Here is a 144,179-nt window from a genome sequence, read left to right on the forward strand (position 1 = left end):
AGGTGGCACGTGGAGCCATATCGGTGGGCACACAAGCGTTGCCCTAGCTCAGCTGTTTTTTGGGCCTTCCGGGCCCACTGGAAGTCGGGAAACAGGCTACTTCTGTCCTCCAGAGGGCCTCTGGGGAGATGGGGAAGGTTATTTTTGCCCTCCCCAAGCTCCAAGAAAGTCTCTGGAGTCTGGGGAGGGCGAAAACGGGCCTACTGGGTCCACCATGCCATCGTGTGCCAAAAGCGGGGGGGGGTCGCAGGCATATGCAGGGGAGGCGGGGCGCACTGAATTATGGGTGTGGGCACGTGTGGGCGCAGCCCCCCCGTGCTCCCCCCAAAGGTTCGCCATCACTGATGTAGGGTCCCCTGCTTGGGTGGGGGGTTGGACTAGATGACCTATAAGGTCCCTTCCAACTCTCTTAATCTGTTAATCTGTAAACCATGATCTATGGATGCTTTGCTTCCGCTTATAATGACTAGATGTAGTACACTCCTTGAAGGTGCCCCTGGGAATGTTACTCTGTGTATACAGTGCCCATGCTGGTTGAGAATGATGGGAATCTGCCATAACTGGAGAGTGCTCAGTTAAGAAGACTAACCTAAAGCCAACATTATTAAGTCAAAAGCATTGGCAGATGAAAAGGGGCATTGTTACTAATTCAACGGATCAAGTTTTGATTTGGCTTCTAATGTAATGCTTTGGAATGAGAGTTTCTCATGTCAGGCCTGATCTGGGGTTAGAGCCAAACCCCTTTGGGGACCCAAATGGTATGTGTGCAAATGGTAACGTGTTCTTTCACGTTAGGATTACATTTGCAGGAACATAAATACACCTAATGGGTCAAGGCAACAAAGGTTTAGAAGTGTTTCCTTCCTCCCTATTGCTAAATTGTTACTTCAGAATTTAGAAAGAAGGATTAGAAGGATCCCATACTGTTCCTAAAGACTGTGCCACTGATTTCTTGTTGAAGCCGTCGAGAGTGAACAAATGAATTGTGATAAGCATGGACGGTTTTTGTTTTTAGCATATTCTCTTTTTGGTACAGATTTCAAAGCAGTAAGGCTGAAAAGCTTCAGGGTTTCCATTCATCAAGTTAGGAAGGCAGTATTAGGATAAAGAAGACTGTTGCAGGGTGAAGAAAAGGGCACCAGGTCCACTAACTGCATCATCGCATGCGATAGATGATGGTGCAATTAATAGAAAACTATGTGCGGGCTGCTACCTCTAGGGATTACATAGGCAGCCTGAGATGGTAATTAGTTTCCTATGATTCAAAGATAGACCTGTCAGTCCAGGAATTTTAGAGCTGGGAAAACCATTTAAGCTGAGTCCTTGCTCTGTGCAAGAATCCAATTTAATTTATCCTTGGCTGATGGTTGCTAGCTACCATGAAACACATCCAGGAAAATGCATCATCTCTTTCCAGTGCCAAATTGCCTCTGTTTTTAGTTTTCTCTACATGAAATTTACATCTGCCTTCTTAGAACTGAAATTCATTATTCTGGGTGTACATACACTCTGCATTCTTCTTCTGTGTGATATCCTTTGAGGTATATAGAGCTGTATGGCGCAGTGGTTAGAATGCAGTACTGCAGGTCTAACTCACTGCTCACTCCAGGAGTTCAATTCTCACCAGCTCAAGGTTGACTCAGCCTTCCATCCTTCCGAGATCAGTAAAATGAGGACCCAGAATGTTGGGGGCAATATGCTGACTCTGTAAACCACTTAGCGAAGGCTGTAAAGCACTGTGAAGCAGTATACAAGTCTAAGTGCTATTGCTATTGCTATTTGGAGAGTGCTCTCCATGTTTTATTAGTTATTAAATTGATCCACTTTCTTTGTGTGAACAATGTAGTAGTACATTAAGTGTGAACAATATAAATTAAGCAAAGAGGCTGGGTAATTAAAAGAAAAATCCTATATGGTTATTAAGTTATTAAATTCAACTGCTGAAGTATATTGTATGCATTTCACTTATTAGTGATCAGACCTGTATGTTGCAATGGCTGAACAATGAGCACCATTGTAAGAGTTTTGAAGAATCCCTCCTAAAGCCAAGGATATCTTTCTTAGGATCTGACATTAGAATGCTATATCATTTCCTAATAGATTACCTTCACCTATACCCATGATGGCGAACCTATGGCACGTCTGCCCGAGGTGGCATGCAGAACCATCTTTCTGGACACGCGAGCTATCGCCCAACTTACCTGCAGCTGCTCATGCGTGCGCCCCAGCTGGTGTTCAGGCCTCTGGTGCGCATGCACACTATTCAGGGGACCCAGCTGGACTTCGGAGCTCTCCTGCGCATGAGAGTACTTGCACACAGTGTACGCAGTTGTGCACATGCATTGCACGCACAAAAACCACAATCATGCGCATATGGTGCGATTGCAGCACAGAGAGAGCTGGGTGAAAGCCGTGCACATGCGCAGATGGTGTGATTGCATGTGCAGTGCACGGGGGAGGAGCTGCACGTTACCGCGGATAGCACATGCGCACGCGGAGCACACAAAGCGCGTACCTGTTCGACACTCGGTGAGTAAAAGGTTCGCCACCACTGACCTATACAAATATTCCAGATAGAAGTCATCAGTATTTGTTTATTTCTCTTTAATGTATGTCTATGTGCATACATATACACAAAGATCCATGCATATTTATATTGTCTTTGTTTTATTTTAGATCTGATTGTTTCAATCTTTTTTTTTTTGGCTAAGATCTTGTCTTCATACTAGTGTAGGAAGTTAGCACCCACCCGTTTCCTAGAAGAATGAAATATTTTAGGAAATATTAAAAAGGCAGAATATTATGTTTCCTTGGATGAGAAATGGAGAAGCATGTTTTAAAGACGAAGCAGCTCCCACCCTCTTGCCCCCACACCCTTTGTCAATGGGCCAGAGGCAGAAAGTCAATTCCCTCCCATCTTTGTCAATGGATCATCATCTGCAACACAATAGGATCCATCTAGCAACAGAAACTAACACAATAGTACCCATTTAGCAACAGAAACTCACCACATGGCACCTGGGAAGATTACATCAGCCAGCAAGGCTAGCTAAGACCCCACCCCCTGGGAGTCTGACAACCAATCAGGATACTCTTTCTGGGCCCCAGGAAGTTCACAGCCAGAGAGGACATAAAACCTGGGGACTCACAGCATCCCGTCCTTTTCTGTTCAGGAACTCAAACCATGTGATCCTGTCCACCATTAAACCATCTTTCCAAGCAGTCTCCATGTTTCCAGTGTCTTTTTCCCCACTTGGAGCTGAACCCAGAAGGATATTTCTTCCTACAATGGGTAGCCCATTCTTTCTGTAACCAAATACTGTTTCTCTAGACCAAGATGGTAAGCTTTTTCATTGTGGTCCATTGAGAAATGTTGCCTTGGACAGCAAGTTGGGTTGTATATAAATTTAATAAATAAATAAAATGTACTTACATGCATTCCTAATGATTTGAGGCCCAAAGACTAGATAGGTTTATTTATTTATTTATTTATTTTATGTAATTTATTTGCTGCCCTTCTCCCGTAGGACTCAGGGCGGCTTACAAAACAAAACAAGAATTACATAAACAATTTAAAATCAGTTTAAAATTAAATTAAAATCAATTAAAATTATTAAAATTATTCGAAATCACCCCTACGGATTCAGCCCATTTGGTGAAAAAGACACATCTTCAATTCGCGGCAGAAGGAGAGGAGGTCCGGGGCTGTCCTGAGGCCGGTAAGCAACCCATTCCAGAGGGTCGGCGCTCCCACAGAGAACGCTCTCCCCCTGGGGGCTGCCAGCTGACATTGTCTGGCTGACGGCACCCTGAGGAGGCCCGCTCTATGTGAGCGCACTGGACGGTGGGAGGAAGGCTGGAGATGATCCTGCAGATACCCCGGGCCTAAGCCATGTAATCTGATAGGCCAGATATTCCCTGGCACATGAGTCATGTGATATTCCAATCTTCATTTTAAGAAGATTTTTTTTCACCTTAAAATTCTTGGAAGTATCTAACAAAACCTTCCAAGTTGTCGCATCCTTTTGCTACTTTGTGGAGGCTACTATGTGGGGTAATTATTAGATCATTGCATTCACCCTCTCTGTTGTTTGAACCTTAGGGGGAAACATTTGATTTGCACTTTCTTTCTTGTCTTACTTGGTGTTCCCTTAAGCTTAGACAACCATTATTGTCAGCACTGGCATTGGGGCTTGGAGAAGAATGTTTACTCCTAGGTCTCTTTAGGACTTAAAAGGATGAGAACTGCCTCCTAATTGCCCAATTAGTCCTAATGTCTCCTAGTGTTGACTGTTTAGTTACCATGTATTGTGTACAGAACTAATTGTGGTGAAAGCAAATGAATGGGAAGGAAACAAACAAGCTACTAGAAAATAATTACATGGAGTGTTTCTCTTTAGTACCTGTAGAGCAGATTTCATTATAGTCAACAGCTTCTAAAGCTGCTCGAGATAGCAGTATTTGTCATTTTCATAGAAACTTGATAATGACATTAATTTATCTTAATGGTCTGTTCTATTGTTATAAATAGTAAAATTAGCTCAAATTGTCTTGCTTTTGCTGGTTTTGGATGGCTCCAAAGGGCCCCACAACAGCAGATGAGTAGGTAATTTGGTGTGCTTGACAGACTTCCAATAATTTGTTATGTGGAACATGAGTAATGTTAGGGCCATTAATGCTCATTTTCCTCTAAATTCATTACTGCCCTTTTCCCTTTTATCTTTTTTCGTGCCTGGGCCATTTTTCTACATTTCAAGTGGCTCCACCAAGCCTATTCATATTCCGCTGTAGTAGCTATTAACATTCTGAACATAGCGAATGGCAGGTAGGAAAACAACTCTTTATGAAATGATGAGACAGCTGGCCATTTATGACCCAAGAGCAGGTAAAGCAAGGCAGGATGATTATTAGCAAAGGCCATAATTAAGTTCAACCTAATTGTAAAGAAATTTAGATGTTTGCAAAGATTAAGGTGGGAAACGCTTGAGGAAATGTCTAGGAAGACCCAAATGCTTTCATAAATCACGGCGTTAATAGCAACAATGGTGCTGATGACAATAATTTAGGGCAGGGGTGAAATGTTCCCAGTTTGGACCGGATCACCCGATATGGTAGCGATGGCGGCAGGTGGTTCGGAGAACCAGTAGCAAAAATCCCTGCCCCCACCCACATGCCCAGCTGAATTGCGCGATCATCAGAGGCTTTTTTTTAACTTTTAAAAGCATTTTTTCTTCGGCTGAAAAAATGCTTTTAAAAGTAAAAATAAAAAGCCTCTGATGATTGCGCGGCTCAGCTGAGATCGTCAATGCCTTTTAAAGGAATTATTTTACAACCTCTTTGGCCGAAGAGGTTGTAGAAAAAATGCTTTTAAAAGTTAAAAAAAAGTTGGCCAAGCCCACCCAGTCATATTACCCGCCCCCCCACCAAGCCACACCCAGAGAACTGGTAGTAACAAATTTTACATTTCACCACTGATTTAGTACTACTTGTTACTTTTCTTTAGCCTCACAAGACATTTATATTTTTTTAAAAAACCCATTGACTTTGTCAGCAGCATATTGTATATTTAATTTTTATTTACTGGAGAAATTGTCCTGTTCGAATTAGGTTTGTCAAGATGATTAACCATCAAAACAAACTAGGGAGCATTTGCCAAAGTACTATCAACATGCATTAGTGTGTTTGGAATTCTATCAGTTCTTAAATTTTGGTTCTTTCCCCTGCTATCTTATTGTTGGAAGAAATATACATCTGGTTCAGTTCCAAGCCAGGAGAAAGACACTGGAAACATGGAGGCTGATTGGAAAGAGGGTTTAATGATGAAGCAGAACCACATGGATGGTCCTGGGCAGCTGGCTACATGGAGTTGAGAGAGGGGGAAGGGTAATACCTTCTCTTGGGCTTTGCACTTGAGCTTCCTGTTCCTGTGCAAGAACATGTATTCTATTGGCTGTTGTCAGATTCCTATGGGGTCATGTTTGTCTGAGCACCCAGGTTTGGCTGAAGTTCGTTAGATGATGCAGGTTCCTTAGGAGATTGTGCAATGTAGTGAGCTCTGTTGCTAGTGGGTTAATTCTATTATGTCATGTCTTAATCCCATCACCCTAGAGCTGAAGGTTTTTTGTCTTGTAGATAGGCTGGTCACAGTCCTGCTGGGGCTATTAACAAAGGTGGAGGCTGCTTTCCAAGAGCATGTTTCTCCTTTAGGGAAATATAATATTCTGCATTTTTTAATATTCCTCAAAATATTTCACACTTCTAGGAGAGTGGGTCTTCCCTCATTACTGAACCAAGTTTTCTATTTTAGTTGAGAGGCACAGCAAGGGTTTTGTTTTTTTGTTTTGTTTTGTTCAATGCTGAGAGTATCTTTTCCGGATATAGGAAGCAGCATATCCATGGGCGATATCAGGGGTGAAATGCTCCCGGTTCAGACCGGATCGCCCAATCTGGTAGCGATGGAGGCGTGTGGTTCGGAGAACCAGTAGAAAAAATCCGTGCCCCTCCCCCATGCCCAGCTGAGCCGCACGATCATCAGAGGCTTTTTTTCTTTTAAATACCTCTGACGATCCAACCTGAGTTGCCTAATCGGCAGAGACTTTTTTAAAAAGCCTCTGTCAATCAGGCAACTCAGCTTGGATCGTCAGAGGCATTTAAAAGAAAAAAAGCCTCTGATGATCAGGCAACTAAGCTTGGATCGTCAGAGGCATAAATGATCCAAGCTGAGTTGCCTGATCATCAAGCTGAGTTTGACGATCCAAGCTGACCATCCAAGCTGACGATCCAAGATGATTCCTGATGATCCAATCTGAGTTGCCTGATCGGCAGAGGCATTTAAAAGAAAAAAAAAGTCTCTGATGATCAGGCAACTCAGCTGGGATCTTCAGAGCCTTTTGAAAGCATTTTTTTACAACCTCTTCACCGAAAAAATGGTTTTAAAAGGTTAAAAAAATGGCCACGCCCACCCAATCACTTTACCCCCCACCAAGCCACGCCCACAGAACCGGCAGTAACAAATTTTAGATTTCACTACTGGGCGATATCAATGAAAGAAATAATAAAATAGGGGAAACTTTAATGCAATATTGCCAATACATGAAAGATCCAAATATGTGGGGAGCAAGACTTTTGGTGTCACAAGCCTTGTAATCATTAGTACATTCCTAATCCCGAGATGTACTAATGCAATATACTTTTCTTGCATTTGTGTTCTACATATTTGGACTGTACTGTTAAATCATGTAAATATATATAACTTTTTGAAAAACTAATATGAGAAACAGCACTTGGACTCAACAGTGAGGGGGGGGGCAGGAAGATCAAGTGAAAACGTATTCTAAGAATTGTTATTTGCATTCAGGGACTGTAATGTCTGAGGAAATAGTTTTTATGTTTCATTAATTTACTACGTGTGCAAGTTGTGATGGCAGAGCACAAACTAAACGACAAAGCATTTGTGAAGTTTATACTGCTTTGTGTATCTCTGGATTATGTTGAGTAGTTATGTCCCAACCTACAAAATTCTCAAATACAGCAACTGATCTGTTCAAAACTCAATAGCCTTTAAGACAGGGGTGAAATCCAGCAGGTTCTAACAGGTTCTGGAGAACCGGTAGCGGAAATTTTGAGTAGTTTGGAGAACCGGCAAATACCATCTCTGGCTGGCCCCAGAGTGGGGTGGGAATGGAGATTTTGCAGTATCCTTCCCCTGCCATGCCCACCAAGCCATGCCCACAGAACCGGTAGTTAAAAAAAAAATTGAATTTCCCCACTGCTTTAAGATTATATGTCTAAGTCCATAGATTATGGGACATATATTTATGGCTGTTTGGTGATTTCAATACAGATATTTATTGTGTATCTTATTTTGCTCTGTGCTGTTTATTAAGAAGCACAGTGTCTCCTTTGGATTCTTCGGTAGCTAAAATAGTACCACGGGTGCAAAAAGGGGGGTGGAGACTTTAGCAAGTTGGGAGTTTGCAGAAGTACAAAAATGTATGTGTGCATGTATGCACATATAAAAGGACTCTATGTATGTCAAAACAGAAGAGCATAACCTACCAAATAAGTAGGATACACCATGCTGGGAGATGAAAACAGCAGTAGTGTTTTGCCAAAGGGTAATGGTTCTTTCATAGGCATTTAGAGATAATAGGTATACTAATTACACAATGGTTGTAAATTTTATTGGCTAAATTATATCAAAGCCTTTTTCACTGATACCAAGATTTATGGCTCACATTTCCCTTCAGTCTCTGGGAATGGAAGAGGGTTCTCTGTCAACTTCAGATATGTATCTTCTGCATCTCATCTGGGGAGAATTTCAGGGAATTTATGTATTCTTATTTCTTTATCATATGTTTTGCCTACTGAGAGTCAATTTGGATTTTATCAGGATGTAAGATAAATTTTAGAAATTTCAAGGCTACGTCAAATGTGGGCTATTCCAGGACAGCAGACCTGTCCATCAGCATACCTATGCTCCTTCAAGCCCCAAGATAAACTCTGCTCAGTGGCTAGTATCCCATAGAGATAATTGGGTGCTAATCTTTACATTCCCATGCATTTTCATATTCCCACTAATATAAAGAGGTAAGCCTGTCATGTTTTTGGAGTAAGTATGAGATTTGAAGGAAAAAGGTTTAAAAAAGAGATTAGGCAGTCACTTATCTGAAATGGTGTAGGTTCTCCTGCTCGAGCAGGGGGCTGGATTAGAAGACCTCCAAAGTTCTGTTCTATTCTTATTCTTATTCTTATTCTCCTTCTCATTCCTCTACTCTACTCTACTCTACTCTACTCTACTCTACTCTACTCTACTCTACTCTACTCTACTCCACTCCACTCCACTCCACTCCACTCCACTCCACTCCACTCCACTCTCCACTCCACTCCACTCCACTCCACTCCACTCCACTCCACTCCACTCCACTCCACTCCACTCTACTCTACTCTACTCTACTCTACTCTACTCTACTCTACTCTACTCTACTCTACTCTACTCTATTCTTTATTCTCCTGCCAAATAGTGAAACTGACTTCAAATCTTGGCAGAAAGTGATTTACTGGTTCCACATGACATTCTTCTTCTAGCATTTCCAAAAAATATGGTATCCGGAGGGAGAGGAGAGGAGATGCTTGGAAAATGAAAGGTGGGCTGACCAGTGGGTTTGCTGCTCTGGAGCTGTGGATGGGAGAGAAGGGACAGTATACATTACTGCAGTCCTATTTGTTCCACTCATTCCACTTGTTTTGACTCAGTCTCATACCTTAGATCAGGGGTCTTCAAACTTGGCAGCTATGCTGGCTGGAGAATTCTGGGAGTTGAAGTCCACAAGTCTTAAAGCTGCCAAGTTTGAAGACCTCTGCCTTAGATTCACAAGGTATATGGATTTTGGTTCTGCAAAAACTGTTGGCCTGAAACTGTCCAGTAAACCAAATACAATGGTTTGCTCTATTCAAAACCAAACATTTCCTCCATTTCATCCCTATTGCAAGTCTTCTATAAAAACACACTAAGTATTTAGTGTGTTTAGCATTATTTACCAAAATGGATATTGCAAGTTCAGACTCTGTAGACAAAAAGACTTATGGGATCAGTTGTTTTTTTACTTGGTTATTCAGTGCCTGTTAGGTGAGATTTATTTCAGTTCTTGTACCCTGTCAATTGGCAGTTTACAAAAATTTTCAATTTTATTGAAGCTTAATTACAAGATTTAAAAGAAAAAAAAATCTTATTTGAAAAGTGGGATAGTTCATATTCACTTTCAAAAGTAAGACTGAATTCTCCTCTTGGATATGTGTGACCTACAGCTATTTACTCATATATGTATAATTTTCCAGAGAACTAGATTGGATTCTTCCAAGGATCAGTGTCCTTGTATGAGGAACTCTGGAACTGATCATTTTTGAGAGAACATCTCACATTGTAAACTACATTGTAAAGTCTGATCCATATATTTGGATGGCTATGTGTATCAGTGCATATGTGAAGAATACTTAATAGCTTCTTAATAGCTTCTACAGTATATTTATAAAGTAGTGGGAGTGTACCAGCCAGAGTGAAATGCTCCCGGTTCGTACCGGATTGCCCGATCTGATAGTGATTGTGGCAGGTGGTTCGGAGAACCGGTAGCGATCGTGGTGTGAGGCTCCACTCACCCGCCTGGTTGTCGTTACTTCCTGGTTTTAACCAGGAACTAATGTGTTATGTCCCCTCTGCACATGCTCAGAAGGTTTTGCTTTTAAAAGTAAAAAAAAGGCTCTGACAATCACAGCTGTGCCTCGTGATCATCAGAGCCCTTTTACTTCGGCTGAATAGGTTGTTAAAAAATGCTTTCAAAAGTAAAAAAAAAAAGGTTGTGCACCACAGCTGATCAACCCCTCCCCCGCGCACTGTTCTACTTACCCCATGCCTTCTTTTGGCATGCACTGCACATGTGTGCGCGCACCTCGCATTTGGTGCGTGGTCCGAACAGCCAGCGGATCGGTAGTAAACCGGTTCAGATTTCACCACTGGTACCTACCGGCCCTAATTAGATACACTTCAGCTTTTAAGGTTGTCAATTATTATTACTGTAATGTATTTAGTCTGCTCCGAGAGTGGGCCCCCTAGGGGCCGTGGTTGAAACGTTCTGTAAAAGGATTGGTTAGCCGTTTTGACAGCTGCATATATTAGAGCTGTCAAAGCAGAGTTCGCAATCTTTTCTTTTTACCTCAGCTGTTCGTGTTCAAGTTGGTTGTGTTATTAAACAGTTACCTGAGAAATATTACTCGCCAGTTGCCATCCTTAGATGACTGCCCAGTATTTATTAGTGGCGACGAAGGTGGGATCGCCGATCTGAGGAGATATGATCTAATAATAAAGGACTTAGAGCATTTGTCAGCTGAATCAAGCAAATTTGAGGCGGCTGGAGATGGCTTCCCCACATAGTTTCCCTCCGTTCAACCCTGCAACCGAAATGTGGGATGCTTATATGGCCCGATTTGACTGTTTCCTTATTGCTCACGATTATATGAACTTATCTAGTGAGCATAAAAGGGCATATTTTTTAAGTTTCTGTGGTCCTGAGATGTTTGACACGGCCATGATGTTGATGGCACCACAGTCGATCCACTCCGGGACTTGGGAGGAGTTCATTAAAAAATTAAAGAAGCATTACGCCCCGGCCCCGTCGAGAATTGCCTGCCGCCAGCACTTCTATCATCGAGACCAGGGCCCGGGGGAGATCATAAATCAGTATGTGGCTTCTGCTGTTGTGAGATGAAATGATTAGAGAAAAGGTATAAAAGAATAATATACCATAAAAGTGTCTTCATCATTATCGCCATGATTGTTATCAACACATCAATATTATTCCTTTAACTGTTTCATCTTGTTTTTTAAAAAAAGAAGAAAGGAAAATTGGTGAGTCCTGGAATACTTACATATCCAAGAGCTGACAATGGACTTGTTGACCTTCACCTATCCTTTTTGGATAGTCACAGAGAGGGTGGTTAGTCTTCAGCCCCAAAGCCATCCATAGATTCACCATTGTAAGTGCAAATCTCTTAATCTATTGAGCTAGTTGGCCAGCACACATGAATAGGCACTGATATATCCCCAGTCCACTTAACGGACTTTAGAAAAGTTCCATTGGGATTTTGTGTTGGGAGATTACTAGAGAATTAATTTGCTTTTTGCTAGTGTGGCCATTTTGTGAAAGGGCAAGACTCCAGATCAGCCATTTTGTGAGTGCAGACACCATATACTTTCAAATGGCAAACATTCCCTGGTCTAAAAAGGTAATCTACCTACCCCTGCTTCAGAGTAATAACCTTCTGTCCAAAATGTTCTTGTACTGTTCTATTACTACTGTATGGCTTTAGAAAACAACCAAAGTTCTGGAAAAGGGACTTATTACCATAAATATCATGATGCATATTTATGATAGCAAGGATTATAATTTAGTCTCATTTTCCTCTTTAGAGTAATGGAATTGTAAACTTGCTGAAGCCCTGTTTGAATCTATGGGTCTTATTAGTTATTTCTCCCTGTTCTCCTGTCCCTCCTTGCTTAGATTTCACCTAATGGTATAATATGCTGATCATATTTGGTTAACTGATTTACTATTGTCATATATGCTTGAAAATTGAAATAGGAGATTATTACTTTAAGATTACCTTTTCCATCTAAAATTATATCAGAAAATGTCAGTTTTCAGCTGTTGTTTAATGCTAACACTTTCTTTGTTTCTGAATAAGCAAAATTAAATACAAAGATTACCCAACATTCATCACTAGGATCCTGCTATATAGCAGTTGTATAGTAAGGAGCACTGCAATCAATACAATAATGAAAATGTACTCAGTGGTAGATTGTTCTTTGTATGTGTTTTTTAAAAAAGAATATGGAAGATAATGCTTTTGTAATGCCGGGTATCAGAGACAGAGTTCATAAATATTTATCGTAATAATGTAAATGCATCCACCTGCTTCATTTATAAAATAATAGCTTTTGAGAAAAGGCACAAACCTTATTCCATTTAACTGACTTTGCCTAGAGTCCATTAGACTCAGTTATGTATTGTGCTATGGGAACCGCTGCATGTCGGCAGCCCATAATGGTTCATGGAAGATAAATGGAATTAGGCAATTGAATAATTACAGGGCCACTCTCTATAGCGCTATAAGTAAAGGTCTGTCAGCATTTCCATTAGAAAAATCAGTCACTCAGCTTCGGCGTACATCTGTAAAAGTTTGCTTGGGGATGGCATTCAATAAACAGGAATTTCCAGGAAAAACAGTTTTCCTGCATTTATTTCAACATTTGGTGCCCAAACTTTAAAAAAATTTTTTTTCATATCCTTTCTTTGATTGAAACGTATTAATTAATAGGATGGTTTAAAATTATACCTAATAAAAATGTAGAATGTAGAAAATCATCATCGCTGCAATTCTAAAGACTCATATTGAAATGGATAACCTTACTGAATTTGGTGGGACTTCCATCTAAGTAGAACATTATTAGGATTTTGCAGAAACACATCTTCCTAACTTTGACTCAAAATGTCAACTTCATTTAAAGAAGTTTACTGCATGACCCAGTCTCTTCCTCCTCCCCAGGTCATAGGTAGGCCCAGATAACATGAGAGTGGTTTTTATTTAATAAAAAAAATCAGCTGCAGACATAGAAAGAGATGAAAATGGTAACTGAAATCTTAAAATTGGTGAATCACACTTTAAAAAAGCAAAAGATAACTCTCAATTATTTTTTCCTAAAAACAAAACTGTACTTCATCTGTATGATGCCATTTTCTCAAAAACCATTCACTTCATTCCTTGATTATTTATAGGTTCTCCAATCAGCCTTCAAATAAAGATTATCTGTCTGTCTATCTGTCTGTCTGTCTGTCTACCTACCTACCTATCTACCTACCTACCATCTATCCTCCCTCCTTCCCTCCCTCCCATCATCTGGCTTTGGAAAACATTGTCAGAAACATATTTATATCATAGCCCATTGTCAATGGCATATGATTTCATATCATGAAAAGGACCCATCCTGAGCTATCACTGCTTAGAATCACCATTAAAAATTTTATATGGCAAATTTCGTAATGCTAGTTCAACTGCAGAGATCTCCATCCTCTATCAAGAACATCTCTTATCTAGAAGCACTATCAACTACCCATCACAGAGCTACTGTGTTTCCCCGAAAATAAGACCCTGTCTTATATTTTTTTCCACCAAAAAAGGCACCAGGTCTTATTTTCGGGGAATGTCATCCACTGACTAACCTTACTTGTGGGTGTCACCCCCGGCCTCCTTTTCGCTGTCAGAGGCCTTCAGGAACTTCTTCTGCGGCCGGCAAGGCTTTCCTGAAGGCCTTTGCAGCCGATAATAGAGCTCCGGATCGAACTGGAGCTTTGTTATCAGCTACAGAGGCCTTCAGGAAAGCCTTGTCAGCCTTGCTGGCTGCAGAAGAAATGAGTCAGCGAGGCAGATGTCAGGGTGTGCGAGGACTGGCTACAACTGTCCAAAGGTAAGTAGCAGGGCAGCTCCACCCCCTCCACCCCCACCCTAGCTTAATTTTTACCCATGCACTCTGGAGTGGGCGGGATCTTAATTAGGGCTTATTTTGGGGGTAGGGCTTATATTGGATACATGTGTAAAAATCAAGCTAGGACTTACTTTCAGGGTAGGTCGTATTTTTGGGAAAACAGGGTATCAGAGTCTGCTCAGAAATATTTCCCAATGGCTTCCATTGGGTTACTTTCATAGATCTGTGTAACACTGAGTCAACTCAAAGGAAAATCCCATTGCTTTAAGTAGAATTATTTTCCAGGTAAGTCTACATAAGATTGCATTTTAAGAGATGAATACAAGGGTGGACCCTGTTCTTCCAGCAGAATAGATTCTTAGCATGAGTACCCAGATCTGTCTGTTAGTGGGCTATTTCTCCTGGACCATCCACTGGTGATAAAACTGTAAGACAGTGCAGAAGAAGGGATACATTAAGGCTTTGTATCCAGAATTCCTATCTTTTTCATGTTCTGTTTGTAGAAAGGGGCAAGCATGACTCAATATACTTACCGGTATTAACATATACAGATCATAATAACATCAGTCTCATTCACAAGTTTGTCTAACAGCTGCACAAATATGCCCTGCTATATATTTTTTTTTCTAGCACATCTTCATGATATTGTCTTCCTTGCATTCTCACCCTGTAATGCAGTTAGCTTAAAGTCACCATCAGTGGCTCCAATTTTAAAGTGGTGTTTTCCCTTTTCTCTTCGTTCACATTTTTATTTGTGAACTGCCCAGAGTCAAGCAGTGTACAAAAACAAATGAATAAATTCAGTGGTGGATACAATACGGCATCCTTCACTGACACTGTGGCTGACAATGCTGTCTGCACAGCCCTTAATGACCTCTTCTGGTCCCTGAGAATTGCCTCCCAAAGCCATCTTGGAAAATGGCTTCTCTTTGGGGAAGAAGAAATCCTGTGACAGGTACCTTGTGTACTTACTTCAGGAGTAAATAAAATTATATGCCAGTACTGAATATTAGATCTGTGCAGATTCTTCATAATAGCAATATCACTTAGACTTATATACTGCTTTATTACAGAGCTTTACAGCCCTCTCTAAGCAGTTTACAATCAGCATATTTCCCCCAATAATCTGGGTCCCCATTTTACCCACCTCGGAAGTATGGAAGGCTGAGTCAACCTTGAGCCTGGTGAGATTTGAACTGCCAAATTGCAGTCAGCCGGCAGTCAGCAGAAGTAGCCTGCTGTACTGCATTCTAACCATTATGCCACCACAGCTCATTACTTCCTTGGAGGAGTTTTATGGTGCATGAAGGTGTGGCCGAAGCACTTTTTTTTTTTTTTGAATAATGAAAGCAGCTTTATTTTTATCCATGTTTTCATGGGTGCTTTGTAATGTCTTCTACAAGCAGCCACACAAATCAAGAAAAAAGATGCATCACTTTAATTATTTTAAAAGAGTGCTTTACTCCTTTTTTGAGATGCTGGCAATAAATAGTTGTTTTGGATGGGATTGGGAAAGGTTTAGGCTTTATCTACCCTGGATCAGTTGTGCTGATCCAAATGAGATTATTATTTTGTTGTAATTAAACAAAACTGGAAATGAGCTGAGGTGATTTGCAGGTACCCAGCTAAGCATTGTGGTACAACATTTATTTACGGGACCGCCTACTACCACCAATAGCCTCCCACCGGCCAGTACGCTCTCATAGAGAGGGACTCCTCCGGGTGCCGTCAGCCAAACAGTGTCGACTGGCGGCCCCTAGGGGGAGAGCCTTCTCTGTGGGGGCACCTACCATCTGGAATGAGCTCCCCCCGGAGATACGGAGGATCCCGGATCTGCGTTCCTTCCGCCGTGCTGTGAAGACCTTTTTATTCCATCAAGCGGGCTTGGCCTGATCTCTTCCCTTTTTAAAATATGTAAATTTTAATCTGTTTTTAAATTATTGGGGTATTTTAATTTGTCTGGGCCAAAAAGTTTAATTTGATTTTATCGGGTTTTTAAATTTTGTGTATTTATGTATTTTATTGTTGGCTGTTCACCGCCCTGAGTCCTTCGGGAGTAGGGCGGTATACAAATCAAATAAAACCAAAAAAACCAAACCAAACAACACATGTGGAAAGTATCAGCTAGGAAAAATCTGTTTTCGTTGAGGCTGAAAAATACAATGAAATAGAAAGTTGTTTAAGGATAGATTCCTGTTTATCCACCACCTCATCATTTATACTTTTATTTATTTCTATTGAATTATTTCTATTTAGACATTATTATCCTCATGAAAAACTCTTTTGAAATATTGAGCAAGGAAGATCAGATTCATACAGCTAATTATCATTGAGCCATTACATCTTAAAATCAGGACACGTTTTGAATTTTGTAACATCTGCCCCAGAGAAGGGGTTGTACTGTGTGAATTATTATCCCATTTGAAACACAGAACCTACCTCAAATGGCTTTAAAACCATATTGTAGTGAAATATGGAGTTTATTCCATTAACTACTGACTGAGTCAATTGGAGAAGTGCTGTTATTAATTTCAATGGAAAGCTAAAATGCAGTTCATTTTCTATAATTGCAGGCCCATGGCCTAAAGAGTTCGTAAAAGCTTTTAATCTGAGGCATTTTTAGAAGGGCATGATCAGAATTTCATCTAGAATAATCAGAAGGGACATAATTATGAAAGCCTCTGTAAAACTCAAATGTAAAGAACTTCACTTACTATGATCTAAGTCTCCAGTGTTTCAAACCAATGTCTTATGTTCATCCACACACAGTGATTAGATCTGCAAACATCTTAATCATGATTCATTTGGAGTAAAGATTAATGTTAACTATATTTGCATATTCTGTTGTTTCTTTGGGCCTCTTAGTCAGAATTCATCAGATCAAGAAGCATCTGCAGGGGGTGATTTTAAAATGTCAATATAGCAGCCATGATGGTGCATTTGTTTTTTATGTGCACCACACATTAAAAAACCCGCAGAGCTTTGATCTCATTATTGCAGATACTATCTTCATTTTTTTTACCACCTTCTGCTGAGACCCCTGCATGCAATTACCCCATTCTGTGCTTTCAAATACTTTACGCAGTGGCCCATCTATAGGCCTTCATGCTCCCTGCCTTGATTGATGAACTTCTTACTTACCGTTGTCTCCTTTTTTCAGTAATCCTTGTTATTGCCTAGTAGTAGGGAGAAAAACAAGTTTCTGTTCTTTTTTCTCTTGCATCTATTCCTAAACTCACGAAAGGTAGTTTATTTATTTATTTATTTGTCATATTTCTATGCCGCCCACTCTCCGAGGACTCTGGGCGGCTTACACCAAAGACAGTATACTAAATAGCATATTGCCCCCAGCAATCTGGGTCCTCATTTTACCCACCTCGGAAGGATGGAAGGCTGAGTCAACCTTGAGCCGGTGAGATTTGATCTGCTGATCTGATAAACTAGCAGTCAGCTGAAGCAGCTGCAGTACTGCACTCTAACCACTGCGCCACCTCGGCTCAAGTTGAATTTCAGTGCCAAGTAAAAGCAATGCCAGGGGCCTCCTGTTTGGTCTACAAGCCTTGTTAGTTGACCACAAATCTGCTAAACCTTTAACAGTAACAGAGTTGGAAGGGACCTTTGGAGGTCATCTAGTCCAACCCCCTGCTCAGGCAGGAGACCTGTACTAGGGATTCAAACCACCGAACTGTCGACCTTTCTGACTGACAAGCTCAGTGTCTTAGCCACTGAGCCACCTAGTCAGGCTAATTATCACCTTAAATATCACCTTAAATTTAAATATCACCTTAAATTGATATTTTCCCCCTACTTGCAGTAATCATGCGACATACATATCCTTGAAACTTTTTTCTGCCATGTGCCACGTGTACATAATGTTGGCTTCATCTTGTCTACCAGTCCTTGAGTGAGATAGACTTAAGTCATTGTTAGCTGTACTGGGAAGTGATATTTTCCTCCTTATTCCAGTATTCTCCAAGGGCAGCCCACAGTATGTAAACTCTGTTAGGCACTGTCACCCAGGATCTTGGAAGGAACGTGGGGGACTGCAGTGACCTGAAACTGAGACAATAAAAGGAGCCGAGATGGTGCAGTGGTTAGAGTGCACTATTGCAGCTACTTCAGCTGACTGCTAGCTCAGCAAATCAGCGGATCAAATCTCACCGGCTCAAGGTTGACTCAGCCTTCCATCCTTCCGAGGTGGGTAAAATGAGGACCCAGATTGTTGGGGGCAATATGCTATTTAGTATACTGTCTTTGGCGTAAGCCGCCCAGAGTCCTCGGAGAGTGGGTGGCATAGAAATATGACTAATAATAATAACAATAGAGCAGTGTTTCTCAACCTTGGTAGCTTGAAGATGGGTGGACTTCAACTCCCAGAAACCCCCAGCCAGCAGCGCTGGCTGGGGGGATTCTGGGAGTTGAAGTCCACCCATCTTCAAGCTTCCAAGGTTGAGAAACACTGCAATAGAGGCAGCTAGGAACCGACAGTGGGGATAGCAATGTTCACGCCTGTTTCATTTTCTGTTGATAGGTAGGCAGTGTTTCAATTTAGCAGTGGGGAAAGATAAATAAATCTTAAATTTGATTTGATTCTAAGCATTATCTTTCCAATCTATGGATCACAATCGATGGGGGAATATTTTTCATATGCTGTTTTCAATTTACTAGGTATGCAAAATAAATTTAGTTGATGACAGTATAAGGATGAAAAATATGCCGAACCCATGTGATGTATACTAAAAATCTGCACTCTTGTTTTCTAATGAAATCAAGTGCACAAAGTAATGCACAAAGCATGCGGAAGCTTCACATCCCTTAAATTGTGCCGAACAATCTCTGTTCCAAATCCCACAACGTCTTAACAGGCATGTACTTTTGCAAATGACGGAAGTGATCAAAGCTGTACAACTTTCAGAACTGAATGTCTAAGTTGGTAGATCAAGGAGCTTACTTTTAAATCAGTTCTGGTTTTTTTTCCGGTAAAGACATGTTGTATTTAATTTAGCTCTTAACATAATGTGTATTAATGTAATGCTATCTGGATCCTTCTATAGCTAAATCGGCACCACTGATGCACAAGAGAAGGATTTAGCAAACTGGGAGTAATCCTGAGATTTAGTATGTCCATGTCCGTGTGTGTGTGTGTGTGTGTGTGTGTGTGTGTGTGTGTAAAAAGGATGATTAAAACTTAAGAAACCTAACTATTACCCCTTCCCCCTGCCCAAATGCATATAACTCAATACATTTAAATCACGTACGCTACTAGGAAAGTGGAAAGCTGGATCTCAAATTGACCGAAGCATTTTGGAAAAAGACGTAATTAGTGTGAAACGCTCCATACAGCAAGTGGATTTGGCTCACCAGTGAGAGAAGAACATTATAAAAGACAACAGTCAAGACCATACACCACTGCAAAAGGAAAACTCATTTTTATTTTTCTCTTATCCTTCAGTTAATACCACAGCACTGGAATTCACTGTATGGTATAGTTTAAGACAGAAGGCACTAAAGAACCAACCCAATGATATACATGAGAATAATAAGGAAATTGAAATAACATGTCAGCAAAAAATAAAAATAAATAAATAAAAAATAGGCAAGGATAAGAGAATCCACCTGGTACCAGCTTCTATTAATAGAGATGGTAATTGATAGTACAAAACCCTAGCACAAAGTCTATGGTACTCTTTGCCACTACACGAGATGATAGTTTTGCCTGAGCATTCAGTGCAATGGCCTAATTTCAAATGGCATGTGCTGAATGCAGGACAACTATGTTCCTCATTAGTCTGTAGGGTAACTTGCAATAAAATGCAATGCTTTGTTTACAAAGTTAAAACCGAAAAATTATATCCCATCATTCACTCAAGGAAGGGGAAATAGTTGCTTATTATTGTAGAGACATTAAGGCTTAACCCTCAATCTTTCCACCTTGAATGTGTCCATAATGATGGTACAACACTAACCTCATCATGCCAGCTTTCTATTTTACAGTGATATCCTCTTATCCACAGCAATATTTCTCTCTTCATAATCCTGACTGCTGTGGCTGCTGGACCCTGAAGTGTACCCCATCTTCAAGGGATTTCACAATGGGATTCTTTACGAAGGAGGGCCGTTTTATTACAGCAAATATGGAAGGCTACATACATAGTAGCAATAACCTACTAGAATGTGAAAAGTTTTGCAATTGTAGTTACCTCCTCCTATGTGTCACATCAATTGCTTTTGAAACAGAGAATTCCAAAAGCAAGGTGCAATATAGCATCAGAGACAGTTAGAAAAAATTCATGAAGATACAACATTCCTTATGCAACTCCAGGAAGTTCTTTGGACTTTGGTCTGTGTACAAATGGGAATTTTCACTGCAGTTCTTGACTGGGCTGAATAAATTCCCATCCTTGATGGATATTATTAAACACAGCGATACCGTATGGATCTACAGTGTGAAAGCATAAGATTTTGCATTGCACAGGACAGAAGTAAAATCATATTTGTTGTGTTGGTTTTTTTTTTTTTAAATCAAAGTCTTACCGCTTTCTTTAGAGCAAAGAACTCAAAAAGACATGCCATATTATTTCATATTAGAATGTTTCAAACATGGGAGGGAAGGGAGGCAGGAAAAATGCATGCCCATATTAGATAGATGTGAGGGTAAAATACATTCTCAGATAAGTAATACTAGCATTATAATACACAGATCATTCTAAACGTACTTAACCATTATGAATTAAGACTACTTTCAAGTAGGTCAAATGACTTTTGCAGAGGAAATCTGGATTCATTTGAAAGCCAACATTGAGTGCTTTACAAAAGGATGTCCATATTGTCCAACTACCTACGGTAGAGGTTTGTCGTAGAATGGAAGTGTGAATCTGTGTATAAAACAAACTAGCTGTCCTCAGCTCAGAGAAGGTAAATAATTAAGGAAACGACTCCATAAACAACATAGGTTGTTTCAGCATTTTAGGTAAAGGCATCTGGGCTTTTATCAGGAGACAAAATAACAAGGGAAAATATCATTCTTTCTCCCAGTTATGGGTATCGGGTTCCTTCTCCTCTTTAGACTTCCTGAAATTATAACATAGCACTCCTAGTAATAGTTTTTCCCTTTTCTAAATTATTTCTCAGCTTTTGCATATAAGACACACAAGAAAGCTACAATTAGCTGCAGTATAAAGTGTAAAAATGGTTTTTAGAAAAACATTTTTTTTTTACATAGCAAAACATTCACTTTGGACAGCAATTATCAATGCATGTTAATATTGCAGATCAAACTAATGTCACCCCCAATTAATTTTTGTTACTGTTGCCAGCACTGTTATCATACCCACATTACATTTTATTGAAGGGTACAACCCCCTTTACACATGAAATATTCAAAAAATAATCCAATTATTGCAGTTCATTGATTTTTTTAAAAAAAGTAGGCTTTGGTCCTACTCAGTGAACACAGTTGGGATGGAAAGAAGTTCAAATACATTTTGTAGGGATTAGGAATATTGAGACGCACATAAATTTTTGCTCTTTTGAAAGAGACTATGAAGTCTACAAAACATACACCTTAATTAGCTAGGTTTCTGCTATTAAATCTCCTTAGTGAAAGAGAGAACTGGCAAGACCTATTTTCCAAGAACTGTAATAGGCAAATAAAGTTTTGTGTGTGTGTGTGTGTGTGTGTCAGATTTTCATTAAAGCATCACTCTTTTGAAAGAATTTATTCTGTATCTACTCTAACAATTGTATACACTTCATGAAGTGTCAATGTACATTCTGTACCTTCACTTTCACTTATCACTACAACCTTTTACTTTAAAAAAAATATAGACCTTATGATTAAAGAAATATATTTGGTTCAATGCTCCCCAGTCTGATAAAGTTGACCATGGCTTTCTTTTACATAACCTAGAACTGTTCTGGAATGGGTGGTTCTATTATCAGATGGATTCACTGTTGGTTGAACAATAGTACCCAATTCATGGTCCTTAGTAGATCAAGGGGAACGGGTACTTTAGAATTCTATTCTGGACCTAGAGTTCTTCAGCATTGTTATACATGACTCAGGCAAGCCATAGAGCGGATGCTAAGCAGATTTGCAGATGACACAAAGCCGAGAGGAGAGACTGGCAATACATCAGAAGACCAGCTCAAGGTTCAAAGGGTATTGATTTGTATATTGAGCCCTTTCAATGAAATTCGGTTCAATGGTCAGAAATGTAAGGTTCTGCAATTAAGGAGGGAAAAAACCAAATGCGCAAGTACAATACTGATGGTATTTGTTTTGAAAGTAGTATTGGTGAGAAGGATCTGAGTGTCTTAGTAGACCACAGATTAAATAAGAGCCAACAATGTGCTGCAACTGTCCAAAGAGCCAATGCCACCTTAGGCTGCGTCAACAGAGCTATAGTCTTGAGATTGTGGGAAATGACAGTTCTACCATGTGGTGGCCTGATCAGATTACAACTAGAATAATGTATCTGGGATTGGCTGCCACAGTACAGGAATTGGAAAGAAGGCAGCGAAGAACAAGAGATGATGAGGGGTTTGGCAATTAAATCTTATCAAGAACAATTAAAAGGAAAGCGGGATGTTTATCCTAAAGAAGATAAGGCTAAGGGAAGACACAAAAATTTACAATGCCAGAAGGGCTAACATAGGGAAGAGGATGTACATGTACCATGTTTCCCCAAAAATAAGACCCTATCTTATATTTTTTTGAACCCTGAAATAAGCACTTGGCCTTTTTGCCATGCGCTCAAAAGCCCGATTGGGCTTATTATCAGGGGATGTCTTATTTTGGGGGAAACAGGGTATTCCTTGTAGTGCCACAGGATAGGACAAGAACTAAAAGCTGGAAGCTTCACCAAAAGAGATCCAAATTTAAAATTAGGAAGAATTAGGACTATGACCTGATTCCTGGAGTTGTGAGTGCTCCATCTCTAGAGGTTCTCAAACAATGGTTGGTTATTCATTCTAGTTAGCTTAGAACAGGGGTCTCCAACCATGGCAACTTTAAGACTTGTGGACTTCAACTCCCAGAGTTCCTCAGCCAGCTTTGCTGTGTCTTAAAGTTGCCGAGGTTGGAGACCCCTGGCCTAGAAGACCTCCAAGATCCCTTCCTGCCCTGTTATTTTATGACTCTTGAAAGTCGGGGAATGGGTGAGCCAAGCTTCCTGTGGCAAGAAGCTCCATTGTACCCCATGCCTTGTCCAATGAGAATGCAAAATACACAATGAAGACTTAATGGAGGAATAAATTATGCAAAACAGAAAATGCAGACATAATGGCAAGTTCTCATAATTTATTCAGATTACAGGATTTGGAATTATCACAAAAGATACCTGCCTATAAGCAAAGCACCGCTCTGCATCTGATGCTGCTTTCATAGGTTGGTCATGCATCGGTGCATGCCTTAAATAATAATACTGATTGCAGTTTCAGCCTTGGGGCAACTATTTATGCTACCCGGGGTTCTTACAAGCTACCGTCATGCTTCACATGAAACATGGCCTTGCTGATTACATGTAGCCAGGGACAAATTGGTACATTATAATTACAATGCCATAAATACTTTTGTTGGGCAATGGCTGACAACCGTTTTCTTTCTTTCCACCACTCCCTGCTGCCCAATGCATTTGATAATAGAAAACCAACTGTAACCTTGGGGCAGTGGGCCTTCTTATGGGTTAAGACTATTATATGGAGCATGTGCTACATGGAATTACTTCCTGCAACTTCTATATGGCAGTCATAGCACAAAGAATTGCTCAGGCTCTCATATCAACAGAAGAATACTGAAATGTAGGGGAAAAAAATATGTAGACGTTAAACTATTAAATCTTAACGCAGCAACACATTTTAACAATTGAAACAGGGGGGGTCCAAGTGTTCCTTCCGTGAGCAAAGCTGAAAACCTAAATAGGAAGCACCTCCCAGGATAACCACCTCTTATGTAGAAGGCCTTTCGTGTCATTTGTTGTTAACCTGCTGTCTTCAGGTTATACATTTGCACTTGTGTTTAACAATGCAGAGATTGGCCTAGCAGGTAGCTAACATGCCAGCATGTTGGCACCCAGACTCGGTGCAATCCTGCCCCCCACTACAATTGTTGGAATAGGCTGACCTCCTTAAACCAGCCAAGAAACTGAAGTATATGCACATGGATACCGCAATGACATAATGATGGGAAATCAACAAAATAATAATAAACAAAACTTGATAGAAATGGCTACTTTTAGGATGGGAAGAACAACACAGTACAGTTAAAAATCATCCTTTCCCACGCACCCCGTTTATACACATTTGTCAAATATGAAGGTAGCAATTTTTTGGCCCAGCTTATTACCAGCTGCATTAGTAGAAAAGGGGGGGGGGGGGAAACACAGCTTTGCCTGAAAAAGTCGAGCCAGCTATTTAAAAAAAAAAAAGCTGCTTCAACCAATGTATATGTTCTTTGCACGTTATACAAGACTTCCTGGCCAGCAGATAACAGTCAATGTTACTTTATTTCTCTGTTCCTTTAACATAGGAACCAGCGCTGAATGGCTCATACCCATGGTTGAAAGTCCATTGACAGCAACAATCATATCACCACATCTAAGGAGAGAAACAACGAGGATTAGTAAATTGCACAATCCCACACACTGCAGAAAATGACCTGAGTTTGCACGACCAATTCTTAGATGCCTCTGTTTAGGTGTGATGGAAGACTAAACTTGACATCATTCTAGTTGTAAAGGATGTGTTAACTGACTGATATATATTTGCAAAAAAACATTTGTTTCAAAGAAGAAAGCATTTTGTTCAAGGGTTAAATCCAATTTTTTTTACTATCGGTTCTGTGGGCGTGGCTTGGTGGGCGTGGTGTGGCTTGGTGGGCATGGCAGGGGAAGGATACTGCAAAATCTCCATTCCCACCCCACTCTGGGACCAGCCAGACGTAGTATTTGCCGGTTCTCCGAACTACTCAAACTTTCCGCTACTGGTTCTCCAGAACCGATCAGAACCTGCTGGATTTCATCCCTGATTTTGTTTATGTTAAATACAGCAAGTACTATCTCTCACTAATTGTCTCTACCACAGAAGGGTATGCCTCTTTGAAGATGATGCTGGTAATTCAGATTTTTTAAAAAGTAACAATTGAATTCAAATGATTTTGAATGTCTAATTTCTATTGCCGGGTTAATTGAGAACACTTCAGTTAATGGAACTGGTTATAAGTTGATTCACTAAATAGCGTAGCTGTGGAAAATATCTGGAAAGGCTGAAAAGTGAAAACATTCCGTTTAGCATTTAAAAGTGGGAGGGGGGCGGGGGGAGGAATATGGGGTGATTTGGTGGGTAATGGATTCTTGGTTTGTGGTAGACATCTGAAGGATATCAAATTGGGAAAATAACCCAGATCCTCCTGAGGAAGCTGGAGTCAGAAGTTCACCAGGCAAGGCTGTTGTGAGGAATATACTAAGTATCTGTTAGTTAAAGCAGGGGTCTCCAACCTTGGCAACTTTAAGAATTGTGGACTTCAACTCCCAAAGCAAAGCTGGCTGAGGAACTCTGGGAGTTGAAGTCCACAATTCTTGAAGTTGCCAAGGTTGGAAACCCCTGAGTTAAAGTATCTACTAAAAGTTGGATTCTAGCCTTGAGGCAGGTGCCATGAAGGTAAATAAGCCTCAGTCTGGCTTGGTTATCCGGGCGGAATTTGATCCTGTTAGTTCTCAGAAAGTATATATGATTCTCAGATTATAAGCTTGGATTCCTGTCCCTCCTAGTTACCTAACCTCCCCAGAAGATGACATGCAGTTAGGATCTGGTGATGGGAATGAGGCATGGTCTTGCCAGTTTTGAAGGAGGAACTGGTTCATTCCCTTCTAAAAAAAAAAAAAAAAAGCTATTGGGGAATTCCACCAGGTCTGTCCTTCCCTTTCTACTGAAAAACAGCAAAAAAAACAAAAGTTCCCAAATCATGGTCACATGACCACGGAACCCCACAATTGGTTGTAAATGCAACCGGGTTGCCAGCCACCCAACTATGATCATGTGACTGTAAGAGGGGACAGGAGTCATAACTCTGAGGATGGGTCATATGTCACTTTAGTCCATCATAACTCTGAATAGCCATTAATGCCAGTTGTAAGTAGAAGACTACCTGTCAGTCAAATTCCCTGCTCAGTGCATCAGGATCTGTACTTTACAAAGTGTTACTTCTAACACACAAAGTACACACATTTCATATTGTCTTGAGCAGTGTTTCTCAAGCCTGGCAACTTTAAGAAGTGTGGACTTCCAACACCCAGGATTTGGGAAATTGAAGTCCATACATCTTAACGCTACTAAGATTAAGAAACGCTGGACTTGAGAACGAATCTGAAGTATCAACTGTGAGCTCTGGCGACTTCCTTATCTTGTTAAAATTACGGATAAAAAACAAAAAGAAGCCTTACTTGAGTCTTCCATCAAAATATGCTGGTGTTCCTATAACAATTGTTTTAATGAAGAAAGGCTGGTTTGTGTGATTTTCCTCATAGCCACCAACAATGCTAAATCCCCAGCTGGCTAGATTGCTCCTTCTTAACACAACGTCATGGTAACTATGTAGGCAGCTGTGGGGAAAAAAAAGGGCAAGGAATTGTAAAATCTATTAAGCAAATCTGTTAGACCTCTAACAAATAATAATAACTCTTTCAGGTTTGCCTAATTCATAGAATGAATTAATGATTTTTAATAATTCAAACAGTAATTATTCGGTAAGATGAATTTCTAAACAAAAGCTCTTCTTTCTCTGAAGTGCGGCACACCTTTTAAATATCGAGGCAAAATATTAAGTCATACCCAAACCTCATACCCAAACATGGATCCATATTCTATGACAAGGGTCTCTAACCTTGTCAACTTTAAGCCTGGTGGACTTCAACTCCCAGAATTCCCCAGCCAGCTTTGCTTTGCTGGCTAGGGAATTCTGGGAGTTGAAGTCCGCCAGGCTTAAAGTTGACAAGGTTAGAGACCCCTGTTCTGTGAGATCAAGAATGTTTTTGGAAAACCTTGGGAAAAGTAACCTGAGGTCTTGAAGGGAGCAGATACACTTTAAACATAAAATAGCAAATAATAAATATATGACAAATCACTTTTATAGCTCCTTTTTAAAATGGACTCCTTTTTACCAAACAGGTCCTGCTTCCTTGTTTTGTTGGTTTGGGTTTTCACAAGAAACTATAGGTTAATCCTGATATTCTGAGAGAAACTCTAAAAAAAAAAAAGGTACTGCTCTAAAATCACATATTATAGAAACCTTATTAAAAATTACAATAATGTCTTGAACCTTGGTAGTATAGTGGTCTAAAGCACCCTGTTATTAAGACCAGCTGCCTGCAATTACTGCAGGTTCGAATCTCGCCAGGCTCAAGGTTGACTCAGCCTTCCATCCTTTCTAAGGTAGGTAAATTGAGGACCCAGTTTGTGGGGGCAATAAGCTGACTTTGTATAAATATACAAAAGTATGAAGGCTATTGCTTAACGCATTGTAAGCCGCTCTGAGTCTCCGGAGAAGGGCGGCATATAAATCAAATGAAAATAATAATAATAATAATGTCTTCTATTTTGAACACATTATACTGTAAGAAAATGGCATGCACAGGACTTGCAAAGAGCTTCTGAGGTTGAGTATAGAAAATAGCATAATCTTCAACCCTGCTCAGAAAAAAAAAATGCAGATGCTAACAAAGAAGATGAAATTACTCATACCTTGGAAGTCCTAACCACATGACCCAAGATGGCGACCAGCTAGCATCATATTCATTCTCACTGATGGTGCTCGGCTGTTCATCATTTGCCTGAGGCTGCTCTTCTGCAATCTGGACCTCTAGAGCCTTCAGAGCAACGACCGAGGAAGCAGCGCTGGCTTTGAGCATAGCCACAGCCTCGCTGTGACTCAGATTGGTCAGATCAATGCCATTAATGTTCATCAACACGTCACCTGGGTAAAAACCAACAAGAGGTCCCGTTGAGGCAATATTCAATTGCAAATGAATACTACTAAATTGCTATTTTCTGTGCTTTACCTAACAACAGGATGTCACATATGTACAGATGCAGAAGACACCTGGCAGCTTGCATCACACTTGACAGAACTATAATGTCTGTTTTTTCTGTGCTTCAATGTCAGCATTTTCCAATCAGCCTGGTATGCTAAAAGGGGCAGTCCTTTCCTTCTTTCCTTCTCTCTCTCTCTCTCTCTCTTTCTTTCTTTCTTTCTTTCTTTCTTTCTTTCTTTCTTTCTTTCTTTCTTTCTTTCTTTCTTTCTTTCTTTCTTTCCTTCCTTCCTTCCTTCCTTCCTTCCTTCCTTCCTTCCTTCCCTTCCCTTCCCTTCCCTTCCCTTCCCTTCCCATCCATCCATCCATCCATCCATCCATCCATCCATCCATCCATCCAACAGACTGGTTCAATACTGCCTTTTGCTTTTACCTCTTTTGATCCTGCCATCTCTTGCCAAACAGCCATGAGGTTGTACACTTGTAACAAATATTGGCAATTCCCCACTTTTGCTGCCTCGACCTCCTGCTACTGTCATGCCAAGGGACTCATGGGGCTCCTTCTTCACTGTGATATGCTTCTCTTGGCAAGTCACACATTGTGAGAGATCCTACAAAAAAAAAAAGAACAAGAGTTTAGGCACACATTTAACTTAGGCTAAGTCTGAAGGAGGGAAGCCAAATTATCTGCACAAACAGATCCCGATGGGGAACAAATAGTCATGTAGACTTTGCCAGCATCCATTAACTGTAGCTCAACAATTTTAAATATTGAAATATGCTTACAAAAAACATGCACTATGGGAGACTGCATTTTAAAATATATTTCACAGAAGATTTCATACCTAAAGGAATGCATTAAGGATAATAGTTTTTAAAACTGCATATATTAGAGTTGTTCACAACACAACTGAAAATTAAGTATATCAATGCAAGTGGATTTCCTTAAAAAAACATTTTACAAGTGAATTACTGTCACAGTGATACCAACAGAGCCTTGGTGGCACAATAGACTAAAGTGCTGTTAAGTAACACCAGCTGCCTGCAATTACTGCAAGTTCAAATCTCACCAGGCTCAAGGTTGACTCAGCCTTCCATCCTTTCGAGGTAGATAAAATGAGGACCTGGGGGGTCAATAAGCTGACTTTGTATAAAAAAGAACACCGCTTAGGGGAGGGCGAAAGCCCTACTAAGCAGGTATATACAAAAGTATGAAGGCTATTGTTTAACGCATTGTAAGCTGCCCTGAGTCTCCGGAGAAGGGCAGCATATAAATCGAACCAATAAATAAATAAATAAATATGTTTCATTTAAAAAGCCTCATATAGTCATTTAAAAGACACTATCATTTTCCCCCCTCCAAAGATTCAGGAACTTAAGTGCCCCTCCACAAACCTTCACAAACACAAAATATTAATGCTCTCCCTAATCTATGATCTAAAATTCTTCTTCTTCCTCTTCCTCTTCCTCTTCCTCTTCCCCTTCCCGTCCTCCTCCTCCTCCTCCTCCTCCTCCTCCTCCTCTTGCTGTTTGGATTACATAACAATACAATATATCCAATTTGGGGGGGTGGGGAGAAGACATATGAGTATTTAGAGGTGGTACCTAGGCTCACATCCTTTCGGATCTGAATGTAGGAGGTGGCACATTCCTGTCTATTCTGCTGGGATATTTTAAGTGCCTACCCATATTTAGAGGACAATATTTTTAATCACAAAGATGCCTGTGGGAATAGCTATGCTATCCAGTAGAGGGTGCATTTTTCCAGCTTCCTAGGCATCTAATCATACAATACGTTTAATCTTAACAAAAATATATGGACAAAGTCATTCTTTCAGCAATCAATATTGTAGAGATAAGGGGTAACTCCTGTGTTTTCATTTTTTTCTTAATTTCCCAATTTTGGCTTCATTCCATTTTAGTTTGCAATTTCTTAAAAAGAGTACAGATAAAAAAAATTTCATGTCTGAATATGCATTTTCCTTTAGTACACCTATTTTAATATGCTGGTTTGCTTAATAACTGCATTAAAAAAAAACCCAGTTCCCTAATACATTACTCTTTATATATATGATTTTCATTAATACATTAAATTTTGTGTGGATATTCCCTCCCATATGGATTTCAGTACCTAGTTAACTGGAAAAGCATATTAAAAATTCTGTAAAAATATGAACACTGAAATGCACTGAATGCATTTCAATTCATTTATTTGTTTAGGAAACACAGAGGTAAATTTACATTAGAATATAAATTTAAATATCTTGTCCATTCACAAACTTACCTTATGTGGGCTTGGCCTGTTGCTGTGATATAGCTGATAGGATTGATGATGACTGGTGAGATGGGTTCCTCCGTCTCTAAGAATGCTTACAATTTGGGACTTCGTAGGCCTGGAAATGGTTAGGTTCACCCTCTCGCCACTGGCCTGCAGATTCACATGAAACATGAATGGAGGATTGGAGCATAAACATTGGCTACCTCTGAGAGCAAAGAATAGTCAAAGTATAGGCAGTCTTCGCTTAACGACAGGTTGCTTAGTGACTGTTTGAAGTTACAACAAAACCACCAAAAGCCATTTAGGACTCAGTTCTGGAATTCCATTGGCTGTGCAGACACACACACACACAACACACATACACCAGTGGTGAAATCCAAATTTTTTTACTATCGGTTCTGTGGGCGTGGCTTGGTGGGCGTTGCACGGCTTAGTGGGTGTGGCAGGGGAAGGATACTGCAAAATCCCCATTCCCTCCCCACTCCTGGAGGAATGTTGTGGCCCGTCAGTGGCCTGTGCAGATTATAGCTGATTCTGACAACAAGGAGGCTGGTGTGGTGCTGCCCCAGCAGCCTGTGAAGCTGGCACTCGAGTCGGACAATGAGGAGGCTAGAGAAGATGTGGTGCCAGAGGCAGGGATTAAGCCAGGGCCTTCAGAAGCTCCAAAAGCTCCTTTAAGTGAAGAGGATAAAGAGGAGGAGCCTCTTCTCGATGTACGGGTGCGCAGAGCTGCCAAAAGGCAGGAGTGGCTCCTCAGGAGCAGATCTCTTCGAGAGTAAAGCTTAGGGCTAATTGGCCACTCCCTTAGTCTATTTAAGGAGGAATGCTGACTGAAGCAATTTGTAGGGAACAACTTTAGTTCACTCTCCTTCGCTTCTGGATTCTCTGCAAAATTGCTTCTGGGCTTTCTGCCAACCATAGTAAGATTGTGATTACTTTATCTTTGGTTTCTTGTAGGCTGTTAAGAAAATTTATTAACGGCCTTTGTTTGAGAAAGACTGAGTTATTTTAGTAAATTAAGTTTTGTACAGACTTTGTGTGTGCTGCGTTCTTTGGGATCCGTAGCTGGGGCAGAACAGGGAAGGATATTGCAAAACCTGCATTCCCACCCCACTCTGGGGCCAGCCAGAGGTGGTATTTGCCAGTTCTGTGGGCATGGCTTGGTGGGCATAGCAGGGGAAGGCTACTGCAAAATCCCCATTCCCATCCCACTCCAGGGAAAGGATACTGCAAAATCCCCATTCCCACCCCACTCCAGGGGAAGGATATTGCAAAATCCCCATTCCCACCCTACTCTGGGGCTAGCCAGAGGTGGTATTTGCCAATTCTCTGAACTACTCAAAATTCCGCTACCAGTTCTCCGAACTGCTCAAAATTTCCGCTACCAGTTCTCCAGAACCTGTCAGAACCTCCTGGATTTCACCCCTGGAACTAGTCCTCTGTCATGCCAGAATGTGGATTGTTTTATTATGTGGAGAAAACAGAGTCTGACCAGTATTAGGTCCTCAGGAAAAGTGTCGATTTCCTTCATATGTACAATATAGTCTTCATGGCTGGTTCCTGAATAGAAAATCAGGTAGTCCTCGATTTATGACCATAGTGGAGCCCAGAATTTCCTTTGTCAATCATGATGTTGTAAATTGAGGCCCCCACATGACTGGATACAATTTTACAACTTTTTCTGGACCAGTTGTTAAGTGAATGCTATGGTCGTTTAGCGAATCAATGTATTTTTATGGGATTTTTTTTTTTTTTGCTGGAAACAAAATAAAAACGCCAGAAGCCAGCAAAAAAAACATTGTGAATCATGGTTCACATGACTGTGGAATGCTGAACTGGCTGTAAAGATGAGCTGGTTGCCAAGCATTGAAACGCAGTCATGTGACCAGTGTGTGTGTGTGTGTGTGAGTCTATGTCAGGGTTGAAATCCAGCAGGTTCTGGAGAACCGGTAGTGGAAATTTTGAGCAGTTCGGAGAACTGGTATTAAAAAAAATTGGATTTCACCACTGACTAGTTCAGTCAGTTTGCCAGCACCTGGTTTCACTATCATCAGCTCAGCCGTTGCTGATTGCTATCTCAAAAGTTGGATTAGAGAGAAAAGGAAAAAAATCAAGTAAAATTGGCTAGTCCACTGAATCTAAATCCCAATGGCTGTGCAGAAGAAGCCAAGGGTGTACCAGGATACTGTTTCATGACTAGTCTCAAGGGACCTACAGGAAACTTCCCAACTTTACCATGGAAACCAGCTTGTGGGGGAAAAAAGGGGAGAAAGGTTTGAAAAAAAAAAGCTATATAATTAATATAGCAATTAATTAATTATATAATATATAATTAATAGGATCGTGCAGTGCAGTGCTTTGGTTTCAAAAGAAAAAAAAAGGCAGCTCTTTTCCTGGGCAGAATCCTGGGAAAACACAACTTTAAGGAGTTGCTGGCAGGTGCTACATACCATGTGCCTTCTGACACAGCTTTCCTCCTCTGAATCTGCAATGCTACACAACCCTATTTAAATTATTGTAAAGTAAAGGTAAAGGTTCCCCTTGCACATATGTGCTAGTCGTTCCCAACTCTAGGGGGCGGTGCTCATCTCCAGTTCAAAGCCGAAAAGCCAGCGCTGTCTGAAGACATCTCCGTGGTCATGTGGCCAGCATGACTAAACACCAAAGGCGCACAGAAAGCTGTTACCTTCCCACCAAAGGTGGTCCCCGTTTTTCTATTTGCATTTTTTACGTGCTTTCGAACTGCTAGGTTGGCAGAAGCTGGGACAAGTAACGGGAGCTCACCCAGTTATGCAGCACTAGGGATTCGAACTGCTGACCTTTTGATCGACAAGCTCAGCGTCTTAGCCACTGAGCCACCACATCCCTACTAAATTATTGTAGGTCTCTCTAATAATCATCCAGTATACAGTGTTTATCAATTTATGTGTTTGTTAGTAAGGTTCTGTTTGAATGCAATTTGGGGCATCAACATCCTTGACTTTTAAATGGCTGGCCTTCCTTAATCTAACAACTGGCAGGTGTATTAAGGCAAGAAGCCCCATCATTCCCAGCCACCCCGGGCCAGCTTGGTAAAATCACAGTACGCAAAAGAGAAGTGAATCCCCAGCCACAGGACTTTACCTGGATAATATGAGCAGCCAGTTCAGGTGTGCCATGCTTCAGGTCATGCCCATTGATAGCCAACACCTTGTCGTTGCTACAGAGTCGGCCATCCTGAGCAGCCAGCCCCCCTTCCAGCAGGTCAAGAATAAATACTCCTGGCTCATCTGTTCTGCGCACCAGCTTAATGCCAAGCTGTTCGCTTGAGTCTCGCTTGTGTAAGGTCAGATGGAAGCTATCCTCTCGCTGGGGAGGGCTATCACTATGATTGTGTGTTCGGCTTACGAATCGTCTCTCTCGGAGGACAGTGAGATGCAGCGATGTACAGGGCTGGGAAAGGATGGCCCTGGCATGGTTGTGAGACACGTTACTGATGTCAAAGTTATTCACCTGAAAGCAAAGAAGCAGAAAAGATACGTCAGGCCTGTGACAATTTGCCCCCGTTCAATGTTCCAGACGGGCATCTGTTTCCAGGAGATGCCGTTTATTTCTATACCCTTTTTTGGCTCCCATTTCCCAGTTTCTCTGTCTGTTCCTGCAATAATCATCATGACTACATTTAGGTCAAGGGTTTTTGCATTTCTGGAAGTTTTCCCACCATCTTTTCTGCATGAAAGATGCTCTTATGGGTGCATAAGGTTAAGCATTCAGAGAATGAGTGAGCTATTAATATACAGAATTCGCACTTTTGTAAGATCAAAGCTAAATGTACTGAACGTTTTTCACAAAGATTCTTGGCAATTTCAAGAATAACCTTTGGGGGAACATTTTTTTTTCCTTTTGTACCTAGGTAGATCTTTTGAAAACATCTATATATTTACCTATATTAGTCTGCTTTCACCATTACTGATAGCCAGGAATGCTAATGGTATACTGGTACACTCTGTGTAATGAATTTATTCTATCCTTATCAGCCTTCCTCAACTTGGTGCCTTCCAGAGATAGTGCACTACAATTCCCCAGTTACATCGGATTGGGGGGAGCTTGTGCCACCTGATGAGGAAGGAAAATAAAGAAGAACCCTGAAGGAAAAAGCCTGAAACAGCAGAAAGAAAAAAGCTGTAGTATCACTTAATAGGATGAAAAAGACCAATCCAAAATCTAAACTGCTAAATGTGTTGATCACTGAGACTCAAACAACTGTTTCCTTTTCACATTCTGTGTGAAATAGCTATTTGCCACATTTTTGAGTATTAGTAAAGGTGTAAAAAATATATTCTACTTCTTTCTCTTTTAATCTCTTTTTCTCTCTTTTAACTCGCAATATGCTTCAGTATTCCCAAGGCTTGTTAATTAAACTTTGTGACAAAGTCTCCATTTCTCACGTTTCCTGCCAGTAGAGAGCATATATTCTCAGAGAACTGAAATTTGGGGAAAATTCTGCAAAATCCTTCTCAATTGCATATTGATGAGCTTTTATTTAAACTTTAAAGGGAAATGAAGGAACAGAGTTTACCAAAGCAAAATAATGATAGTTCATTGATATTGGTAATATTTGTGCAACATAACATAGAGAAAGGGAATTTAAGAGACACAATAAACATAGAAAGAAGGTCTATTCAGAAAGCCCAAGTGATTTTAGAAAGCAACTTTGGAATTCTTTCTTGCCTTATTTTGGCACTGTAGCTCTTGTCTTCAGGCTCTAATTAGCTACAATAGACTAAACCTATGCACAATTATTGACTTCAGGGATGTATTGGAATGATGTTATGCAGGCTAAGGTAAGCTTAGCAAGCAGAAAAGGGAATCCAGTATCTTTTTCAATGTTTTATTTGTATACTACTTCTCTCACACAAGCGTTCTCATCAAATCAGAATAAATACCTTGGATACACACTTTAAATTGAATGATACTTTGGTAACATCCTAACTCTTTTCCTATTCTAAGCAGGCATCTTTAGACAACATTCAAAAGACCTAATTACCCTGTTTCCCCAAAAATAAGACATCCCCTGATAATAAGCCCAATTGGGCTTTTGAGCGCATAGGCTAAAATAAGCTTTCCCCCCCGAAATAAGTCCTCCCCAAAAATATTTAAATGCAGAGCTGGAAATCAGGTAAAACAGCAAGAAGAGCCCCATCTTGCTCTATGCGCCCCCAAAATAATAAGACCTCCCCAAAAATAAGGCCAAGAGCTTATTTCGGGGTTCAAAAAAATATCAGACAGGGTCTTATTTTTGGGGAAACATGGTAGGAAAACATAAACATCCTATTATTTATCCCTCAAACTATCAATTCTTTTTGAGTATTTGAATTGTTAAAAGGACTGCCAGTCATCTTTGAACAAATTTGTTAAAATCTTCGCTAGGCATAAGAATATAAGGAAAGTCTGGATGGATCAGGCTGTAATCATACCGAGATAAATACTCTGTGTCATGCAATGGCCAACTGGCCAACTTCTCTTCTGTTGGTACCAACTGTATATATTTGGGAAGCTCACGAGATTAGACTGGAGGGTGATGGCCCTTTTCATTGGTGCTTTCCAACAACCAGTATTTAGGGTGTACAGTCTATAGTTCAGCAGCCAGTGACTGTCTTATCTTCCATGATCCTGTCTAGTTCTCTTTTAAAAAATTCAGTGTGAGGATCATCCTCTAAATTCAAAGGAAGCAAGAGGACAAGAGAAGCAGTAGAGTGCAACCATCTCTGACACAACATCTCTAGAAAGAGTGCAAAGAAAAGCAACAAAGATGATTAGGGGACTGGAGGCTAAAACATAATGGTTGCTGGAACTGGGTATGTCTAGTTTAATGAAAAAAAGGACTAGGGAAGACATGATAGCAGGGTTCCAATATCTCAGGGGCTGCCACAAAGAAGAGGGAGTCAAAGTATTCTCCAAAGCACCTGAGGGCAGAACAAGAAGCTATGGATGGAAACTAATCAAGGAGAGAAACAACCTAGAACTAAGAAGAAATTTCCTGACAGTTAGAACAATTAATCAGCAGAATGACTTGCCTCCAGAAGTTGTGAAAGCTCCAACATTGGAAGTATTTAAGAAGAGATTGGACAACCATTTGCCTGAAATGGTATAGGGTTTCCTGCCTGAGCAGGGGGTTGGACTAGAAGACCTCCAAGGTCCCTTCCAACTCTGTTATGTTCTATTCTATTATCTCAGTTTGGTGGGAGAAAATGTTCTGTACAATGGTGACATTCAGGATGACAATCTCTGTGTCCTTCTTTGCAGCCTATAAAATTGTCTCTGCCTTATTGTGCTCAAGATAAATTCTCTGGGGAAGGAAAAAGAAGGAACAATACAGCAAGACTGGGCTTGAATTGATCCTTCCAATAGATTATCAACCTGAGGAACTGATAATTGTAAACTTCCATCATTGATTTCCTAAAACTCCAATAAAATTTTCCATCCTGCATCAGCCCTCCTTCCACATATACAATGCAAGACCTAGTTCTAATTTGAGAAGGCACGAACATCCACAAAAGCAGATCAAAACTCAAATCTTAATTTCATCCGAATCTCTTAGCATTTTTATGAAAAAAGGAAGACATGAAAATGGTTTGTAAACAGGGGGTTGGAAGCAGAGAGCTTCAGAAATCAACAGCTGTAATTTCTATTGGTCTGCTAAAAACGACATTGCTATATTTTCCAATGTATCATACAGAGGTCTTATAGGCAATGGAAGTATTTCATATCACTCACAAAAGAAGGAATAAACAATCAGCTTGATTTCCCTATTTTTTTTTTGGTTGAAAAATAAAAAATAGATATAAAAAAACATGAAACAGGAATATATAGTAGCTACTGAAAAATAAGCTACTTATTTTACTTTGCTTGAATTATGGCACGTTCTGGCCATTAGCTGCTACATTAACTTTTATCCCAAACAGAGAATTCCAAAAATGTGCCAGGAAATCATTAATCTTTCTTGCTTACTCATCATCTAATATATAGCTGCACAATCTAGACACTCCAGAGTTGAGAAGAATATATAATCGGATATGTACCTGCAGTATTTGATCTCCAGCAAGGAGCCTTCCATCTCTGGCAATGATCCCGTCACGATAAACCTCTTGAATAACAATGTTGATCAAAGGTGTTTCATTGCCACCCACTATGCTAATTCCCAATTCAATATAAGGATTGGACCGATGAATTTCAATGGTGGTGATCTCACCTTCCGGTAAACTTGATGGCTGATGGATTGCTGCCCAGTTGGGAAAGAAGTCAATATGTACATATAAATACATTTTTTTCAATGCAATATGTTGCTAGACAAAATAAAATAAATGCAACAAAATAAAAAGACACCTGATATGTCAATAAGTAAAACAAATTAAAACCAAGCCTGCAGGACTTTTTGACCAAAGTCAAATTGATAGTAGGTGGCTAATGTGGGGACATTAGGGCATTCGGTGGTTCAGTGGCTAAGATGCTGAGCTTGTCAGTCGAAAGGTCGGCAATTCAGCAGTTCGAATCCCTAGTGCTGAGTAACAGGGTGAGCTCCCGTTACTTGTCCCAGCTTCTGCCAACCGAGCAGTTCGAAAGCACGTAAAAAAATGCAAGTAGAAAAATAGGGACCACTTTTGGTGGGAAGGTAACAGCGTTCCATGTGTCTTTGGCATTTAGTCATGCTGGCCACATGACCATGGAGACATTGTCAGACAGCGCTGGCTCTTCGGCTTTGAAACGGAGATGAGCACTGCCCCCTAGAGTTGGGAATGACTAGCACATATGTGCAAAGGGAACCTTTACCTTTACCTTTTAATGTGGGGACACCTAAACAGAGATGGGAAGGCCTGGAAAAACCCCTGGAAAAATTGGGGAAAAAACAAGTTTAAACAAACAAACAAACAAACAAACAAACAAACAAACAAACAGACAGACAGACAAACAAAGAAACAGAAAAACCCTGCCCCCACCCCATTTTTCCAGTTTTTCTCCCCCAGGCCTTCCCATCTCTACACCTGAAATGTGACTTTTACTGCTAAAGCCCAAAGCAGTCCAGCAAGAGCTACGTGGTCAGCCAGTGATTTTCAGACTGCCATACAGCAGCTTGTGCTGAAGATCATGCATCTCCAATTTTTATTCATTTATTTGTTTGTATATCCAATTTATATGGCTGCCCATCTCACATCTGGGAAGCATACAACAAACATATAAAAACAACAAACATATAAAAAAAGAGAGAGTCACGATTACAACATTTTAAAAAGCTATTAGGCACAGAAAGATTAAATGTTAACAGCAATAATGGAGCGACTTCAAACAGTCCCCTGAGAATCCCAAGCTTGATGACGTAGCCAAATCTTGAGGGACATTTAGAAATAAGGGATAGAATTAAACTCACTTCCCAGGGGAAGGGAGAATGTTTCATAAGGTTATGTGGGATAATTATGATGGAGTTTTAGAAAATTGTTTCACATAAAGATGTATGTGAAAGCCAAAGGAAAATTCATATTATTCGGCTTCAGGCAAATTTAAATTTGAAATGGCCACCCACTTAAAGTGATATCAGAGCCTATATAAGAATCTATATACATATTCTTATAAGAATCTATAAACAACACAATAGATAAAACTGATGTTGTACATATACAGCACGTCATTGGCCTAAATGCTTTTCATTTTATAAAATATAGGTATAAACGCCAACATAGGCATAGAGCTCTCCAGATCCTGATTCTGAGCAAATTGTTACCTCCCAGTTTTGCAGATCAAAAGTTAATGCTTGGCAGTTGTCACAATCATTCAACAGACTGTAACAAGAAAGTTGAAGCTAAATAAGACTTAAAAAAAAAAATCCACCTCCTGATTATTTTTAACACAAGCATTTATTCTGTGTAGCTCTAATTAATTCTCAAGGTTTCTGTAAACAAATGTTTAAATAATACTGTTTTAGTTGTTGTAATGTTCTATCTTGTTGTTTATATTGATTGTAAGTTGCCTAGAGTCACCTCTAGGCGAGATGGGCAGCATATAAGTTACATATATATATGCATATATACATACATATGCATACATACATAATGTAGGAAAAATGGGTTATTTGCTTGCAGGACGGAATAAAATCTGATTTTGAGATTTCTCAATGTTTACCGTTTAAAGCAGGGGTCTCCAACCTTGGCAACTTTATGACTTGTGGACTTCAATTCCCAGAGTTTTTCAAGTCTTAAAGTTGCCAAGGTTGGAGACCCCTGCTTTAAAGTGCACCGATTAAACCGAAGACTAAAAGAAGAACAAAACTCACTCTCCGTTCCTATGTTCTCCTCAAAAGCAGGGTTATCAACTCCAGACTCATCTGTCCACACCGAAACTGTCGCGGATGTCATGTTCTGCTCCACTGATGCTATCCCAGTGCCAGCAGGCTCTGCTTCAGGTGACTGGGAGTCCAGATGATCGATCATGGCGTTCTCATTTTCACTTTCAGAGGCTGACTGCAATTTGTTGTTCATCCGTCTCTCCAAAGCAGCCCTTCGATTGGAAGCCCCAGCACACCTAGAGAAGAAATGCTTCTATATTATCATAAAAACAGGGGACAGATGCTTGGTGGAAAAAAATAACTATCTTTAGTTGCATCAAGTAATGTAACATAAGCATCCCCATATGGTGCCACTTGATCACTTCTGACTATTGATTATGCTGGGTGGAAATGATGGGAGCTATAATTAAAAGAAAAAAAAACTGGATATAACAGGAAAGCTCGTTGCTGCAATATTGATCTTGTACAGAGAAGTAGCCAATGTCATGAATGTCCTTTGGATTCATTTCTTCACATGTACATTTTGTTCAGACTCTGGAACTTCTGTTGAGTGCTTGGTGCTCTCTGAGCTTTGTTGTTTGTTTACAGAGATTTCATTGCCCAACTAGGTAGTATCATCAGTGTGGGTGAGTGTAGGGTTTGCTCTCTGTTACTGTTAAAAACAGAAAACAACTATCAAGGAGAAAGCCACACCCAAAACTGGCAGGACAAGCTACTATATATCTCACATTCAGTCACACAGATGATGTTACCTAGTTGGGTAATAAAATCTCTGTAAACAACAAAGCTCAGAGAGAACAAGGACTTCACAGTTCAACCCTGAGCTACAAATATCCTCTTCTTTGGTGATTCCTATACGAAATGATTGCTGGTCATCCACCAATATTTATTATTAAGAATGATTAGTACTTTCAGCACTCTTTCTTATTGCCATGACTTGTTTTTTAAAAAAAGAAAGGAAAAAAGTCCGGTTAAGAAAAATGATCTTGGTCTTAGGTTCAGAAAAGAAAGTAATCCATATAGGAATTCTGGTATAGCTGAGGTGAGGTAGGGTAGGGTAGGGTAGGGTAGGGTAGGGTAGGGTAGGGTAGGGTAGGGTAGGGAAGGGAAGGGAAGGGAAGGGAAGGGAAGGGAAGGAAAGGAAAGGAAAGGAAAGGAAAGGAAAGGAAAGGAAAGGAAAGGAAAGGAAAGGAAAGGAAAGGAAAGGAAAGGGAAGGGAAGGAAAGGAAAGGATCATATCTACATGTTTTTGACTACTCCGGCCAGCTGTAGACTTTGTTTTGTTTTCATGTTCTGTAAGTCAAGGAACTAATACATTACAAAAGAAGAAATCTTCTGCCTCACTCCCAAGAAATGAAGTCTTGAAAGCAATAAAAACATATTTATCTGACTTCATATCTGCCTGCAACCAGAGCAAAATGACATTTGTTTTGCATCAGATGTCAGAACAAAAGTCCATAAGGGTGGCATTTGTTCAATGACATCATTATGCACATGTCACTATTTTAGCATAATTTCTACCCATCTCATTAGATTGGTCAGGAGAGGACATACTCCAGATTGTACGCATTAAGGAATCAAAGGGATCAAGAACCTTGCCTTTTCTCTAGCTCAGTGTTTCTCAACCTTGGAAGCTTGAAGATGGGTGGACTTCAACTCCCAGAATCCCCAGCGCTGGCTGGGGGATTCTGGGAGTTGAAGTCCACCCATCTTCAAGCTTCCAAGGTTGAGAAACACTGCTCTAGCTGCACCTGCCCTCTGAAACCCCACCCCACCCAAGGTTCAGCTGGCCCTGACTCGGCTTACCTTTCAGACCTGAGTATTTTCCCAGGCACAGGGGTCAGGAGAACAATCAAGTTTATGCTATTAGTGAATGGTGTGCTTGGGAATCTTTGGAGTTTTTATTTATTTAATATACATTATACTTAGATTGTGTTTAAATTCCTTTAGCTACCCAAAGTTGAATTGATGAGACAGGTGGCGAACAACATAAATCATATGTTCTTTATGCTGGATATTACTTTTCCAATAATAACTCTGTGGGCAGTTGTAAGGAACTGAATTGAACTGAATGCGGCATATAAATCAAATTAAATCAAATTTTAAAAAAAACATGGACATGGATATGACTTGCTGCCTTGACACCCAAAGGTTTCACTTTATTAATATATCACAGACCATTACACTCTATCAGTGTTCAGTGGGGACCTCAAATGGGTAGTTGGAGATTGTTCCTTCAACGCTGAAATTGTATAATCAATGAATCATTTATTAGAGTTCTGCATAACCAGTCCATTTATTTATGAAATTTATTTCTTGTATCCAGTGGTGGAATTCAAATTTTTTTACTACCGGTTCCGTGGATGTGGCTTGGTGGGTGTTGTGTGGGTTGATGGGCATGGCAGGGGAAGGATACTGCAAAATCCCCATTCCCTCCCCACTCCTGGGGGAAGGATACTGCAAAATCTCCATTCCCACCCCACTCTGGGGTCAGCCAGAGGTGGTATTTGCCGCTTCTCTGAACTACTCAAAATTTCCACTATCGATTCTCCAAAACCTGTCAGAACCTGCTTGTATCCAACAACACTGGGTGGCTTACAACATAAAAACACTGAAAAGCATTAAAAACCATCCAATTTTAAAAACATAGCAGATAAAAACCTTGATAGTAGACCTAAGAGCCTTGATAGTACAGTGGTTTAGTGCACCCTGTTATTAACACAGCTGCCTGCAATTTCTGCTGGTTTGAATCTCTCCAAGGCTCAAGGTTGACTCAGCCTTCCATCCTTTCTAAGGTAGGTGAAATGAGTTGTGGGGGCAATAAGCTGACTTTGTATAAAATATACAAAAGAATGAAGGCTATTGCTTAACGCATTGTAAGCTGCCCTGAGTCTCCGGAGAAGGGAGGCATATAAATCAAATTAAAAAAAACAAAACATTAACAGATAAAATCACGGAGACAGGATGGCAAAGAAGGGAGTAATTAACTAATTCAAATCTAATCCGACCTCTCCTCTCCTCCCCAACACCTTTAGTGTGAAGCCCTCCCATTAGCTGCCAAGCCATCTGGCAGAGCCAGTTCTTAAGGCTCTTATGAAAAATCAGGAGGGAGGGAGCCAATCTCACTTTAGGGGGTTCACAGAACATTCCAGAGGTCAGGAGCTGTGACAGAAAAGGCTCTTCTCCTGGATCTCTCCAGCTGAAATTACTTGGCTGACAGGGTCCGCAATGTGCCCCCTCTACTAGCGTGAATGGAGTGGGTCAGTCCCATCGGGGTGAGATGGTTCCTCAAGTAGATTGGAGCCATGCCATGCAGGGTTTTAAAGGTGATGACAAAACCTTAAATTGCAGACCAGCAAGCAGTGCAGCTTGCAAAGCAGTGGTATAACATGGGCCAGTCTAGGAGCTCTAAGAACTGCTGGTGCTCCTGCATTCTGTGCCATCTACAGCTTCCAAATGTTCTTCAAAGGTAGCCCCATGTAGAGCGCATTGCAATAGTCCAGATGTGAGATGATTAGGGCTTGAGTGACCTGAGAGGATCAGGAAATCCTGATCCAGGAAAGGCTGCAACTTGTAGTTGTGCAAAGGCTCTCCTAGCCGTGACTGCCAGCTGCTTTTTGAGCAGGGTGTCATGAGCCCAGGAGAACACCCCCCCCCCAAAAGTTGTGGACCAGGTCTGTCTAGGGTACTGCACCTCATCCAGAAGTAAAGATATTAAAGTCACAGCCCATACTCAACTAAGTTGCCAAGCAGAATGTCTACCTGTTTTATTTGTTATATTTATAACTCTGCGTTTCTTTGGAGCAATCAAACTTTCAAGCACAGCAAGTATTGGTTTGCGCAGAAACGGATAGATTGATGTTAGAGTTAAATAATAAAGGAGAGACAGAATATCATGATATATGGAATAGATTTTACCAATGGTTGGAACTGAGAGGTGGGAGTTGGAACAGGAAATAATCAGGATGTCAGCCCACGTCGTCAGGGCTGTCATTCTGGTGGGAACGGAGGCAGACAGAGTATGCAGCCCACGTTCCTATCCGGATATCTTGCCTTGCCGTCACTTGCCTCCTCCTGCAGTGGAATCCTCTTCCTTCAGCCGTTCAGCTGAGGGCGGATAGGACTGCACTTGCGTGGATGAGGTGCCGGCTGTATTAGCCAGCATTAATGGAGGCTTACCAGACCTATCCCAATCGGAACGGCCCCAATGAACCAGGACTAATTGCACTGAATTACTGGCTGGAGGAAGGCAGCTGGAGCTCTCCGATCAGCACAGGGATTTGGGGTGGAATCTGGGGGAGGAGTAGCGGGGTGGGGCGCGCTAGGTTTAAAACAGGAAGGGAAAGCACGATTTAGGATAGAGCTGATAATATTTCATTGTAATTGCCCTGGATGATTGTCGGAGCGTGCCGAATTTAGGAAGATAAAACTTTAGAACAACATCCACCCTGTTGTCTGCGATTTATTTTCTTATCCTGATTCGGAACCTGACACAGGATTTGTAGACCCGAAAATGTGATGTAATATATGTAAATATAAATGAGTATATTGGGCAGAATAATTGTAATAATTATGTATGATGAGTATATAGAGTATATAGAGCCTTGGTAGTACAAGGGTTTAAGGCACCCTGTTATTAAGCTGCTTAAAACCAGCTGCCTGCAATTTACTGCTGGTTCGAATCTCGCCAAGGCTCAAGGTTGACTCAGCCTTCCATCCTTTCTAAGGTAGGTGAAATGAGGACCCAGTTTGTGGGGGCAATAAGCTGACTTTGTATAAATATACAAAAGGATGAAGGCTATTGCTGAGCACATTGTAAGCCGCCCTGAGTCTTCGGAGAAGGGCGGCATATAAATCAAATAAAATAAATAAATAAAAAAAAATATGATAGTTGTTTTATATTTTAGTGTGTATGGCAGAAATAACGCCAGGATGGTCATACTGTGTCCAATATTTTAATATGAAATTTAAAAAAAAACACCTTTCAAGCACAGCATCTGTTCTGTTCCTCCATTTTTTTTCTGCCACAATTATGTACGAAGTTGAACCGGGAGGCAACGAAGAGCCAAAAGTTAGGAAAGAAGGTTTTTTTAAAGGAAGAAGACAATTAATACTGGACAGCAGTTTGATCAGGTAAATGCTACATTCTAGTAGTAGCTCCAAGCAGCTAGAAGCAATTATTCAATTTTTTCCTGAACCTCTCAAGTGCCTGTTCTGTATTTCATGTTGTCTTTCATCATCCCTTGGACCTCATAGGAATTTTTTTTCATGACCTACAAACAGCTTGTAGAGCAGAGATCTCTCTTTGTGTGGGCATCCTCAGGAGCATAGCTTTGATACCACCTTCTATTTGTTACTTTGCAATCCGAAGTATGGTACTGTCACTGATTTTTACTCTAGAAAAATAAGATTCGACTTATTTTTGACAGGAAAGGGTCAAAAGAGAAAGAAAATTGAGATTAATTTAATTAACTGATGTGCTCCATTGGTTGTTTAATAGGAGAACAAATTCAAGTAATCTAGCTCAATTATTCTCCTTGTTGCCCACATTTTGGAGGGACAATTCTACATTAGAGAATATTTTCTAGTTGTGCAATTGTGTCTACATTTCAGACAATCAGAAGGGAGAGAGAAAGATTCTTCCTTATCACATAGCAATAGCACTTAGACTTATATACCGCTTTACAGTGCTTTTACAGCCCTCTCTAAGCGGTTTTACAGAATCAAGCATATTGCCCCCATCAATTTGGTCCTCATTTTACCCACCTTGGAAGGATGGAAGGCTGAGTCAACTTTGAGCCTGGTGAGATTTGAACTGCCAAATTGCAGGCAGGCAGCCAGCAGTCATAGCCTGCAATACTGCACTTTAAGCACTGCGCCACCGTAGCTCTTATTTTTCACCCAAACATGATTTTTCACCCAAATATGATTTTTCACCCAAACAATGTTTCACATGATTTTTCACCCAAAGAGAATGCATACATAGGGGTAGAAAGTTGTAAAATATCAACAGTCCCAGAGATAAAAGTTTCTCCCTCCTTTCACCTTGCCTTATTAAGAAGCACAAGGCTGATCTATTGCTATCCATTTATCAACATCTTTTAAATCAGGGGTCTCAAACCTTGGCAACTTTAAGTCTGGCAGACTTCAAAAAAGCTTTGCTGGGTGGGGAATTCTGGGAGTTGAAGTCCGCCAGGCTTAAAGTTGCCAAGGTTGGAGACCCCTGTTTTAAATAACATTCAAAGAGGAGACAAGAATGGGAAGGAAACAAAGTATATGAAGGCAGCAGGCAGGCAAGTAACATAGAGGATAATCATCATAATAAAGTTGATTAGGCCCATTGTCTCACTATTTACCTGTTCTTCAGGTGTGCTTCCAGATCACATCTCTGCATTACCTCTTCGCATACTGAAGAAAAAGGACACAGCACCAAGAGCTTGTCAAGCAGTTTGTGAACAAGGATGCTAGATTTTTTGCACAATTTAAAATGGAGCCTTTTGCGGTCTAAGGGACAGAAATCCTTCTCTTGCAAAAAGTTTCGTAGGCACTTATAGCAGAACGTGTGACCACAAGGCGTGTCTAATGGCTGTAGCAAGGGTTGAAGGCAAATATGGCAAACTAAATCATCGTCCACCTCGTTCTGATAATTGTACAAGTGGTTTTCTCTTGTCCAATGCTGCTGGCCACATTCAAAGCAGAGTGGATTCAGGTTCTGTTCCGCTGAGACCATCTCTTCGCTCGAGGTGCCCATTCTACGGTCAATTGAGTCAGGTTTTTTTTTTCAGTAGAGATCTCGCTTGTAAAAGTCCTTTAGTAAAGAGTCATTACTCTGAAATAAACACAAATGTACAATTACTGATGCAAAAAGTCAGCTGCTGAAGCTAAAAGGAACAAGAATACTGAAAACATAACACAGGAAGCAACTTCATACTTTTGCGATGCACACAACACAGGACTAAAAATTGGCCATATGCAGGAAAAAGGGGCGGGGAGGTGACAGGAAGAGGAAACACATGGATTTCCCTTTGAAGTTTTGTGGCATTTAATTCACTTGCTAACTGCTCATCCCCAACAAGTTTCTTCCTTAAAAGAGGCAGCCATGATTTTATCCTACACAAACGTGTATAAGTTCTAAATCATAGTTCAGTCTTACGGCATTTAGGTAGCACTCAAAAACATTGATGGTCAACCATAACTAGTAGGATATCCTAAGTACTAATCCTGACGTTCTTGGGTTAATTAGTTATCCAGTACCTTATTGTGCGTTCTTTTTGTTCGCTCTCTGACTCATTGTGTGTGCATGGAATTCTTCCTGCCAATGCTGTATACGCAAATAAATGCATAGCGCTATCTGTTCTTTTCCCACAACCAAACATTTTCTAAGGCAGGACACTTTTTATTATGGATTTTTTGACTATATAAGTGAAAAAAAACAAACCCAGATGAAGCTCTTAGTACATTATACATATATATAAAGCACAAAATGGAGGCTCTCATTGTTCAGTAAAGTTAATGAGACCCCATTAATCAATCCTCCCCTTTAAAGCTGTAGGAAAATGACACATAGCTTTCCTTTCCACTTTTAGGATTGCTGTCCAACTAAACAGGCTGCATATCAAAGGTCAAATGCAAAAGTCAAAGTTTACGTTATTTGCTGCTGATCTCAGGAGTCAAACATTAATAGTCCAAACGTGTTTGTACCTTTATAAACACCTCAAAAAAATGGTCTTGCTATATAAATTGTTCTGCACATTATTTTATTATTCATATTTCTATACCGCCCACTCTCCGAGGACTCTGGGCTGCTTACACCAAAGACAGTGCCAAAGGCAATATGTTGGGGGACATATTGCCCCCAACAATCTGGGTCCTTTCACCCACCTCGGAAGGATGGAAGGCTGAGTCAACCTTGAGCCAGTGAGATTTGATCCAGTGATCTGTGAATTAGCAGTAACTGCAGAACTGCACTCTAACCACTGCACCACCTATTTTAATCTTCAACTGATCTACAATGTATTGTTGTTTATTGTTTCTCTTTTTGGATGAAAACCAAAAGCAGCCATATTGCCAAAAAATTCAGAAACTATATTAGGCTGCACCTTCTATTGTAGAATAAGAGTAGACCAATTAATACTTTACAAAATAGTCTGTATTTCTAAGAATTATTTATGAAAAAAAAGTGCTGAAAAATCCAAGAAAAAGTACACTGCACGTGCCAAATTGTGCTTATTGTCACTTCTCACAGCCTTTTGGTTAACTTTTGGCCATATTTTTCTTTTGGTAGGGGAACAATACCAGTATTCTTCCAATTCTCAGATACGGTTGTAACCTTAAACCTTAACATTAAACAAGTTCCACAGCTTCTTCATAAACAACTGTTACATTTCTCAACTTACACATTTTATATCTGCAGCCTTACAATTTTCCAACATTCTTACAACCTTTATGATTCCTTTCCATCATCTTTCCACACTGATATTTACACTTCCATTCAGTTTGCTAGATGTTATCTTCTTGTTTAAGTTATTTACCCAATTCCAAAACAAGTTTTATTTCTACCAAAATCATTCTATATTTCTCTCTCCCCCCCACCCTTTCTTTCTCCCTCCCTCCCCCTCCCCTCTTCAATTACATTGTTTGCAGCTATTTTTCCTTCTGGTGTGTGTGTCCAGAATATTATAGAAAAGTATATTATATCTTTATTTTGCTTTCAGAATTACAATCAATTCTATTCTCAACAATTTACATGCTAGAAATTTTGTTTCATTCTCTTACTGTCAGATTCGGGTTAATGTCAGGGTTCCAAGTAACACCCCCAATGAAATCAAACTCCGAGGCTTGAAATTCCTCAGAGCTAACTTTCATTAGAGATGTCATATTGGCACATCTGGGAAAACCCGAATCTGAGAGCTTCTGGGTTTTCCACACCCAAAAGAAAGTTCAAGAGCTTGCCCCTCACCCACATGACCACCACACATCCAATCATATACAGTCCAGAACAGAATATATCCTCCTCTTCTTCTCAACACAGCTGCACCTTGGCCTTGACTTTCTATAAAAAAATTATTTTGGCTACATATCTTCTTCACTCTATACTATCCCCCCTCCCAACTTCCCATGGTAGGCTTGTGGCAGGCCTGAAGCCTGAAGGCAAAAGGTAGAAAGATGGCTTCTAGGTCTGACACTTACATTCATGTTTCTCATTCACACACTCCTTTACTTCTTCATTTGCTTGGACTGTTTTTTTATGCAGTCTACCCATTTCAGAAGCACATTGTAACCTAATTATTTTTACTCTTTTCAAAGTAACTTTGAAATATACCTCTATAGTATATCCAGTTTCCATTCATTATGTTCACTTCCATTTCATTTTGATATTTTTTCATATATGACTCATATTTTCTTTTCTTGCAATCATTCTACTTCCAATTTCTTTTTTTATTTATTTTCCCCCCAAGATATATTTCAGACATCACAAAAAAATCGTTCCAAATTCAGAATCTCTCACTATTCTTCACTCATATTGTCAACCTTTTTTTCATAAAGCAAATTAATCCACCACACGTTTACGTTTATATTCATTCTTTTTCATGCCTATATATGATAAAATGGTGCTTAAAAAGTGTATTTGAAACAAACCATTCCATCCTTTCTTGGGGCACCAAATGGCCCAATCACTTTTTCAGAAGTCTTTTGTTTTACTCCCATCCATGTATTCACCTAGCCACAGAACAACCAATGGGCATCCTAGACCCTTCTCTTTAAATCTATTCCAAATTTATTTATCTGCCTCTTATCCACTTGATTCACAAAAACTAATACCTTGAAGAATGTGTAAACCCATTTAATAGCAAATCTAGATGGTAAACGTGGGATGTTTCACTGCCTAGTTATTTGGCAGGGTTTACCCTAAGCCTTTATTTCCTCCTTGTACAAACAGTTGACACCCAGCTATCTCCCAAGCCTTTCATAACTGAAATAAAGAGAAGAGGAAATGGAAAAGAAAATGGGAATGAACAGAGAAAGCTACAAATATGTAGGCTTCCTAACGAATACATAGGATGAAGTTTGAGACAGGAAGACTGGGAAACATAGAAATAATTATTGATATGCTTTGAAAGAGAAGGAGAAATATGGTGATATTTCCCCTTCCCCAAGTTATTTGGGCATTAGATTATCAACTTTCCCAAGCACTTAGTTTAGTATTCACAGAATTGCAGGGCTGGAAGTTGTCATTTAAGGTGACCATCAAGTTCAACCTCCTATACAATGCAGAAATCCAAATTAAAGCATCCCACACATATTGCTGTCTACCTTGCTGTTGGCTTTTGAAATTTCACCCATCAACAAAAACATAAGCTTTACTCTCCATCTCCAATTATAATTGTGACAACTTGGATTTACCCGCAGTGTTAAACTGTTATTAATATTTAAAATTGTTATTCCCAATGAAAATATGGCAATGATTTTGTTTACTTTCACTTTTAGATGATTCCAGAGGTTAATTATAACTTCACAAAAAGTCTGTTTTGTAATGGAGTCTGCAAATTGTGCAGTACTGAGATCAGTGCTTTTTATTTATTCATAAATGACATAGAGGTAGGAATGGCTCCTCATGCATACTTAAAATAAAAGGAATGGCAACAAAATTCTACATAAGAAATTTTGTAATTCAAGGAACGGGCACAACAGAAGAAAATGCAATAGAATGTTAAAAAGTGCATATCACTTTACACAGAGCTTTTTTTTAAAAAAAAAGCAAGCCTAATTTCATATATATCTGATGGGGTCATGGCTTGAAATGACTAAACAGAAATGGGATATTTGAACAAACTGAATCCGCCATGATTTGTTTAGACCATTTATATTTTTATAATTTTTTTTCTTTTCACATCCATCAAATATCTTTTTTGTTTTGTTTTGTAAACAAGTTTTATTAGAATTTTTCTTTCATCATACATATTTTATGAACAGAAGTGTTGATTGGGTCACATGCATCTTATACATATATTAATCTTTATAATCTATTCCAATCTTCCCATTTTTTCCATATACATCTCTTTTATATAATTCTTTATCATAAATTAATCATTTTTCACCATATCTTGTTATTTTAGCTTCTGCCATATTGTTCTTTTTTTTCCCCAAGTCCATTTCACATGTTTCCAATTTCAGCCAGAATATTCTTTTTCCATACTTCTTTATCTTATTTTAATTTCTTCTTAATACATAATACATAAACAGTATCACTATCCTCCCTTAATTCCCAATCTCTTCCAATAACATCAATTAATTCTTATTTCTCCATTGCAGAATATATTTCTCAAAATCCCCATCCCACTTTTTAACATTTCAACTTTGTCTCTTAATTTCAATTGTCTTCAAAATTAAACCAAATTGCTATTTCACATTTCATCTGCTATTCTGTTTTACTATAAGTAATATACATCATCATATTCAAATCTTACATTAAAACCATTTAACTTAGTTGATCATCCACAATTAATAATATTAATACAGTTCCCTTAAATCTACTAGCATGTACCTTATTTCCCTTCCTCCTTTCCACTAATCTTCCCTTCTTTAACCATTTTCTCTTGGTCGCTCCAAAATTCCATTTCTTGATAATTTTCTCCTTTTATTCCATTCTCTTAACTTCTTTTTCTTTTTATATTTATTATATATTTTCTTTTGAATCCTTTTTCTCACTTTTAGATATATTATTCGATATATTATTATTCGATATATTATTATACTTCTCCCCAAGCTTTCTCCTAATCTCTTTCCACTCTTTTCCTCTTTACCCTTTGATTGATTCTTTTTTGGGGGATGTTCCCCCCATCGACTCTTTTTTTGCCACTGTAAATCCCAGTGAAATTATCTAGCTGCTTTTTGCATTCAATTCCTTTTCCTTCAATATTATTTTCTTGCTCCTCATTTATGTTCTCTTTTACCACCTTCTCCCCTATTTCCTGTTCTGTGTGTTCCAGCAAAATTTCTGACTTTTTATTACCCTTTAGTGATTCACGCATATTTTTAAACATCTCAATTAATTCCTCACACATCCTAGACTCCATATTGCCAATTTAAAAAATTGTTAACACTTTTGAATTATGTCACATTTAATTAAAATTTAAAATCCATATAGTCTTTTTGTTTTCAAATAATGTCCAATTCAAGTATTTATCCAGTTCACTCCAAGTTAAAGATTTGTTATCTTCCACAGCCGTTGAGAATCGAAACCAAGCCAACCAATGTAGAAAGACAAATGCTCCTTAAAAGCTCCCACAGTTTCCAAATTATCTTTTAGTAGTCAAGGTCACAGCTGTACTTTCTCTTCTATCTTCCAACAAATATTGCAGTACTCTCTTTCCACCAGCAGATGTCTTTCTCAAATCCACAATTCAATTCAATTCAAATCTTTATTGTCAGTGCATATGTACAATGAGATTGGTCGAGCTCCCTCAGTGCACCCCCCCAACACAATACAACTCACAGTGAAGACAGAAAATCCCTAACCCAATAAATCATATTAACAAAACAATATTCTCAAACCAACTAAATGTCAAAGCTGTCAAAACTATTTTAAATCCACATAGAAAATACTTTTTCTTGGGTTCTTTTCTTTTATTATTTTTAAATTCTCCAAATCCAATTGTAGATACAAAAACTTTCTTGGGCTTTAGTATTTTAGCCTTCTCTTTGTTCTTCTCCCTCCATAGAATTTCCCAAATGCCAATTAGCTGCTCATTTCAGCTCCGGGACACCTTTTACTGTTCTAATTCAAAATTTTCTTTTACCTTGAGTTGGCCAATCACTCACCCGGTACCAGCACTCTGTTCAAACACTGCTCCTGCACAAAAACTTAATCCGGTTGCCCCAGCTTCAGAGCGGTCATTTTACAATGGCTGCCACCCCCGCTGCCAGTCCGAAGAGCTGCCTCCAACTTTTCAAGGAACTTGCCTGTTCCCCTTGGTCGTCTGAGACGCCTCTCTGGTCTGAAGACCGCCTGACAATGATTTGTCCGGCTGGATATTCGCAGAGCTCATCGGAGCCCGCTATTTTTCCAGCCGGTTTGGCCGCAACGCTTCTGGTTTCCCCCATCAAATATCTTTTCATCGAGATGGAGTTGTGGTGACTGAATGGAGCTGAGCGTTTGCTGGCCGGATGCCCTTCCTGATGCCTATGCAGAGTTCGCAGCAGATATTTTCTCTTTGCACCCTGATAGAGAAACATCTGTCACTGTTTAGGATTGAACTCTCAATCTTCTAAGTGGAAGGTGAATGCTTTCACCTCTAAGCCATTGCACCGTTCTATGTATATTTTCATAAGATGCAGAAATTAACTGAACAAGCCATCTACTTAGCCAAACACTTCAATTGTCTTCAAGCAATATTACTATGGAATAAAAGGAGGTGCAAAAAAGGGTAGTGGTAGTAGTCCAATTATTGTCCAATAATTATTTTACAATTTAGAGTATAAGGATATTATCTATAGAATCTAAGAAACAATATGCCTTTGGCACATATCTTGGATGTTAATCTATTTGTACCTTTCTGTTTCATTCATCTTGGACAGACAACATGGCTGTTAGAAACTTTTTCCTAGATATCTCAATAAGATTGAAAAGGCTTTCTGGGCACGAAAACCAGTATACTCTATGGTGTTTATTACTTTCCTCTGAGCCAACAGAACCCGGAATGGCCATTTCCTCTTCAACTACAGCAGCTTGTCTAAATGGGAAATCATATCATTAAATATTCTGAAAGAGTTGCAGGAAGCTGAAGGAATGTGGCTAACTGCATGTTTCCATAATTGGGGTTATTTTAAGGATATCTACAAACACCTGAACAATTGGTGGAAAAGACAGCACTGAGGGAGGGTCTAATGTGTTTTTTTTCCTTTACAGTTATATTTTAATCTTGTGAATGGATTGTTTATTTCCTCTCTGCTGGGAATGCTCCAGTTTAGACTCTCATTATCACACTATGAGGAAAAATACAGACATTTTTTCCAGAACAAAATCTATGTATCACTAAACAATATGCTGCAATTTTATTGCCTAAATATTATGCTTCTTTTAAAAGTCTGTGTTTGCATCATATGCTCAGAAGAATAAAGAATAGAGTATCATCTGCACTTCGCTTTATCTTTGACAACTGAAAACTACATCCCAAATTTCAAAGTCCAAAAGTTTTATGAAGTTCTTATCTGCCCATTAATCCAAGAACTATGAATTTAATTAATTTACATAAAACAAACCATTAAAAAATCCTTTGAAAGTCATGTTATCTTATTGTGACCTATAGCAGAAATAACCACCAGGTTTTTGTCCACTATAAAAGGACTACTTCAGCCATAAGTGGAATTGATTCCTTCAGTATTGAGTGAAATTTGTGTGATCAGCGGTCTGTCCATCTCTAATTTGGGCCAACTTCATGAACAAGGTAACTTTTCTTTTTCTCCATTCAACTGTGTTCGATTGTTGGAGATTGCCTGGACAAGTTCCTGCAGTCTTCTTGGCAAGGTTTTTCAGAAGTGGTTTGCCATTGTCTCCTTTCTAGGGCTGAAAGAAACTGACTAACTAACCCACCCAAGCTCACCCAGCGTGCTTTGTGCCTAAACTGAGACCAGAAGCAACAGCCTCTAGGTTTCTAACCTGATGACTTAAACAAGGTAAATAAGTAATCTTAAACTGTGTAAGATTTATGCAACCTTATAAGTGGTGGCGCAGTAGTTAGAATGCAGTATTGCAAGCTAACTCTACCCACAGCCAGGAGTTTGATCCTGACCGGCTCAAGGTTGACTCAGCCTTAAATCCTTCCAAAGTCGGTAAAATAAGAAACAAGATCGTTGGGGGCAATATGCTGACAGCACTTTGGCAGTCTGAATCTCACTGGTTAAAAGTTGACTCAGCCTTCCATCCTTCTGAGGTGGGCAAAATGAGGACCCAGATTGTTGAGGGCAATATGCCGATTCTGTAAACTACTTAGAGATGGCTGTAAAGCACTGTAAAGCAGTATATAAGTCTTAGTGCTGATGCTATTTGTAAACCAAGAGGGCTGTAAAGCCCTATAGAATGATACCTAAATCTAAGTGTTATTGCTATTAAATTTTTAGTTTTTTTTTTAATGTGACAATGCTGATAGCTAGAGCTCCCCAGACCAGAATTTCCATTTATGTTAAGAATCAGCTGCCACCTAACGTCAGTTCTAATACAGAACAAGATGTCTATTGGTTGTGGGAAAGGGAAGAAATTGAAAATTCAATGGGTAAATGCAGTGGGTATAAGGGATGTAGAGTGCTAGTTTAAGCCACAGTGGCGCAGTGGTTAGAGTGCAGTACTGCAGGCTACTTTTGCTGATCACTGGCTGCCAGCAGTTTGGCAGATCGAATCTCACCAGGCTCAAGGTTGACTCAGCCTTCCATCCTTCCGAGGTCGGTAAAATGAGGACCCAGATTGTTGGGGGCAATAGGCTGACTCTGTAAACAATTTAGAGAGGCTGTACAGCATTATGAAGCGGTATATAAATTTAAGTGCTCTTGCTATTGCTAGTTTGGTGTTGTAGTTCAGGCATAAGTCTAGAAATCAGACCAGAAGGTCTAGTCCTGCCTTAGGTACGAAGTCAGCTGAGTGACCTTGGGCTAGTCAGCCCTAGGAAGAAGGAATTGGCAAGTCACTTCCAAAAATGCTGCCAAAAAACCTGCAAAAGATGTCACCAGGAACCAAAATGTATAAGTTTACTTATAAGAGGGAACTGCATTCTCCTATCAACTGCTTAAGGTGACTTCATTTTAGTCTCCAGTAACTATCACCTTGACAACAATCATTCACAAACTCATCATCTCAAGACTGGACTGCTGCAATGTGCAGCACATGGAGCTACCGTTGAAGACTACTCAGAAAGTGGAGTCAGTGCATAACACAGCAGCCTGTTTGCTGGGCATAAGGGAGACATTATAGCAACATCTAAGTTGCAAATACGGTATGGGCTGCCAATGTGAGAGACTGTGGGGAGTATGGAAAAGAGTGAAAGGGAGAGTAAACATGAACACTTAAGTGAGAAGGCAAATCCATCTGCATGAAGTCCACCAACATAAATTACAATTCTGGCTTAGTACCAAAAGACCTGGGGGAAATAACATTTCAAATCATTCAAGGAGACTTACTGTAAATGAGGTTGAGAATTTACTCTTGCAGTCACCAAGGTTCTGTATTTATCCTCAAACTAGTGTTAAACATGTCTTACTGAATTCTTTCTTTTTTTTTTAACTTGCCCAGCTACATGGGGCTTGACCGCTAATTTGTACAATCCAAAGTGCTGGTTATAAACACTGTGAGGCTTGATTCTTGGTTTAATATTGTGAGTCACCCAGAGTAATATATACAGTATAACATCGTTGGAAGAAATATCCATCTGGTTCAGTTCCAAGCCGGGAGAAAGACACTGCAAACATGGAGGCTGGTTGGAAAGATGGTTTAAGGATGAAGCAGAACCACCAAGCACATGGTTCTCTGGTGCAGCTGACCACATGGAGTTGAGAGTGAGGGGATTTAGAGCCGTGGTGGCGCAGTGGTTAGAATGCAGTACTGCAGGCTACTTCTGCTGATCACTGGCTGCCTGCAGTTTGGCAGTTCAAATCTCACTAGGCTCAAGGTTGACTTCCATCCTTCCGAGGTTGGTAAAATGAGAACCCAGATTGCTGGGGGCAATATGCTGACTCTGTAAACTGTGAAGCGGTATATAAGTCTAAGTGCTAGTACTATTTATCCCTTCTCTTGGGCTTCGCACTTGAACTTCCTGGAGAGGGGTGGGTGCTAACTTTCTACAACATGACCATATTATAACCATATAATCAGGGGTGAAATGCTCCCGGTTCGGACCGGATCCCCCAATCCGGTAGTGATGGTGGCGGGTGATTCTGAGAACCGGTAGCAAAAATCCCATGCCCAGCTGAGCCGCGATTATCAGAGGCCTTTTTTTTTTACTTTTAAAAGCATTTTTTCTACAACCTCTTCGGCCGAAAAATGCTTTTAAAAGTTAAAAAAAAAGCCTCTGATGATCGCGCAAGGTTGTAGAAAAAAAAGCCTTTAAAAGCCTCTGGCGATCCCAGCTGAGTTGCCTGATTGTCAGAGGCTTCTAAAAGCATTTTTTTCTGCAACCTCTTAAGAAGGAGGTTTTCTGCAACCTCTTAAGAAATCCAATAAATCCACTAATAAATCTATGGGGTTATCTTTTCTGAACAGAATCTTTCTATTTGTGCATTCAATCTCAGAGAGAATGCTTTGGAGCCCTCCACCTACCTACAGAAGGCTATGGGACTGGACATTTAAAAATAGGACTTAGTGCCTTTGGGCCACTCACTTTCTGTTAGCCCAACTCACCTCAAAAGGTTGTTGTTGTTGTGCGGATAATAGGAGGAGGAAGGAGAATTATGTTTGTTCATTGCCTTGAGTTATTTATGAAGTAATAAAGTCAGGATAAAAATCAAATAAATAAACTGGTAGTAGCCCCTTTTTCTGTGCCCTGGGTTTAAGTTCATATATTCTGTGCTTTGAGGAAGGCAGAAAAGATGGTCTTTTTTTTTGCTGTGTATTCATGTCCTGAAATGTTTTCACTGAGCTGCTGGTTAACATAACTGAAGTTATTTTGGTTTTATTTTTAATTAATTAATTAATTAATTAATTAATTAATTAATTAATTAATTAATTCAATTTATATGCCGCCTTTCTCCAGAGACTTACAATGCATTAAAAAAAAGCCATTATAAAAACATTCAAAAATTAAAACATTAAAACCAATTCACACCATTCATGGCCGGATCTCACAAGATCGCAACAGCGAGATCAACGGCCCCAGGCCTGCTGGAAAAGGTCTTCACTGCTTTTCGGAAGGCCAATAGGGCCTTAATTAAATTCCAGTTTAATTTTTAATAATATATTTTAAACTGATTTGAGTTTGTTGTCATTTTAGTGGGAATTATTTTTACAATGAAAGCTGCCCAGAATCTTTAGATGGGGAAGGTGTGTAATTTTTGTGGGGAAAATAAATTGAGCCAAGAAATATTCTCATCTAGCCATCTTGTATTAAGTCTTTTGCTGAGTTAAGCCAGGAAGCTTTTAGAGCAAAAAAACCCCAACAAACATAAAAGGGAAAAATGAATCTGGAATAGAACATTTCTAACTGTGAGAAAGAACAGGATGATACATAAGGCAGACACATCCCCTGCACATGGAAAGCTATTGAGATAGGCAAAGGAATGGATTAAAAGGAATTTGTATGGTACTCAAAGTGATCTACCAAACTGCCAGTTCCAAAACAAAAATGTATAATAACAAGCACAGGTCTAAGTTTTATCCAGTTTATGGAAAACGTGCCTTTAAGATCAACCATTCTTAGTTATGTGACATCAAACTTCCAATGTCTGATGTCAATGACCCAATGACCATATTACATTTGTCACTGCCAGGTTGCTAAGGACGCTTGAAGAAATGTAAGCAATTGAAAACAAGCGTCAATAAGAGGAGAAAAAAAGTGTACAAGTATAAACCATATAATTCACTTGGAAATAACCCCTTTGGAATGATAACCAAATAGCAGAGGTGATACCCTTGTCTCCCGTTAAAATTATAGACCACAATTGACTAGCCAGATACGTAATCATTAATCTGCAGGCTGTTTTCCTCCTAAGCCTGTTGTTCCTTTTTTCATGACGTAATCAGGATTCTGATTTTGCTACTAACTATAATTCTGCATGGATGAGACACGTTATTACCTAACCTTAGAAGGGAGATTCTACATATTAAATTTTGTTTCTTTCCCCCTTTCTGAAAAGAAAGAGCAACACATTGTCTTCAAAGTGAATTGGAAATGGAGATATACAGGAATATAAGAAAAATATCATAGCAGCAACAGTACTAATAGAAATCTTGCAGAAGCAGCCACAAAAAGCCCCCTTAAAATGGGAAGCCTTCACTAAATTTCATAACCCTAAATTCAGTTACTGAAGCTCTTTCCCATAGTCTCAGCCAGACTGATCTCAGTAGACATTACAAATACAATATGTTAGCCCTTGACACATTCATTTAACAACTCTTCAAAGTTACCGTATTTTTCGGAATATAAGACGCACCTTCTCCCCCTAAAAGGGGGTGAAAATTTAGGTGTGTCTTATACACCGAATGTAGCCCCGTCCGCCCACTGGCCCCCACCCTTTGGCCTCTGCTTCCCAGAAGTTACCTCCTTGCAGCAAACAGCAAAAAAAAAAACAAAACAAAAAAAAAACCAACAGTTCTTTTCAGCTTCAGCACATCCTAATTAGCACAAGTTGATTGGATCGGTCTCCCGACTCTCAGCTGATTTGCTCTCAGCTGTTTTGCGCAGGGCTCTGCTGCTTGCTGCAAAAAGGTAAATTGCTGGAGCAGATTTTTTTTTCCCTTGTGGTAATCAAGCTATGCTGAAAACGAAAATGAAAGTAAAGCAGGCTGTTTGCTGTTTGCTGCAAGGAGGCAAAATTGCTCAGAGGCAAAGGCAGAGGGAGATTTCTTTTTCTTCTTTTCCTCACCAAAAAAGGTAGGTGCGTCTTATACTCTGGTGCGTTTTATAATCTGAAAAATACGGTACAATGGTACTGAAAAAAAATGATGATCCTCACACTTCTCCCTACAATCATGTGATCATAATTTGGGCACTTGGCAACCAGCATGTATCTATGACAATTACAGCATCCCGTGATCACCATTTGTGAACTTTTCAGTTGCTTCTGACAAGTAAAGTCAATGGGGAAAGCCACATTTGTTTAACAGCTGTGTCATTTATATAACAAGTGATTCCCTTAATAATCATGGCAAAAAAAAAGTTATAAAATTAGGCACAACTTAATTAACAACTCAGAATTCTTACTCAAGGCATAAATGACAGGCTCAAATTATCCTATTTTGGACATATTATGTAAAGACCCAGCTCTCTGGAGAAGACTCAAAGGTTGAGGAAGGTTGGACATGTTCACTGCTTTGAGTTATTTGTAAGAATAATAAAGATGGGATATAAATAAAATAAATAAATAAATAAACATGCCCATTTATTTTGCATTTCCTTTCTCCTTTCATGAATCATGAAACATCCAACTATATAAATTAGGTTTAACTCAGGAAAAAATGTGAGAGTCCCAAATGTTTAAACTTCTTAAAAGAAATCAGATTGGCCACAGTAGATGTTGGATTAGGTATATCTTTAGCCTGAACTTGCAAGGCTCTATGTATGCTCATGTGTCAAATGGCCTTGAAACATCAATAATACACAAGTTTACTCAAATAACTGCTTTTAATTGCTTTTCAAATCTTTTGGAGGGTTTTCTAAGCCACTGACAAATCTAATCAGTTTAATTTATCTGCAAATGAATATATTTTCATTACAATAACTGAATTCAGTTGCATTATTTAATCAACAATGAAAATGCAATTTAAAGATTAATTATAGAAAAGCTCACAAAAATACATACACCCGCCTGAACTCTATACTAAATGAAAAGTGTAATATATGACTATATATAAAAACCATTTAAAGACAAACATATAAGGAATGTTCAGTGATTTCCACAGGGCAATCCTTAATCTAAGAAAATATTAATTACTATGTAGTGTCACATTTTTCCATTTCAGCCTTTCACAGTTTCTAAAAGTTGGCCGGCATTCACCATCTATCGTTACAGAACAATCTGTAATAGGAAAGCAAATTGGATTTTGGCATCCTGAAATGTTAATGCAGTAGAAATGATTAATTATGTGCTTGCTCCCCAATGATTCTTATTTTGTCTGCACATTTGTAAATAACTGTAAATTTTTGTTTTTATACAGGATGTGATTTTTCTCAACCTGCATCTCTCCAGACATGTTGGATTACAACTTCTATAGTTCCCAATAACAATTAAAATAATGGCTAGAATTTGTGGGAGCTATTCAATCTACAAGGCATCAAACTGGAAAACACTATACACAACTTCCTTACATTTTCCCAAAAGGAACAATAGATAATACTGCTGTCCAGGGAAACTTATTTTAATCACAAACACATTTGTTAATTTTACTGGAGTTATGTTGTGCCCAGAATTTGCTAATTCTGCCACCCCAATTAGTTACAGTATACTTATAGGTCTGTTTATATCTTACCTTTTTAAAAATTGGATCAGCATACTTTTTTTTTATCCCCACAATGTCCAAGAATAATAAATTAATAAATTGAAAACATATTAGGTAGTGATGGATTTGGACCTAGGATCCAATCAGGGTTTTTTTCCCCCAGCTTAATTTTCCCTTTTGTAAGATAAGTCCAGTACTTTACTAAAGCCAAATGTGATCAACATGGTAGGTCTTGAATCTACAATCTGAGGGATATCAAGAGGTTTTGTCCAATTTATCTGAAATCTGGCAGGCTATTTGCCTTAAGTCTGGCTGGACCTCCCACTGAATTCAGAAACATGTGAATGAACTGATTCCAAAACTATTCTGACAGTGAATGAAAAGCAAATAGAAGAGCGACAGATGGTTGAATAAGATATTGAAGAGAAAGGGGAACAGTTCCTCGTGCATCCATATTTCTGAAGCTGGTGAGGCTGGTTGAAAGATTTACAAGAATCTACACTGACTGCCAACTGCTTCATCTTCAACTCCATGGGAGCCAGCTCTGACAACGATAAATAATCATCTGACCACAACCAAAATCAAACCATCAGCAAAATTCAAATTTAACCTTAATTATGTCCTGGCTCCCAAGAAAATGCTCAGCCCACTTCAGCAGAATTATAGCTGCTAATGTGGGACTTAGCTGACTGTCTTAATGAGGCAGGGATACAACAGCGAATTAAGGATGACGTAAACTGCTTCATATTTTGGCCTGGTCTTTTTCATGACAAACACCTGGCATTGTAAGCAAAAGCAATATCCCTGTCAATTTCTGATGACCTCATTCTTCGTCAAATGTGGCCTGTCTCAGTGGGTATCTGAGTTATTATTTAAAAATGTACAAACTGGCAATGGACAAGAGAGAACAGCAAATAAATGATGCAAAACTGTAAACTCTGTTGTTCTAATTTCTCTATGGACCTGTCTTCTGTTCTTTAACATTTTATAGCAATATAGAAGCCACAAATTTATCTCAGCTTAAGAATCCAAACCTTTTTTCTCTCCCACAAATTTTCTTGCCCAGCAAAATCAAAGGAGAGACTTGGTCTTTTACCTCATGGCAGATTTCATAATGAATCTCTGTTTCTTCTCTCTCTCTCTTTCTCTTCTTCTTCTTCTTCTTCTTTCTCTTCCTTCCTTCCTTCCTTCCTTCCTTTCTCTTCCTTCCTTCCTTCCTTCCCTCCTTCCCCTCTCATTTTTTCTCTTTCTTTCTTTCCTTCTTCTCAAAGGCAAGCTCAAAATCCCAGACATATCCCATCCTTACCGGACTTTCACTTCTCCAAAGTACTCTAATCATTGATGCAATTTAAATTGCTTGACTGTTTCCCACTCCACATCCATTCCCGGAACTTTTATAAAACTATAGAGACAGAAACCTTTGGTAAGAAAATTTATGGTCTGGCAATATGTCTGCTGGACCAATTTGTAAAAAAACCCTTCCTGATCAGATTGATAAACAAGTTTATCTTAGAGAACCAGCTTGTTTTCTTCAACAAAGAAATTAGGAGTAGAACCTTTGAGGAACACTGCAAAGAGGAATTGGTTTTATTACTTCTTTCAGCATGAGGAAGACAAATTCAGATTGGAGGGATGTTGAAGAGGGAGGACAATTAGAAGCCCGAGAGACTAATAACAGCATCAAGATGATTGACGTTTAAAACCTACAAATCTGATGTGATGGGCTCTTTTAGCTTGAAGATGGTTTTAGCTGATCTGAGCAAAAAACCAGTGAGTCAAGGTAACGCCTCTGCTGATCTCTCTGGCTTTTATGGAAGCTAGAAAAAGTAGAGGAGGAAGAGAATCATTACAATATTGCGTCAAAAGGTTGGTTGCCACATTGTGGTAAAGAGTTGACACACGTCTGTTAGGGAAATGATTCTAGAAGAGCAGTTTCAAAGACTAGTGGGGCAGCATTAGGATTAGTGATCCCATGGTATGTAAAGCTGTTCTTCTGAGAAGGCTGAGGGGAGAGATGGAGAGACAGAAAGAGTGTGTGTTCTCCTATAAAAATGTTAATATGTGAATTTATTCAGCTTGCTCATTCCTTGTGTTCAGGCACTGAATTGTGGTTTGACATGGAACTTTAAGTAGCAGCCACAAAGGAATTAGGAGCAATGCACTGAAAAATAAACATATTTTTTTCATCACTTTATTGTATGTTCCAACTTTTAAAAATCTGGTTTTATGGATATCATCTGTTGTGAACTGTCCTTGGCTGAACTCAAGAATGCTGGTAATATTTGGATGGCAAATATTAGGTAGGCAAATAGATAAGACAAAAAATGAGATCCCTCACAAATGATATAGTTCTCCATATCTCTAGACCTAATGGCTCTGCCATGCAAATCAGCTGTTCAGAACAGAACGAAATAACAGAGTTGGAAGGGACCTGGAGGTCTTCTAGTCCAACCCCCTGCTCAGGCAGGAAACTCTATACCATTTCAGATAAATGGTTGTCCAATTTCATCTTAAAAACTCCCAGTTTTGGAACATTCACAACTTCTGGAGGCACGTTGTTCCACTGATTAATTGTTCTAACTGTCAGGAAATTTCTCCATAGTTTTAGGTTGCTTCTCTCCTTGATTAGTCTCCATCCATTGTTTCTTGTCCTGCCTTCTGATTCTTTGGAAAATAAGTTGACCAGCATAGTTCCCTTCATGTAGGTGCAGTTCCATTGAGGACTACACATTGAGTGCGGTTGGCCAGCTAGTTACAAATTCATCTGGTGGTGATGCTGTCTAACCCACATTTTTCTATCTTATCAAGTACTAAGTTGTGGTCTACTTTATCAAATGCCTTACTGAAGTCCAAGTAAATTATATCCACCGCATTTCTCGGATCCACTAATTTTGTCACTTTGTCAAAGAATGCAATAGGATTTGTGTGGCATGATCTGTTTTTTAACAAACCCATGTTGGCTTTTGATTATGACTTTGTTTCCCTCTAGGTGTTCGCAGATTCATTGCTTGTTTATCTTTTCCAGGATCTTCCCAGGTATTTAAGTAAGGCTGATAGAACTGTAGTTTCCTGGGTCCATTCTCCCCGCCCCACTTTTTTTTTGAAGATGGGAATTACATTAGCTCTTTTCTAGTCCTCTGGTAGTTCCCCCGTGCTCCAGGATCTTTGAAAGTTATGGTTCAGTAATTCTGAGGTCACATCTGCCAGTTCCTTCAGAACCTTGGAGTGTAATCCACCTGGTCCTGGTGATTTGAACTCATCTAAGGTGGATAGATGCTCACTTACCATTTTCTTGCCTATTTTAATTTATATTCCTAATCTGTTTTTTACAGTTCTGTTTTTGAAAGGTTGGACAGGTACAAAAAATAAGTTAAACAGTTCTACTTTCTCCCTGTTGTTCATCACCTTCTTGCTGTTTTCTCCTATTAATGTACCTATCATTTCCTTGATTTTATTCTTGTTTTCAACATTCTCCACAACCTTAGTTCTGATGCTGGCTGGCTCTTGATACTGCATTCATTCTTTTTCTTTTTTTTCTCACAGATGAAAAAAAAAAGTATTTGCAGATGCTTAGTCTTACCACACAAAAATATTTGAACAAGTTTTACACTCAAAAAGCTGAAGAACAATTTTTTAAGACTCATCTTACAAAATGATACTGAGTATCCTTGTTCTCACTGGGCCTAAATGACAAAGGTATTATATTGCTTCACAAAGGATGCTGACAACAAAAAGCTGGAGAGGCTGCTAAACAGGCAGAAGGGAATGCTAAGATTAGATCAGTGTCGAATTTACAATCAGAAGAATTATTTGTGACACTTTTTCTCCCGTATTTCCAAATGCATCTTGTTCTCCCACCTTGCAAAAATTCAGTGAACATTAAGCCCTTGGTATAAAAATAAAATAAAAATTATTACCTCACAAAAGAAATTTTACTTAAAACAACTATGAGGGGTTCTTTGGAGAAATTGTATCAACCCCCAAAATGGAAAATAGCATTTTCTTCCCTGATTTCCATTGAGGCTTTTATAAGTTATTTTATACAAAATAACTTAACATACTTAAGTATGTTAACTTACTTAACATACTTTTGTTAAGTAAATGTTAACTAAACTTAACTTAACATGGTTAAGCCTTACCACTAAATTTATACTATATTAAGCTTAGACTGACCTATGTGTCAATTCCCATATCTATTAGATATCTGTTGTAATACCTCAACTGTTGTGAGTCTCCCAGAGTTACCTAGGTTAATGGCCAACCAAACCACGCCACACCATACCACACACACCATATCCAAACCACACCACACCACATCAAACCAAACTCTTATACATAATTCTCCTTTCTCATGCAAGTATGCTAGCTTGAGCTGTAACTAATCCTTTAGCTATTATTTAGCCATCTTAGTTGACTTCTCTTACTGGCTAATTTTTGGTATTATCTGCTCAGGACTGTTGGCCTGTGATTTTGAGTTGCTGAGAAAAGTCTTTCAGTTTGTGTTTTGAGGGGCTGGACAGAGTGTTACCAGCTATTGTAGGCTGTCAGCATTTCTGCTGGAATGGAGCATTAGATTCCTAATGCCACCAATATATGTATGCAATATATTATTGAGAGGTAATCCCAGTAAAAGTGCCAATATTAAGAAAATAATTCAAGAGCTAGTTAAAGTCTTCAATAGAGCAGGGATACCCAAAGAGTTCCTCACAGATAGAGGGCCAAACTTTCAATCTACCATATTAAAACATCAGCGTGCTGCTTTAGGAATAAAAGGGATATTAACTTCTCTTTATTATCCAGATGAATGGCTTAATGGAGGGAATGAATCAAACTGACTGGTCTTCTTTGCTATTCCTGGCCAGTAAAATTGGTCTACAATTCAATACAGGGTACTGTTATTACCTAAAATGTCCAGCTAATAGGCTTTCGTGAGCCAACCATAAGATTTGTTCTTTGTATCTGTCAGGAACAATTATTTGTTCCAGGCACTCCTTAGTTAAAGGGATACGTGCCCTAACTCTATATAATATATGACTGCAAGAGGTTGCCCCTACATCAAGTCAAAGTTTCCTTCCCCAATTCTCATTTCTTCCTTTTGCTGATTGCTTCTTAACTGTCTTTTAATGAGGGATTATTTCACTGTCCCCCACTCCCTCCGCCATATTTATGTCCCAGGGAAGGTAGTAGGTGCCCACTGCCTTATGTAAATTATTTTCCATAGAAGAAAGCTTTAGACTTCCTTGTATCAGATGACAGACAGAAGAGTTTTACTTTGTAATGCTATAAAAAGAATTATTCAGAAAATTGTTTGTTCAATGCTGCCCTTGTTTTTTAACCTTATTCAGTGATGATACATAGGTCTCATTCTTTTCGATGGCTGACATAATACATGGAAGGAAATATTTTTCCTGTCTTAGCCCCCAATCCTCTGAACAAAATAAGATTCAAGGTGAATATTTTTTTATCTCCCATTATTGCAAACATACATTGAAGGAATGATAATATGCTGCTCAAACTCCTAGTAGAAAAGGTGGGATTAAAAAAAGATAATGTTCCATTCAAATACATTTTTCTGAACAGTTAGCACAAGATCTGTTTACGTGCAGCATTTGTGCTGTTCTGGAATCTGTACTAAAATGTTCCCAATATCTATGCATTTCTGTAGCTAAGCAGATAAGCCTTCAACTCAGTTGTGACACTGAAGAAAAATGATGAAAGAACAGTCCTGCAACACTTAAATCTTATCTGCACCACTCAGAATCACAATTGTGAGATCGGGGTGAAATCCAGCAGGTTCTGACAGGTTCTGGAGAACCGGTAACGGCAATTTTGAGCAGTGAATATTGGAAATATTGAATATTGGAAACCCATCCCTGCTCATAAGTCAAGAACTACCGGTACTCTTAAAACATAGTGTATCTTTTTCCTTTTTTGCAAAAACAAACGGGACAATTACAGGCTTTCCCCTACTTGCACCCAAACTTTCCACGAACATGGCTGGCAACTTGCCATGTCTCCATAATCTTTCCTTTGTGTTGACCCAAAGGAAAAGCTTAATTCATCCTTAGTTGTATCAGCATTAAAATAATTTTTGCTACTTCTTCTTGCAAGATCTTTTTAAGGTATACCTGCTAGGAAGTGTCATTCATTATCTTGAAGAGGTTGCAAATGACTTGTTACAGAGGCAGTAGAGGCCACAAAGAGATTGGCAAATTTCATGGTGCCAATGGGAATTCAAGGATAAGCAGAGAGTAGATCAACTCAGCAATAGGAAAAAGCTCTATGAGAAGAAAGGACTATGCTTCCTAAAAGCCAATTTTACATTTCCTCATTAGTCGACAGGAGGCATCCTGGCTGACTCGGGCAGAATTCAGATCATTGCAAAGATGACTAAAGGAAGGCCCTGAAGACCTTCCTTTTTCAGCAAGCCAGGCTGGCTTAATGCTTTTTAAATGTTTTAATATGTTTTGTTACTGTTTTTTAACTTTGGGGCCAAATTTAAATATATCTTTTTAAATTGTTTTTAATGTTTGTATCTATGTTTTTTACTTTGGCTGTACACCGCCCTGAGTCCTCCGGGAGAAGGGCAGTCTATAAATTTGATAATAAATAAATAAATAAGTTAAGGAGACTTGTGAACCAGCATGGGCATGTCTTTGAAGGATCGAGGGGTAAAGGCAGTGTCTATGTGGAAGATGTCCCACAATTATAGCTGGAGAATCAGATAGGAAAGTAAGTCTCTCCCCTCGGATGGAGATACATCATGCTTGAGTTTATATGTTTCTTTCACCACCTATTGATTGTCTTGAACCCTTGGGACTAAGCAGAACACAAATATAAACTTAGGCTAATTTATACCCCTTATACTGCCTATTATAATTTGAGATGAATACATTAAGAATGAGATTGCTCTGCCACTTAATATAGGAGTCTTCAACCCCTGGTCTGACCCCTGCGGCATGCCAGCAACTGGGCTGTGCAAACAAGTGAAGCCCCATCCACGGGATGCAAGCAGCATGTAAAACCACGTCCACTCTGGTCTACAGAAAAACCTTTCTCTGTGGAACTGTCCCTGGTGCCCAAAAGGTTGGGGACCGCTGCTTAACAGATGATTAACTTATGGTTGACATTTGAACTTCCAAAACATGGTCAGCTCCAGAGAAAGAAACAAGAATGGGGAGAAAAAATTAGGGATTTCCTAGGCCCATCTATTGCTGACAAGCAAATTACTCCCAAGGGAATTCTGCCCTTAACATGAAAAGGGAGGAGGGAGAGAGGTTTCTATAGGTCTTCAGTCTTCTATTGTGTACTGAAGTATTTGCAAATATTTTCCACTGCAGTTTATGGGAGATGTGGGCTCCCAGAGGAGTGGATAGGACCGTGATGGCGAACCTATGGCATGTATGCCCAAAGTGGCACATGAAGCCATGTCGCCCGGCACGTGCAGCCTTACCTGTTTGTATTCCAGGTTTCTGGTGCACATGCCCACGTGATGATCAGCTGTTGTCCATGCACACGGCAGTGCCGAAAACCGGTGTGCACAGGCACGCCGGCCAGCTGATTGTTGGATGTACATGCGCACCAGAACCTGGACGTTCGGCTTTTCCAGAGCATGATCCCTTTGCACGCGCTGCAGTACAAAGAACCAGCCTGAGCATGCGCGCCGGCCAGCTGATCGTCGGACGCGCATGCACACTAGAACCCAGAAGTTTGGCTTTTCCAGAGCATGAGCCCTTCGATGTTTCCACACAACCTTTTCAGCACTCGGTGACAAAAAGATTCGCCGTCACTGGGATAGGATATGGAATAAAACATCTCATATTTAATGGCTATTTTCAACAAATGGGTCGGCTGTTTGGATTGCACTTCTAAAACTTGCAAACGTCTTCTCTTTCAAAGCCACTTACCCTCTCATCAACAAGGTAAGATTCTCATCCAGTAGAAAACAAGATGTGCTGTTGCTTCTTCCTCACGAGGAGGAAATATTAGAGCAGACTTAAATACAGTACAGCTCTAAAACTTGCATTTCATTATTTGTGTTTCACTTGAGTTTCCATAGTTACCAGAGGCTTCAGGCTTTAATTAAAGCAGTGACTTTTAAAAACAGGACTAGTTCCTCTCCCTTTCAAGGGCACTTCTCTGTGTTGTCTTATGAAAAGCTAATATTAGGTTCAAGTATAAATTATACACAGTGCCTCTGTGACTTAGCTGGGGAGGAGATACATCAAATGTTGCCTCTTCCTTCATGCTAAATGCTACAAATGATCAAAGTTTCTTCCAAACAATCTGCATTTTGTTTATTTTTGTTCAGGGCCCTTACATAGAAGGATATCTGTCAGACACTAAACACGGCACCCTGTTTCTGCTGCCCCACATCCTGGAACTGACTCGTCCTTATTTTCTGGGATGTTCCTATCATCAGCTTCCAGGCCCCTTTTAAGCAAATTTGGATGCAAAGAAAAAATTGAAATTTTGCTTTGTTTTAGAAGAAAACGAATCCTAAGTTTTTGAGCAAGCTGAATAATATGAGATCTTTCCTTGCTAGCACTAAATAAAAAGAGCCTTGAACAGTCTTCAAACCCAATCTGGATGATTTCCTGATTTGCAGATTTCAACTCCCAGCATTCTTAGCAAAAAAACCATCTCAACATATAACTTACATGACTGGGAGACAACCTGGAGACAAAGGATACAACTCTTTAAGAGTGGTATCACTGACCTATCACCAGTGGTGGGTTGCCCCCGGTTCGTACCGGTTCTATAGAACCGGTAGTAAAACTGGCGGGAGGCTTCGCCCACCGACCCCGACGTCATCAAAATGCTTCTGCCCCACTGCGAACCAGTAGTAAAGGTAAGTAGAACCCACCTCTGCCTATCACCAGTAACAATGATAGGCCAACTTTAATTCAAGCCAATATAAACTCTTAAATTAAAAGAATTAGAAAGATTTGGATTTAGATTTCCATCCCTTGTAAGATCTTTTAAAATATGAAAGATTTGTACTTAAAAATATCTTCATTTTTGAAAGATTTTCACAAACTTCATTAAAAAAATGATAAAACTTTAACTCTTTATATTTTATGTATAAATATGTATCTATGAACAATGATTAAAGGAAACAGTGCATTTTATGCAACACAATAGCAGAACATTTTCTTAAAATCACTTAAATCAATTTTATGGTCTGTTTGATGTAAAAAAAAAAAAGGCAATGTATAACCAAAGATGAAGCAAATGAGAGAAGCCGAACATAGATATTTCCCTCAAAAATACAGCAAGTAGAGTAGGTTTTGGAAAGGAAGAAAACATTCAACTTTGCCGACTAACAGCTTTTTCTAACTGATGCTGATTCTCATGTGCTTGCTTGCTAAAACTAACGGCTGAAGGTGTTACATTTTCTGAAATACAGAGCAGAGTCAGGGGTACGTTGTGCCCTAATTTGAAAAATTCAGTTTCGTAGTAATATGAGCATAAAACCCGGACACAACAACAGCAACTAAAAAAGTGAACTCCAGGATTAATAGGTTGTAATATACTGTATATAAGAAACGCTGATAAGATTCTGCTTCCATTTAAAGGGAGAAGCTATGCAGTTCATCTACTCAGTAGAGGTAGTCCTTGACTTACAACAGTTTGCTTAGTGACCGTTCAAAGTTACAGCGGCATTGAAAAAAGTGACTTATGACTGTTTTTTACAGTTATGATATTTCCAGCATCCCCGTGTTCATTTGATCAACATTCAGATCAGGGGTGGGTTCTACTTACCTTTACTACCGGTTCACAATGGGGCCGCGTGCACATACGCTCTTCTGCGCATGTGCAGAACCGTTTTGATGATGTCAGGGTTGGTGGGTGGAGCCCCCGCTGGTTTTACTACTGGTTCTATAGAACCGGTCCGAACCAGGGGCAACCCACCACTGATTCGGATACTTGGCAACTGGTTCATATTTATGACTGCTGCTGTATCCCAAGATCATGTGATCCCCTTTTGCAACCTTCTAACAAGTCAAGGGGGAAGCCAGATTCACTTAACAACCAGGTTACAAACTTATCAATTGCAGTGATTCACTTAACAACTGAGGCAAGAAAGGTCATAAAATGCGGCAAAATTCACTTAACAAATGTCTCACTTAACAACAGAAATGTTGGGCCCAATTGTGGTTGTAAGTCAAGGACTACTTGTACTAAAATCAATAACATGCAAGAAATAACAGAACAGCTGAATTCTAAAACATTTAAAATAAGAGAATATATTCAAACCAACATTTCATGTTACCATAAGGACTACATCTCTATAAAGGTAAAGGTTCCCCTCGCGCATATGTGCTAGTCGTTCCCGACTCTAGGGGGCAGTGCTCATCTCCGTTTCAAAGCCGAAGAGCCAACATTGTCTGAAGACATCTCCGTGGTCATGTGGCCGGCATGACTAAATGCCAAAGATGCACGGAACGCTGTTACCTTCCCACCAAGTCCCTATTTTTCTACTTGCATTTTTTTACATGCTTTTGAACTGCTAGGTTGGCAGAAGCTGGAACAAGTAACGGGAGCTCACCCCATTATGCAGCACTAGGGATTTGAACCGCTGAACTGCCGACCTTTCAATTGACAAACTCAGCATCTTAGCCACTGAGCCACCGCGTCCCTCAGCCAATTTGACATATTATGTAAAACATTATGTCAATTTATGTCAAATTATTAAATTAAAATTATTTTAATTATTAAAATATTTACTCAGCCAGTTTGACATAAGACATCTCTATTTGACCTTGGCTTAAGTAGATAGCATTAAGTTAATACTGCTGAAGATTTTGAGAGAGGTATTAATCTATAAAAGGCTGAATTATGTTCTAGTGCAGTGATGGCTAACCTTTTTGCCATCTTGTGCCAAAAGCGGGGAGAGCACAGGGGGGTCTCGCGTGTGTGTGCCCACACCCATAATGCAATACCCCCCGCACACTCAGCCCCCGCGCATGTGCACACAACCCCCCTATGCTCCCCTGTGCGAGCAACCCCTACGCTCCCCCCACCCCCTGCACATATGTGTGCGACCCTCCACGCTCCCTGCGCATGCATGTACAACCCTCCACACTTCCCCACCCCCTGCACATACGCATGAGACCCCTCCTGCCCTGCATGCGTGCGCATCTCCCACATGTGCCCTGCTCCCGCACCAGAGACCCGAAAATCAGCTGGCCGGCGGGAGGCACGCACACATGCATGGTGGAGCTGAGCTGGGCAATGGCTCGCGTGCCTGTAGAGAGAGCTCCACGTGCCACCTGTGGCACGCGTGCCATATGTACACCATCACGATTCTAGTGGCTTGACTGTATATTTGCACATCTTTAATAAATATAAGTCGGTAAATAAAAAACAATTTTACAGTACATGGGATATCAAATAAAAATATAGAAATGCACATAGACAAAAATCATTAAGCAATGGTTCAAAATACAACTCCTGGAGTGTACTCCACATCTTTATCAATTAGAATAAAATATATGAAACTATGTATTATTAAGTCAGGTATAGAAGTTAAGTACAATTAATTCATCATATCACATGCTGAACCATCCTCTCTACAATAGAGAAAAACACTTTTAAAATTTACCTTATTGCATCCACGCTGATTACTCCATTGTACTCTTTATAAATCTGAATAGAATATCTAGCTATAAAATGCTTTCTTCTCTGCATTTAAATAATGCTAATCCAGATAGGCAAGATCTGTTCTAAGACAAGACAATGCTAGGAAAAAATTAACTATAAAAGCTTGAAGAGGCAGAATTTTATGCCTGCAGTCATGTAATTAAGAGAAAGGGAATAATTAACCAAGCCAATTCTTTCTCACTGATCCAATGAGTTTTGGAAAGAGGAGGAATAAAAATATGCTTGCACAGGAATTTCATTCCTACAAGACAATCTGTCTAACTATAGTAAAAAAAAAAAAAAAAACCTCAATGCTTTTTTCAGGTTTCAAAGTCTAATGTCATTAATCTGGCCCACTCTTTTCCAGCAAGTACAACATATGTTCTTTCAGAGATCAAATAGAACATGGAAAAGTTAAGGTTCTTTAATAATTATTGGAATGAAAAAAATCAATCATTCTAGATTCTTAGCAATACTGTTTAGAACAAAAAAAAATGATAAAAGGTTGCAGAGCTGAATTTCCCCATTTATGTAAGGAAGTTTTTAATGTGCCTTTTGGCAAAAATGCACAATTCTTACTCCATCTTTTACTTCATCTAGTTTGAAAAATTAAATGCAGGCTATGTGAAGTGCCACCTTTAAATTTGTGCCTATATCTTGCAAAAAATACTGGGGAATCATTTAATCCTGTTCTAAAAGACTAAATCTCAAGTTAGAATACATTATAACTAAAGTGCTGAAGAAACTAAAGTTACCCAGTACTTCAGAATATTATTGTTAGACTGTTAGCAATAGAGGGGAATCTTTACTCTTTACCATCAAAAAACACGCAACTTCCCCTGCTAAATGATTAGTGCTTAAAAGAAAAAAGTAATTTTTTACTCCTAGATGTACCAAAGTATGACAGCTCAATTTTTAAAAGAATCTACCTAATGCCGTGATGGCGAACCGGTGGCACGTGTGCCAGAAGTGGCACATAGCGCTCTCTCTGTGGGCACGCGAGCTGTTGCCCCAGTTCCAGTTGGTCTTCGTGTCTGTCCTGCATATGCATGGGGGGGGCGCACATGCATGTGTGGGCTGCACGTACATTCATGGGGAGCGTACGGGGGTCCACGTGTGCATTCGCAGGGGGCACACATGTGTAGGGGTGTGGCGCACGTGTCGGGGCAAGGCGCATGTATGGGGGGCAGGCCGCAAACACATTGCATTTTGGGGGCTCAGGCGCACTTGCGCTTTGGGCACTCGGTCCGGAAAAGGTTAGCCATCACTGACCTAGTGGATTCCCCATCTGTACATCACCTGCTAAGAATATGTGTGTGTGCGTGTGCGTGCACGCAATTCCATATGTAATCTTGTACAATGTTACAATATTGCTTCAGTTTAGGTTCCAGATTTTCCAGTACTTTTGTGCCCTGCCTAGTCTATGAGCAGCGAAAATATAATTGTTTAGTTTCAGAGAATCCTATCTGGCAGATTTTCTGTCATCTCATTTTCTAACTGAAGCACAGTAAAAATGTCATGGTAAAAGATACTGGACTTTTTCCAACATTGTTAACTTTAGCAAAAATGTTTTTGTTTTTTTTAAAGAATTATTTCTACTGATTCTAATTTTAAGGAAAAAGATGGATGCTTTCCAATATCACTAGCTTTAGTAAAAAGTTTTTTGTTTTTTTTTGTTTTGGTTTTAGAATTGTTTTCTACTGATTCTAATTCTTGTGAAAAAATTACACAAAATTGGCCATTGATACATATTCTGATATTCTAAGCCAGAGGTCAGGAAATTATGGCCAGCCAGTCAAATCTTGGCTCTGATGAATGAGATTTTCTGGCATTATGAATACTGGTTTGCTATGTATTGTATGTATTTGGTATGTTCTGCCATGTTTTTCAACTTCCCAATCAGCCTGCAATCCTATTCCCTTTTGATGTTCTTCAGTCTTTTGTGCCACCCGTCTTCTTTTTCTTTATGCTCTTTAGCCTATTCAGGACTATGTTTGAAGGGGAGATGCTAAGCACATATAATGGACGCCAGAGGATATATACTGTTTCCCATCCATCAACCTACCCTTTATAGACTAATTGAGGATCTCTACTATGTCCATAGGAATGTAAATAAATTCTGTACACAACTTCAGAGCCTCCAGAAAGTTGGTTCTGCTCCTATTCAGTGGCCCTATGCTGTTTACAAAGACCTCTTTATCTTTTTAATCTGTTGGGTTCCCACACAATTCTATAAACAATGATACAATGCTATATCTGATATAGCTTCATGGATACTTCTGAACGAAAACATATTTGTTGCAGCAAATTAGGTGAAAAAGCAGTACAGACACACAAATAGGAGAGCAGCAAAGGTGGAAGAACAGATGGAAAATTGTGACAAGTAGGGAAAAAATGTGGGGACAAAAGAACACCTAAAAGCATTGGGATTTTCCACGCTTATGGGCTGTGACTCAACTTTTTCCACATTCGTCACTTCTACTCCGGCATTTCCAGAGCACACTGTTCCCTGAACTGGATCTACCTCACTGGTTGCCCAATGAACTATGCTAACAGAGACTCTGAGGTGTATTCGTATATTTCAAACATTATTTGTAGCATTCCTTTAGACAGAGAGTTTGTATAAGCAGTCGTCTACAAGCTGAAGTCAGCATCTGGAATTGCTTAAAGTATATATTGGGGCACTTGCTTTTGAAAATTACAATAAAAAAAATACTTTCCTTCTTGGCTGATTTGAAATTATATATTTGCTTTATTGACTTTCTACCCTGTTTCCCTAAAAATAAGACATCACCTGATAATAAGCCCAATCAGGCTTTTGAGCGCATGTGCTAAAATAAGCCTCCCCCCCCCACCGAAAATAAGCTCTCCCCGAAAATATTTAAACGCAGAGCTGGGAATCAGGTAAGACAAGAGGAGTCCCATCTTGTTCCATGCCCCCCAAAATAATCAGAGCTCCCCAAAAATAAGGCCAAGCGCTTATTTTGGGGTTAAAAAAATATATAAGACAGGGTCTTATTTTCGGAGAAACACAGTACTTCTGCAAATTTTCTGTAAATTTTCCGAAATAAAACATGTGGATGCTTTTTATATCAAAGTATGGACTTCTTTAAATGTAAACATCCTACAGCATTTTATGAGCATAACTGTTATAAAGGCACCATTATGGGAATATCATTCCCACTTTTGGGACCAGCAGCTCTGACACCTAACAATATGGTCATAAAGTAAAAATATCCATTTTTAAAAAATCACAAGCACCAACCAAAGCAAGCACATTGCTTCTCCTTCTCTCAAATTTAGCCTATTAAAAATCTCTCTTTTTTGTATCTGAAGTCATTTTCCCATGGCATTACCCAGTTATTCAGCTATTAAAACAGTAATATTGTAAGGATAGTTTTCAGTGACGCTATAAGTCCCTCATGGAGAGATGGTTTGACACAGGAAGACTTTCAATTAAAAAAAAAAAAGATCCCACAAGCCTGAATTTTGGTTCAGTCCTACTCTAATAAAGGCCGCTTATGACACAGTGGGATTCCTTGACAGACATGGACGTTGAAATGCTGTTTGTCCTGAATGAACAAAGTTTAAAAGAAAACCACCTGAAAGAGACTTTTCTCTAATTCTGATTTACAGCAGGGTGTTGTTGTTTTTTTAAATGACAAGGGACTCAGCTGATATCTACTTTAATGTTATTTCAATTTCAGGCAAAAATCTTTTTGGTCCCATATGCTTTTCAAATTTGGTTCTATCGACTTTGTATTATGGTTGCATTTTTCCTCTTAAGAAATGTTTTAGATCTATATTATTTACAATTTATTTTATTTTCATTAAAAACTCTTAATAACTGTTTTAATGCTATTTTATAAACTATGTCGGAGCTATGTTTATAATTTTAATATTGTCTTACATTTTGTTAAATCATCCAGAAAATTACATTTGTTTGATCACAAATAAATAAAAAGTAACAATCTGCAAAAATCACTAATCTTTCTCCAACTTGTACCCTCCAAATGTGTAAGATTACAATTTCCCTTTTCTCTAGCTAGATAGCTAATGGTTGAGAAAGAAAAGAAGAAAGCAATTTACCTAATGATCAGATAAAAAGAAATCAGATGGAGGTGAGAGACTTAACAGTTTAAAAAAAAAACAAAGAAATTTCTTGTTACATTTTTAACCCAATAGGCATCTTACTGTTCACCTCAGATAAAAAGATTGTGCTAATGTTGCATATAGCCAAGGATTACATTGCTATAATTACCTTGGTAATTCAGATCTGAAATGGGTCTACTGGCTCAAAAGGAATAGATAAAAAAAACTGTTTGATATATTTTGTTCTTTCAAACTGGCACCAATGCTTGGTAATATTAAAAGCTTTTAGACAGCTACACTACACTGTCAATTCAAGATGTTAAACATACCTTCAGACACACAGTGACATTAATGGTTATACAAATCATTGCCTATCACTGTAGGACAATCAGAATATACCATTTAAAATAACACTTCATTTACCCAAGTAAAAAATGCATCTTATTTCAATCTCATGAATCCATCCATACATTAGACTTTGATAAAAAGCATCTGTCTGTTCAAACTGATGATCTCAGGATCTTCTCATTATGCTTCCCCCCCCACCCCCGCCATTCTTAATACATAGGTCAAAATTTCAGATCATTTTTTTCCTGCTATTTAACTTAGACTTCTTTAAAATTAAAATAAAACAAAAATAATAAACACAGAATAGAAGCAAAAACACCCCCAAAGTACTGAACCCAAACTCAAACAGGGTTGAACCTGACTTATCATGGAAGGTTTATATCATTGTGTAAAAGTCAAACAGGCTCCCGTTTAGTCCCCGATAGAAGTGGCCACGGCAGAGTTTCTCAACCATGACAACTTTAATATGCAACTCCAGCCAGCCATGGGAAACTGGGTTAGGAGAAAGTGACCAGGAGATTAAAAAGTCTTTCAATTTTCTCCAAATTAAGACACTTTTGTTTTCACATCTTATTCTTTGCAACTTATTTAGAATTTATGTACAGTAGTGGCCAAAATTGTGGAAACCTTTTGGGAAAAGTGTATTTTCTAAAACTAGATAATAACACCACTTTTCTTTTGGAGCAGTACCATAAATTTATATATCAATGGAAAGATAATTTAATCAAGAATGTAACACAATAATTTTTATGAAGGATTTGCTATTAGAATAACAGTATAAAGAAGAAAAGTGAAACACGTAAAAAGAATGAGATATACAAAAATTATCACCATAGAAAAAACGAGATGTACAAAAATTATCACGTCAATTAATACTTAGTTGGGTAACCTTTAGCATGAATTAGAGCCTTACGATGTCTTCCCATGATGTGAACCAAGCCTTTTAGTTCTGCAGCTGTTATGCGAAACCAAGATTGAATAATTGCTTCTATTAACTGGGTTTTATTGCTGGGTCACTTCTGACTAACAAGTATCTTTAGTCGGCTCCATAGATTTTCAATTGGGTTAAGGTTGGGGCTATTTTCAGGCCATTCCAGCAGTGGAATATGATTATCTTGAAACTCAAAAAAAAAAAAAAAAAAAAAAGTGGTGTTATTAGCCATTGAACCTCAAAAATACACTTTTCTCAAAATGTTTCCACAATTTTGGCCACTACTGTAAGTGCATTTTTTTTTAAAGAAATGGCAGAAGATGCTATTCCTAATGTTTCCTGTTTTATCTTTTTGCCTCTCTGTAGCCTCTCTGGATCCCTAAACTGAAAAGAGAACTCCTCAAAGGAGGAATTCCTTCACGGAGCTTTCCTTTTGAACTAAACTGAAGTGTTTGAAGCCAGAGAGGATGTGGAACATTGGAAGCACAATTAGATATTCAATTAGATATTGGAACGACACATGTAAGGGTACAACAACTATTCAGGTACCTTGTAACAAGTTCCAAGACCCGACTTTCATTCAGATGTTACTTTCATTGGCAGTTCTTTTCTATTAAATCAAATGAAAAACATCACAAAAAACATTTTGGCCCAAGAGATTTATCTACCATCCACGTACAGCCAAACTACTGAACAGCCTTTAAATCATTTTTATTCCTCTTTATTCTTCTTGTTCAATCATTCCTTATTTATTTGTTTGTTTGTTTGTTTGTTTGTTTGTTTGTTTGTTTATTTATTGGTTCGATTTATATGCCGCCCTTCTCCTGAGACTCAGGGCGGCTTACAATGCGTTAAGCAATAGCCTTCATACTTTTGTATACACCTGCTTTGTAGGGCTTTCGCACCCCCCCCCAAAGCGGTGTTCTTTTTTATACAAAGTCAGCTTATTGCCCCCACAATCCGGGTCCTCATTTTACCTACCTCGAAAGGATGGAAGGCTGAGTCAACCTTGAGCCTGGTGAGATTTGAACTTGCAGTAATTGCAGGCAGCTGGTGCTACTTAACAGCACTTTAGTCTGCTGCGCCACCAAGGCTCTTCTTGATGATAATGCATGTTGCTGCTGATTTTATAGATGGCATCAAACTGTCAATGGCTAAATAGCAACAGCAACAGCAATACCACTGACTTATATAGGACCCTTGGTAGTACAGTGGTTTAATGCACCCTGTTATTAACACAGCTGCCTGCAATTTCTGCAGGTTCAAATCTTACCAGGCTCAAGGTTGACTCAGCCTTCCATCCTTTCTAAGGTAGGTTAAATGAGGACCCAGTTTGTGGGGGCAATAAGCTGACTTTGTATAAATATACAAAAGTATGAAAGCTATTGCTTAACGCATTGTAAGCCGCCCTGAGTCTCCGGAGAAGGGCGGCATATAAATCAAATTATATATATATATATATATATATATACCGCCCCATCGAACTTTACACCCCTCTTTGAGTAGTTTAGAAATGTCAGCATATTGCCCCCAACAATCTGGGTCCTCATTTTACCGACCTCAGAAGGATGGAAGGCTGAGTCAGTCTTGAGCCAGTCAGATGGAAGTCTTCCATCTTCAATTAGTTTCTGTGTGGAATCAAAGAAATGGCCAGCCATACCACTGTGTCACTAACCAATTTATATACCACCGTTATCTTTGCTAATATGTATTAGAATTCGTAAAAAAAAATGGAGTGAGATAATTGAACCATAAAGCTTCAAACTGTTTTTAATTCCTACTACTGTAAAAACAGATCTGAAAGTGTATGGGAAATGTCACAGAGAATACATATTGATTATATACCATCACGTTCCTTTTGACCCCCTATTTTTGACCACATAAATACATTTTTCTGCATTAAGACTATATATTACATGTGGCTTATGCAACAGTATGTTTGTTACATGCCACAATTCTTTGCTTTTAATGACTACTTCTTTAGACACTTAGCAAATCTCAGCAACCAGATATGTGGCTGAATCAGATTCTCTAGAGTGAAACTTAGTACATTTTGTTATATTTTGCCTCCTCTTTGAGAGAACTTAAAGGACAGAAACAAGCAAAACAGAGTCCTCTGAAAGTAACTTAAAACCAGCTATTTTCAAATGATGACTGAATATTATCAAAAGCCTCAAAAGCTAGATTCCAACCCTGGGGATTCAAGAAAGTCACCCATCAGCCAAATCCTATTTTAAAAATTCAGTTTTTCTCTTTAAAATCTGACTCAACTGTATTATTTGGATTAAACACTTTTTAAATGAAACACATACCACTGTCATATATGTGAAACACAGAACTTTCTGCTGTTAGTAGCCTAATAATAAAACATTGTATAGTCATTGCTATGCACTGGTTACAGTAAAGCCCTACAAACAAATAACTGGCATGCTTGACAGATTGAATTCTCATGCCCAAAGAATATAATACTTCTACCTCATTTCTACTATAAAACTACTCTATTGTTCTGCCCCAGCTCCGGATTTCCGAGGATATTGACACACACCAACGGTCCTTATCAAATTTATTAAGTAGCAAGAATAAACAACACCGGCAAAGGTTGGCAACCAGCCCAGAAAACAAGATATGATAAACCAAAATACTCTGATAATAATACAAGTTGTTTCCAGCAAGAATGCACTAGCTGCGTGTGACTTAAACAGGCTAAGGGAGTGGCCAATTATCCTCAAGCCCTACTCTTGAGTAGACCACCTCCTCCTGAGTAGCCACTCCTGCCTTTTGGCAGCCCTGCGTGCTCGAGCATTGAGGAGAGGCTCCTCCACTTTGCTCTCTCCACTTGAAGGAGCCTCTGGAGGTTCTGAAGGCCCTGGCTGAGTCTCTGCCTCTGGCACCACATCCTCTTCAGCCTCCTCGCTGTCCGACGCGAGCGCGGCTGCGCAGGCTGCTGGCGCGACACCACACCAGCCTCCTCTTCGTCAGGATCAGCCACGATCTGCGCAGGCCGCTGGCGGGCCACAACATCTATGCACTCAACAATAAAACCATATACCAGTTTCCAGCCTTAGGTTTTTATTGACTCCATGACATCAGATGAAATTGCCTCTTTACAAGTTATCTGGAAGAGTAGGAAAATGATTGTATGCATACTTGCCTCTACATACATGGTCTTCTCCCCATCTCCCATGTTTTAAAATACTTTTTTTAGTAAATATGCCATCTTTAACTGCATGGTAACCTTTGGAATAAAGTACAAATCATGGAGAGAAACAGTTGAGGAAAACCAAACTTTGTAAAACAAGTTTGTGGAAAAGTAAAATGATAGCACAGAAGCATTCCCAAGAATGCAACAAATCCAAAACCCCATTCAGAACCATTCTTCTTCATTTCCTTGATCTCTCATGTTGTCATGGGACTGAAACAGAAGAATGGCATACCTTTGCAAACAATACAGGCATAGAATGATAGGCATTGTTCTTATTGGAAGAGATCATATGATAATACTGAACCTGGAAAGGAAAAACTGCCGGCATGCTGGTGTAGTATAACCAAAATACACCAGTTGAATAATTAAAACTGCATGAACCTTTCCCTAAGCACAACCACCTATTGTACCCTTGGCTTTAAAGACAATATATTGGCTTTTGTGCATTATTGCACCTAAAGGCAAACTTAGCTTTGATAACCATATTATAGTTTGCACCGTGGCAATGTCTGTCATTAAAAGGATCCAGAAACTCCAGTCAAATCAATTTTAAAAAACAGTTCTGGGACTAAGATTAGATGGACAACTGTCCACTTGCAATAAAATAATTGCATTCTATAATTCAGAATACAAAGATGTGTCCAGAGATTATGCTTATTGCACATGGAAGGAGAAATTACACATTATATGTGAAACATGCTGCCTAGATAACACATGGAAATATTGGTTTGAACTTCATTCAAGGATGAAAAGAAATATTACTTTCATAATATCTGGTATGCACAATGCAATCATGGATGAAGCAAAGGTGATAATCAAGTCAAACTCAAATTTTTCTTCCTTAAGCCACTCTCACCTCAAAGTTTGCTAAAACCAATCTTATTAGCCTAGCGTGTTTCCCCAAAAATAAGACCCTGTCTTATATTTTTTTAATCCCAAAATAAGCGCTTGGTCTTATTTTCAGGGAGGTCTTATTTTGGGGCGCATGGAGCGAGACGGGGATCCTCTTGCCGTCTTACCTGATTTCCAGCTCTGTCTCCCTAACCCTAACCAGAGGAAATGGCAGGGACCGGCTGTACATGCGTTTAAATATTTTCATGGGAGGGCTTATTTTCGTGGGAAGGCTTATTTTTCGGGAAACAAAGTAGAAAGTAGTCTGGTATATGTAGAAAATAGTACAGGTGCCTTTCAAAATTGTGGGTTGAAGGGAAGAAAAGTCAAATGCTTGCATTTACAAACAAGTCACCACTGGCAATTTTTACCCAGGAGAAGGATTAGATGAGTAGTACTTTACAGAGCTTTTTCCCCCCAACAATAATTGGAGGTTAGCATTCTCTGAAACAAGGGTGAGAAGAAAGCATTACCTTAAAAATAATCTCTGCAGTTTATCATCAGCTTTCCAAATTTAATTTATTTCATTGACTAAAATATACAATATATCCTACTTAGGACAAGATATTTTGAACCTTCCTCTGATCTTTGTTGTTGAAAGTCTGAGAGTAAATATTTCCCTAAATAATTATATTTTTTCAAGAGAAGGAAGAGGTACTCCCCCTTCTGCTGTTGTTAGGGTGGAAATAAGTACACTCTATTCCAGAATAGTACTTAAACTTCCTCTGGAACTTACTTACTTACTTACTTACTTACTTACTTACTTACTTACTTACTTACTTACTTACTTACTTACTTACTTACTTACTTTATTTATTTATTTATTTATTTATTTATTTATTTATTTATTTATTTATTTATTTATTTATTTATTTGCCGCCCTTCTCCAGAGACTCAGGGCGTTTTGACTAAGACAGGGAAAAAAAAGAAATGTCTTTTTCTTAGACATTAAATTTGAACCAATTATATTATTATATTTGATGGTCAAGAATGCCACATTGAATTTAATTAATATCAAAATCAAAATCAAAACTAAACTCTGCTTTTTTAATGTCTAAGGTCTCCTTCCATTTATTTCTTCTGCTTCCTTTTGTAAGGCTTGTCTATGGGACAATTTGGTGTACTCCATTTTTTAAATGATAGCTGTGGCGCAGAACTTAAAAAACAGACTATATGTAAAATGCTTTTCCCCTCTCCATCTACACTGATAAAACTATAAATTAACCTTCCTTCTAGTCTGTAACGAACATAAACAAAGCTCTGTTTTTAAGATGCCTATGTCTTCCAGTGATATTTAGGGCAATGTTTCTCAACCTGGGCAACTTTAAAACGGATGGACTTCAACTCCCAGAATTTCCCAGAGTCAGAGCTGTCTGGGGAATTCTGGGAGTTAAAGTCCACCCGTCTTAAAATTACCCTGGTTGGGAAATACTGGTTTAGGATGTTAAAGTGCCTGTAGGAACAGGCATATTATTTGAATTGAAGAAAACATTGGAGTTTTGCTATTCCTGCTGGCAGAGATAAGACTAAATGCTTAGTGCAGATTTTCATGGCACTAACATCATGTGGTTTGTCATTGCAATCATATTCTAGGCCAGGACATCTGTTGCTGCCATGCAAAACAGTTTGCAGATCTCTTACCGACACCTGTCCTCCTCCGTCACAAATCTTGGCTGATACAGAACACTTTAGAAACAATCTGTTGTCAGCTGCAGCAATGTTGAAAAAGATTTTCAACAAAGAAATAACTGTTTTATATAAAGGTACCAATGTCGTCTCGGAAGAAATCTGATACGATTCTCTATGGTCTTTTTCCTCCAGGTAATTCTGTATACACCCTCGTAGTTTTAGTTCACTGCAGTTTTCAACCACAGCACTCTTTTTATGGTTTTGAATCTCTGACTACATTTTAAAACAATATCCCTTACTCTTTCAAGGGACAATACTTGTTCAAGTTCAATTCTTGGGGTATCTTTCACCTTCAGACTTGCAATCTTCTCTGTCTGGTCCTGTTTTTATTCACTCGTGCACTCCCCTTCTAACATTCTTACCGTTTTGCGTAATTCTGACCGTCTGAATTAAGGCCTTATTTTCATAGCTTCCTGTCTACATCTTAATCCTATAAAAGGCATCTTTGGTTTTTCCTCTTCCTTAACTCTTCACTTTTCGGTTGATTAAGAAACCTCCAGTTCCACCAAAAGGACTCTCTCTGTCTTTTTTTCCACCCAGTAATATAAGCTTCTTTTTGGAAACTACATGCTTAATCAAAAAAAAAAATCTGACTAACAGCTTGTAAGAGGGAAAACAAATTACCGGTAGATAGCTATAAAACATTGCAAGCTACATTGAGATATAAAACCAAATGCTTAGCTAATGTAAACGTAGCTCAGCAAAGTTTTTACGTATATTTACTCATCCCCAATTTCATATTTTCTCAGCTTCAAACAAGCTTTGGATCTTCAAAGCAAGAATATTTAACATTTTGTCACATAACAGCCTCCCTATCACCCCAGCACTAATACATGAATGAAAGGGTAGAGGAAAATCTGTATTTCTTCCATTAGTCTCCAATGATTCAGAACATTTAATAAGAACTTAACCTTACATATAAGGTTATAGGTAGGTTACACCCAATGGTGTATGTGCCAGGCAAGCAAACTTCCATGATGCTTCAGTTCACATTATATACTCCAATCCTTTCTGGGAAATGTATCTTAATAACATCTGGAATGCCACAAGTTGCTTTTCCTGCTTTCCCAAGAATGTATCCTGTTTTCCCCAAAATAAGACATCCCCTGATAATAAGCCCAATTGGGCTTTTGAGTGCATGGCAATAAGGCCAAGTGCTTATTTCAGGGTTCAAAAAAATATAAGACAAGGTCTTATTTTCAGGGAAACACAGTAGGAGTGATGTTCCTTATTGTGCTTCATTGTACATATGATACCCATATCTAAAGTAGGTACTACATCATGTATAACTGAAGGTCTCAACCTTGTTGAATTTATGGGCATATCTGAAACTTTTAGAATAAATTGTAGCTGTCATATATAGGCCTTCTCCATCTATAAATTGGCTGCCATGAGGAATGTAACCACTGACAAAAAGTGATCAGAATGCTACCCCCTTAAGTCTTCACCCAAGTGGCATTATCCCCATAAGATCAGAGGGGACAATGATCAATATACCTATAGAATGCACATGCTTATAAACAGTTTTACCGCATTTATACAGTATGGCTTCAAGAGGATCACACTTTAGACTTCTTACGTGAAATGATCCTTAGAAAGAAACACAAGATTGAATAGTAGTTGCTTTTAAGCACCGTGTGAGTTATTGCAAGCGATGGATTGCTTTGCTTACATATGTGATACGAGGTTGCTGAGTCAAAGGAAAAACTATGCCCAAGAAGGAAGGCCCATTAATTTTAATGAGAGAAAGCCATCTCCCCAAACATTTTTAGGATCAAAGTGCCAGGAATCAATTGCTTCTATTTCCTCAAATTCAATTAAAGAAGAAATCCTAAGCAGGCATACTGGGTAGGAATTTCTATCCAAGTCAGGAGAATTTAATTCCAACTAGATTTATTTAATATAGGACAAAAGACAAGGAGACAGATGGCAAGTTTTTAGCCTCATAGGTCCTTCCTATCTAAAGACAATCAAGGAAATGCTGGATGCTGCCAGGGCAGTGAAGGGGTTGGGGGGGGGGTTGGGGAGAGAACAGAGAAAGAAGCTTAGGAAACATAGAGATAAAGGGAAAATCTATCATTGAGCAGAGCTGACATTGATTGCAGTGAGTAGGCCTTTTCCCTCTGGGATTACCTTTAATCTCTAGAACAAGGGTTCTTAACAGGATTCCAGGGACCTTCAAGAGAGATTACAGAGAGTCTGTGAAGTTGGGTGGGGGGGGGAATGCAACTTTATTTTAACTAAATTTAACTGAAATAGAGAAGCACGGGCATTACTGTGTAACATATTTATATATTATTTAATATTATTTATAACATTATTTTTCAATATGTTAATAACTGTATTGAACTGAATTGTTTTCCTTTGTAATACAACAATGTAATACTTTTTTTAAAAAAATAGTTTTTATTAAACATTTTTCACCTTTAAAAACAAAAAATGACAAAAGCAGAAAAAACAAGACAAACATAACAATGTTTTACAGCCTTCCGTATCAGCATATATGTTCTGTTTTTATAATTCGCTCTTCTACATTGCCTTCCTAATGGTAATGATGTAATAACAATTATAACAATACTACTTACTCATATCTACATTATACTTACATTACAATCAGTAATTTAAATGTAATAATAATTGGTAACTTTGGTTAATATTTAATCAATACTAATTTAAAACTCCTATTTCTTGTTTTGGCTTCTGTTCTCTAGCCGCATATACATTCTATTCCAAACTTTATAATAATCCGATTCTTCTCTTTCTTTTAACTCCATGGTCATTTTGTCCATTTCTGCACACTCGAGTATCTTTCCGATTACTATTTCATCTGAGGGTGTATTAGTCTGTTTCCAATTTTGCGCGAAGGCCATCCTAGCAGCAGTTAGTATGTGTAGTGCAGAGGTAGGTTTCAGCAGGTTCTGACCAATTCTGGAGAACCAGTAGCAGAAATTTTGAGTAGTTCGGCGAACCGGTAAATACCACCTCTGACTGGCTCCACCCCCATCTATTCTCTGCCTCCCGAGTCCCAGCTGATTGGGAGGAAATGAAGATTTTGCAGTAACCTTCCCCTGGAGTGGGGAGGGAATGGAGATTTTACAGTATCCTTCCCCTGCCATGCCTACCAAGCCACGCCCACCAAGCCACACCCACAGAACCGGTAGTAAAAAAAATTTGAAACCCACCATTGGTGTAGTGTTATATATTGAAAAGTTTTATCCATTTTCGGATCTAACAATGCAATACATTTTACTTCGTTTTATGCATTCATTTTTACATTTTTCTGAGAAGCGACCTTTTGAAGATTTCACCAGGTTTAAGGGGATCCACAGCACAAAAAGGGTTAAGAACCCTAGCTGTGGATAAAGAGGCTACAGCTCTAATCCACAGAAAAGTTTCAAACACCTTGTCAAAATACTTTTAAGGTTAGATTCTCCCCTTTTCATAGAACTTCCATTGCAACTGACAACAATTTCTTTTAAAAAAACCTATAGCCTATTAACATCAACAGTATATTCAGAATAAAGGGATAGGGCAGAGATGGGGAATGATGGCTCCTTTATGACTTGTGGACTTCAATTCCCAGAATTCCTGAGCCAGCATGGAACTTTGGGAGTTGAAGTCCACAAGTCATTAAAGGGCATCATTCCCCACCCCTGGGACAGGGAAAGTAAAAGCATTTTTACTTTTTTGCTGAAAGGCATGATAATATTATACCTAGAACACAATGATCATCTTCCTGACTCATCTACAGGCACTTATAAATTGGAAAGAACTGATATAATTGGGTTCTAGGTATGACATGATCATGCCTTCCATCTTTCACCTCTGATGAATAGATCTACTAGGGCAGAGGTCTTCAAACTTAGCAGCTTTAAAACTTGTGGACTTCAACTCCCAGAAGTCTCCAGCCAGCATAGCTGGGAGTTGAAGTCCACAAATCTTAAAGCTGCCAAGTTTGGGGACCCCTGTACTAAGGTTTCAAGTACTACTCTAGATAAGAAAGCATTTTTTATGCACTATGAAAAAAAATCTACCCTTATGAAATCTGAGGGAAAGGTACTTTCTCCTGTTATCCTACTGCAAAACCATGTTGCTATCCTTAATGGTTCTCATTATTTTCCCACATTATTTCTTCACTCTTTCACTGGCTTCCTATCATCAGCAAAAGATCCTGTGGCCTCAATCACTTTCAGTAGATGTTGTTGCACCACAGTCAAGCCATAACTATGCTGTAACATTTGCTACTGGTGTTTAAAATTCAGTTTATCACTCAATTACTCTGCTAGCTTGACCTTAATTTACTACATTTTCTGGTACATTTGATTTTGGATATTATGACATCCTGACTCAGGCCATTAGACAGGAAACGAAGTGACAGCAATGCCCAAGGATAAGGGGAGGAGAGAATACCAATCGCCTGGAAAATAAAGGCTATCGTTGCTTGTTTTGCATCCTGTGGAGCTTTTCCTTATTAGTGTTCAAATGTAAATAGCATTTTATACAAGCAGAAAACTGCCTATAATTAACTCTCTGGGGTTCGGCAAGGAGCCGTTACTCATACATTGCTTTAATATGATGTTTTACAATTGCACAAAGACTTGATGTGAGGACTTGTTTACTACAAATGTATTAAGCAAACTCTTTGGATGTTTAAATACTGCCGAACTCAGTCACATTACACTGGAGGTTTCATTCTTGAGTTCTAAGCATCACACTTACATTAAGTAGAAGACAGTTTATGTTCCGATGAACTAAGTGAAACTTAAAGATGGGAATCAACTGTAAGTTCACTCAAACTATTTCAATGTTTCCTGAAAGACAATAAGCAGTTCCAGTGTTACAGGACTGGTTATGAGTATTATGATATACATAACTCATGTATATCATATTAAAGACTGTTAATAAACAAGGCAATATTCATGACTAAATCTAATAGCTTGTTTGATTAAGTCTTCATATGCCACACCTAAAATAAAGCCTCAAACACAACTGCCAGCCTTCAAACGAAACATGGCCAGAGGAGCTAATTCTATTTTGTGATAAGATTACATTAATAGAATCCTACAAGACTAAAAGTATATCTCTCCCCCGCCCATGTCGTCTGTACAGCCCCAGAAACTAGGGAGGGTGTCTTCTGAGCCTCTTGCATCACCTACATTCCTTCTGTGGGTGAAGTTGCCTTTTATTTGAACATCCCCTTGTCCTGTCATTCCCACATACCATAACAATGCCCCTGTATCTAGGCCCTTTGTAGATCAGGTTTTCCTTAATCGTCCAAGCACTAACTTTTCAAGTTAGAGAAACTGGTCCAAAGTCATACAGTTTGGTCTTATGGTCAAATAGGGCAGTGATGAAAACCAATTTTTTTTACTACTGGTTCTGTAGGCATGGCTTGGTGGGCGCGGTGTGGCTTGGTGGGCGTGGCAGGGGAAAGATACTCTCCATTCCCACCCCACTCCAGGGGGAAGGATACTGCAAAATCTCCATTCCCACCCCATTCCTGGGGGAAGGATACTGCAAAATCTCCATTCCTACCCCACTCTGGGGCCAGCCAGAGGTGGTATTTGCCAGTTCTCCGAACTGGTCAAAATTTCCGCTACCGGTTCTCCAGAACCTGTCAGAACCTGCTGGATTTCACCCTTGAAATAGGGACTTATATATGGGTCTTTACTTACCAGTATGGGTTGTTTCATCTAAGTCCGTGATGGTGAACCTATGGCATCTTTGTGCATCCTCTCTGTGGACACACGAGCCTTTGCCCTAGTTCAGCACCACCGCACATCTCCTGCGAGCCAGCTGATCATTGGGCCTCTGCCACATATGCACGGGGTGCGCATATGTGCACCCCGCGCACATTGGGGGGCATGCAGGGGGCATGTGCAGGGGGGTGGACTGCGTGTGGGGGGCACACTGCATGCGCAGGGGTTGGGGCACCACTAAGCATTGCCTCTTGGGGGTTCGGGGTTCGGGCACACACGTGCACTTTGGGCCCTCGGTTCAGAAAAGATTAGCCATCACTGATCTAGGTATTTTGCAGTATAATGAAACATAAGTTCTTGCTGAGTACACACTGTAGTACAGAATTTGAAGAGAGAAAATCTGTACAATTCTAAGGAAAGAAGCACTAACAATCTGATATATTCATAAATGTGCTAAGGCTAGGCTGTATATATAAAGTGCTACCTTTTGAGCAAAGTATCCTTTCGCTATTATTCCCATAATCATATAAAGGTTCCCTTTTGTGAGCTCTGAGTTCACATGCGATTAGGCTAGAAGGCCATAAGCTTATGCACGCGATCATCAGGAAAATGATATGATGCAGTTTATTTAATGACATTCATTAATTTAAAACACTCATGAAGGCAGCCAATAGCTGTTATAAAAATAAGAATACTAATAGCAGCAACAAAACATAAAAAGAATGGAATAAAAAAATGCAAAATATACGCAGCCATTGAAAATGATTTAATCGGACAGCTTCTAATAGATTAAAACAACTCATGGTCCAAGAATCTTTCTAAGAGGGAAAGTTTTAATAGCCCATTGGAAAGTCATAGAAAAGGTCTTATAATATCCTTGCCAGCTTCCATATGTAGAATCCCCCAAAATTCCTCAGTCAGCAAAGTCAAAAGCTATGGAACTTGTTGGCTAAGAAATTCTAAGTTCTTAGCTCTCTGGAAGGCAATAGATTAAAAAAGTTGGCAAGGACTATTATTTCTCAGACATATGTAAGTTATAACTGTAATTGACTGAAATGTGTCCACCATACCCTGGTCTCTTAACATTGTTAGATCCAATGTTGTAACAAAGATCTAGGTTTCACTGGGAAAATCTACCTCTGTGGTTGCTAGGAGTCAAAACGCCTTGATGGCATAATCAGTTGGATCAAAAGAACTGGGTTGAAATCCTATCCCAGATTTCAACAGCACTTTTCATTTCGATCTAACATTAATACTTAATACAGACTGTCTTCTGTCGACATCTTTCTCTCAAAGATGATCTGTTGGAGACACAGGCAGATCTCAAACATTCTCTCTGTCCTTCTCTTCATTTAATCTTCTCCTCCATCAAAGAGGATGAAGAGCTTGTAAACCTGATGTGCCTGTTAAAATCTGGACTATTTTTCAACTAACATCTAAAAGCTGCAAATGTTTTATTCATCTAATTCCACAAAGTATAGTTGTGAATTGTATAGCTAAGTATAGCTAATAATTAACTCTTCATATGGAACCCCACAATTTGGTCAAGATACCTCATCGGTTCTAAAGGGGGGGGGGGAAGTGCTTTAGCTATTTCGCACTGCATATTTTTACAGTATGAATATGGCACATTATTTTTTAGAGTAATAATCATCATAAGAATGTGTTAGTGTGAACATTTTAGAATATATGCATTGCACAATTGAACCTAGCACCAGTGCAAAAAGAAGAAAAATGACTTTTTAAACAACCAAGCTTCCAGTTAATGAAAATGTAATTAGTTAATTCTATTCTTTACACATCTTTGTAGCAAAGGCAAAATCTGATCCACAGCTATATTTAAAACTTCTTTTGGCCTCTACTGAGTACAAGACAAAACAACAACAACAAAATAAACAAATTATAACAAAAGAAGAAAAGAAGGAAGAAGAAAAAAAAAACTACATAAAAGGAGCAAAAATACCAAGGGTATATATTCATAAATAAAGTTCTAAATAAGCATTTCAGTGAATAGTAGCATATTTCATTATCATCTTTCATAGCTAAGCTATACCAAGAATGATTAATTGAACAGCTGAATATTTATCTTTCCAACTCTGAAGAATAAGTATTTTAAACTATGAATAGGGCAGGGAGAAGCCACAATCTTTGTTGAAATATCAACTTCCATAAAATAGGATTCAAAATAATACACACATCTGAAAATATTAAATCTTGTCTCAGCGTTAATTTAATGCAACTTTCCCCATAAATATAGCAATTCTAGTACTCTGTAGAAAAATAAGTTTAGACAAGGCACTGTACCTCCAACAAGTATTTACTCAAGTTACTTTCTACATACATGCAACAGTGTCCAATAAATGAATAATATGTAATCTATTAAAGATTTGGGTATTGATACTAATATCTCATCTCATTGTCTAGTAATGTTTAATTCTTTATTCCATCCAGGTACTAAAGTTAGCCTAATGAATTGATCTACCACCAAAATAATTTTACAAGAAGTATCCATAGGAATTTTTTCTATTATAGGATCTAATACTGTAATCCCTTGTAGAAGATTAAGTATTTCTGAGGCTGAAAGTATGATCACTTTAAATTGAGATGCCAAAAGAAGACGCATAGTCCTTGAGTCCCATTTTATAGGTCTTTGAAACCTAACTACATCACACATTCCAAAAAGGGATGGAAGAATTTATTGCCATTTTGGGATGGATAACAAATGTGTGTGTGTGTGTTTGTGTGAAATATGCATGTCATAGTCAGAATATAAATATTTTCCCAGTTCCCATTCTATTACCTACATATGTTACATATCACAGTTCTTCCACAAAGTAATTGATCCTTGCAACGAAAAAGACTTGCTGAGTATAAAATCCAACCCATTCTAGCATCAGCCATAATCAATCAATCAATCAATCAATCAATCAATTAGAATAGAACTGGAAGGGACCTTGGAGCTGCTCAAGCAGGAGATCCTATACCATTTCAGACAAATGACTGTGCGGTTTCTTCTTAAAAACCTCCAGTGATGAAGCATCCACAACTTCTGAAGGCAAGCTGGTTAATTGTCCTCACTGTTAGAAAGTTTCTCCTTAATTTCAGGTTGCTTTTGTCCTTGAATAGTTTCCATCCATTGTTTCTTATCCTGCCCTTTGGTCCTTTGAAAAACAAATTGACCCTTCCATCTCTTTTATTTTATTTTATTTTTTAAATTTGATTTATATGCCGCCCTTCTCCGGAGACTCAGGGCGGCTTACAATGCGTTAAGCAATAGCCTTCATACTTTTGTATATTTATACAAAGTCAGCTTATTGCCCCTACAAACTGAGTCCTCAATTTACCTACCTTAGAAAGGATGGAAGGCTGAGTCAACCTTGAGCCTGGTGAGATTCGAACTTACAGTAATTGTAAACTGGTGTTAATCACAATGCTATCAGTCTGCTGAGCCACCAGACAAGGATTTCCCCACCCCCACCCCCGAGAATCTCCAATTCTGATTCAAATATGGTATTGGAAACCATGGGAGGCCCGCTACCGACTGCCACATGGAAACCTATTGTGGGCCAGGAGGCCTGGGCCCCCTCCCTGGCCAACCACACACCTTTGCCTTTTTCTATAGATGCTGACAGGCATGAACAGCCAATGCGAAGAGCAGCTAGAAAGCTAGGGACAGGATCTCATTGAAGAAAGATCTCATTCACCAACTTCTGGCCAAAAAGAGATTGCATTGGAGCGACTAGTGGGCTGCAGATTGTTACTTTCAATGCTCCCTGCCAGCTTCTTAGAAGGAAAGTCAATGGGGAAGCCAGCAGGAAGTTGGAAATTGCTTCCATTGCCACTAAATTTTTTTGCGCGTGGTCATTCTATTTCTCTGTTTAGGTAAGGAAATATCTCTGAAATGACGACCCAGTGGGTCACGGGTTGGCTAGTACACATTAAAATGTCAGTGTCAATAACTCAAAAGTTGGAAGAGTAGAATCTTAACGCAATGTTATTGAGTGTAATATTACTTAGGTCAGGGTTATTTCCCCTTCCAAGATACACTGAAATGCCTCAACCTTTGTGGCATTGATCTGCACAACTCTTGGGAGGTAATGTTACATTTTAATCCATTAGCAATTACGGTCAATGGAGGAAAAAAAGGTATTATGTAGCAGTACTAAGGACCACTATCCGGAAATAGTCTCATTGCAACTGATGGGAATTTACTTCTGAATAAGCACACTTAAGATCAGGATATAATTGTAAAATTCTGAAAATTCCAATCCTAAATATACCTTTTTCCCAACAATATAGAATATCCTTCCCTTTTTATCAATATTTCCTATCTTCTAAATGTTCCATGTCAGCCAACTTCCCAGAGGTTGAGGACCACACTTATGGAACACTAGGAATAGCTGTCCTACATACAATTATTTGGATAGAAAACAACTGGATTTATTCCAGAGCAAGCATATAGAGATAGCAGTAAATATAGCTACTTTTCTCCTCTTCCCATCAGCCCTTGGAGCCAATATTGATGACTTTCCTGAGGGAAAGCTGCAGCTGATTTGCAGTGCAGAAAAGGCTTGTTCTATTTCCTGTCATTTTATTCAACAGTGACAGGAAGTTGCAAATCAGATCCATGAAGGCTTTTTCAAATATATGCTGAACGCAGAGCACAAATGACTCTTTAAATGTAGTATGTTTCTGCTGCCCCACTTCCATAATAAATAAATTACATTTATGGCTGGACACAGAAGTAAAAATAATAATACCAGTTTAATCTGTAAAATCTTTTCACAAAAGGGCTAAATCAGAATTCCGAAAAGTCATCAATATTGGCCTCCAAGGGTTGATGGGAATACCCAAGGGTTCAATGTTGTTGTTGTTACTATATTATTATTGACATCAGTACTATTAGTTAAAGTAATGTTTATTAAATTATTTTCCTATAATGCTGTGATGGCGAACCTATGGCACGCGTGACACAGGTGGCACGTGGAGCCATATCTGTGGGCATGCGAGCTGTTGCCCTAGCTTAGCTCCAGCGTGCATATGTGTGCCAGCCAGCTGATTTTCAGCTGGTCCCGTCCACACTTCCCCTCCCAGGAGTCTCCACATGGCCTGTTTTGCATGACAGGTAAGTACAGGGCTCGCGCAGAGGCTCTGGGAGGGCATTTTCTGTCTCCAAAGGGGGGGAGGCTGTTTTCGCCCTCCCCAGGCTCCAGGAAAGTCTTGAGGGTGAAAAACGGGCCTTCCAGGCCCACCAGAAGTCAGGAAAGGGGTCATTTCCAGCCTCTGGAGGGCCTCCGGGGGGAGGGGGAGGGGAGGCTGTTTTCGCCCTCCACAGGCTCCAAAGAAAGCATCTGGAGCCTTGGGAGGGTGAAAAACAGGCCTACCGGGCCTACTGTATGTCTGCAAACGGGTCGTTTCCAGCCTCTGTATGCTTCAGCGAGGCCTGCTAGGCTCAAAACGGGGCATGGGGGGGTCGTGCGCACATGTGCAGGGAGGGTGGGGGGTCGCTTGTGTATGCACAGGGGGCAGGGTGCGGGGGAGCATTGAATTATGGGTGTGGGCACGTACGCTTCCCCCACTTTTGGCATGCGACGGCAAAAAGGTTAGCCATCACTGGTATAATGAAAGTTTGGGGGTTGATGAACAATCTGAAACTTTATTTTTATTTTTTAATTAATTAAAAAAAACAGAAGAAAGAGAAAAATATAAAAATAATACTGATACTAATATATGCATTGTTAAAGAAATACATAAAACATGCTATCCCTCCAGAATATCATTCCAAAACTTTATGGCCTAAATTGGAAGAACAGAATACTACTGCTAGGCAGGTACTTAGTCCTCGACTTACCACAGTTCATTTAGTGACTGTTCAAAGTTACAACAGCTCTGAAAAAAGTGACTTATGACCATTTTTCACAACCATTGAGCATCCTTGTGGTCACATGATCAAAATCCAGATGCTTGGCAAGTCACTCGTATTTTTCACGGTTGCAGTGTCCTGGGGCCATGTGCTCATCTTTTGCAACCTTCTGACAAGCAAAGTCAATGGGGCAGCTAGATTAATTTAACAACTGCAGTGATTCATTTAACAACTGTGGCAATAAAGGTCATAAAATGGAGCAAAATTCACTTAGCAACAGAAATTTTGGTCATAGGTCAAGAACTACCTGTACTACTCTCAATTCTCCTATACCAGGGGTCAGCAACCTGTGGCTCTGGAGCTGCATGTGGCTCTTTCATCCCTCTGCTGTGGCTCCCTGTCGCTGGTCAGCTGCACAATTGATAGGGCTTTCGGTTAGGACAGTAGAGGAAAAAGGGTGCCATGCTAGGAGGAGACTCTATGGTGGGGGAACCGGACTTCCAGTTGGCAGAGGAAAAAGGACGCCGCGCTAGGAGGAGATTCTATGGTGGGGGAACTCGACTTCCAGCTGGCTCCAGAATTGAATGCGGGGCTTCCAGTTAAGACCTTTATGGCTCTTTGAGTGTTTAAGGTTGCTGACCCCTGACCTATACTAATTTAGGGGAGGGAGGGTGTTATAAGACATGTTGAGTGACATATGAGGAAAATACTCGGACCATCAAGGACTTCAGAAGCAAGTATGAAAATGCCTACTAAAATGTTCTACATCAGGAAGGGAAGGATTTTCTGTTATTGGCCAGACAGCCATCTGTCAAGAATGCTACAGCTGCAAATTTCCTGAGATCAGCAGTGGGCTGGCCTCCAAAATCCCTTCTGATTCTAGTATAATACAGTGTCTGGGTTCACATATTACATTAAGCCCTGGTTTTAACTGTTTTTGTTAAATAAATGGCAACAGTTTGGTGCACGCAACATACAAAATCACTAGGAAATCATATTATTGCTTAGCATCATTCACCTCAAGACCAGCATGTATCACATATTGTCCAACAGGTGCTTAAAAGAAGCCCAGCTGCCATAGAAAAAAAATTTGTCAAATGGATTGCGATAGAGGTTTACAGAATTGTTTTTCAGTTGATCAATCCCAAATTTGCCTTTCCACTTTTGCTGAAATCAAAACAAGCCAAATTGTTGTTTTTTTTAAAATATTCATGGATCTTATTATTATCTGGCAAAGTTAATTCTGGACTTACTGGGCCTAAAAACCAATTGTGCCACAAGTAAATTAGAAAAGAACAAAAAGAATTTGAATTCCAGAGAGTGACTTCTCAATAATGATTTGATTTTAAGTTACTGTATAAAATCACTGCTTCATTAATAATTCAAAATTGTTAATAATCAAGCAGTATTGACCACAGTAGAAGCAGACACAAATATTTTGCTACCTTCAGCTGATAAGTGTTCCTATACCACATAGAGGAATTTCATCTATGAATACAAATTTAATATTACATTAAAATAGGATTATTTTGCCTCTTATCAAAACAATTATATTTGAAGTTTACGTTGCCTGAAATATTAGGTCCAATGCAAAACAACTGCTTGCCCATTTAGAACAGAGTTTTGAATCGCCTTGAAAATTGTTATCTGGTGATAATTTAGGCTTTTGGGTTTTTCCTCACTGACATTGGCTGCTCCCTTCAATTCAACAATTTCCTTATTAGATTGTGATAGCCTTCTCCAATGTGGAATAAAGATATGTTTGACAATAGTTTCTGTAATGCACAGCTGTTTTGGCTGCTGGTCAACTGGCCAGGAATAAGTTTTAAAAGAAACTGTCTTTATTTTTATCTCTTTGAGAAAACATTAGGCAGACTTCAGTAGGACCATTACTCAAAGATCCTTAAAACTAGTTCCACAAGCCTGTGGGGGCTCTAAATCTTGTATCTTTTCCAAACCTTTGTTTTGAAAGCATTTCCTGTTTCAGAGGATCTGAACAAATTGTAAAAAACCAAACAAATTCACAATGGAAAGAAAAGCAAGGAGGAAGCAGGTAAGCACAAAATATATTCCCATTATATACAATCAAGTATTTAGTATGAATACACTTAAGTGTTTTTGATGGAGAGTTGCAGATCTTAAGAGAATCAAATAACTCAAGAAGTTAATTAGCTCAAGAAGTAAATCGTATCAAATTCAGTTACAACTGTGAGATTTACTATTCCAAAATGAATTAAAAATCTGATTTGTAAAGTCCGTAAAAATGAAATTTGATGTTGAGAAAAGTAAGATTCGACATTTAGGCAAGGAAAAACCAAATGAACAGCTACAGAATAGGTGATATCTGTCCCAATAGCAGCAACTGAGAGAGGGATCTTGGAGTCCTAGTGGACAATCAATTAAATATGAGCCAGCAACGTGCTGCAGCTGTCAAAAAACCAACGCAGTCCTGGACTGAATTAACAGAGGGCTAGAATCAAGATCACATGAAATATTAGTATCACTTTATAATGCCTTGGTAAGACCACTCTTGGAATATTGCATCCAGTTTTGGTTGCCACAATATAAAAAAGATGTTGAGACTCTAGAAAGGATACAGAAAAGAACAACAAAGATGATTAGGGGATCGGAGGCTAACACATAGGAAGAATGGTTACAGGAATTAGATATGCCTAGTTTGATGAAAAGAAGGATGAGGGGTGACACGCTAGCAGTGTTCTAATATCTAAGGGGCTGCCACAAAGAAGGGGGTCAACCTATTCTCCAAAGCACCTGAGGGCAGGAGAGCAAGAAGCAATGGATGCAAACTAATCAAGGAGAGAATCAACCTAGAACTAAGGAGAAATTTCCTGACAGAACAATTAATCAGTGGAACAACTTGCCTCCAGAAGTTGTGGGTGCTCCAACGCTGCAGGTTTTTAAGAAGTAATTGGACATCCCAAAGGTGTTTTATTTCAAGAGGCAACTGGACTTGCAGGTCACAATATTACCACCTCACAATTACTGTTTCACAATATTACCGTCTTTACCCTGGGAAAGCCACCCCATGCATATATGGACTCCCCAAAATCCACAAAGAGGGAATTCCACTAAGACCAATTGTCAGCAGCAGCAATTTTATCACCTATAACATTGCAACCTGAAAGTCCAGTTGCCTCTTGAAAAAAGCACCTTTGCGACTACAGTGACCTGGATGACTGAGAATATCCATAGGCATTAAGAGATTGGACACTCTCTTCTTAAAGATAAACATTTGCAATGTTATTGGGCCATGATGGCGAACCTATGGCACGTGTGCCACAGGTGGCACGCAGAGCCATATTAGTGGGCACGCCAGCTCAGCTCTGGGGCGCATGCGCGCGCCGGCCAGCTGATTTTCGGGCCTTCTGGGCCCACCAGAAGTAGGGAAACAGGCTGTTTCCTGCCTCTGGAGGGCCTGGGGGCAGGGTGGGGAAGGCCCATTTTTCTTTCTTACCTGGCTCCAGATCCTCTCTGTGTATCTGGGAAAGGCGAAAACAACCTTTCCCACTCCCTTGGAGGCCCTACGGAAGCTGAAAGGGCCCATTTCCCGATTCCCAGTGGGACAGGAAGTGACGTTTTTTCCTGTCCCCAGCCTCCAGAGGCTCCTAGAGAGGCTCCTAGAGACTCCTAGAGAGGCTCCTAGAGACTCCTAGAGAGGTTCTGGATGCTGGGGACAGCAAAAAATGTCACTTACTGTCCCACCGAGAGTTGGGAAATGGGCCCTTTCAGCCTCCGTAGGGCCTCCAAGGGAGTAGAAAAGGCTGTTTTCGCCCTTCCCAGATACACAGGGAGGATCTGGAACCAGGTAAGAAAGAAAAACGGGCCTACCAGGCCATCATGTGCCAGGAGCAGGGGGGAGTGGGGAGGGGGTTGCGCATGTATGCGCGTGGGCACGTGTGCGTGCAACCCTCCCCCACCCCCCTCTCCTGGCATGCGATGGCAAAAAGGTTAGCCATCACTGTTATAGGGTCTCCTGCTTGAGCAGGGGGTTAGACTAGATCATCTCCATTGGTCCTTCCATTATTCTGTTAAAGTCATGGATCTTCATTACCAGTTCTAGTTCTAGTTTCTTAACCCTGAAGAGCACAATGGCTAAGAACCATATTGCCAAAGTCTTTGGGAAAAAGATCCTCAACCCTCCTTAGTTTAAAGCAATAATTTTCAAACTTGGCAACTTTAAGATGTGTGAACTTCAACTCCCAGATTATTCAGCTACCAGGCTGGCTGGGGAATTCTGGGAATTGAAGTTCACACATCTTAAAGTTGCCAAGTTTGAAAAACACTGCTTTAAAGGAAACATCCTGAATTAGAAAATATCCAATTCAGTTAGTTTCATAATGTACATTAGTACTTCCAACATTATAAACGTAACATGCTAATATTGTAAAACCTATGAATAGACTATTCACTTTATTTGTATATTTTACTAACGTATCAAAAATTAAAGATTATTCAGAACTTCAATGATTCCTTCTCTCAAATACTCCCAATTAAAATTAGATCATATATTGTATTTCATTCATGTCAATTTGACAAAAAACCCTCCTACACAAAATGTCATTAACTTGATTAATTCCAGATTCTTCTTTCAGTCCTGCTGACTAAATTTCAGAGGATTTCATTTCTGTTTTCCATGTTCACATTTTTATACCCAATCTTATACCTTCTTCAGAGTATAAGATTGGGTATATCATGGTTAGTGGAATTTACTCTAGGTAAGCTAGTCTACATGACTGAATTAAGAGGTGATTACTATTAAAAAAATATATTTTTTAAAAATATACAATTCATTTCTCCTGAATCAAATCTGACATCTGATAAATTTGTAGCTCCATCGATGTCATTTATAGGCAACAATATGGGTTTTGCTACTGCCTCCTACCAGGTTCTCTTTCCCTAATTTACCCAGGCTAAACTCTAGTTCTAATACTGGTGGATGATCTCCATCCAATTATTACAGTAATTACCAGTAGGTTCAACCCAACTTAATTTTCCAGGATCAGCCATGTCATACCTACAGTATAACTACGCTAACAAGGATTCACTCTTGGTATTCTATTTAGCATTCATACTTTCCTTTTCTTTCACTCCCCAAGGTTGTGTTGTCATTAATATATTCTATGTTATGACCTGAGCCATTTCCTCCTGCCCTTTGATCTATCAACAGTAGAAGAGATATCCTTCAAAGTTTCAGGAAAGAAGGTCTGGTGTACCATAGAAAGCCTTGGTCAAACTGTAATTTGGGGTGTGGTAGAAGGGTTGTATATGAACCAATCAGGTCAGCAGTTTAATTAATTTTTAATTTGAGTGTAAATGACCATGAATTTACATGGACCTGGCCTGGTCCATTTTTGGAACTTGAGATTAGCATGCTTCTTGAAGATGAAGCCAAAGAAATTATTCATCTGGCCTTACAGAAGAATTTCCACATTCTTATGAAATGCTTATTATTGAAAACACACACACAGTCCTTATTTGTAACCAGGATGCCTATATAACTGAATAATTCTTCAGAATATAAGGCATCTTAAAGCAGGTGTAAGAAAACTGTTACCATCCAGATGTTCTAAAGTGCAACTCCCCACATCTCTCACAGTTAGCCAAATTAGCTGGTTTTCACTCAGCAATGGTTCTTTAGTCCTGCCTGCAGTATCACTCTTCATCCTGCAAATGTTTTAATAACAATTTACCATTTTGCTAATATTGAATGGATTTATTTCTACACAAAGAAATTTATTTTCAAAGAACCATATATGAGTCAATCTTCTTTTTACTGGAACAGCAGCTCAATGCAAATGATTCTTTAACTTTGTTGATCTTCTTTCTGCCTGATTATGATATACTTAAGAACTATAAAATATTGGCAAATCAGAAAGAATTGGACAGAATTCACAATGGCTACATAGGTAACAAAATAACAGCACAAGTTAAAAAATCTAGCCAGTTTCCTTCCTAATAAAAATCCAAACATGTTTATAAATTAGAAATTTTTTTTTTTAAAAAAAACTAAATATATTTTCCAGCTACTTTGTATCTGATAGTATTACCAAACAGGTAGTCCTCGACCTACAACAGTTCATTTAGTGACCGTTTGAAGTTACAACAGCACTGAAAAAAGTGACATTTTAATGATCATTTTTCACACTTATGATTGTTGCATCATGTCACATAACCAAAATTCAGACACTTAGCAAGTGTCTGACTCATATTTATAACAGTTGCAGTGTCCCAGAGTCATGTAATCAATCACATTTTGCGGCATTCTGACAAGCACAATCAGTGAGGAAGTCAGATTCACTTAACAACCATGGCAAGAAAGATGGTAAAATGAGGCAAAATTCACTTAACAATTATGTCACTTAGCAACAGAAATTTTTGGCTCAATTATGGTCATACCTGTATATGTAAGAAAAACAAAACAAGGCCTATAATGTAATGTTACATAAAAAAGGAACGAAACAAAGCTCAAAAATACTTAGCAGATTTCTACAAAAGCAAACAACCAACTACTACTAAGCAGGCAAAAACTGTACTACCCCAACTACTACCAAGCAGAGAAAAAACTGTAAAACCAAAACATACAGTATTTGTTCATACTTCATATAAAATAAAATAATTATATAATCATAGAATAGAATCATAAATGTTGAAACCTTTGCTAATATTTGATTGAACACAGATTTGAGTCTGAATGACTACAATAAGATTGACTCAAGGTTGACTCAGCCTTCCAAGGTGGGTAAAATGAGGACCCAGATTGTTGGGGGCAATATCCTGACTCTGAAAACTGCTTAGAGAGGGCTGTAAAAGCACTATGAAGCGGTATATAAGTCTAAATGCTACTGCCATTGCTATAATGTTAAATAATTTAAATTATCTCAATTTTATATAACTAATATTCAATCAATTAACTGAATACAAACAGTATTTTTCTAACAACATAGAAAAATGCATTTAAAAAGAAAAAAACAGAACACTGGAAGACTATAATTTTAAAGGAAAAAAAGTGCCAGAGAAAAAGAGCTTGTAAAATCATGATGTGGATACATTCAAATTAAAATTCTCAAAGAACTATGAGTTCAATATGTTTGAGAGAAAGTTACCCAGTGCTAAGGGTTGGTTCTTTTTGGCCAGGACTGTAAAATCATAACCTGAATTCTCTTCTTGTAACAGTGGCTGGCTTGCAGCTGTTCTCTCATCCACCCACACACAGAGTAATTCCATTTTTTTTCACATCTAAGAACTGTTTTACCCAACGTCATCCAGGCAAAAGGTGATATGTTACTCTCCCAAAAAGGAAAGCACATCTGTAACTGTCTGTACACAAACAACTGACACCCACAAGCACACTGCTGACTGACAACAGACAATTTAAAGCTTAATAAAGCTCTCTAGAATCTAAGACAACAGGTGCATTTAAACAAGGAACAATATCCTCTTTCTAAGCCAAGTTCTCCTTCATAAAGTCAATGGTGCAATCACTCTCATAACATGGGTTCCTGTGTCATACTGAGAATTTTTTAAAAACATGATTAACTAAAGAAAGCACATCTGGCTGAGCTCATACAATTCACAAAACTGTAAGCATTGGCCACAAGCAAATTGAATAGCTCAAACTGAACACCTTATGGCTTCAGGTAAAACTTCTCAGCATTACATCAAACCTGCACTAATGCCAAACAAGAGGTAAGTGAGTGATATGAGCAAGGGAGAATGATCTAATTGGAGGAGTGGTTAACTATCATCCAGCCATCAACTCTCCCTCCAAGAGAACCTTCAGCTAAATAGCAATACCAGGAACAAACTCTTCTGAGTAGGAAGAGAAAAGCAAAGGAGTGTGGGAGGAAAACTCAGATCCTCCCATCTGTTGATTTTTCTCTGCAGATAAACCTCTTCTCTGCCTTCTCAAATACTGTAATCAGAAAAGAGGCAGGTTAGGAAATGGGTTGAAAGGATAGAAAACATGACTGAGGAAAAAATTACCTGCTTCAGACAGTACGAGAAATCATTAAGACCTCCCTTAATCAGACAGATAATTGAGGAGACACAGTTAATTTGGAGCGGGTGAGGTAGGCCCCTGCAACCATATCTTAATTGGCTGTTATCTTAAAGCAGGGGTCTCCAACCTTGGCCACTTTAAGACTTGTGGACTTCAACTCCCAGAATTGGCTGGCTGAGGAACTCTGGGAGTTGAAGTCCACAAGTCTTAAAGTGACCAAGGTTGGAGACCTCTGTCTTAGAGTTTTGAGGAGCAATTTGATTTTGCATATATTTGTGTATGATATGAACAGAGTTAAATTTAGTTTATAGAAATTGTATCACACAATCAGTGTTTCTCCATCATATAATGGTAGAATATTATGTCACCAATTTTCACAAACTGTGTCTATGGAATTCATTACTCATAACTTGTCAATGAATTACTTGAAAAGAACTGTAGCATATTCAAAAATGCTGCAGTAAATGGCAGGGAATACTAAAATTGAGATGTTATTATATAATCCCAGTTGTGCTTGTGTTTCCCAAGGTTTTACAAGGTCTAGTATTGATAGACAGAATGCAGATGAATTCTGTAAATGAATCATTTGTTTGATAGGTATGCTAATCCTTATCGAAAATAAACTTAAGTGGATAAGTGGAGAGGGAAAACTATCTAGTGGAGTTTGACATGGATCCTGTTTTATCTGAGTACCTTGCAGGAACTAAAGAATAAAAGAATAAAGAATAAAATGCTATTGAAAAAAAATTGGATGATACCATGCTGAAAAGTATAGGAGAAAGGTAAAAGGTGCAATTATACAGGAGGAAATAAAATACTTTAGATTATATGCAGTAAAAATCCAAAACTCCATCAAATATTTGTAAACATGGAAAATCAAACAGTATTCATTATACTTATCTTTGTAGAAAGGAGGTGGAAAGTGGGAACCACAAAAAGTAATGAAGTACAAAACAGGCAAACTAAAACGTCAGAATATATCAGACATCACATCTCTAGCAGAAACTAGGAAAGAAATATTACTATAAAAATTACTGCTAAAGTGAAATAGGAAGCTACTTTACATCCATCCAGTCTAATTCAGGAATATCAGTCCTACCTATCCCACTAATCATTCCAGATCAGGAGACTACAAATGGCGATTACAAGATAGCCAAAAAGTCCTTGAGCATTGTAAAATTGATAAAACCATGTGAAATGTGAAATTGTTTGCCCACAATCTCAATAATTTGAGACATCCAGGCCATCTTATAAAAGGACCCAAACTTTGCTAACCTCTGTCCAGAAAGAATTATCCAGTTCTGCCTGGAGATGATGATAAATTCTTCAATAAAAACAGATATACTACTATTCATCTGGACTCTCATGGCCAATTCTGGTAATCTAAATTCTACAATTATTTATCCCAAGCAAAATTAAGAATGCAAATACGGAATAATGAAATTCATGAAAGGAGTCACTATTCAATGGTGGGCATTTTCTGACTCATAGAAGAAAGAAAGAGAAAGCCATCTACATATTATTATGTTTCAGTATAGATACATAAACATTCTTCAATGTAGCATCTTCAGATATATTACACTACAATTTTGGTAATTCCTTTTGGCTATGTTAGCTATAAATTTTTGGAATTATAACCCAAAACGTCTGGAGGGCAAGTTGGAGAATACATACTGATCTGTATTGGGCAGTTTGATCTCTTAGAACAAATATGGAAGTATTTTTAGATTCTCAAATCCATTATATTATTAATGTGGTTCCTTAACTATGACTCTTCAAGTATTTTAGGCAATACTGGTAACTGTAATATACTGTCCGTTATTAGATCCATATGCCTTAATACAGTCTAGAGATAAGGACATTAAACACTGAAAGAAAAATATGTTGTCAAACTCTACCCCTTTCCCCTACAATTATTAGATTCACAAATATGAGTTTGGTTTGTTTAGCTATGGTTTACTGAATAAATCCCAATGGTTACTTCATATATTGTTCTAAGCTACAAGCCACCCAGCCAGTCCTGATCAGATCAAGACCCATAGTTTCAGCAAAGTTCCTAGGTTCAAATAGTTCTTGAGAAGTGACCATTAATTCATAGAAAAAATAGATTGATTTCAGATGTTTGTCAAGATTCATGTTCACTGCCAGTTATTTCTACAGTATGTGAGGGACTTGCCTTAAAGCATCAATGTCTAAGTCTTCTAATTTGGAGATTCTGACCTACTATGCTATCCCTGTAACAGTTAATTTGGGACATTTTTGCCAGTCATATTCTTCTCACCAGCTCTGTGCTGTAGACCTCCATGGTGCAGCCTATCCTTGGAATCACCCATTAGTTTCAATTTATCCCACAATCTATAACTTAAAAATTAACCTTTGCCTTCGGTGTGCACATTAAGATGTTTCTTGATTAGATCTTTTAAGTAGCCGTCTTCAGATTATAAACAGTTTCTTAACATTTTCCTGCCAAAAAAAAGGGGGGGAGGGCCCAGCAAGAAAGTTTTGTGTGTTTGGGTCTCACTTCCACTTATAGCCCCTCCATATTCTGCTAATAGATGGGATGCCAACTGTTTCATGAATCTGTAGATTCAAAGTTCCTCCAACTTTGTTCTCTGAGCTTCTTTAGGTCAAGCGGGAGCATTTACAAACACTCAATTAACTGAGACAAAATCAAGGGAGGCAGTTCAACAAGAGGCTCTCACTTCTAATTCACATCTAAGGAAATGATAGACTAGAATAGAAAGGTGAGACCACAACTGCTCAAGCCCCAGCCAAGTAACAAGATTCATCTTAACTTCTTCTAGAAGCAAGAGGCAGTGGATTAATTGGAATATGAGTGGATATCCTGCAGCTTAGAAGGCCAATATTACAAGCAGAAGGATCCATTTGCAGCTTCTATCGATCAATATATGCATGACAGCTCACCAGAGAAAGGAAGAAGAGCTAGCAATTCTGGCGGTTCCTTGGAGAACCCATCTAACAAACTTTGGAGAGCCCCTACTTCAAGTGTGCGAGGTAGATGAGCTTGTCCCATGAGGTGATGGTTTGAAATAACAGCAGTTTGGAAACCTACAATGAAAGAGGTGGGAGGCAGAGCATATGATGTATATCGTGCAAAATACTTCATTATGAAAAACAAAATGCTTATAAATTGCTTAGTTCCAATCATCTGAAAATAGAACTTGGGGAGGAAGGAAGAAACCGTGCATCCCACCATCAATTTTTGGCAACCAGAAAAAAATTGATTTCCCATTCATTCATTCATTCATTCATTCATCCTTAAGTACATTGGAAAGGGTGGGCCTCTCCCCCATCACCCCTACATTGTAGGTAATCATCACCAATCCTGGGAAAGGAGGACCAGGAGGCTTCACTGCTTTTAACACATTGTTAAATAACAAACCCAAGTGGGAGGCAAATGCCTGGAGAGGGGGGGGGGAATCACAGGTAGAGAGGTTGCCCAAGCCCGCAAAGCCAAAACTGTGACTGGGTTTGTTGGTAAAGGCAAATCCGAAATCGAAGATCGTGGAAAGGCTCTTTAAACCCAGAGGCTTCTTGGGCAGCGGAGCCAGGCACAGGCAGTACCCACTGCAGAAGGCAAAGGGGCTGCCAGATGAAAATCCGGCTGAGCGAACGCTCTGGAAAGCGCAGAGCTTTAGGGGATCCCAGAAGGGGGGCAGCAGATCTCTTCTGAAACTAGCTTGCAAACGTCGATGCTAGGCGAAACAATCGCGGGAAGGAAGCTGGGAGAGAGAGTGGGGGGGGGGGAAACCTCGGAGATCGGATCGGTGATCCCCAAACTTACCCTGCCGGGTAGGAGCGCAAAGCTCCAGGTTTCACTGCACGATCCCAGGCATCGTGGTGCTCCGAGCGAGGGGCAGTACCGTAGGAGACTGACGCCGAGTAGTTCTTCCCAGCGCCGCAGATGGAGTGGCGTGGGCTGGGGCTCTGGCTCCTCCTCCACGATCGGTTCCGACCTCCTCCGCCGGCGCCGATCTCAGGAAAAGGAGGCGAAGCTCCAAGCAGCGCTTAACGAGCGCCAATCTCTCTCTCTCTCTCTCTCTCTCTCTCTCTCTCTCTCTCTCTCTCTCTCTCTCTCTCTCTCTCTCGGTTGCGCGTACCCGAGCGCGAGCGCGGCCAGGAGTCTCCTTTTCTCCGGCGGCCCGATCGACGGCAGGTTCCACCCAATCAGAACGACTCAGCCTTAAGGCAACCCCCCCCCCAAAAAAACAACAAAAAACCAGAGAGCGAGCGAGCGAGAGCGAGAGACCTTGCAGCCTATCGGAGGCTATTCCGGGCGGGATGCGGCTCTCAGGCCGTGGGAGTCTTGCCGAGGTTGTCTCTGTTACGCGCCTGATTCTTGGGGACTGTAGCTGGTTTTGTGGGGGGGGGGGAGAGAGCTTGTGCGGAGGAAGATCGTGGGGCCCAAGGGATAGAGAACCTTAAAAATATATCATAGTATAATCATTGATGATTGGTTTAGTAATAGATCTTGTAGTAATTGCGATGCGTTTATAGGTGGTTGCCAGTGGTTGGTTCTGTTTAGAGATGCAGAACGGAAGCAAATACCTAAGTAAAAGACGGCAGGAAAGCTATGCAGTCTTTCCCTAAATGGCCTTATTTAACAACAAATATCCCGCCAGGCATCCATCCATTATTAAAGATGGGGATGATGAGAGCTGCATTAAAGTTGCAATAACAGATGTGTGTAAGGAAGATGGTTGTGTGTGTAGACCTCTCTAGGCTAAACTCTTTTTAACAGCCTTAATGGCCTGGCCAAAGTGAAGGATCATGCTTTCCAACAATCTCTGGAGGGCTACCCATTTGCCACCCTCATCTAAAGCCAGTATTTGGTTTTGCATGTAGTCAATCATTCGCCCAGAGCAATGTTTCTCAACCTTGGGAACTTAAAAGAGCCTTGGTAGTACAGGGGTTTAAGGCACCCTGTTATTAAGCTGGTTATTAAGACCAGCTGCCTGCAATTACTGCAGGGTTCGAATCTCGCCAAGGCTCAAGGTTGACTCAGCCTTCCATCCTTTCTAAGGTAGGTAAATTGAGGACCCGGTTGTGGGGGCAATAAGCTGACTTTGTATAAATATACAAAAGGATGAAGGCTATTGCTGAGCACATTGTAAGCCGCCCTGAGTCTTCGGAGAAGGGCGGCATATAAATCAAATTAAAAAAAAAAATGTGTGGACTTCCAACTCCCAGAATTCCCCAAAATGCAAGCTGGCTGAGAAATTCTGGGAGTTGAGATCCCTGCATCTTGAAATTCCCAAGGTTGAGATGCTTGGCCTGCAGGCAGAATATGAATGGTCCAACAGTCAGAGTGAAATGCGATTGTCAAGCTTGTCATTCATCTGCAATCTGCAACCACATGCTGCAGAGTTAGTTTATGATTTAATACTGTGCACATTAGGAATCCATACAACTGAGCTAACACAATAAACTAGTTCAATTAACCATGGGTAACCATAGTCATTAAGACATTTACCTTTGTAATATGGTCCGTAAACCCTGCATATAACTGCTGATTGAACTCACAAAACATAGCAAACCTTAATGCGTTTTACTTTGATTTTCATATTTGGTGTTGTGTAAATAGACAGGATTTTGAGAGAACACCCAAGTACTCATGCATTGGTTATGATTTCCCATCATGTGAACTTCGGTAGGGTTCCTGGAATCATTGGATCTAAGTGAATTTTGAGGTGGCTGCAGCTACAGCAACTTTAGGCATTCTATTAAATATCTACTATTAAACATCTCTGCTAACAATCAATTCAGAGTTGGCACCCTTCTAGGCAGGAAAAAGAGAACAATATTGGGCTGTCTTATTCCATATCAGCATGCAGTTTCTGAGGGAATGCACAGTCCCTCCCCCCCCAAACATCCTTCAGCCCTGCATTGTGATCCCTAGAAGTTGAAAATGACTTGGTGACATATAATGAATAGAATAGAATAGAATAGAATACAATACAATACAATACAATACAATACAATACAATACAATACAATACAATACAATACAATACAATACAATACAATACAATACAATACACCTGTAGTACAGTGGACTAAGCACTGTTATTAACATCTGCTGCTTGCAATTACTGCATGTTCAAATCTCACCAGGCTCAAGGTTGACTCAGCCTTCCATCCTTTCAAAGGTAGGTGAAATGAGGACCCAGATTGTGGGGGCAATAAGCTGACTTTGTATAAATATACAAAAGTATGAAGGCTATTGCTTAACGCATTGTAAACCGCCCTGAATCTCCGGAGAAGGGCAGCATATAAATTAAAGCAAAAAAAAAAAAAAATACAATACAATACAATACAATACAATACAATACATCAGTTTTGATAATGACTGGCCAAAGCTTAAATAACTTTAATAAATGTAGATTAATTAGGAGTGTTCTACCCTTGTAGATTAAAACTAGATGCAGTAAATACATTTGCTGTCACAACCAACAGATCAATAGGAAGGGAAGAGAAGGAAGGAAGGATGTTGATATGTATATGTACTATCAATCTGGTTTGTATGTGTGTGTACACATGTCTATGTGTATGTTCTGTCTATCCGAAAGGTGCTTTTTTCCCAAGAGACAACTGGACTTTCTGGGTTTTTCTTTTCAAATTACCTCTTGAAAAAAGCACCTTTGGGACAACCATGACCTGGATGACTGAGAATCTCCATAGACATATGTTATGTCTATTTATCTCTCTGTGTGTATATAAATATCCAGGATGTGTTTGTATATGATTTAGCTATTTGCTGGGTGCGTTTAAATCTCCATCCATCCAATATATGGTATGTGTATATGCGCGCCCACACACACACACCTGTGTTGCTACAGTTCTATTCAACTATGACAGAGAAACAAGTTGCGTTGAAGCTGAGGAGACTATCTCAGGCCAATGGGTATCAGTCAGAGCAAAACTTCCATCAGCAGACAGGACTACCGCACGTTCCAGCGGCATCTGCAATCCCCTCCGCAGGATTCCACTCAGAGTTAAGCCCCGCCCCGTCAGCACAGCTGCCACGCCCCCTCCCTCCCCCCCCCCCCCCCCATCCCAGAGGAGCCTCTTCGGATCAGCCAGAGAGCGAGCTATGCTGGGGAGGGCGGGGCTGAGGGCTGCCTGCTGCCGAGCCCCGCCCCTTTCGGAGTCCTCGCGAGCGGCTGTTGGTGCTCGTCGCTCGCGCTCTCGTGGAGCTGCCCGCTGCGCTTCCGGCAAGACGAGCAAGATGGAGGCGGTGGGAGCTTGAGAGCGGCTCTCCTCGACCACTGGCCGCCATGGCGGAAGACGCTGAGTTGGAGAGGTGAGACTGGAAGGCGGCGGGAAGACGGAAGGGGCTAATATCCCCCCCCCTTGCCATGCCCGCCGGCTGCGTGCCAAGCAGAGGGCGAGCTGGCACCTTTCTCTAACCTGGTGCGGGCCAGATGACTGGGAGGACAACTTCCATCATCCCCAACCAAGACAAGGGATTATATAGGAATTGTATCCCGGCTTCACGGGCACCAGATTAGCCTGGAGCGGTGGTTAGGCTCTGTTTTATTACTCAGGAACTGATCCTGCCTCACTGACTAAACGTCTAGTGGTGCTGGTCAAAGGCTTCCCAGAATTAAGGCTGCAGGTCATCAGGGAATTGCAACCAAGGACAGTTTTTGACCCGGGATATTTGCTGGAGGCCTTGAGAAGTTGCCTAGCTTTAACCCTGGGATCAAATTCCTGGTGTCCTTCCTCTCCAGTCCATAAAGAAATATTGGGTCCCAAGTGGGAGTGAAAGATTAAAATGGTGCTTTTTTTAAAAAAAAATGCTGTTCCTAAAATAAGAGGGGGGGATGGGATATGATGACATTTTTTATCTGATTGCAGAGTTCAGTCAGGAGGGTTCCTCTCAGTTTGCAATGACTAAATGATAAAACAGTTATTATTTATTATTTATTTATTTTGTCAAGCAATGTTAAGGAATTCGCAGAGTAACCCTTGAATAGCAAGGGTGTACACATGAAAGCGGTTGAGAGTAGATACGAATAAACACAGTCAACACACAGATACACTGAGTTGTGTTTACTTTCAGGAAATAGTAAGGCACAGTCCAATAAACAGTCCAGGTCATACACACATAAAGCAGGAGATAGCAAAACGACAGTCCAGGATAGTCTAATAACAAAGTCTTCTTACCAGTTGTCGTAGTCATTCACAATAAATAGTTCTTCTGGATTTGCAAACAATAGCATACAGAATATCAGAGAGCAAGAACAGCAAAAAGAAACAAATGATGTTTCTAGCTCCCTCTTCAGGAGAGAGCTAACCAGTCAGGACACAGTATGATGCAATACAGCAGTCTTAAAGCTATATTGATGGTTTATATATTGCCAACCCAACAAAGTAGGTAATACTCATTTCCTAACAAGCATATATAAGATAACAGACAAAAGTATAAACATGATTTATGAATACATGAAATGGATACAAATAAAAAGGGACATTTGGACAGGGACGGTAGGCACATTGGTGCGCTTATGCACACCATTTGCAGACCTTTTAGGAATAATTTATTTAGTTTATTTAATTATTGTTTATTTATTTTAATAAATAATTTATTTATTTATTTTAGTTAGTTTAGTTCAGAAAAGCCTAAACTGAATTATCCCAATTCTATTCCTTTAGCTATGCTGCAAATGTAGAGATGTTTATAGGAAATATATGGAGAATCAGGAATTGGGACAGCTATTTAATGTGTTTGCAGTTGATTATAAATGTGATTGGTTGATTAAGAAGATCAAGTACTAGGGGCTATTTTTTCTACTATTGGTGCTACAAGTCCAACACTGTTCAAGTTGCTGAATTGTAAACAATTAATATATCTAGTGCCAAAGAGGTTTTGGACTCACAAGATATAAGACAATCAGATTTTGCCAAAAGGGGAAAGCAAATCTATTATGTAAAAAGTTTGCAGCTTTAAATAGGAACATGCAAACAATGTTGGAAGAGATAGTTGACAGAGAACTTCAGATTGGGATCAAACAAGAAAAATTAAACAAGAAAAATTCCAAAATAATACACAAGACCATAAGATAGCATTTGCCATATAGTGAGACAAGAGTTCCAAATTAATTATTTGGATTAAATTATTATTTTATTGTACTTGTTTCTTAACTTGTGTTCGCCGCCCTGAGTCCTTCGGGAGAATGGCGGCATATAAATACATGTAATAAATAATAAATAAATAAATGTTGCCAATATCAGGCAATTATAAAGAAAATTTGTCATTCACGTAACATACTTTGTGGTGTACTTCAAAGATAACAGTCCCAAATTTTTAACTGGGATAGAAAAGAGAAAAAAAGACTTAATACCGTAGAAAACAATGCAGGACAGATTTTCTGTAGAGTAGTATTTACTTATTGCTATAGAAATAACATTTTAAACAGGGATCTTTCACTTCCTTTAACCTGATGATCCTTTTTTCTTGAGATTCTCTATGTCATGGTTGTCAACAGATGGATTCATAAATACTGACTTCCACTGCTTAGCATGACTTTGACCAACTGGAACTTGCACGTGTTTTACTAAGAGAAAAGATGGGGAATAGGGCACTTCCTTTGGTTGTGCTTATGTCACATGTAGCATCCCTTGCTAATGTAAGGTACAATATGAGTCAAAGGTGCCACATATTTACTTGTATGCTCCAAGTATAGGTAAAGCTTGGTTTTATTTAAAGCTTACTCTATCCATGCTGGGAACTGGGATCTAAAGAGCCAGCTTGCAAGCCAACATGCTGTTTTCTGTATCCCATCAACAATTAGTTACATGTGTTGGACTGATACACTCAAGATACAGTATTGGCAAGTAGTATAACTCCAGTGTGATCCATTTACAACTATAGAAGAGTTGACTAGGGAGGAAAGAATAAAGGAGCTGAATGTTAACATAGTCTGAAATGCTTCTTTGTTCTCAAAACCCTAATACTGTTTTGCAGACTACTTTAACTCTTAAAAGAGATAAATGGGTACACAAATGGCGGCATACACACTATCATAGTTCCCTTATAAAATATCTCTCTATTAAAACATGCAAGAAGGCATTTTTTCTCTTGAGATCAGAAGTTACGTCTTTTTTTTTTAAAGTTTTTTTGTTCCTGTGAAATTCTTGGAAGGCTGAAAAAATAGGTATAGTGGGTAAAGGGCTAACTAGAAGAGTGAGATTAAAGCCTCCACCATCACCTAGAACAATCTGGATTAAAATCAGTTTTCCACAATTAATTAGTATTAAGATCAGGATTAGAAAAAGAAAGCAAAAGATTCAGATGGCTGATAAATTAGGTAACAAATAAAATAAGGTGTATATGATGACTCCACCTTCCATATTACAGTGGTGGAGGAAAAATTGAGTAGGGGTTTTTCAAATGTGATAAAAGAAATTTGAACATATCTTTACATCCTTATATTTCCACCACAAAAACTCTGTGAGGGTGGTTTGGCCTGAGAAAGAATGATTAGTCCAAAGTTACCCAGCTAGTTTCTGTGCCTAAGGGAGGATTAAAGTTATAGGCTGCTTGTAGATTGGCACTTTAATCATATACCTAACTGGCTCTCTAGACCAGTGATGGCTAACCTTTTTGCTGTTGCGTGCCAAAAGCGAGGGGAGTACGGGGGGGGGTTGTGTGCAAGTGTGCCCACACCCATAATTGAATGCCCCCTGTGCCCCACCCCTCCACGCATGCGCACGCTACCCGTCCACACTCCCCCCGCTTTGACATGTGACGGCAAAAAAGTTACCAGTGGGCCAGGTAGACCTGTTTTTCGCCCTCCTGAGGTTCCAGAGGCTTTCTTGGAGCCTGTGGGGGGCAAAAACGGCCTCCCCACCCGAGGCCGTTTCCTGACTTTGGGCCCAAAAGGCCCGAAAATCAGCTGGCCGGTGTACATGTGCACGCTGCAGCTGAGCTAAGGCAATGCTTGCGTGCCCACAGATATGGCTCCGCGTGCCACAGGTTCGCCATCACGGCTCTAGACTATCTAGATAAATATCTTAAGTGTTCTGTCCAGTGACTCATGGGATTTAGAACATGAAAGATTATTATTTGCAATCTGAATTTCAACTATTATAGTTTGATTTTGATTCAGGGACTGCAGTTTGAGTGAATTGTAATAACCTGCATTACTGTTGGATGAAAGAAACCTATCCACATTCCAAAGGTATTGGAAGAGATATTAAATTAATATTTGTTCTTAATATTTAGGAAGGCAGTAGAAGAGCTATTGACAGAAGCTAAGCGTGGGAAAACTAGAGCAGAAACAATGGGGCCCATGGGCTGGTAAGTTCTTCAAACTAAATATAGTAATGTTATAAAATAATATATATATATATATATTTAAAAAATTCTAAACATTTCAATTTCAAATGTACCTTAATAAATAAGTCTCACTAGGACTAGAGTAAGAATGCATAGTGAGCATGGTCGTGTAAATTCTTCACCAGTGGATTAAAATATAATATTTCTTGTTGGTAAGTAGACACATAACTAAGAATTAGTTTCTTTTATGTGTAGTCTTTATTATTTGTTTGGAAATGATGTTGCTCATTGCCTATTATATTCAGTATCTAGCTGTATTTGTCTTAAACATTTGAACACATTTAAATAATAATAATAATAATAACAACAACAACAACAGTTCCTAGGTCCTTGGTTAGGACTCGAGCTGCTGAGCTATTAACCAGCCTCAAAGGCTGTGAATCTCACTAAAGATTAACTAATAATAATAATAATAATAATAATAATAATAATAATAATAATAATAATAATAATAATAATAATTTTATTTCTATACCGCCCTTCTCCCGAAGGACTCAGGGCGGTGTACAGCCTATTTAAAAACACAAGACAAAACATCGATTAAAAATTTAAAATAATTAAATAAATTTGGCTCAATTTAAAACCCCACAAATTTAAAATACCCCAATTTTAAATTATTATGTTGATAGCCCAAATATTTTCTGGTAAAATATTTCTCTAGAATGTTTCTATATTTCTGAAATGAAAACAGAGGTATATGAATGTCTACCTTGAGTGCTATATAGGAAGAAAAAGAAGGGAATATATCTAAATAATTCCATTCTTCCTGTTTCAAAAGAGGTCTCACTTGGCCACCCATCAGAAGCTCTTACATTTATAATGGAAGTAGATGATATTGGTGTTCTGGGGACTCCAGTAACTCTGTTACTCTTGGATGAGTTTATGGCATGTGATTGCATGTGTAGAAACAATTTTACTAAAACTTTATTGGGATCCTGCTAGCGCTTTCCTTCTTCAGTGTAAGTAATAGACTCATATCCAGTGAAAATTCCTTGTAGCTACTATGGGATTGATGAGCTGTAAAAACAGGTTTTACTGGATGCCCTAATTTTATCAGATCAAAATACTCTGGCAATTAATGCTACATTCTTGGAATCCTAAATTGCACCATAATAATCAGCAGGATATGATTGCCATTTTAGTACTTGAAAATAAATCACATGAAATTGTCATATTCCGTCAACTCACTATGGTTGCATAGTCAACAAGTAAGCAAATAGCTCACAAAGACATTTTTAAGATGGGGTTCCTCTTTCTGAACTCAAATAGCTGGAATACTTGTGATGTCCTTTATCAAGAAAGAAGAGTTTCAGTAAAAGAAGCCAGCAAGTCTATTTTTCCCCATCTATTGCCAGTTAATGTTTTTTGGCACCATGGGAAAATAGAGGATATTCCCTATCTGAAAATAGTAATTTTGTCTGATAATGGCCTGTTTGAGATTTTTAATAGTTGTGACATATTTGTCACTTGTTTCTGAAAGAATATTGGTTTGCAATTATTTTAATTTCAATTTTGGTAATTAATTTAGTAATGTCTAAGAATGAAAATAATTATGTACAAAATATTAGAAAAATAAGTGGTTTATAAGAATGTTTTGCTTTGTGTACTTAATTTACGAATCGAATAGCCGAAGTATGTCAGATTTAAATTCCTTATTTGAATATAGCTGAGGAAAAACTGTTAAATCTTTTACACTAAAGCACAAAGGTTTATGTCATAACAAATTTATTGTTGCAAATGCTTCTATTAGAATTTATTTTGTCGCATGAATGACTATAATTACATTTGTAACAGATGTGCAGATGTCACTAGATATTCTATATCTTTTAATGAAGAAATTTAGTCTTTGATTTGGGGGGGGGCAACCCTGTGATAAAATGCATGTGTCTTGACTGCTTCTTTCTGTACTTCAAGTCTACACTAGGTGGCATACAAGGAAAGCCAAAAAAAATTAGCTGTAGTACTCAGTTTGTATATTTATAATGTTTATTTTTTGTGTATTTTGGATATTATATTACTGCTTTTTGGTACTCTCGCAGGATGAAGTGCCCCCTTGCCAGTACAAATAAAAGATTTCTTATTAATACAATTAAGAACACATTGCACTCACCAAAAGAGCAAGATCAAGAACAGAAACATCAAGAAGAAAATAACGAATCTGAGCCAAGTCAGAGCAGGGAAGAAACCAAACCAAAGAGACACAGACTGCATCCTTACAAACCTAGTTTTCGGTCTAGGAGAAGAGTCAGCTACTCTCCTCCCAGGCACAGGCACAAGTACAAGCACAGGAACCAGAACACAAAGGACAAGGATGAAAAGCAATCCAGCAAATAATGAAAAAACATCATGTCGATGAATATAATTAAACTATTAATTGTGGAGAAAATGTTCATTTAACTTTGGCTTGAAAGTATTGCTCAGTACAAATATCTGTTGTAACAGTTTGAAGTTGAGTCCTTATGTACCTAAAAAATGATTCTGTGTTTTTTTTTCTGTTACTATACCACCTCAAATTAAATTTTGATGATTGTGAAGACTTTTGTGCTCAGATATTTTGGAAATTATCTCTTAGACCACGTGTGGGGCAGCTGTCTATATTTCTTCACTGCCTAGAGAAGGGATTTCTTTGTTTGATGTTGATCAGAATCATAGAGAAGGAACCTCTCCCACTGACTCCAGTGCAGTAAGGAATGATCTTTTCCTGCTATATAGTACAATATGTAAATACACTTTGTAACTCTGTTCAGAAAAGTTATTAATACAATTTTAATTTATTTTTTGTTCTTAGATATGAATCTTGATAATTCTCTAGACCATCACTTTATTCAATTTGAATATATTTGCCGTAGTTTTAATTTGCAAAAAGATTTACATGGTATCTAAATATTATAAATTATTTAGCTTGAGTTAATTAAATAACAGAGCTCCATGTGGGGACATGGAACTCTGTGAAAAATATCTCTCTGTTCATTTCATAATAAAATGTATGTATAGATTTACTTTTCCCAACACCAAAGCGAATAAGTTCTCTTTTGACTCAGATGTCTGAATTCATAATTTTTTTCCTGATCGTAACATTAAAGTTTTAATGTTTTGAATTCATCTACTTAAAATGATGTGCATTTCAATGCTAATAAATGCAGCGAAGCATTTTTTTCTGTATTGAGAGATAATTAAAATTGTATCTCAGTTCTGTTTTTAAAATTCTGAATATGTAAATTGCAGGAGGATATTGAACATTGGCAATTGCAATTTCTACAGTTGAGTCAAACTCTGTGATTTTCTTATTATATAATTGATACTTTATTATATTTCAAGTGTTTTTCCTGAAAATAATGAAATTAGATAGTAACTGGTCAGTGACAATCATTCTTGAAATAAAAGTGAAAATATCCTCAGCTATCTGCAGGTACCATACTGGTTTCAGCATATATTTGTGTCTGTTCCATTTAAAATTCACATCCATTCAGCATAATAGTATAAATCCACTTTCAGTTTTACTGATAACACAGCTTGAATAGTAAATAACAGATAAACTCAAAATCTAATATTCTTTATTAGAGAAGATTTGAGAGTTGGAAAAAAAACCCTGATTGAGATATAAAATACAGGGTTGATGAAGTGAAAAGATAATTACAAACTGCTGACATTTGCCAGGCCTTTTAAGCTGCAATTCAGCATGGCTAAAAACAAGAGGATGGATTCTGTTTCTGGTGGAAACTGATAAAATAAGAATAAGAAAAGTATGTAGGAGAAACTAATCATTATGAAATACAGTAACTGATAGATCAGATGCTGATAGATTACAGAGAGAAGAGTAAGCATCAATCAAGATGCTAAAACCATTACAAATATTAATTTAATTAATCATATTTCTATGCCGCCCAACTCCCAAGGGACTCTGGGCGGCTTACAACAGAAATAATATAAACAGTGAACATAAAATTTTTAAAAAAAACATAAAAGCATTTTAAAAACATTAAAAACACATCCACACCATCCATGGCCGGATCTCGCAAGATTGAACAGCGAGATCAATGGCCCCAGGCCTGCCGGAAAAGCCAGGTCTTCACCGCTTTCCGGAAGGCCAATAGGGTGGGGGTAGTCCGGACCTCAGGAAGTAACTGGTTCCAGAGAGCTGGGGCAGCCACAAAGAAGGCCCTCCCCAGTGGGCCCGCCAGCCGGCATTGTTTAGCTGACCAACTGTGGGATCTTACCGGTCACTGGGAGCTATGCGGTAGAAGGTGGTCTCGAAGATAGCCTGGCCCTGAGCCATGTAGGGCTTTAAAGGTAATAACCAACACCTTGAATTGTGCCCGGAGACCAATAGGGAGCCAGTGCATCTCGCGGAGAATTGGTGTAATGTATCTAGGTGCACCCACGATAGCTCGCGCAGCTGCATTCTGGACCAACTGTAGTCTTCGAACACTCTTCAAGGGTAGCCCCGTGTAGAGCACGTTGCAATAATCTAACCATGAGGTGACAAGGGCATGAGTGACTGTGAGGAGAGCCTCCCGATCCAAATAGGGTCGCAATTCGTGCACCAGGTGAACCTGTGAAAAGGTCCCCCTAGCCACAGCTGCTAGATGTTGCTCTAATCTTAGCTGTGAGTCTAGGACGACACCCAAATTGCGAACCCGTTCTGAGGGGGACAGTTTCTCCCCCCCCCCCAGAACCAGGGATGGACAATCAACATAGTCATAAACCACAAAGCCTGCTAGTATCAAATGTGTTGCACACTTGGTACTGCTGCCTATTGATAGATGTGCCAAGTAACCATTCTATGAATCAGCCAAGTGCCCAAGAATTGAAAGACCCCTTCCTCAATTGTCTTCTCAACTGAAATAATATTCCACAAGAAGTTTCATTAAAATATTCCGGTCAGAGCCCAATACTTTGAGGTTATAAAATAAAAGATAAAAAGTATTTTTGTATGTGGTGTGTAAAAGGGGCCTATTCCATATTTTGCTATTTTATTTGCTGCTTTGGCACCTGCTAACATAAACCCTTTTCAAAAAATAGATAAAAATCATGTTCTGAAACTATTTCTTAATATCAGGGGATAGGTTTCTTTCAATTTACATACAATTACCTTCCTTGCCATGTCCCAGACTTGGAGGAGCCCAAGGTTTTCATGAAATGGCAGATTCTATGTTTTAGGAATATATTTCACCATGTTTATGATAATATTAACAAGTCATTTGAAATCAAAGCTATAATATCCAGCCTTTTAAAAAAAATCAAGTTTCTGATTAATGAATTTAATTGTTAAATTGAGGAAATATGTTTTAGCTTCTTAAACACTGGGCCCAATTATTTTCCAATTTTGTATATTCCATGTTACATAATTTTTATTCAACTTTTTAATTCTTTATAAAATTGGATTATTGATTTCAAATCAAGAGCTGCATTTCCTACATATCCTAATATTGCAGATATTTTCAAGGTTACCACAATATCCATGCCATACTGTTTCATCACTATATGTTTCAATTGTGTATATCTTCAGGTGGAATATTGTAAATATATCATATTCATAGTGCGATCTCTGAAAGTTTTCAAAACAGCCATTTTAAATCAACTGATATAAGGAACCAATACTTCCCTGCATCTCACAGGAATCAAAACAATGTTACAATTTAGGTAGAATTGCACTGAAAATGGAAAAGGCTATCAAAGATAAACTTAGCTTCATCAACTTGCCATTTATCTGTTCTCTCCACTCCTGTAAACCTATTTCACATTCTCCATAGATTTGTATTGCAGCAAAGAGCAGGAAGGGAATGCAGAAGAATGGAGAGTCATCGAATATTAGTTCCTTTTTAATTTTCTATCCAGGAAGTCAAACTGCATCGTTGGACAGGTGGTTAAATTCACTGACTCTACAGAAGGGAATACAGCAGGCCTAGTGATATAGTGTTTAAGGAAACAGAAGGGGGTGCAGGGGGCGAGAGAGATGTGAGGAAACCCTGACAACCTCAGCTGCTTGCTAGCAGAAAGGCAAGTTAATCATGGCAACATTTTTTTTCTGTGGGAGACATGCAGCTGTCAAAGCAATAAGGTAAATGAGTCTTTGGGGCAGAACTCTATAAATAGGGAACTATAGAAGTTTCGTCCTGTTCCTTGGCAAAGCAGCGTTTGGGGGGCTGACTGGGTGGTCTTAAGTCCATTGCCACAGTGGCTATGAGGGTTGATACCAATCAAGGCCTCCGCAGCTGAGACCCCTGGTGACCCCCACTAGCGGCTTTTTTTTTCCTCTTAGGCCCCCCGATTCACTCATTTGTGTTGTGGGGGCTGCTTTTGCTGCTCCTCTATTTATGGGATTACATAAATGAGCCATTAAAAATGTTAATCTTCAGAACAGTTGAAAAACAGTTGAATAAGGAAGATTTAAACAATCAAGCACGGGGCAGTACAGTACAAGAAACTGCCCCCTAACCAGCCGGGCGACGCCACTGTATTGTGGCTGTGGGGACAATGGAAGGTTAAGGGACAGGGTAAGAGAAGAACTGGGGAAAAACAAACTATCTCACCATTGTTGACTGTCACCAGCACCAAGGGGAAGATTAGGGTTTTGTGGGTTTTCGCCCTTTCTTCTCTTTTTAAAAGCACGTTAGAACAATAATGATGAGCTATTATAAGTGACAAAAGAAGAGCATCTCATCACCCTCCTCCCAGTGCAGGTGTCAATACAATCAAGCTTAAACACAGAGCTGAATTGGGGGGGGGGGGGGAATAAGGATTATTCCATTTGCCCACAAAGGATTTTAACTCTTTAGTATCTCTTGCAAGCTATGAATCCCTATCCCCCAGAGATGCAAAAGAAGCAAAGCTATTTCAAGTCTACTCCTGTCTTCATCAACTCAGGAATTGTTGCTCTGGACTTCAGAAGTTGAGTTTTCCAGCTTTATACCTAGCCACCACACATGTTGCGTCAACGGATTTCAGTGGCATAGGCTTTCAGGAAAGGGAATGTAGACTTAGACCAAATCCATTGGGTTGACGTACTGCAGATGAATCAACCCAATCGATTGCGTTCACGGAATACTCTATGACTATGTCGTAAATGGTGGTCTGCAAATGATCGTGACTCGGTAAATTCATGTAACATGCCAAGCCAAGCTGAAACAAATCACATTAGAGCTTAATACTAAACGCAATAAATGAGATTTGGACCATGCTGATTGGTAAAGGAGTATGGAGATATATTCCTTTACATTTTATCAATTCTCAAATTCCATGTTATGATGTTTTAGAAATAATTTCTCTAGTTCAGGGGTGTCAAACTCGATTTCATTGAAGGCCGCATCAGGGTTGTGTTTGACCTTGGGGGAGACCAGGGTGGATGTGGCCCTTTGACAGCAAAAATGGAGCTCAGGGGGGGCGCGTGTGTCCACCCCAGGCCCTGTTTTTGGCCAGGACTGCCTCCTGCAATTCTCTGCCAGTGAAAACAGAGCTCAGGAGGACCCCTCCCGAGCTCTGTTTTTGCTGGCAGAAGTACCACAGGCCGGCCCTTCACTGTTTCCAGGGTGGCCCTGGAGCAGTGGTGGATTGCCCCCTGTTTGGACCGGTTTACAAGAACCAGTAGTAAAACCAGTGGGAGGCTCCGCCCACCGACCCCAACATCATCAGGAAGCTTCTGCGCATGTGAGCGTGCGTGTGTGGCCCCATTGCAAACTGGTAGTAAAGGTAAGTAGAACCCACCCCTGCCCCGAGGCCAGATCTAAGCACCCTGTGGGCCAGATCTGGCCTGTGGGCCTTGAGTTTGACACCAACGCTCTAGTTCTATAGCAGTGATAGCTAACCTTTTTACCATTGTGTGCCAAAAGTGGGGGGGAGGCAGAAGGGGTCATGCACGCGTGTGCCCTCATCCATAAGTCTATGCGCCCCACCCCCCGTGCTCCCCCCGCTTTTGGCACATGATGGCACAGTGGGCCCGGTAGACCCGTTTTTCACTCTCCCCAGGCTCCAGAGCCCTTCTAGGAGCCTGGGGAGGGTGAAAACAGCCTTCCCCACTGCACCGGAGGCCCTCTGAAGGCTGGAAATGGCCCGATTGCCGACTGGTGGGCCCAGAAGCTGGAGCTGAGCTCGTGTGCCCACTGATATGGCTCTGTGTGCCACCTGTGGCACGCGTGCCATAGGTTCGCCATCACGGTTCTATAGCGTTTGAATGGTTTTACTCCATAATATGATTGTGCTAATTGTAGTCTTAATGGCCAGTAGAACATTCTACCTATTGAAACATCATTCACCACTTTCATTATCCTGAACAAAATAGACTCAAGCCAGTTATTATTTTAAATTTAGATGGTTTTATTTTATACAAACAAGCCATATTGTCCTCTTGGTGATATCCGTGCCATATTCTTCAGCAGAAAGCTTGATTGCATAGGAAATCAAATCTAATTGTTTTGATCTAGTAAACCAAAAGAGAGAAATCCAAAGAAAACATTTTTAAAAAGCACACAAAAACCAAAACAAAAAAAAATCCTTCTGCACACACACATACACATATGCACAGGCAATGCTTGAGTTACTATGGCAATCAGAAAATAGCAAGGTCCTTTCTTTTTTCCCTATCTCTGCATGCAGTCACAGACCGCTCCTGAATGGCTCACATCTGCAAAAACTTTTAACACGGTCCTCACATAAAGAAAAGGACCCCCAAAATGGGCATTGACCCGTCTCAAAAAAATGTTGCAAATTTTACATGCAGAGATTGGGGGAGCTGTTGCCATTTTGCACAGGTTATGTCATTAATGTGAACAAAAAAGCCATAAAAGCAGACAAGGGCTTTTGGCTGTCAAATATTGAGAAGGGAGGGAGGGAATAAAAGTAAATGACAGCTTTAATGCAGACATAAGGAGAAAAGTCAGAGATGGGTGACAGAAAGTTGCCATTCTGTGAATGAAGGGTGAATTTTTTTTTTCCCAAGCACACAAAACTAGACAAAAGAGTAAAATACAATAAAAACCTAGCTATAGAAAATTACTGAGGGGAAACCCTCCCAAAAACCATGGTGCTCAAGACTACAGAACACATGTGAAATCAACATATGGTTCTTTGGAGCAGTCCATCCAAAATATACATAAAAGATCAATTAGTCTTTGACCTTGCAAAATTGTTTTAAATAACAAGAAAATGCTTTTTGGCTGAGATTGGGTAAGACTTAGTGGTTTGCTGGGTGTGGGAAAGGCAACTTTTTCATCTGGCAGAAAGTTTAACACAGTTGTGGGAATCTTTAATTCTTTCCTCCTCCTCCCCCCCCCACCCGATTCTATCAGATTTATTTTATCTAAACCTGTTATATACAAAAGTCCCACGAGATAACTGGAGCAAAAAAAAAAACAGAGAGAGTGAGACAGTGTTGTTATTGTTGTTGTTATCAAATTTGTTTTTCAAAAGAAAACACTGGATATGAATCTACACCCAGCTTTCCTGTGTCAAATTTTGTTTTCTCAACATTTAACTCTACGGTATCTAAGCAACCTGGTTATCGGTGGAATTTTTTTAAAAAATTCATTTTGTGAGAAAGGCAGAGAATCCCTAATTTAAATCTTCATTTCTATTAATCTGTGTCCCAACCCACTATAGTTTTCTTGGCATCATTAAAGGGTTTTCTGTCTGACATGGATGACTCAACAGTCACAGTCATTTGGGAAAGATTTTAATGTGTAGCAAGGCATTTAAATGGAGTGAACAGCCCACAAAAAGTCCAAAGAAATCCAGTAAAAGTGGGACTACATTATACATTCATTGACTCTTGTTCTTTTCTTGGGGGAGATGTTCTGGTATGAAGAGAAAGGAACAATGGAAGACAATGGGCCTACCTTATCGAAGTTCATTCATGCAGCCGTTTCAAATACTTTTAACTGCTTGTCAGTGGGAATAGCAAGACTCTGAGATTCTAAGCATTCTGTCACATTTGTGTACTAACCACTTAAAGTTTTGCTAAAGCTTTTTGACCTAGACTGACTCTTCTTTATCTGGGTCAAAATGCAAGGCAAGGCTATTGTGCTCATTGGCCTTCATTAAATTCATTGATTTGACCTGTTTTTAAAAGACCTAAAGTCAAATGGGATGGGAAGTTAAAGTTCCCATACAAAACCCTTTTTGGAGTACTTTTCTGCCTTTTTGAACAATGTATTGTATAGAAAAAGATGTCTGATAGCCATTGGAACTGTGAGTTATATAGAAAGCCATATAAATTTTCTCCGGTTTCCTATGATCTTAACCATAGAATGAACCATGGAATGAAAGTTTTTTCTTCAGTGTTCTTCAACAAAAGAGTTGTGTTGTTTTTACATCCACTTACAAAGCACAACTAGCTAAACACCATTTTCAAGTCAGATGATGGGATTTTCCTGCTTATACCATACAAACAGATAGTATGTCATCACAGTAGTCCTTGACTTACAACAGTTCATTTAGTGACTGTCGGGAGTTAAAACATCATTAAAAAAGTGACTTATGACCGTTTTTCACACTGTTGCAGAATCCCCATGGTCATGTGATCAAAATTCAAACACTTGGCAACTTGACTCATATTTATGACGGTTGCGGTGTCCTGGAGTCATATGATCACATTTTGTGACCGTCTGGCAAGCAAATTCAATGGGGAAGCCAGATTCACTTAACAACTGTGTTACTAATGTAATAACTACAGTGATTCACTTAATAACCGTGGCAAGAAAGGTTGTAAAATGTGGCAAAATTAACTTAACTGTCCCTCTTAACAACATAAATTTTGGGCTCAATTATGGACGTAAGTTGAGGACTAACTGTACCAATAATTCTCCCTTTGTCCTTGGGCTCCCTTCAGCAATGTAATAGAAGAGGCAACTTAAAGACCAATGCAAAGAAAAGCATCTTACATGCTAAATAGCTGCATTCCCATATCATTTTTAAGCCATGTAATGACTTAGCTGGTTTAAAGGAGACACCCAGAGCTTTAAATTGCATCCCAAATCCAAATAGAGTTCAGTACAGTTCTTAAAGTAGAGATGTTACCTGGGCATACAGATCCTGACACGAAAGGCAGAGGCTATTCATAGCACTGAATGTATCTTTAAAGTACCCTCTGCTTGAAACAATGAAGAACATCTCTGTGGGCCTCTTTACTGTCATCAATAAAGGTTTTTTATTTCTTGTCACAGCCTTTCTCCTTGACAGTGGCCATACTTCCGTGTGGACAAGCATAGCCTTTATTCACTGCCCATTTCCTCCCACAGCTCAATGAAAAGTCATGCACACTCAAAAGATGCACACATGACAACAGTTTGATCATATCCCTAATGTCACGACTTGTTTCACATCTGGACTGAAAGACAAGAGGCTGAGTTTTTACTGTTGTCGTTGTCTGAATAAAGCAGGATACGTCCAAACATTCAGGAGTAACTTATTTCGCATGTACAGTGTAGAAATCAGGGTCTAGTCATTTGCAAGGTGCGAAGATGTCTGACTGCCTTCACAGTGTTTATTGCTTTTATACAGTTTTTACAAGCAGAGAAAGCCAAACTAGCAACAGTGTTTTTATCGGTAGATACTACTTGCCCCTCTTAAGATGCCATCATCCTGATGGTGAAGGCAAGGTGAGATAATATAGACCAGAGCCAGAATGAGATAGTACAGGCACGTAAGATACATAGGCATCTGAGGTGCGGCAGTGTGCTGCACACAGCCTGATAGCATAATCTTTAACCTCTACCGTACAGCACATCCTTATTCTGTACGTAATTGATGCTCCATCAGTACTTATCCAAGCACACCTTTTCCAGTCCTTACCACAAAATAATAGCCAACCAAGCCAAAAATCTCTTCTACTGGAACTTGGGTTTTCAGTGATAAATAGAACAGCACTTTCACCTCATTTATGTGTTATCATAAGCCAATTCATGCTCTGCACATCATCCATTGTTCAATTGTAAATCCAAAGTATTTGCTAGTACACAGACATATGACGGCAATGACTCCTCCATATTGCTTGCCATGGATTTTATATAAGCGTCCACAATATAATTCAACAAGGGAACTTTGTCACTAGGTCATCTTTCCTCCCTCTCTGAGCATTGACATTTACCATCAACCTGGCAGCTACCGTAGCTTTATAAGCTTTTTCAGCAGTGGAGTGGCTTTTACCCACTTTTACTTATGAGGACCACATTTTTGAACGATGCCTCTAATGTTCTGGTTTTTTCTTCATCGTTAGCCACAAAACTACTAGCTTTTTAAGTAGAAAAGCATTGCTGAGCACTTGGTCTGAAAAAAATCTATCAATTACTAGCAAGTTCACTTTACTTGCTCGTATAAAACTTATCAAAAATGCTTTCAAAGGTTTATGTGACATGATTTGAAAAAGTTTAATAAAACACAGAGAGGACTAAGGAAGTGTGGATCTCTAGCCCAGTGAAGTATATATTTTAGATATTTACAGTTATATTCCTTACACATACTTCTTTTTGGAGCGCTTGTGTTAGATCAGCTCCTCTGAACATAACATATATAATAAACTCACATTCAATTACTGCACTCAAAACATATTCACTACTATCAGTGAATTGTAGTACTTCTGTTGCCCCTTGTCTTATAAGTTATTTGCTTTAATGATACAAGTTTCCAATTACTCATCTATGTTCACAAAGCCAGAGCCACGGTGGCGCATTGGTTAGAATGCAGTACTGCAGGCTATTTCATCTGACTGCTGGCTGCCTGCAATTTGGCAGTTCAGATCTAACCAGGCTCAAGGTTGATTCAGCCTTTCATCCTTCCGAGGTCGGTAAAATGAGGATCCAGATTGTTGGGGCAAAATGCTGACCCTGTAAATCGCTTAGAGAGGACTGTAAAAACTGTGAAGTGGTTTATAAGTGCTACTGCTGTTGCTAATGATAAGACCATGAGTTCTGTCCACTTTAGGCATGAAGTGACTTTGGGCCAATACTTTTTCTTACAACTCACAGAATTTTATTATTGGGCAAATCTTGAGTTATTTATAAAAATAATAAGACAGCGGTACACGTGTGTAAAGCCAGAACTACTCTTTTGGCCGTCTGTGTAATCTAACCTTAACCAGAAGACAGTGGCAAAAATATACTTTGAAAAGGGCACACATATGAACACACACACACACAAATTCTAACCCTGTAAAGCATTCAAGTGTTTGGAATACATAAGAAAACGTCATTTCACTCTGCACCTTAGTTTTGACAACACTTTGTTTGGCAAATATGATTGAAAGACTCTGGGGGGGTCTTACAATATTTATTTAAATGTTTTTATTTATTTATATAGCTTGATGTCTCTGGAGATTCTCAGTCATCCATATATACTTTATATAGATGACTAAGCATTATTTTACTTAATATGACATTTATGTAGCTTCTTTCTTCCTTTAAATATGTAAATCCATATTTAAATAAACCATTATTTCAAAACATTTATATAGCTTACTTAGCCACATAAAATAAACCTTTTTGCTATGAGGCAAGCTCTCTCAGTTTGTGCATTCAGTAGGGCCTCAAGGTTACCTAAACCAGGGGTCTCCAACCTTGGCAACTTTAAGACTTGTGGACTTCAACTCCCAGAGTTCCTCAGCCAGCAAAGCAAAGCTGGCTGAGGAACTCTGGGACTTGAAGTCCACAAGTCTTAAAGTTGCCAAGGTTGGAGACCCTTGACCTAAACCAGTGGTTCCCCCATAATGCACTCGCTAGATATCCATGCTTCACTGCAGCACTGAGCTTTCACAGCTATCAATTGCTGCTGAAGAGACCTGAAAACTACCTCCTCTCAACTTAGTCACAATATCTGCCAGCATACAGAGTTCAGAATTCAATACAATTCTTGAATACAGCTCATCCGCCTGGAATCCACACTGTATATTGGACGTTAACACGAGGTATTTCACGAGAGAGTACTCCACTCCTCCGCTCACAACAGAATAGCTTATGCTACCAAGCTTGAAATTTTGGGCGTGGACAGCCTAGAACTATGTCGCCTACTATCTAACCTAAGCATAGTACACAAAATTGTCTGCTACAACGTCTTACCTGTCAATGACTTCTTCAGCTTCAACCACAATAATACACGGGCAAACAATCGATACAAACTCAAGGTAAGCCGCTCCAAACTCAATTGCAGAAAATATGACTTCAGCAGCAGAGTCAATGCCTGGAATGCTCTACCTGACTCCATTGTTACATCCTCAAACCCTCACAGCTTCAACCTCAAATTGTCTGCTGTGGACCTCACCCCATTCCTAAGAGGTCCATAAATGGGGTGTGCATAAGCGCACAACCGTGCCTATCGTCCCTGTCTTACTGTCCCTATTTATCTGTATTTACTTCCTTTGTTTATGCTTATGTTTATACCAGGGAATGCTCCCGGTTCGGACCGGATCACCTGATCTGGTAGCGATGGCGGCGGGTGGTTCGGAGAACCGGTAGCAAAAATCCCTGCCCCCACCCCCCCATGCTCAGCTGAGCCATGCGATCATCAGAGGCTTTTTTTAAACTTTTTTCTACAATCTCTTCGGCCGAAAAAAATGATTTTAAAGGTAAAAAAAAAAGCCTCTGACGATCCCAGCTGAGTTTCCTGATCGTCAGAGGCTTTGAAAAGCATTTTTTTTCCTGCAACCTCTTAAGGTTGTAGAAAAAATGCTTTTAAAAGTAAAAAAAAAAAGTTGGCCATGCCCACCCAGTCACATTACTACCACCAAGCCACGCCCATAGAACTGGTAGTATAAAATTTTACATTTCACCACTGGTTTATACCTACACCACTGGTGGGTTGCTCCAAGTTCGGTCTGGTTCTATAGAACCGATAGTAAAACTGGTGGGAGGCTCATCCACCCTCCCGGACGTCATCAAGAGTGATCTGCGCTTTCGCAGAAGCTTCTGCACATGCGCAGAAGCGCGCACGCTCCCATTGTGAACCGGTAGTAAAGGTACGTAAAACCCACCCCTGACCTATACCTCCTATCTTGCATATGTTTGATAAATAAATAAATAAATAAATAAATAAATAAATAAATAAATAAATAAGTGTTCAGGAGGCTCATATCCTCAGCTTCACCTTTCAGCACCCATTCTCCCAAGATCTAGTATGCTGGCAGCAGCTCACCAGCCTACGACATGATTTGTACTGCTTAATCTACAGTTTAGCGAACAAAGGCTGACAGCTGCCTAATAGTGCTAGGTATAATATACCCAATAGATCAGGCCAGTCGCTTCTAAGATGATGTCACGTGCGAATGAAGGCCATACCAATAGATGCAGGGCAGAGTGAAAATTTCAAGAAATGCTTTGGCATGTGTAGAGTTTGGTTTGGTTTGGGTGTGCCATTACTCACATGAACGAAAAGGAGCCAGGAGTTTTCTGGTCTTGTCCTGTGGATCTGTGGTGATGTAAAGCACTCGCCAGACTTCTTTCCTAACCTGTAGACCAAGCAGGACAAAACATGACATAGAGCAGTGATCTACTGCCTCCATCTACATCCAGGGAGAATGGTGCTGAAAGCATGGAGCTTCAGAGTGACATTACAATAAAAAAAGAGAAGCATCCATCACTCGCATAGACTCCAGTTCAATGACAATAATTTAATGGCTGGAGTTAAAAAGGTGAAATGATGTTATATGGAGGAGGAGGAGGAGGGGTAGGGAGGTGTTTAAAAGCTTCAGCTGCAGCTGATGCTGTGCTCTCCTTTCTTCTTTTTGCTTTTTAGTAGAAGGCTGAAACTGGCCTTTCCAGGATCTGGCAACCCTTTCATGGGTCCATATTTTTAGAAGGCTGCAAGTTGTTAGTCTTAGCAAGGCTAATAAACGTGCAATCAGAACTGGTAACATTTGAAGGGCATTTATAAAATAGGAAATGTTCTATCAGTACTGTAAGCTGAGTCAGTTGCAGTGGGGATGTTGGTTTTATATTCTGGGAAAATTTAAATAACTATATTTGATATTTCTCTACTCTTGTTTGTATAGATTAAGGAAAATTGCAAATATTACCAAAAGAAGAGGCCACATGGGAGAAAAATGATCTCTTTGTTGTTGTGTTATGTTAATTTTTCAGCTGGTACTGTGTCAGCCAGTACATTTTTCAAACAATCACTTATTTAAATATTATTATTATTTAAATATTAATATTATTTAAATAAAATATTTTTTAAAAAATTATTTATTGGATTTATAAGGCCACCCCACTCAAGGTGATTCTGGATAGCATCCAACAACAAAAACAATGAGTCAGAAAAAAACCCATATAACATTAAAACATACAAAATGGGTAAATATGAAGGTGAAATACAGAATATAAAAAGTGACCAAGATCCATAATGTAAATAACTAGGAGGGACTTCAATCAACTGGTCCCAATTGCCTGGGGGAAAGCTGGCTCTTAGTGGTTTTTCTGGAGCAGATTTGTTGAGGAATTTGTAGTGTGCTTTCATTTTAAAATTCAGACTCTACGTGCAGAAGTTCTCAAGTTCGATCTCTCTTGCCTTCTGCTTGAATGAGCAAGTGACAGCCTGGGCAATGTTTGCCCAGCTGGTGCATCTTGCAACCATATTTAGTATGACTGGCTCTTATAACAGTAACTCATGCTCTCATTATTAGGAGATTTAGATTGCTGTACTGTACTCTACATTAGAGGGAACTACTCCAACCCAACAGTTGATAAAAAATGCAGAGGTCTGCTGATTGACTGGCACTAAACTCATAGCTCATTACGCCAATGCTATGGGTTGCTTCAACAGGAATCTATTTTTCTTGCCTATTGCTATTTATTACTATGTGATGAATGTTGTGCCCTGATACCTTGTCTTATATTTATATCATTCACAGCCCTGGGATTACAGCAGTATAAAAATGGAATATATAGCTAAATATTTATGATTAGATGGGAGTCCCAGAAGTGGGCTTCAAAAATTTTAGCAAGGGGTTCTCTGCCCGGTTGCTGGGTGGGCGTGACCATGGTGGGTGTGGCCTAGTCGGCTCCTGCACCACGGTGGGAGGGGTGTTTTTGCCCTCCCTGGGCTCCAGAGTCTTTCTTTGAGCCTCCGGGAGGGTGAAAATGGTCTCCCCAGGCTCCAGAGGCTGTCTGGAGGCCAGAATTGGGCCCATTTCCAGCCTTCCCGAACTTCTGGTAGGCCCGTTTTTCATCCTCCCCGAGCCTCCATGCGCACCCTGCACTTACGTGCATCCAAAACGGGCCATGTGGGGACTCCTGGGAGAGATGGGCTGAGGTGGGCGGGGCCAGCCAGGAGTGGGATTCTCCGAACTGCACAGAAACTTAGCTAGAGGTTCTCCCAAACCCCTGTGAACCCCCAGCAGCCCACCCCTGGACTGGACATAGAAAACTGCCTCTAACTGATAACCAGAGAAGTTGTCGAAATCTCATTGTACACTTAATCTAAGCAGAATTTTCTAAGGGGTTGTTGCTTCTATAACATGACATTGAAAAGATTATTAATTTCATCTGCATCTCTCTAGGCATCTGTTTCAAGAAGCATGCCCACCACATGCATAAGATTATAGATGTATGGAACTCCATGGCAGTTATGTAAGAATATCAGCGTTGGGTAACAATACCATTGATATTCTTCAGACAAGCGTTTGACTTGGCAATTCATTTCAAGCTTTCATGTACAGTCAGCTGTTTGAAACAATTAATCATCAAAGCTGACCATGGCTGTGGAGACTCTGCAATAAACGTTCATGGTTGTCTCCATTAACGTCATTACGTTTTTGGGCTTTTCCTAATTAAGAAAAGTTCCCACCAGCAACACCAAAAAAAAGTCATGACCACCTCCTTCATTACCCTGGCTTTTCTTCCCTTTAATTACTTATTGAGGTCCTGGCAGATTAAATTAGGGTGGCTTTTTAAAAACCCCAATGTCCTTTTTGAAATTTTGGGGAAATTATCGTTAAGAAAAATCATGAAATCAATTCCCTTACGCTATTTTAATCTTTTATGCCCTGGGCTCTGAAAAGGATGGGCAAACAAGAGGGAGCCCTTCTCAAAGTGTGCAGGGCCGGACTATTTGCCAGCCTTCCCTTGCTTTTGTAGACCATCTGGGTCAATTTCCTTCCAACTAAATGAAATGCAAATAAAAATTCCAGCAGTTTTTCAGCTGCAGGCTGCCCAGTTCATTACCATGACAGAGGCCCAAAGAGGAGGCCTGACCCCCTGCACTTCCCCTCATCTCATTAAGTTGTAACTCTACTGTGGCTGCATTCATGGTGTTTATTGACGCTGAAAGGCGTCTTTATCCAAAACTAGCTAAATTCACATTCAGACTCTCCCTGCCCTTGGAAGACTTTGCCTGCTGCAGCATCCACATGAAAGTCACCCTATTGTTGCTCAGCAATGCACCCCACTGATTCAGTAACAATCTAGAGGTTCCCTGTCCCCTCAGATGGCTGGATCGCCATTAAAGGGGGGGGGATCCAAAGTGCTGGAGAAACCTTAAGAGAAGCTTAATATTGTAAAAATGACTATCTTTGTTGGAATGATGCTTGGTGAAGCTCATTGTGAGCATATGGTGAAATCCTTGTTTATATCTTTCTAAGTGCATGAAACATCAGATGAGATACAGTGAAACAACCATGAAACCAGGGGTGGGCTTCAAAAGTTTCAGCAAGGGGTTCTCTGCCCGGTTGCTGGGTGGGCGTGGCCTAGTCAGCCTCCTGCACTATGATGCCCTCCACGGGCCCCAGAGGCTTTCCTCGAGCTTCCAGGAGGGCACAAACGATCTCCCCAAGCTCCAGAGGCCCTCTAGAGGCTGGAAACTGGCCTGTTTCTGGACTTCCCAAACTTCCAGTAGGCCCGTTTTTCACCCTCCCCAAGCCTCTGCATGGGCCCTGCACTTGCCTGCATCCAAAACGGGCTGCATGGGGACTCCTGGGAGGGGTGGGGTGGGGTGGGCAGGGCCAATCTTGAGTGGGATTTGGGGGTTCTCTGAACTGCACAGAATCTTAGCTAGAGGTTCTCCCTATCTCCTGCAAACCCCCAGCGGCCCACCCCTGCACGTAACAGTCTAGGGATCCAGACAAACTAAATCACTTCGCCTTAGTGGAGCTGTAGAAACACTCTTACAGTAGGCAGGATTGCAAGGTTCATTGCATTAGTGCAAGACTAAACAAAGGTGGCTTATTTCATAATATGAAAGTATCTGCATGTGAAATTTAAGTAAATAGTAATTGCATATTCCAATTAATGATAGTTGCATATTCCAATTAATGGTAGTCATGGAAGAACCAGAGATGACGTGTTAGAAAAATTGCATACCATTCTGAATGAATGTGATCTGGGGCAAAATATTCTTATTTAGTGACATTCAATATGGATAGGAATGAGGCAAGAGAGTGAATGGGAACATTCAGAGAGATTCAAGAATAAATGTTAATGGTGATTGGTGAATGTATTCATGAGTCCCAAACATGAGACTACTCCTATGTACAGATGACACAACAATTGGTATAGAAGCATGATCAATTTGATTGATTATGGTGAAACATTAAGATAATTAGTAAAGGACCCATTAGTGACAAGACATTATGAATGTAATCAGTTTCCTAGAAGTACTAAGCTTATATTTGGGGTCAAGTAGACATAAGAAGAAAAAGAAATAAGTGAAACAAATGAATGTGAAAGTTGAATGACTGCAGGAAGAGAATAGTCCTATAGGAATAAGTAGAAAATTAATCTTTCCAAAGACTGATTGGAAAGTGGATCTTTGAAAAGTGTATTTAGAAACTGCATGGAACAGAGTGAAAAACATTATATTATGGACCATTATAGAAATGAACAGAATGGCAAAGATAGGAAGAATGAAAAAAGCAAGTCTAATGCTGAGCTGAAAGAGGCATGGATGATGAAAAAATGTACATTGGAAAATGAATGCTGCTCATTGGAAAATGAGATAAATTTACTGTATAATGTGTATAGAAAAACACCCAAAGTTGTAAAGAGAATGGCCATAGAAAGAAGAAGTAATGCAAAACAAGTAAAAATGGAATAAAATTGTATTTAAAAAGTAAGTGAAAAAGATTAAATGACAAATTTCCAGCACAGTAAATGGAATTAAAAAGAAAAGTGGTAAAATGATTTGGGATGAAGTAAGAAAATGCTGGAAGAAAGGTTTCAGGCAGTGGTGGAATTCAATTTTTTTACTACTGGTTCTGTGGGCGTGGCTTGGTGGGCGTGGTGTGGCTTGGTGGGCGTGGTGTGGCTTGGTGGATGTGGCAGGGGAAGGATACTGCAAAATCTCCATTCTGACCCCACTCCTGGGGGAAGGATATTACAAAATCTCCATTCCCACCCCACTCTGGGGCCAGCCAGAGGTGGTATTTGCCGGTTCTCCGAACTACTCAAAATGTCCGCTACCGGTTCTCCAGAACCTGTCAGAACCTGCTGAATAGCACCCCTGGTTTCAGGGATTTACATATATCAGAATGTTGGCATACATTGAAGACTCAAGTTAAAATCGTGCTATGATGATTGAATGTGTGTCGAAAAAAATAAAAATGGCTTTCCTGCCCACTTTGCTGTATGGAAGGTAAGTATGGGTTAATTAAAAACCGCATAAATGTAGACTGAATACATAAGTGTGAGATGAATACTAAAGAAGTACATTGAAATGATTGGTAATAGAGAATGAAGAAATAAGCATCAAACCTGAAAGTGAATAAAGGAAGAAATGTGTCAAGAGGAGGGAAAGCATGAAAAGGGGATCAAGGTACAAATAGAAATGAGGCCAGAAACTTTCCTATTGGGAATAATTACTGGGGCATATGAAAAAGAAATAAGATACTTAATCATTCACATAATTACAGCAGCACAAATAGTTTTCACCCAAAACTGGAAAAACAATGACATACCATCAGAAGACAATGTGATTAGAAAAATTATGGAGTGTGCAGAAATGGATAAGCTCACGAAGGAGATACAAGAAAAAGATGAAACAGAATATTACTTAGTCTGGGAGAAATGGTATAAATGGTTGGAGGAAAAAGGGGGAAAAAAAGAGGGACAAAGGAAGACTAAATAATGGTTAAATTAGGTGGAGAAATATAGAAACAAATGGGAAGATATAAAAATTGTGGAAAGCAAATTAGATACAGGTTTATGTCAAATATAATAAAATAATTAGAATAATAGAATATATTATAACGATATATATATGATATACTAGAAATATATGTATAAAAGATATATTAAGATAAGAAAGAGAAAATTTATAAATATGGATTACTGATGCGAAGATGTTGAAAAAAAGAAGATGTAAATATCTGTTTTTATTTGTTTTTTAAAAAAACTGTTTAATAAAAAATTTTAAAAAAGAAAATATCTGGAATATATTAGCTATATAGGACATAATGTTTCCTACAGAGATTTACAGTTTTGCAGTTAGGATTTCCCTTCTTTAGGCTCATGTTTAAAAAAAATGTCTCTAGCATCCTTATGAAAGAATTTCAAACATATATGCTGAATTTTTCAAAATAATAAAAAAGGTTTAATACTAAAAAAAGAAGAAAAAAGAAAAGGGGATCAAGGTAATGAGATCCTCACGGAGAAGAAAAAATGAGAAGTTTAACACATAAAAGAAACATATGGACATGTTGGAAACAAGAATGGTTTTTAAGGACAGTATAAAGTGGTATTGCCCCATGAATGGTGCTGATATAAATTAGATTTAGCTATATTTCTTTTCTTTATCTCATGGCTTTAATTTCTTTGGCTTGCTGTATCTTACTCCTTTTCTCTGCTCTGTATTTATTTGTTTGTATCCTGCTTTTATTATTTTTACAAATAACTCAAAGCGGCAAACATATGCAACACATCTTCCTCCACCTATTTTCCCCACAACTACAACCGTGTGAGAGAAGTTGGGCTAAGAGAGAGGGACTGGCCTCAGGTCACCCAGCCGGCTTCTACCTCTACACCAAACTGACACTCAAACTGTATAAAGTTGCTTATGTCAAAAATAAATATTGTACTGTATTATATGTGAGGGGATTGTTTTTAACTATGTTGTTTATTTCTTTTTTTGTATGAGTTTGCTGTTTTCTTATTGGTTTATTGTTGGTCACTCCAAGTTATTATGTTTGGAGTGGAATAGAAGTTGAAGCTAATGAGGAATATAAAGAAATATGATTATATATTTGAGCTTTTTGTGAGTCAACATAGTATCGTATTTAAGGTGCTGACAAGGGTAGAGACACCCAGTTTCTCATCCTCCTTACATATGGAAGCCAAAAGAGTAATCTTGGACCAGTTACCCTGTCTGTGCTCTAATCAGCATCAGTCTCTGAGATAAGATGATGTTGTGATAACTTGATGATGTGCACGTTACAAACACCTTATTGCACCATGGATTAATACATTTTAATAACTGAACAAGCTCAGCAAATAATTGGACTCTTAAGCTAAGCAGGGTGAATGCTGAGAAGAACGATATATTTTGACTTATTGCTTTCCTTTGCCAATAATTCTCATCAAAAGGAAGAAAAACAGACTTGGGTATTCAGATACAATATGTATTTGGTAAAAGGCTTCCATTTCTTAATAAATTATAAACAGGTTAGATTTGTAATGTGTCCCGGCTTATTTTAAATAATTGAAAACACCATTACTATCCTTAATTTTATTTGCATAAAAAGAAATTTGAGTGATGGACACTCAAATTTGGGCTGTATGACCCCAGGGATTCTAGAAGCCAAAAAAAGGGGCTGAAAGTGGATGCACTATTTAAGTAGTGGCCAAAATTGTGGAAACCTTTTGGGAAAAGTGTATTTTTGAGATTTGATGGCTAATAACACCACTTTTTTTTTTTTTTTGGAGTTTCAAGATAATAATATTCCACTGCTGGAATGGCCTGGGAATAGCCCAGACCTTAACCCAATTGAAAATCTATGGAACCGACTAAAGATACTTGTTAGTCAGAAGCGACCAAGCAATAAAACCCAGTTAATAGAAGCAATAATTCAAACCTGGTTTCATATTATAACAGCTGCAGAACTAAAAGACTTGGTTCACTCCATGGGAAGACGTTGTAAGGCCATAATTCATCATGCTAAAGGTTACCCAACTAAGTATTAACTGACATGATGATAATTTTTTTATATCTCGTTTTTTCTACATGTTTCACTTTTCTTCTTTATACTGTAACTGCTATTCTAATAGCAAATCCTTCATAAAAGTTATTGCATTACATTCTTGATTAAATTATCTTTCCATTGATATATAATTTTATGGTAGTACTCCAAAAAAAAGTGGTGTTATTAGCTAGTTTTAGAAAATACACTTTTCTCAAAAGGTTTCCACAATTTCCACTACTGTAGGGGACAGGTTGATTAGCCTTCTAATCTTAAATAATTGGCAAACAAATAAGTAAGATTTTATGAGATCTAGAAGTTTATTTCATGCTTCACAAATTTGGAATTTACAAGGTTTTGGCAAGAGACAGGCATATGCCATATAATATTGGATACTACTACTCTTGAAAAAGAGCATTTGTAATATGCTCTTATAATAACTTATAAAGACAACATCTTATACAATAACAATAACTTATAAAACAATAACTGTGGGAGAGACAGCTGAAGAACATCAGCAACAGTTTATTCTGGGTGAATCAAGGCTGCCTCCTCCATATTAAATGATGTATCTGCTAATAGAAAGTTCATAGTAATTAATTCCAATTAAAGCTTCTTGGAGGTTGAAACCAGGGGTGAAATCTACTTACCTTCCCTACCGGTTCGGAAGTGCACATGCCGCGCGCACATCACATGCGCGCCCGGACCCTCTGCACATGCACAAACCCGTCTACGCATGCACAGAGGGTTAAAAACAGGTTACTTCCTGGTTAAAACCAGGAAGTAATGATGACCTGGCAGGTGGGCGGAGCCTCGCGCTGCCATCGCTACCGGTTCTCCGAATCACCCACTGCCATCGCTACCAGTTCAGCCGAACCGGTCTGAACTGGTAGCATTTCACCCCTGGTTGAAACCCACATATCTGCCAGGGATAAGCCCGTTGTGTTCATGCCTAACATGTGAACTTATATTGTTTAACCTATAAGCTCAGGGAAATTCAGAAGCTCTCCTGAAATACAAGACTCAAAGTCCACAGATGAACTGGCTGATCTTTGAATCTTGGTCCATAAAGAGCTAATTTGTTCTTCAGCAAATTAGTTCTTTTGCAACTTCGAAATTCTTGGGGGTGAGAGAGCGGTTCCAAATATTTCCAGCTATAACTGAATAAAAGGGAGGAATAGGAGGAAGCAAACAGAAGTGTAACATATAGCCTGAATAATTTATAGCCTGCTTTGTAAAGCAATAGAGCCACGCTGGCGCAGTGGTTAGAGTGCAGTACTGCGGGCTACTTCTACTGCTTGCTGGCTGCCTGCAATTTGGCAGTTCAAATCTCACCAGGCTCAAGGTTGACTCAGCCTTCCATCCTTCCAAGGTGGGTAAAATGAGGACCCAGATTGTTGGGGCAATATGCTGACTCTGTAAACCACTTAAAGAGGGCTGTAAAGCGGTATATAAGTCTAAGTGCTATTGCTATTTCCCAGAAAAATTAAAAGAAAACAGGAAGAGAATTTCCTTTCTTCTTTATCTTTTTCTCCATTAGAAATTCCTTAAATGGGGTACCAGATGCCAAGGACAGTATACCAAAGTTCTGGAGATGAAATTATTTACCCCATTCTGGGATATTCTTTTTGATGACACCTGGAGAGCCAGAAGATCTTATAAATGGCCTCAGTGTAGCGCTGCTCCAGGAATGTTTTTCCTGTGGTATAACAAATTCTAATTTCAGAACACTAGAATTGGGAGGTGATACAATGAAGTGATTTGATAGCACACGAAGGAGGTGTGCCTTCCCTAACCCGAAGGAGGGAAATATTTTTCCCATAGCGAATCCTGGTCTGCAGCCAAAAAGTGTGTTGATGATGGACTCTCAGATAATTTGGGAAAAGGAATAGAGAGAAACCCATAAAGGAAAATAGTTTGTCAGTCAGTTACAGTGACCATGTGGTGAAAGTCAAGTCAACTCAACTCACTTCATCTCAGGTCTCCTTTGAACTCAAGATCTACATCTGATGACTTCATGAAGATGTCCATGTAGGTCTCTTGGTAAAATAATGAAGTTTGCTATTGCCTTATTTAGGGATGTCTATTTCAACTCCCCAGTCTATACGCTGGGATTCCCTGGAGTTGTCTTTTCTTCTTCTTTAGCTTTGTAGGGTAGCATATAGTATATTTCTGAATATACTCAGGAAAAGCCATGTAGGAAATTGTTTTTGGGATAATTTGTTGTCCAATTTCCAAACCAGAGGGCTAGACTAGATTGAAAATGGAATATTCTAGTAATTGGTATTCTAGTATTGAGTCTGTCATCTGCATCTCTATAACTGTCTGGTTTGGTTCTGCAACCCAACAAGACAGACATAGACTACAGATGATAATTAGAACTGCAGAAAAAACAATTACTACCAACCAGCCTTCCATTGAGGACTTGTATATTGCACGAGTCAAAAAGAGGGCTGTGAAAATATTTACAGACCCCTCGCATCCTGGACATAAACTGTTTCAACTTCTACCCTCAAAACGAGGGTAGAGCACTGCACACCAGAACAACTAGACACAAGAACAGTTTTTTTCCTGAACGCCATCACTCTGCTAAACAAATAATTCCCTCAACACTATCAAACTAATCACTATGTCTGCATTAGTATTAATCTTCTCATTGTTCCTATCACCCATCTCCTCCCACTTATGACTGTATGACTGTAACCCTGTTGCTGGTATCCTTAGGATTTATATTGACTGTTTCCCTATGACTTTCATTAAGTGTTGCACCTTATGATTCTTGACGAATGTATCTTTTCTTTTATGTATACTGAGAGCATATGCACCAAGACAAATTCCTTGTGTGTCCAATCACACTTGGCCAATAAAGAATTCTATTCTATTCTATTCTATTCTATTCTATTCTATTCTATTCTATTCTATTCTATTCTATTCTATTCTATTCTATTCTATTCTATTCTATTCAAGTAATTTTAGATTTTAGACTTGCTTACCTAGCTCCCTCCTGCTCTTTATAAGAAAAACTGGAACAATGTCATGTTTTTGCATCTGGTGGCTCTGTTTTGCATCTTGTTTATTCTGTTGTAGGCCTGACAGGTCAATTATTTAGCAAGGCAGATATTACCTAAAGAGTTTAAAGTCTTATCAAATTCTTTATAAAATTATAAAACAACTATGCCAACATTATATAAGAAAACCCAAATTTCATGCAAAGTTATACATGGCCTCAACTAGTATCATGAGCAGTCAAAACTTGCATAGGCCACATTGTTTCTAGCAGGTCGTGATGGCTGGGTCTGATGTACTAGAAGTACTAATTCAAAGTACTGGAAGAACATCAAATTGGCTGAGAAAAATGCCCTTGATTCAGAATGAATTAGCACTTTATAGGTAAAAGTCTTTTTTTTTGTTTACTTCAGAAGAATATGCAATGGTTTGTAGGGCATTTTGCATGCTCTTGAAAATCCTCAATGTAGCACTAACTTTTTAAAATAACGTACTGAACTAAATTAGCCTCATCTTTAAAAATGGGAACGATTTCAGCCTTGACCTGCAGAGAGCAGCAAAGACTCCTTCAAGTAACAGGACAAGCAGGGAATTTGCTAAGCATTCGGTTGAAAGAAACTCGTATTTATCCAAAGCTTCAGTGACAAAATTCTAGTTTTTATTGGAATGTGAAGTCTGGTGTGCAATCATATTCTCACTTTGTAATAAAACATTTTAATTCCACTTGTGTATGAAAAAAAATGAAGGAAACTAAAAATCAAAATAAGCACCCTATAAAAGAGAAGATTTTAAAAGGGAAGATTATAAAAGAGAAGATAGGGAGTGGTGGCTCAGTGGCTAAGACGCTGAGCTTGTCGATTGAAAGGTCGGCAGTTCAGCGGTTCGAATCCCTAGTGCCACGTAACAGGGTGAGTTCCCGTTACTTGTCCCAGCTTCTGCCAACCAAACAGTTCAAAAGCAATGCAAGTAGAAATATAGGGACCATCTTTGATGGGATGGTAACAGCGTTCTGTGCGCCTTTGGCGTTTAGTCATGCTGGCCACATGAGCATGAAGATGTCTTCGGACAGTGCTGGCTCTTCGGCTTTGAAATGGAGATGAGCACCACCCCCTAGAGTCGGGAACAACTAGCACATATGTGCGAGGGGAACCTTTACCTTTACTAAAAGAGAAGCATCTCACTGTGCTAAAATAAACACTTTCACACTTCTATGGATATAAACATCACTGAACTAATTAATTAATTAAGTATGAATGTAAGGTTCCTTCAGATGATTCCAGGAACAATAATCAAATCGATTAAGTAATGTAGCAGACAATTACAAATTCCCCATCTGTAAAAGTAGTAGTATCAACTTGATTCAGAAACAAGTATCTGGAATGGAATGGGAAGTATGATCCAGAGTCATTTATGGGATCCGGGGAAAAAAATCAGAAATTTTTCAATAAAAACAAGATGGGGGCCATGACCAAGTAATTGAAGTCTGCTTCCCCCCACCTTTTTTTTTTAACTAACATCAACCTTGATTTCATAAAATAGTCTTGGTTTTTTCCATTTTGGGTTTACTAGATTTGAGTGATGAGAGTTCAAATGGGGCTCAAGAAGAAGGGAAGGGAAGAGTGTGGGGACAGTTCTCTAAACTATGGAATGATGGACAATATAACATAGTTTCAAATTTTTTAACAAGGAATTAATGTTTAGGAGAAAAGAACTAATGAAGAATTACTTTGAATAATTGATCAGATCACACCTAACTTCCAATGTAGGAAGGATGAACTAGAGCAGTGCTTCTCGGTCTTAGCAATTTTAAGATGTAGAGCCTTCCACTCGTAGCATCTTGGCTGGAGAAATCTGGGAGTTGAAGACCACATAAGTTAAAGTTGCCAAAGCTGAGAAAACTGGACTAGAGGAGGATCTTCCATTCAGCACTGAACAGGATAAAACTTGTTTAAATTATTTATTTATTTATTTATTTATTTATTTATTTATTTATTTATTTATTTATTTATTTATTTAATCAGATTTCTATACCGCCTTTCTCCTTTCGGACTCAGGGTGGTGAACAGCCAAAGTAAAACATTTGTACACAAAAGTTAAAATAGATTTAAAATAATTAAATAAGTTTGCCCCATAATTTAAAACATTTCAATTTAAAACCAATTTCAAATTTTAAAAACCCACCATAAAATCAGGACAGCCCAGCTAACTGAAACAAATAGGTTTTAAGGGCCCGACGAAAAGTCCGGAGGTCTGGGATCACTCGTATCTTTGGGGGTAGATTGTTCCAGAGGGTAAGTGCCACCACAGAGAAGGCTCTCCCTTCTCTGTGGATATTATGGATATTATGGATATTATTATCCATAATCAGTTTTCAATTATTCCTTGGGATGTTCAGAGCAATAATACAACATTGCTGATAATGTCATCATATTTATGTGCTTTTAAAATATATATACCCTGTGTGTGTGTGTGTGTGTGTGTGTGTGTGTGTGTGTGTGTATAATATTTTTGTGAACATTTCTAGGTGAAGCATATACATTATAAGGATGGGATGGGGTTGTTTATATTAATAAAAATTTATTTTACTACCTCCTTGGAAAAAGAATAGGCAATGAATATGATAAATAGATTAATAGATAGAGATAAATAGGTGATATAGATAAGAAACCGCCTGTCTGATCTTGGCAAGTTTAAATCACCAGGTCCTGACAGATTACGTCCCAGAGTTCTGAAGGAGCTGGCAGATGTTATCCCAGAACTTTCAAAGTATCTTTCAAAGATCCTGAAGCACTGGACAACTACCTGAGGACTGGAAAAGAGCAGATGTGATTCCCATCAAAAAAGGGAGGAAAAACCAGATCCAGGAAACTACAGATCAATCAGCCTGACATCAACACCTGGGGAGATCCTGGAAAAGATAATCAAAAATGGCTTAGGACCTGGTTATTTACGGGACCGCCTACTACCATCAACAGCCTCCCACCGACCAGTACGCTCCCACAGAGAGGGGCTCCTCCAGGTGCCGTCGGCCAAACAATGTCGGCTGTCGGCCCCTAGGGGGAGAGCCTTCTCTGTGGGGGCACCGACGATCTGGAATGAGCTCCCCCCAGAGATACGGAGGATTCCGGATCTACGCACCTTCCGCCGCGAGTTGAAGACGCTTTTATTTCATCAAGCTGGCCTCGCCTAAATCTTCTCCCTTTTAAGTGTAAATTTTAAATTTTTAAATGTATTTTAAAATATGGGTATCTTAAATTACGGGTATTAATTCAGCCAAATTTATTTAATTCATTTTATTCGATTTTAAATTTTGTATATCTATGTGTTTTATTTCATGGCTGTGCACCGCCCTGAGTCCTTCGGGAGTAGGGCGGTATAGAAATTCAATAAAATAAATAAATAAATAAAAATAAATAAAAAACAGATCTGCAAACATCTAGAAATAAATAAAATTATAACTAGAAGCCAGCACAGATTTGTTAAAAACAGATCATGCCAAACCAATCTTATTTCATTGTTTAACAAAGTGATTAAATTAGTAGACCAGCATAT

The 144,179-nt window shown here is 39.2% G+C and overlaps 2 protein-coding genes across 3 annotated transcripts; one reads left to right on the forward strand and one right to left on the reverse strand.

Annotated features, from left to right (window-relative positions):
* Positions 1 to 23,321: 23,321 nt before the first annotated feature.
* Positions 23,322 to 107,333, reverse strand: LNX2 (ligand of numb-protein X 2). Of its 2 annotated transcripts, XM_034410738.3 has the most exons (11): positions 106,979 to 107,333; positions 106,099 to 106,242; positions 46,010 to 46,482; positions 39,642 to 39,889; positions 37,399 to 37,598; positions 33,461 to 33,829; positions 30,344 to 30,487; positions 28,493 to 28,670; positions 27,773 to 28,004; positions 26,476 to 26,634; positions 23,322 to 24,631 (listed from the first exon to the last, which is right to left on the reverse strand). In XM_034410738.3, exons 3-11 carry the CDS (start codon positions 46,402 to 46,404, stop codon positions 24,496 to 24,498), a joined length of 2,061 nt encoding a protein of 686 aa, XP_034266629.1. In that variant the 5' UTR covers positions 46,405 to 46,482; positions 106,099 to 106,242; positions 106,979 to 107,333; the 3' UTR covers positions 23,322 to 24,495. The 2 variants fall into 2 exon arrangements, with proteins under 2 accessions (XP_034266629.1, XP_034266639.1); XM_034410748.3 differs by lacking the exon at positions 106,099 to 106,242 and having other exon boundaries at positions 106,979 to 107,232.
* A 2,719-nt stretch (positions 107,334 to 110,052) lies between these two features.
* Positions 110,053 to 117,936, forward strand: LOC117661683 (protein POLR1D). The gene is made up of 3 exons (XM_034410768.3): positions 110,053 to 110,497; positions 114,425 to 114,499; positions 116,578 to 117,936. Exons 1-3 carry the CDS (start codon positions 110,472 to 110,474, stop codon positions 116,870 to 116,872), a joined length of 396 nt encoding a protein of 131 aa, XP_034266659.1. The 5' UTR covers positions 110,053 to 110,471; the 3' UTR covers positions 116,873 to 117,936.
* Positions 117,937 to 144,179: the final 26,243 nt, after the last annotated feature.

The sequence above is a fragment of the Pantherophis guttatus genome, chromosome 5 (genome assembly GCF_059756535.1).
Source record: "Pantherophis guttatus breed Tessera chromosome 5, ASM5975653v1, whole genome shotgun sequence".
Lineage (NCBI taxonomy): Eukaryota > Metazoa > Chordata > Lepidosauria > Squamata > Colubridae > Pantherophis > Pantherophis guttatus.

Excerpts from the sequence above, each read along its gene's own strand:
- LNX2 (XM_034410738.3), bottom strand. The coding sequence starts at position 46,404 with ATGGGCACCTCGAGCGAAGAGATGGTCTCAGCGGAACAGAACCTGAAT. Across the intron at positions 37,599-39,641 it reads GGAGAACATAGGAACGGAGA|CAATCCATCAGCCATCAAGT; the intron begins GTGAGTTTTGTT and ends CCAACTGGGCAG. Across the intron at positions 28,005-28,492 it reads AGATGGCAGGATCAAAAGAG|GTGACGTGTTGATGAACATT; the intron begins GTAAAAGCAAAA and ends GTTTTTACCCAG.
- LOC117661683 (XM_034410768.3), top strand. The coding sequence starts at position 110,472 with ATGGCGGAAGACGCTGAGTTGGAGAG. Across the intron at positions 110,498-114,424 it reads GAAGACGCTGAGTTGGAGAG|GAAGGCAGTAGAAGAGCTAT; the intron begins GTGAGACTGGAA and ends CTTAATATTTAG. Across the intron at positions 114,500-116,577 it reads ACAATGGGGCCCATGGGCTG|GATGAAGTGCCCCCTTGCCA; the intron begins GTAAGTTCTTCA and ends GTACTCTCGCAG.